The sequence below is a fragment of the Tinamus guttatus genome, unplaced genomic scaffold (assembly GCF_059628265.1).
Source record: "Tinamus guttatus ecotype Peru unplaced genomic scaffold, ASM5962826v1 Tinamus_guttatus_pri_ptg000073l, whole genome shotgun sequence".
Classification (NCBI taxonomy): Eukaryota; Metazoa; Chordata; class Aves; order Tinamiformes; family Tinamidae; genus Tinamus; species Tinamus guttatus.
The window spans coordinates 320,558-445,000 of NW_028288607.1; the positions used below are offsets into that span (position 1 = coordinate 320,558).

At 49.2% G+C, this 124,443-nt stretch overlaps 2 protein-coding genes and 2 non-coding genes across 6 annotated transcripts; 2 read left to right on the top strand and 2 right to left on the bottom strand.

Moving 5' to 3' along the window:
• Nucleotides 1-43,382: 43,382 nt before the first annotated feature.
• On the bottom strand, nt 43,383-46,925 carry NR4A2 (nuclear receptor subfamily 4 group A member 2). Of its 3 annotated transcripts, XM_088519801.1 has the most exons (8): nt 46,883-46,925; nt 46,397-46,806; nt 45,941-46,264; nt 45,428-45,557; nt 45,191-45,354; nt 44,593-44,795; nt 44,067-44,245; nt 43,383-43,958 (listed from the first exon to the last, which is right to left on the bottom strand). In XM_088519801.1, the coding sequence occupies exons 2-8, from the start codon at nt 46,802-46,804 to the stop codon at nt 43,702-43,704; spliced, it is 1,665 nt and encodes a 554-aa protein (XP_088375927.1). In that variant the 5' UTR covers nt 46,805-46,806; nt 46,883-46,925; the 3' UTR covers nt 43,383-43,701. The 3 variants fall into 3 exon arrangements, with proteins under 3 accessions (XP_088375927.1, XP_088375925.1, XP_088375924.1); XM_088519799.1 differs by having other exon boundaries at nt 44,593-44,789; nt 45,941-46,806; XM_088519798.1 differs by having other exon boundaries at nt 45,941-46,806.
• A 15,271-nt stretch (nt 46,926-62,196) lies between these two features.
• TRNAA-CGC (transfer RNA alanine (anticodon CGC)) lies at nt 62,197-62,268 on the top strand. The gene has a single exon. It is a non-coding gene; the product is annotated as a tRNA-Ala (tRNA).
• A 205-nt stretch (nt 62,269-62,473) lies between these two features.
• TRNAG-GCC (transfer RNA glycine (anticodon GCC)) lies at nt 62,474-62,544 on the bottom strand. The gene has a single exon. It is a non-coding gene; the product is annotated as a tRNA-Gly (tRNA).
• Nucleotides 62,545-71,218: 8,674 nt separating this feature from the next.
• On the top strand, nt 71,219-120,589 carry GPD2 (glycerol-3-phosphate dehydrogenase 2). The gene is made up of 17 exons (XM_088519802.1): nt 71,219-71,300; nt 79,534-79,641; nt 86,986-87,154; nt 89,722-89,846; nt 90,393-90,490; nt 91,538-91,701; nt 105,284-105,448; nt 106,511-106,655; nt 111,162-111,355; nt 113,519-113,653; nt 113,927-114,102; nt 114,639-114,770; nt 115,261-115,419; nt 117,247-117,359; nt 117,449-117,527; nt 117,640-117,738; nt 120,444-120,589. The coding sequence occupies exons 2-17, from the start codon at nt 79,540-79,542 to the stop codon at nt 120,567-120,569; spliced, it is 2,181 nt and encodes a 726-aa protein (XP_088375928.1). The 5' UTR covers nt 71,219-71,300; nt 79,534-79,539; the 3' UTR covers nt 120,570-120,589.
• The last annotated feature ends 3,854 nt before the right edge of the window (nt 120,590-124,443 follow it).

A 124,443-nucleotide genomic window follows, 5' to 3' on the forward strand; every position in this document is an offset into this window, starting at 1 on the left:
ACTATTGATCCGGGTCCTAAATCCTCACGTTCTCCTTAAAAATACTGTGGAGGAAATACACGTTGCAGCCGATGAAGTAGAACAATGCACCGCACTTCACTTGGGCTTTTAAAAATATTATACCTGCCGAACACTGGAAACCTAGAGGAAAACATATTATTCCTTTATCCATAGCATATATTTAGAGTAATTCAGCAGAGGCAAATATGATCTGGTCAATAAAGCAGCTCCTTGTCTTCGTGCCTATGTCCTTCTCATGAATCTTAACCAAGAGAAATAATAATAAGTGACAGATAAGGTTTATAGTACTTTAAATAAGCAAGTGAGCCTCCTAAAGCTACAAGCAACATTCTCCTGATATCAAAAATAATAACTGGTTTTGCAGCAGTGCAGCATGGAAACACAAGGGTATAAGATATACTGTACTTTAAGCTCTGTTTGATGAATCTGAGCACAGTTCCTGGGGGATAGATTACTTTAAACCATGCTCTTTTACTTTCTAATCCTGACTTGATTTGATTTGTACTTTAATACAGCTGCCTGGCAATTCAACAGCAAATAGAGACTATTTATGTAATCATATTGTAAGTAGTGGGACAAGAAGAAACTCTCTAGAACCTTTTTGGAAAATAGTTTGTTGTACTTTTTTATTTATTGAACAGCAGGGCTTCGGGCTTTTCAGTGCTCATTATAATTGGTTTTCTGCTTGAACTTTCAAAAACTGTCATGTCAATACTCAAACAGAATTTTTTTGCTTACTATATGGCTGTGGGCTCTATTTTCTCATGTGCTACTTGACAAAGTTCTTGTAATATCTTAGAGGCAAGTTCTAGAGTTTTACTTGCTATTTAAGAACCTGGAAGTTGGAGTTATTTTATCTTCTCTACTGTTCACGTTCGCGTTCCCAGAATTCTCTATTGCAGTTTTTTGTGATATAATGCTCCAAAAAGGAAGCTGTTGTCCTGCTTCTTGACAAATATTCTCTCTGGAAGTTACGGCACCACCGCGTTGTGGCTTCCGCTGTGTGTGTGGCTCACGCGTGTGTGTACGTGACCTCAAAGAACGTTCACTGCTGGTGCAAACACGGGCTGAGCTCGCAGGGAATCGCAGCCCATCTACAGGGCTCCAGCTGAGGATTCCCTAGCTAATTTCAAATACATCCTTATATTCCCTGCTTTCCTTCTTCGACCGGTTAAAGCAGAGCTCTGATAACACACCTTGCCATTTCTCTAGCACCACCAAAGCAAGGGGAAGTCTAGCTATCAAGTTAGTTTATTCCAGTGAAATGAAGCTGTAGTGATTTGGCATTTCCAGCATTCGCTCCTGTCCCTAAACAGTTTTGACAAACATTAATATTTCTATTTCTAAAGAACTTTGCCTTGCCTGTTCATTAGTACCCATAAACAGTGTGCCTGTGTGCAAGATTATTGCAGTAATTTCCTGTGACTTTACAACAAAGATATTGGGAAAAATAAAAACAAAAACAGAGGTTAGTGCCTTATGCTTCAAAGAATCTGTTTTGTAAGAAATGCAAGAGGCTGTCATCTGTTTCACTGCAGAGACTCCAGCGTCTGGGTAAATGGTGTTAAAAAATGATGGAAAATACAATTTTAATTAGTTTAGTACCTTAACAAAGAAAGAAGAACTTCAGTATTTGCAGTTGGTTGTGCTGGTTTTTTTTTTAATTTGGCCAGGTCATTGTATACATAATAAAACGGTAATAGAAATACAGCTTGAAACCTCTTGTTCTTTTGATACTGATATTGGTAACTAAACAGCACAAAAAACAGATGACTCATCTCTTTTCTAAGCCCCAGTGGTAACGCTTTCTTTTAGGGTAAGTATTTTTAGAATGTAAGATAGATGTAAAAATGGTTTCCATTCTTGGCATTTATTTATGGGCAGTAAGGTGCAGGAGTTGACCGGACACAACATACCTGCAATGAGGAACAATGAATGGAAATTTATAGGTAAAGACTAGAAGTAATTGAAAACCTGCTTGAACAATACTGCGACTAAATTAATAAATATTTCTATTAAAATGTAGTAAGCAGGATTTCACTGCTAATTTATACCAATATGGAAAAGCAAATACAGATTCTTTATAAATCACAACAGATATGAATTCATAATGCATAAAGACAAAAACACACTAAAATATATTCCCCGGTATTTAACATTGCTAACAGAGGAAAACAGATTATGAAATATTTCCAGAGTTTTCAAAGCACGTGTACATGCGCCATGAACATATTAACTAGCTCCTTGGAAATTCAATGAAGGGAGGGTGGGAACATTTATACATAAAATTTTGTTTTAAACAATAATACAATAGGTAGCACATACTAAAATCTATTATTTCTCATAAATATTTCGTCAATTTCGATATGTAAATATATATAACAGTGTGATTTTTTGGTCACCAAAATCTGACATACTTTTGCATTCTGGAATAAAAGAGAAATTCTATAGCATGATTTCAATATTTACATAAAAGTAATAGTTTAAACCAATGTATATGGAAACACTTATTTAATAATGAGCTGAATAGCATCTTCAAAGATCTTTTGTTCAAAATAATTGTGCATTTTATATTAAAAGGACATTCAATATAGGGGTCTCATTATAGAATTTATATTTGATTAACTCAGGTTTCCCTAAGCCTGCCTCAAGAAATAGTAATACTGTAACTATAAAAAAAAAAACAGAGAAAGAAAGACTCTATTCAGTTCCTTATAAATTAACTGAAAATACAGCTTATATTTTTTGCAGTATTTTCAGAGACAATAGATGGTCAATAATTTGGCAGAAACATAAACTATCACAATTAGCCCAAAATGTGTCACAACCGCTCGCTGAAAAGAGAACGCACATATGATCCTGTGGTTTTGGTTCCCAAAACTGTATCATGGCTACTCTTTTAGTCAACTTGGAAATTTATATACTATACACTAACCCTCCTTTAATATCCTCTCTCTCTTTCCTCTGGGCATTTATTGCTGTTCTTTCTAGTTCAGTAACCAGTGAGCAGAAGGTTCATTAAAACTAATTGAATTGGAAACTTGTCTGCCCTGGGAAATGTTAACTCTTTGTTGCTATCTCTAGGAAACTCCTTTTGTTATTTTCCTTTGAATTATATTATTAGACCCGCTCGCCACCAGTCCCCGTGGGCGCCCGCCCGGCCGCGGCCTCCACGGGCTCCGTGCGCCGGTGCCGGTGCTGGTGCTGGTGCCGCCCGGGCGAGCGCAGGGGCTGCCGCCCGCGTTAACTCCTCCAGCTCCCAGCCACAACCAGAGGCAGCTGCCCGGGCTGCTCCCAAAAGGGCAAAATACGGAAAAGAACTCCAGATTTAGGAATCTGGCTGCTTTAATGGAGATTATCGAGGAACAGCAAGGCCAGGGTGGATGTTACACTAAATATGATTGACTGTTACAAAGGAAGGATTAGGATGACTGGTCTGTGTGGCAGAGAGAATCTTATTTTCCTTCCTTTCTTCTAATCTTTTGTGGACAACTCTTATAAACAGATTTGAAATAGTTTTAGGATGCTGTTTTGTCCATTTCTTTGTAGTGTAGCTTGAAAATACTGATGAAATAAAACACTTGATAATAGTCACAGTGGTAGATTTTTGACAGCTTTAAAAATCAATTGAAAATAACAGGCAACCCACTGTTGCTAATAAAAGTAAATATTTATGACTGATTTGACTGAGCTTCAATACCAGTCAATCACTTTCTAAAGGATCTTTGCAATTCATTAACCTCTTTTTACTGGTCTTGTCCCTGTTGGTATTAGCCATTAAAAGAGAATAAGGGAGGGGGGCTTGATTTTTCTATTCTCATCATTCATAGCTTATTTGTTCATTCCCTCCATTCCCATACGTTGCTGTTAAATTGATTGTCTGTTTAGTCATATGAATGATAAAGTAGCTCTGCCAGCGAGGATGAAAGCATCCATTAATTCCTGAGAAGGGTGGGTTTCTTTGATTTAGACTCAATCTAAACCAAAACTACTTCCTGCAACACTAGTAACTAAATTTAGATCCTAACATATTGCTGATAATAACTGCCACAGTTCTCCTCACCAACTTTCCCATGTCAAAACTTCAGCAGAAATAATAATTGCTAATATCTATTTTAAAATGTTGTTACCATTCAGATAATCTTTCTACTGTATTATGTTAAGAATTATCTTAATTTTATAATTTAAACATGATTCCTGAAAGTTTCGCATGCTGTGATGAACATACAGAGCTCTTCCTTTACATCATGAAGAATATTTGACGCAAGGTCTGATTTCCGTGTTACTATGATCGACAGAATTCTGTGATTTTCCTTTTTTACTGATGAACCACAACATTATTCTAAACATAGTATTAAAACCAAAGAAAATATATACTGCGCCCTATCCCTTTAAATATCCCCAAGAGATACGTAGGGCACTGGATGTAAGTAGAGCACCTTCCTTACACTGACATCCTCAATGCCATGGTAAGAGGGACGTGTGCCCGCACCAGCGCACGCCGTTTTGGAGGAGCTGGCGGTACAGGCACCCGAACGTGTCGAGCTGCTCGCGAGGCTGCTCTGGGCAGCTCGTACCGCGCACCCTCTGTGGGAAGCACCCCTAACTGGGGCCGCGCTGCGCGGCGGCGCTGGACAGCTCTCTGCAGCCGTCTGACACGCACGCCGGCTCTCGGCTCCCCAGACCCACCGGCTTCCTGCGCCTGCTCCTCACAGCGCCATACCTGCCTCTATATGGAGAAGGAGAAGCGCTGTCCAAGCTGCAGGCCATTGAAGCCAGAAACTTCCTTTAATGCTGTAAAATTCACCCTCTCTCCTAGTTAGCGCATTTTGTATCACATGTATTAAATAGCTGTTTTGCAGCCCATACTGTGTATCACTGGCCTCACTCATCCCTGCTGAACTTACCCCAATAAAGTGCCTTCCTTCAAGCAGGGACCGTCTACCACCCCCTGTGAATGTCACAAGGAGGTCTTGTTTGCCTGTGGCCCCGAGGCACCACGCAATTAATAACGCATCTTTTACTCTGCCCGTTCTGGGCAGGGAAACCCAACAGCAAGGCCCTCCTGTCAAAAGTTTGGGTTGCTGCGTGATAAACCCCGAGGAAGGGAAAACGCAGGCAGGCGCGGGGGCTCCAGGACGGTACCCAAGACCCCAGCATGGCTGGGGGCAGAGCAGTATCCCCAAAGGGCCCCTTCCCGCTGCGGGGCGGCCGCGCGCGCCTCCCTCACGCGCGGGGGAAGCTCACAAGGACGAGGCGCCGCGGGCCGCACCATGGCCGCTGCCCCCGGCGCCGTGAGGCACCGCACGCTGCACAGGTTGCCCCGCGGCGCTGCGCGGGCACTGCCGAATGCCGCCCACGGAACACAGTGTAGCTCTGTATCACTGATGCAGAGGCCGTACGCATTCCTTATTCACCACCAGGACCAACTCAAGGTGATCATTAGAGTAATAGATTAATTACCTGCACAGAACATTCTTTGACTAATGTACCACCCTTTTCTGCTTATGAATTATCCCTATATAAACTTCTGTTGATACTCATTTATTACATTTATTAGTACCCTGATTTATTCAATGACTCATTTACAATAACAAGGATAACTACGGATTGTTCATGAACTCCTCACTAGCCCGGTGGCCTGAGCATTCCTGGTTAGTCCCTTCAGCCACACAGTGTGTCTCTAGCCATTGGCAGCTGGCCTACAAATTCAGGATGGCTCGCAGCCCTAGCCCAGGGAACGCAGTCTGCCCACAAACACCCTACATCTTTTGGCAGGGAATCTTCAGCTAAGAACCTTCATTCCTAAATTGTTTTCCTGACAGTAGAGCCCAGGCTAGGTTTCCAACACTGATGCGCTGCTTTGTTCATGCAAGCTTTCCCCAACGTGCAAGTGAGAATGTTCTTTCAGTTGCCAGCCAGCCTCAAATTACCTAAGATGTGCAAGCTCTGTGGGCAGGAGAACAGCTCCTACTGGATTTTGAAAGGCAAGTTCTCAGACTTTCCTTTTAGGGATTCATCGCTGCTGCTGCTCAGTGTGATGCTGCACTACGATATTATACCATGAATGCAGTGACTTCGGTTTAGAAACAGGTCCATGCTGGCTGTTTGTGCACCTAGCTCCTAGGAGCTTCCTAGTCCCACACAGAATTATTTGGTTTTGGGAAAGATGTGCTGAATCCACCCAGCTTATCCCCAGGTAGAACTGGCAGGGAGACTGGCAAAGTTAGACAAGAGGGATTCGACTCAGATGGCAACGCAGCCCTCAGCTAGAGATCACAAACCCTCTTTGACCAAGCACGAATGAAGCCCTCCGGCAGCGCGGGCAGCTGGCGGGAAAGCCCTGCGACGGTGGGACGCGGAGGCGCCCGACGTGCGCGCGCACGGGAAGGCGGCACGTGCACGTGTCCGCACGCTGCCCGCACACACCCGCACACTCACACACACGCTGCTCGCACACACCCGCACGCGCTCACACACCTACTCCTCAGGAAAAGTTCTGCGGGCTGCAAGGGGCTCCTCATCTTGTTTGCTTTATTGATAAATACTGAACATATTTACAGCTGCCAATGACAGATGTTCACTGTAAATATTATTCCTGCAGATTTTTTAATCAGATGGTGTAATGCATGATAGTGTCATTTAAAAAAAAAAGAAAAAAAAAGTATGAATACAGTGAAAACATTACCATTTGAAAGGCAAAACCATTGGTGCAGAATTCATAATGAACTAATCTCATCAACAAAACAACCCTACAAGACTCACTAAACTTACTTCTTAGTTGTGAGAAACAGAATAATTAAAAATTGTACACATGTTCACCTCCACTTTCAGGTGCAGAGCCGTTCCATACAGTGTGACCTATATTTGTTCAGCTCCATGGAAACCATTTCACTCCATTATCCAAACATTATTTACATAAAACTGAGGGGGAAAGGTAAGAGAAAATAAAAGTGACACAGGCAGAAATAATAACAGCAACTGGATTCAGAGGGAAGGTGTGGACAAGGAACCAGAGAGGATTTTAATGACATTTACATTCACAGAGGTAGCAGTTTGTGAGTAACCGACTGCACCAGAACAGGGTAAGAAAAGGAAAAGGCAAGCCATGGGGAAGTCGGACTTCTTTCTTCCTGCAATAGGACTTGCACATCTATTTGATCAGAGTGATAAGTCTTATTTAGACAAACCAGGGGAAAGCTGGCCGGTAAAACACCACAGCACGAGCGGGGAAGGAGCCCCCTCTCCCCGCAGCAGCAATCGGGCAGTCGCTAGCGGGATCCTGCCTCTCTGTAGGGGGGAAGCACTTTCTGCAGGCGCCGCCGGGCAGTCGGGCCCTATTAAACCACTTGACGGCTGCTTCTTCTCCCTTGCAGATCGGCCACCAGCGGCAGCGCCGCCGCAGAACGCTCTGCTCAAAGACCTTCCCTTCCTCACCAGCAGTTTGCTGGCTAGCGTTCCCTCTCAGCTGATAGAAGTACCCAGGATATCCACAGCAGACAATTGAGAGGCATGGGCAAATTAAAGAAGCTGCACTGAGCACAGAGGCTGGCCTGTTTGCAAAGCTCACAGTGCTGCTGGTGCCAAGACTTCTGCAAACAGAGAAAGGGGAAACAGGACAAGAAACTGCCTCATCCAGTCTTTTTGCCTCGGGGCTGCGCAGGATCCTCCTGCGTGGACTGCAAACCTCTCCCAGGACGTCATCGCCATCGGGGACGTCAGCAACCTTGTCCCTGGGCTAAAATGCGTTCAAAGAGCACGTCTGATGCAATGACTTGAACAACAATTTCCACCGGAGCGCTGCCTGGTTACGTGGCACCACGAGGGCTCCCGTGCGGAGGCCCCTGCAGCGCTGGAGCCAGGAGCAGCCCAGAGGAGCGAGCGCGCAGGACGGACCCGCGGGACGCGGCCCAGGAGGAGGCTGGATCTTCCCAAGCCCGCGCTTTAACACGAGAGGCCAGAGACGCAGAAAGGGGTCACGGAGACCTGCAGCGAACGCGACAGTGCGGCCCCGCAGCGCGTCCGGAGAGGCAAGGGAAACACTAAAATGATTTTACCTGCAGGACATCCATCACTGTGATTCTCAATGATTTGGAAGGAAAGGGGCCATAGATGCTAAAACTAATTAAGAAATTCAGTAGTTTAAAATGTTTAACGTAACACCTCCCCATGCCGTGCCTGTTCCCCCCTGCATGCTGCAGCCCAAATGCTGAGGAGCAACGAAAGCCCGTTTGATGCGACCTGCGGTGGCATGTCATCACGGGAAGGTGCTCAAGAACACTACGCCCACAGGAGCAGCGGACCATTAGCTGTTTGAAAAGGGGGTATCACTCATGTGCTGCAGCAGGAGACATGAAGAGCCGCTAACGCGCTGTCGCCGCACGCCCCGGGCTAGCCCTGCAGCCCTGCTCACCCCGGGCAAACGGTGCCCGATTGTGGCAGCTCAGCCCCGTGGGGCCCTGGAGCTCCCTCCGGCACCGCCAGGCCCGGGCAGAGCGCCCCGGCCTGCAAGGGAAGGCCCTTTCCTGCCATCCCCCTTTCATTGGCCGCAAGGCAACCTGCGGTTTGCCTGGGTTTAAACTTGCATTGCCCTTGCGCAGGTGAAAATAAAAGAGCAGCTTAGGCTGCACGAGGTGTGATTTGCTACGGATAGGAAATTTGAACATCCCCTGATTTTCACTGTTCATAAACCCTCCCAACCCTGCTGACTGCGCTTGCTTCACCCCGCTGGTGCGCGAGAACAAAGCCCATTCCACAGAGAAAAAGCAGGGCCGGAGGAGAAGCCACAGAGGGAAGGAGACCAAGATGTACCCTAGCCACTACAGGCGCAATGGGAAGCCCATCCGCTGGACTCGAGGGGGCACAGGAAAGCAGAGGACCCCCATGCCTGCAGCAACGGGAAGCCAAGAGCAGCCGAGGAGCAGCGTTAATACTGGAAGAGATGCCAAACGCAGCCCAAACTGCACGGTGTTGGATACAGGGAGGCGTCACAAACAAACAAACAAAAAACCCCTAGGATTTCAGCATGAAGGATTCCTCTGAGTTCCTGAAGCACTCACAAAGCCAGAAGGACAGACTAAGTTTTTGCTGAAATACTCCCATCCCCTTTTTCTTTTCCTTCACTTAGGACCTCTTGAGCTGGAACGCAGTTTCTGCTCCAAGTCTCACAGGTATCTGCAACCCAGCTCAAGGTTTCCTTGGGAACAGATGCACTAGAGCCTCAGTCCTTTACAACAGTCCGAATTTTGCTCTCTTTTCTCCACCGGTCTTCTCTCCCTTGTCAGGGTAGCTGAGGAACGTGTATTCCAACAGGGAAGCGGGTATTAAGGATAGTATCCATTGGTATCCTTTGAATGCATCCCTCCATTGCAGACCATCTGAATTATGGCCATTTTCTTCCCCAAAGATACTACTTCGTGTATTAACTAATAACAACTCACTAAAACATAACAGATTTTTTTTCCTTCTTTGGATTAAAAAAACAAACAAATAAAAACCCCTTTGATGTAATTCCAAAAGATGCCCCTGCTCGCTCACGTTGAGGAGAAGGGGAACGGATGTTTTCACTACGGCAGCCTCTACCATTTTTGTCATTCCTCTTCCAGAAAAAGGACAAGCTTGTTTTCCACAAAGCCTCTGGGAAGCGGCTGGAGGAGCAGACACCTGGAGCGGGATCCCGGAGCCTGCGAGCGCGCCCGGCGCTCGGCGCTTCCCGCGTCCCCCCGGCGCGGGGCTGCGCGAGCAGGGGCTCCCTCCCGGCCGGGGCGTTTTGGTTTGAGGGGTCTCAGTGAATGCTTGCACAGCTCTGAACGCCCCGATCAATACACAAAATGAACCACACTTTGTAAACACTGTGATCACATCAATTGCTATTGTATTTGTAATTACGTTCATTTATCAAATGTGCTACTAGGATGGTCATAATAATCTCAACATATCCATAAAACCATCTCACGAACATTATCTCAAGGTGTGCACAAGTCCTGAAGTCATGAATCATCCACCCTGTGCCATGAATTTACCACTAGAAGTTACAGACAAGTAATTGTAAAAAAAGAAACCTGCCTCTGAAAACTTCAGGCACCTTATTTTTACACAATATGACCTTCCTGTGTTCATTTAGCAAACACAGGAGAAAATCACACGCAAACAGGCAGCAGCTATAATACCTGCTCTGCTGTGACACTGACAGGCAACCAAGGAAAAAAAAAAGGAAATAAAAATTCAACACTGTTAATTTTGCTTTTACCAGAGTGTGTTTTGCTCCTGAAACGCTGATGACAGGAGGTACAGCTGACCAAGCAGAGAGTGGAAAACAAAAGTAATATCATCACTATTTATTAAAAACATCTCACCAACACTGCATCGGTATCTGTTTATTATGAGAAAGTGGAAGGTGAGTGACATCAGATTCTTGAAGCACAGAACAAGAACTACAGTATAATTTTTCTCCGTTCCCAGCATTTCTCTAATCTGATATAATCTACATCTTTCACTAGATCTTCACAGCGGACAGCTGCTGAATGCACACGTTAAACAGGAGGTTTAGCAACGATATACACTGCGTGTTCACTCCTTAAGTGACAGGAAAAAAAAGAGCAGAGGTAAAGCAAGCGGAGCGGGCACCTCTGAGCGCCCCTCTCCATCGTCAGCCAGGACCTGCCTTCCCCCATGTGCACCTGAATGCCACAATCCACGGGAAGAGCCCAGGGGATCCACGGAAGCAGCATGTGGCACAGAGCACACGTTTAGAAAGACAAAAGATTATAACTGCATTTATCAAGAACTTTCACCAATTTGCTTCTTACCAGTTGTTTCCAGAGAGCTAAAATCAGAAACAGGAATCAGCTGCAAAGGCCGGTCTGACCTCCCAACCAGTTTGGTAAGAGGTACCCGTGGTCCCAGATGGTCGAAGACTTCATATTTTGTGGGGGACAGAGACGACGATCAGAGACAGTATTTGTCTAGCTCTGGGGTCCCCTGCCTTTCAAAGGGAGCTGCACCACAACTTGGTCCCGGTTCAACTTCAGGGGAAGTCAACCACTTTCCTTAACAGGGTAGGATTTTTCTGAAGAATAAACTGTATTTTAGGATGTCCATTGCATGTTTAACAATATGTTCATATTTGAAAATAAAGAATATGGGAGGCACAGGTTAAATTTTAAGTAGTTGTTTAAAAATATAAAGAAATTCTTTTATCCCTACAACCATCAGGCACCACTTTTCCATACCAACTGGGTGTACCCTATTTTGCCATTTGGCTTCCCAATGGTAGCACTGTATTTTCAGTACAATGCAATGCTGCTCCCATTTTCCATTGAGTCACTAGTGCTGCGGGGCAGAATGAACTACAAAGCCCCACAGAAGCCGCTGGAAGAAAAATATTACCCATTAAGAATAGTATAAATTAGTCCTGGGGCACTTGCTTACATGGCAGGGCAGCAGCGACGCCAGGAGCAAGCACAAGTAGCAGAACTCGGCCTTGTGTATCTTATTCCTGCCTAGTTTACTGAATTCTTCCCCTAGCACATATTTTTGGGTAAATAACAGACGAAACATGAGTTTCACTGTTGCTACCTATAACGTGAATAATTACTATCCACTCAGAAAGAACTAAAAGTTGGTGAAAGGGTCTGATTCTGACCCCCCTTTCTCTTTTTGCATGTATTGTAATACTGATCATGTCCCAAAGTCCACTGAAGACAGATGGAAATTTTTTCCTTCCTATGAACGGATTTTGTATTACAGTTTATAGGAGCAAGAAGTGCTGAATCGAAACCTAAACCTTGGCTGTGGTTACAGTCCTGAAATCTTAATGTACATATTTATTTTTGAAGCAAATCAATGTTGATCAGTCACATAAACAAGTACTTGCTAAAATTCAAGGATATCCCCAAGATACTGTACTTCCACTATTTCTTAATGCATGCTAGTCTCCTACCAAATTTTTTCAAAGGCAATAAACATACAGGAGACATTAGGAAGAGGCATTTTAGGTGCTAATTGATAAAAAAAAATCCACTAAGAGGGGATTGGCAGTATAATCTCAGCTATTATGATTGATTCATTAGCTAAATCTGTGTTTATAATCAATTGCCCTCCAGATAAAGAGGTGGTTTAGCCTAGGTGGGGTGCTAGATCACTAATGAAAGACCTGGGGTAATCGCTGAACAATTATGTAGTCCTGTGCTCACAAAACAGGCTCGTATACTGAACCCATTAACAAAATTTAGGTATTTAAGCACTGTCCTTTGGATGTCCTAGAATATTAATTATACCTGATATATAAACTGTACTTAATTACGGCTAAATGAGAATCTGGATGAATTAGCAACACATATAAAGAATTACACACATCCTCTTCCCCGTTATGAACAATTTAGCATCAGCTCTGCAGCAGAAGGCTGTGTCACGTAACAGATGTTGGTGGTGTGAAATCAGCTGCGAAGGAGCGTCCCAGGGAATGCAAAGGCCAGCACAGAGATCTCCGGGGCAATCGCTTGGAGCATCGGCCAGCAGCAGCTCCGCCACTTCACCAACGTGCTACCAGGATCACCACCGCCGCCAGGGAGAGACCACTGAATTTGGGGGAGAGGAGGGGAGCAGCTCCGACGCTCAGATTTATGACTCTATCTCTAGATTTTCTTTCAAAAATCCTAAGGAATGCAGCGACCAGAAAAGACCATCTCAGAACCTCTGCGGCCTGGGATCGCAGCGTTTCCCAAAGCACAACGCCCCAGCACTGCACCACGTCCTCTCCCCACGGCCAGGCCGCGTGCAGAAACATCCTGCCCTTTTCCTTTAGGGATCTGTGCCTGGCCGCCCCAGCTGGACCTCCCTCTGGAACTGCCAACATCCCCTCCGCTTCCTGCCTGCTCTCCGCGTCACAGGGACGGCTGTCGGCCGGCATCCCAGGCTGCCACGAGCGGGAAAAGCTGCAGGGCGTGACGGGTGTAGGACAGGATCACCTTGCAGTGAAATGCAGTTTCCCTTTCCTTCTGCTTCCTGGGAAGACTTCAGTGTCGGTTCTTGGTTATTCTTGGCGTTTATGAAACTGCACTTCAGGCTGCAGAAGTTAACTGAATCCTTTTCTGCAAGCACTGAGTGCCATGGTCACGCAGAGCAGTGTGGTCACCACTGTGAAACGATTCCCAACCCAACGTGATCTCAAAGGGATATTGAGTATTTCCAGGGTAAATCTGCACGGAAACGTGCCTGCTTCTAGGAGCTTTCCCTGGGAGCAGGTCACTAGAGCTGGCCCTGCGTGGGCCAGCTCATCCCAGGGGTCTCTGCCAAGCCCAACTGTCCTGCGAGCCTGCGATGAGCTGGGAAGTTATGGGAAAATGGGGAAAAGGGCAAATACCTTAAAAAGAAGGCAAGGCTGAGAAAGCTGTATAAAATATTAGCAGGTCCATCGAGGCACTTCTAATCATTCCTGGTCAGTAGGAACAGGCTTACAGAAGTGAGTTGTGGTCTATCTTTTGACCAATATCAGGCCAACTTTTCCCTATTGTGCCACCACTGCCAGTTGACAATGCACACTTATTTAATGTGTTTTTACTGCTCCCAACCGGAAAACAGCAGTGGCACCAAGCACTAGGTTTCAACCACACAGATTTCCCGAATGGCAAATTCCAGAGCCATTTCCATGTTCTTTTAAAAGAAATGTAATTCATTTCCACACACTATGCTACGTCAGGGAACTTTGGGACAAAATCTCCAGTACAGACGCCCCATTTCTGCATGGTTCCTAAGGGTCACGTTGTCCCACCTCTCTCCACGGCCACTGCAGTGCAAGGGCAGCGTCATGGAACTGTCTTCCCTTGTCCTTTGCTCCCAGAGGTCCAGTGACAGTTTTAATCCTTAAAACTAAAATATTGCTACTACCTCCACAGAGAAATTCTATTCCCATTTTTTATTAAGTGATCAATACAGCAATAGTATTTTTAACTATTCAGATAGAGCAAACTTCCTAAACGCTATAAGAATATATTCAAAGGGGAAGTGAGACGGTGCCTACCTAAGCTGTGCTGCCCAGCTTTAGTGAAACCCTGCGACTGGAGACGTCCCCACGGAGCGATTTCGCAGCATTTACAGAGGAAACGAAACACTTCAAATCCTGAAAGAAAACTTACGGAAATATCATTCCAAATGAGAAAGGGTTTCCTCAAACAATCGGGGGAAAAAAACCTACCGCGGATGACAGTGTTACCAAAACCCGTGGGGTCGGGAGCGCAGCGGGGAGCTCCGCACAGCACCGCGCTGGGGCATGCGCGCTCACCTGCCTCACCAAGGCAAAACCTGCTCAAGAATTCTGCAGGCAATTTTTGCTACGCCTCTCAGCTTATTACTCAGCTCATCCAATGTAAAGCCTTTTTTTTATCAGCCATTAAAGATATACTTTAAATACTCCAAAGCACACTGCATAATGCTGTCAGGCGAGTTTTAATACACTCCAACAAGTAGGATTATCTGTGCACAGAGGCTGTTCGGGGTGGTCAGGCTGCACTCCTGCAATGGGGATGAGCGGGACAGGCCATTTCACAGCACCCTCTGACTGAAGGAAAACACGGACACGGTCCTGCGTTCCCACACACAGTGTCAGCGCGCAGCCCGGCCTGGGGACACGCGGGAAGCGCAGCCCATCCAGGGAATCCTGGGGACACGGCACGTGGGGAAGCGCAGCCCCGTGCAGGGAATCCTTGGGACGCGGCACGCGGGAAGCGCAGCCCCGTGCAGGGAATCCTCGGGACACGGCACGCGGGAAGCGCAGCCCCGTGCAGGGAATCCTCGGGACACGGCACGCGGGAAGCGCAGCCCCATCCAGGGAATCCTCGGGACACGGCACGCGGGAAGCGCAGCCCTGTGCAGGGAATCCTTGGGACGCGGCACGCGGGAAGCGCAGCCCCGTGCAGGGAATCCTGGGGACACGGCACGCGGGAAGCGCAGCCCCGTGCAGGGAATCCTCGGGACACGGCACGTGGGAAGCGCAGCCCCGTGCAGGGAATCCTCGGGACACGGCACACGGAAGCGCAGCCCCGTGCAGGGAATCCTGGGGACACGGCACGCGGGAAGCGCAGCCCCGTGCAGGGAATCCTCGGGACGCGGCACATGGGAAGCGCAGCCCCGTGCAGGGAATCCTGGGGACACGGCACGTGGGAAGCGCAGCCCCGTGCAGGGAATCCTCGGGACACGGCACATGGGGAAGCGCAGCCCCATCCAGGGAATCCTCGGGACGCGGCACATGGGGAAGCGCAGCCCCGTGCAGGGAATCCTCGGGACACGGCACACGGAAGTGCAGCCCCGTGCAGGGAATCCTTGGGACACGGCACACGGGAAGCGCAGCCCCGTGCAGGGAATCCTCGGGACATGGCACACGGAAGCGCAGCCCCGTGCAGGGAATCCTCGGGATGCAGAGGGCCCGGGCAGGACCTGCCACACGGAGCTCCAGCTGCAGCCACTGGGTCGGAGCAGGAGGCTCTCGAGGTCCCATCTGTGCCGTGTTCTGAGTTTTGAACATTGTTTGGCATGAATACCCTGATCAAACCCATTTTTAACTAACACCTGCATAAATGCTTTTCAGCTGAAAAAAAATGCTACTGTTCCTTATTTATCGATTTCATTTTTATAACATTGGGCCCCTTCTCACAAGTGAAGTCTGTATTTTTTTTCTTTCAGAACTCCCTAACATTAAACGTTTTTAAAACGCAGTTTTAAACCACTTCTGCAGTACCCTTTGCTCCTCACCAAGTGCCCAACAGTCACGGAGCAGCAACGGACACCCCGACAACCAGCACCCCGAACACCGCAGTGCTCAGTGCGTCCCCGGGGAGGCCGAGGACTTGGAGGGGGCTCCTGCAGGATGCCCAAAAGCCAAACGCACGACAAACGCGGCCACCCCGACGTGGTGCGTCCCGCAACGGCAGCGGATGGGAGCTGCGCCCGGCCACAGCACGCGGGCATGGAGAAACACTGCAAAGGGCTCCCTGCTACTGAAGCTGCAGGTATCTAAATAAGAAAATGCACAGTTGAAAGTGAGGCAGAAAGGTGTTAAAAATAACAAAGAATAGAGTTCAAATGACAACTGTTCCCTACTTTTATGAGAGAAAGATCATTCTAGGTTTAACTTACTATTCTAGCTACTCTTTTACCCCATATTCATTCTTCAAAACACAGTAATCTTCAGGATTCTCAAACTTAAAACGCCAGCAGACAGAGAATCTGATTTAGTGTGCAGTCATGTTGCAATCTTCTCTAGATCATCTTCACAAAGCATCGGATCCGTGTTGCTTTTTGCACTTTCAAGATCACCACTGCTTAATGCTAAATAGCTGAAGCACCCGACGCTTCCTGCTCTGTGCTGCGTGTTCACCCCGAGGTGCCTCCCGGGCCCCGGCGCCGTGTCCCGCGCTGCTGCCCTCCCGGGTAAGCAAACCAAGCCCAAACCCGCGGCCCCGGGAGCTTTAGAAGAGGTCTAGATCTGAGCCTAAAGCACCTCTTAGTGCTAAATAAATGTACCAGACATCCTACTATAAATACTTGAAGGAACAATTCAGTGTTTCATTTTCCATGAATGCAAGCTGGAAAATGCAGGATTTATGATCTTTCAGATAGGAAACACTTTGGGGCAGTCTGACGGTCCTATAAAATGAAGCGCATTGTTTGTCGCCTAACAAAGCCTACGCAATTGACTCCAAAGCCTTGTGCTGCTGCTAAGTTTGAAGCACAGATTGTGAGAAGACGATACAGACATAATTAAAAGATCCCTCATATGCAACCCCCCTAAATCTAACATAAACATTGTCATTAGCCCTTGAGCCCTGTCTCACCCGCATGTGGCCGGCTCTCATAACCACTGTTTTTAATGTCCCTGAGACCTCTGACACCCTTTTCACCCTGCAGCCCCCCAGGAAGCAGCGTCTTCCCAAGGAACAATTTTATCCAAGTTCCACCAGGGAAGGTTAAAAGGCAGAACGACTCCCTGCACGCCCCGCTCCCTTCCCAAGGACACCGGAGCCTCAGCAACAGGGAAAATATCCTTTAAAAACTCTCATTAAAGTATTTCATCTTAGAAAAAGAAATAATCATAAAGTGAGAAACTATAAAATACAAAGTTTCTGTAGACGGTAGGATTTTTAAAAATGTCAAAGACAAACCCAATAAATACATGCTAAGATGAAAGTGAAGGTAGCAAATGATTAAAGTGTGAGTCCAGTACTAGAAAATACTTCTCATAAGTAAGTAGAGAAAATGCAATCATCCTGCCAATGAAAAGCAGTCAGTTACAATAAACAGGGTATGAAGGCATCTCACACATTTCTATGCAACACACATATCAAAGCAGAACTGTTGAATTGTTATAATTTGCATGGGAGAACTACAGAAGAGACATAAAATATTCCTTTGAAATGCAAGTTATTTTTATTTTAGAATTAGCATGATCAACAGTGATGGCCTGCATGCAAATCACCTGGCAAAGCAATAATAAATTACAAGTACCTACACTGCAGGCAGTAAAGTAACACAGGAAACAGACTGCTTTTCAGATATATTACCAAATACACTATCTATCCTAAGTATTCAAGTCTGTCCCAGCATCTAAGTGCAAAAAACTACACAAAAGCTAAATACTAACTCCTTCACGATATCCTATTCCTTATTCTTACTTTGCAACTGATATCTTTGGAATCCTGATTTATTTCTGGCACTTTTCTTGATTTGAGTTGCATAAACTAAAGTGGTGAGCTCAGGTGCCTCAGCCAGTATAAAGAAAGAAAAAAAAAAAACGTAAATTGCTACTATGGTATTTTTTGTGGCCCAGAAAGGCCAAGTTCTCATTCATTTATCTCCTTACAACCAGAGATCCATGGTAAGTCACTCAGGTCACACCTGAAATGGCACTTCAGCAGGTACAATTCCCAATTCAAAGCTGAGCTCAACAGACACCTAAGAACTACATCAGTCAACTCTTGCCCATCGCATGCTCAAATGGGAAGGTCGGTTCTTAGACCTCATCATGAACCTGAGAAGACAGCCCCAGACATACTTTACACCATGTTTATATTGCAAACGCTTATCCTCTTCTAAGCCCAGACCTTGTAGAATCTGCTTAATACTTTCTAATGTTGACCGAGTCATTTATTTCAAACAACAAGCATTAGAAATTTTGGGTGTTTGAATAATTACCCACAAAATTTTTCCAACAACCCACATAATTTGGGTGTTACTAAAGCAGTGGTTCCACTGCAATGAATGGGATGTATTGTTCATTTCCAGACTTAAGGATTAGTTCTCCATATCAATACATCTTGCTCATAAAAACAAAAACTATGGTGAAGAAAGCAGATCCCTTCATCTTCAAGATTTTTGAGTTTTGAATAAATGCTGTGAAGGAAGCAACTCAACCCATGGCTTGCTGTGCCAGTGCTATCATTTCTGTGGTCCCAGCCTCGATATCTGTTACCCTTACAGAATGTTCTTTAGCTGTGGGTCAACACAGAAACATTGCAAATCTGGGACACAGGAAATTCAGAAAAAAAATGGTGAAAGATAAAATTTCATTGAGAGAGATTTACTGGTATATCTATAGCAAGAAGTCCTACAGTCCAATAATACAGATATTTTATGAATTTGCAATGTACATACATGGAATACATATATAGGTTTCTTTAAAACCGATCTCTTTGGGGAACATTTTTCTGCTTGAAATTCCAGCATTTTGCTCATTTGCTCCTTGCCCATCTCCCACACTTTTCATGAGGACACTCTCCCCTCTGTCTGACATAAGACACTAACTCCATCAAATATAATTACTATGATACTTCTTATGACCAGAAGAAACCTGCCTGCCCCGTATTTTTGCTCCAATCTCTAATTCTCCTGCAATGGCAGTATTTCCAGTTTTGCAAGGTATCACTGGCTGTGCTCCTGGCTAAGGATCAGAGCCAGGGTTAAAGCTTGCAGGATTCTGGCCTTCAGAAGAACATCTCTGCCATAGCCACGGCCTGGTATTGCCAAGAACACACCAGACACAGACAAGGTTTCACCAGCCCAGTGCCACAATACGGGCTGGCACTGAGCAGCTCCAGTCAAAAGTTGCTCAACTAGTGACCTAAAAAAAGCTGAAAAAAAGACTGAGAAGACAAACGTTTGTTCAGGTCTCTGGCCTCATTTGCCATAGTTCTTCTCATTTAGGTCTTTAATATTTCCACCACTAGTCAGTATTTTCATCTAAGACTAGCATAATAATTAATGATGAGAATAGTTCCCAACTTGGGCTCAGAGGAATGGTGTGGCCTGCCCTGGACTGGTACTGCCAACATCCACGCTCGTGTGTTTTGCCTTGCAGCATCAGAGGTGCCTTTGGTCGAAAATTAAGGACAGCCACAGGCCTGTGCATAGGGCTGACATGCTGCACGGGGCTCTGGAACGGGATACAGCCCATGCCGAGGAAAGGCCAGGCCAGCCTGGCTTGACAGCAAGCTCATGGACTGCTGAAAAACGTAACCAGCCTGGATTTTAGCTCAGGGATTCTGTGAAAAGAAATGAGAGGTTAGAAATAGTATGGGACATTTCAAAGTAGTGTTGCGCTTTGGGTTTGGTTTTACCTGGAAAAAAGTTTAACAGGGCATAGACTGGTCTCGAAAGAAAAGCTGGATCTGACAGCGCAGATAACCCTAAGAAATTACTTGCTACATTTAGGACTGATGCTGAAAGATGCCAGTGATATTTTATCCTATGACAGGTGTAAATGTTAGGGTTAAAACTGTGAGAGGTCTGGGATTAAGGCTACAACCTGAGCTCAGAACAAGCAAATATCAACCTAAAACTGTCAAGGCCCGTGTCTGTATTTTGGTTTGGGACTGCTGCGTGCAGGACGAAGGCTGTGGCTGCAAGATAATTAAAGGGATACAGCCGGGCTCCGAAGCAGAGCTGACACCCGAATGACAGCAGCTAGCATCACGGTCCTGCAAATTTAGGACTATTTCTGCAGCATGGCAATAGTCTAAGGTTAAGATAAAACTAAGAGAAGTTTGAGTGAGAGAATACAGCATGGGTAGGGTTAAGCACCAAAGGAAACTGCTTCCAAGAGGCTGCCAAACTGAATTTAGGTCTCCTAAGGTCTCTTAATTTCGAATTATAAAATTATGTTGTTGAGCAACGCGAAAAATTTTCTAGAAAACTGATGAGCATTGTTTTAGAAAAACATATGAAAGCAGAAAATAGGAGGCAAATAGAATCTCTCCGACACATTCCTCCTGTATGGGAATCTGAGGTGAAAAAAAAAAAAAAAAGAACTAGAAATAGTTAAAAATCTGCTGATGGAAATATTTTAAAAAGCATTTATAAAAACCCTCTTTTAATCCTTAGGTGAAATTAAATTATACTTGCCAATTGTAGGTGTGACTGATTCTATGACCCCTGTTTTGCAGTTTCTGAAGCAATTAAGCACTGGCTTCCCTTCAAACAAGCCCTGGTGTCCAGGGGAAGGCTCATTTTTAAGAATTCAATGCAGGTGTAAAAAGATATCCCAGTGTCTGAGAATGCTGCTGAACAGCCGTGAGCCCCTGTCCCACCAAACGCTCACCCTGCCATTACCATGTTCATACATCCATGGAACATCTGCCCTATGAGGAGAGGCTGAGGGAGCTGGGCCTGTTCAGCTGGAGAAGAGAAGGCTGAGAGGGGACCTGAGCAGTGTCTAGAAGTACCTCAAGGGAGGCAGTGAGGAGGATGGGCCGGCCTCTTTTCAGTGGTGGCCACTGACAGAACTGGAGGAAACAGCCCCAAACTCAAGCACCAAAAGTTCCACAGGAACTTAAGGAAAAATTTCTTCCCAGTGAGGGTGCCAGAGCACTGGAACAGGCTGCCCAGAGAGGTTGTGGAGTCTCCTTCTCTGGAGATCTTCAAACCCGCTTGGACGCAGCCCTGTGCCACGTGCTCTAGGTGACCCTGCGTGTGCAGGGGGTTGGACTAGGTGACCTCAAGAGGTCCCTTCCAACCTTCAGCATTCTGTGATTCTGTGATTCTATACCGTGCCTACAGGAGGAGGAATCAGATTTTCTGGCGGGGGCTTTCTAAGATGCGGGAAATTCAAACCTAGCTGGGAGCTCACACTCTGTTTACTCCTGATTACTTCTAGAGGCATCTCCAGATCTCCGAGTGCTTCATTTCTGCAACAGCTATCCTCTTGCCCGTTTTACTTTCCTCATGAGTTCATTAAGAAAAACACAAACAACAAAAAAAGCCGCACTCCTTCCAGCATTACTTGTTTCGTTCTGTCACTAGGAGCAGAATCTTGCTGGCCTTCTTTGCACAGGAGATCTCTACGTCCTTCTCTGCATACATGCAAAGCAATCACAAGTTTTATCAGCTCTGTCACTGTAGCTCTCCAAAACTAGCAGTTGGCTGCAAAGTTATTTTGGCATACTGTATTTACTGTCCTCGTTAAAACCTAGCATATTTTATAATAAAACCATATCATATTAGACAGTCATGAGCCGATTATCATGAGTTTAACGTTGCAACTATTTTACCTCCTATGTCCAAGCTTCATCTTTTTGTAGCATAAGAATGTAAGAAAATGTTAACCTAAAAACAGCTTTGGTCCCCTAAGTGTAAGTAGTAATGGAAATAAGCCATTCATCATCACTGATATTCTGACATTTTTATTTTTCTACAATATTTAACCTATATCAAACCTTTCTGATCTACCCCAACTCCATCATCTATTCACAAAAAAGTTTATTGCTAACAACTTTATCAGTACTGAAGTTTAAGTAATGGACTCATTTTTTGGCCCTCCATAGATATGTCTTAAAATTTTGCATTCATCTCCTTTGACCATATATTTTCCCTCTCCCATTACCAACTGCAACCATGTCTATGATTCTGCCAAATGCCTCTGAACAATTACATCAAATACCTGCAGAACTCGCTAATTCCTTTGCCTTTATCCAGGCATAATATAGAAGAAATTCTTCTTAACACGATTTAAAAAAAAAAAAAAAGTGTTACTTGTATTCAGTGAAGCACAGGATATAAGAGTTTTGGTCAACTAAAGGAAATCAGATGCAGGTGTTCCTGCAGGGTAAGCACTCCCAGGTCAGTAATGCTTAGATCCCTTAAAAATAATCTCTCCATAAGCCACTGGGCTGCCCTATTACTGAAAAGAATGTGCCTCATGTCTTTCTAATTGTTCTTCTAGTACCACCCTATCTTCAGCAGCACATTTTTTATTAATTGATTACCGTCAAATTTCTTCAATTTATCCCACATTCCTCAAAGTCTGCTAGTCTAAAAATAACCCTTTTGAGCTACTACCTTTCGTATAAACCCTCAGGTGGATTTCAAATATGATGATATGATTACTAGACCCTAGATATTCACCAGTTTCCATCATATTTATCATACTTGGTTCATTTCCTAGGAGTAAGGGCCTGATTCATTAAAAATTATATGCCCCATTTAAGCAGGTTTTCTGCATACTTTACTCAGGAAAAAAATGCTGAATGCATTTTTTTCTCCCCACATAAAAGTATGTCTTTTTGTGATTTATCAACCTTTTATACCCTGCATATAAGTGCATGCCTCTCAGCCATGTACCCTAGTGGTACATAACTCCTGGAAAGGGTAACACCAGGTGATCATGAGCGCTGCCAAGTTCCAGCTCAGAGCCTGCAACTATTTCAGACAGAGTAAAGGCCATGTGCTTTTTAATTTTCAGTTTATAGTGTTTAATTTCTGTGGGTTTTTATTCAAGCACTATGATTCACAACCCAAATTCCTTGGAAGGGTTGAATTCACACTAAGTTTCAGTTCAGTTTGTTTGGAAAGATTCATCTCCAAGCATTTGTAGTCAGATGATGAACTTTTTTTTATTTTTTTGCACAAGCCCAGGTTTTCACATTACTGTAATTTATCTATCTTTATTACTTTGGAGATTTAAGTGATCATTTGCTGTTAGCCATGCCTCAGTTAAGCACAAGAACTTTTAATAATATCTAGGATGAAATTCACTCTTGGGCCCCGAGCACAAATAAGGTTCTGCAGCCCACCTGAAGGCTTCACCGTGGAGTTTACACAGCCAGGCACCTTTGCATAACCTCTTTGTATTATGACAAATTTCATAGCTGAGGGAAGAAAAGTCTTTTCAACATTTACCTCAGGAAACTCTTCTTTTTATTTCCTAATAAACTAACTGCAGTTGGTAGCTGAAGTTGAAGGCTGTGATTCCACCTCCATCCACAATCCTGAAGAAACACCAGAGACTGCAGTTACCTGCTAGAACCTCCAGAAAAATCAAATATGTTACTGGTAACTTACTGTGGTGAAAAGTGAGATTAAAGTGTTGGGTAATAACCAGCTTCCGCCTACCTAGAATTAACTCTTGCGTCTGTAAATATGCTCTTTATTTACTTGTCCCATGTATGTTAGTCCAGCTAAGTGTATGATATAATAAATACGTGCACATACAGCAACGCATGCCAGCTGTTCCTGTGTGTCCCTAATGCTGGGAGCTGTGAGCAGCCTCGGCTGGGGAGCCCTTCCTTGATCCGGGAGCTCCTTGATCCCCAGTGCTTCCGCAATGCGCGTGGGCCCTTAGGCAACCATCACTCCCTAGGCAATAGGGAATTTCATATCCGGAGCCGTCCGGTCCCAGCGTCTCTCTGCAGGACGGCTGCTCTGGAGCGGCCCTTTCTTCACACAAATGGCTTAAGCCAAGGCCGCCCAAGCGACCAGGTGCCACAGAAGCACCACGCTGACTTGCACTTGTTAGCAAACTATGCCAGCTGGAACCAGCGGCATGGATGCTGCAGTGTATGGAACCCTTTCCCTAGTTTCACTGGCCTCCCAAATTTCCTTTGAGCATTAAATGTGATATAGGAACTATTAAGAACAAATTTTTATTTGCAAATAGTCGCATGACTATTAAAAAAATGCTGTAACATTTTTTACAATGAGGCTTTCCTGTAAGCAGCATCAATTTGCTTAAACTGTTTGCTGTGAAGCCTTCATCTCAGAGAAAAACTAAACATACGGATATAGGAGATATTTCTGCATCTATTTGAAGAAATCTCATCCATAAAGAAACAAATTGCCATGGTAATTATCACTATCTTACTTGTAATTGTAAGAATAACCGTACATGCTTTATACATATGGACCTTTCTCATCCCATTTGCTTTAATTCTCCCTAGAAAGAAATAATATTTTATGCAGCAGAAGTATTAACTGTGTTCTGGCAACCAGGAAGCTGTGATCTATTTAGGTTCTTTGCCACAAAACAAGCAGCTTGTGGATTTTTAGGTGTTCCTGGTTGTGCTTCCACACAGTATAACGGAAAGCTAAAAAGCTGAAGGTTCTAAGAGCACTAAATCCCATATTCACCAGGAAACCTGGGAATTACCTGCACGTTTACTCAGAAAGCATGGTCCAGCAGTTGCAGATGTTACCTGCATGGATAGCAGAGCTAGTTTACATTAGATTTCCTTTCAAAGTAATTCCTACAAAACAAGAAAGGGTTCTGTATTATCAATACTATGAATTATTTAAAGATCAGGGAAGTTGAGTGTGGTTTTTTTTTTTTTTTTTTTTTTAAAAAAAAACACTGCCACAGCCCCACATAAAACTAAACATGAAATTTGCATTACAAAGCTATATACAAGGATTACTATTTAGTTCTGCTAGTCACTGCAGATAATCTGTTCTGAGTGGTCAAACACTGCAAGTACCCATATTCCTAGTGCAATTAGTGAGTGAAGAGAAATAGGCAAATTCTTCTAAATGATAACGGGTTACCTCAGCAGAATAACTACCATCTCTCTGCTCACTCGCTCGTCGAGCGGAGCGGGTGCTACGCACAGAGCACTCGTAGCTTCAACGCAGCTCAGTAATGCTGTGCATTTATTTCCTGAGTGCTTGTTAAATATTTGCAGGCAAGAGCAGGTTACTGCAGGGAGCCAGTTTGATTTCAGAGAAGGACTTCTATAAAACTAGTCCTACCGAAAGCGCCAGTGGTAGCAGGGAAGGCTCCGTGCGGACGCGAGAGGCTCCTGGGCCCTGGCAGACCAGCGAGCCAGGCGGGACTCGTGCTCCCGGAGCAGGGCACCGAGCGAGGACATCGCAGGCCCCGGCGCGGCAGCAGCAGCAGCAGCAGCGGCAGCAGCAGCGAGGGGCTCCCGAGCCCCCTGCCAGGGCCGCGCGCAGGCGCCGGCGGCTCGAGGAGCTGCCCCGCGGAGGCCGGCGCGGCGCCGCCGGGGGTCTCGCCCCGTGCCCCTCTGGGTCTGTGCCAGGCTCCGAGCACCGACGTACGGGATTTTTCCAATTTAAAATTTCTAATTAAATTATAACCTTTGCATAGTATCTTATAAAAACCCTGCTACTTAATCACAGTTGCCCAACATTCTTTCATAACCTGTTCATTTTTGCATCTTCAAATTAAACTACAGGCATCAATCAATATTCGCCTGATTTCTGCTTGGGAGCACAAATTTTAACAGGGAGTTAAAAAGGGGTAATTTCAAAGAACTGTAGGTACTGTTAAATTACAGCTACCTTTTTTAAGAACATGTTTCAAACCATAATAAAGGATTAACACAGAGGGACACAAGATTACAGAAAAATAAGCCTTTTTGCTTGTCTGATATACAGCTATATTTATTACTTTTACAGGTTTTATGTTACAAACATCTTTGTGTGGGATGCTATTTGCAAGTATGTGATAGTTTATGAAATACCAGTAAATACATCTCCAAAAAGAAGGCGTAAGCAGGAAGGAGGTTACCCAAAGGATGAGCAGGTAGTTGCCCCCCGCTGCTGGAGGAGAGAGAGGAGCCGGAGGACGCAGCGCACGGCGTCTCCGAGCGCGGCTCGGCCGCAAGGATGGGGTTTGAACGCCGGCTAAGGAGAGCAGAGCCAGCGGGGGAGAGGACTACCGTTAACGAGGAGAGCTGACCACTGAGAAAGTGCTTGTGGCAATCTAGAAATACTAGCAGAATCTGAGAGCTAACTCTGACAAAGCTTGCAAATACCAAGGTCTACAACACAGAACCGCATTTCCACCTTAAATTTGGTATATACTTAAACTAGGTTTATTTATTAATTCCTCAGGACAGAAGAAAGCAGACTCCAAAATTTCTTTTTTAATTTATTCAATACTAGCTAAAGTTCCTACTGAAACCAAAGAAAACCAGCCTACATGCAGATTAAACCTATACCTCTGAATGTAAACCAGCACAGTAAAATACTCTCATAGAAGGTAAGCCATAATTTTCACATTACTAACAGCATCCCAGCTTAGCTCTCAGGAGATTCGGGAAAGATTTTATGACTCATATCAGGATGAGGATTAGCTTTGAACTTAAGCTAATGTTTTTTTCTTAAATATGTTATCTTGTTAAACCAAGAAGAAAATATTTGCAAGTTAAGCAGAGGCACAATAACTCTGGTCACTCATTAAGCTACTAGAAACTTTTTGCAGTTCGCTTGACCAATGAATATTTCTACAAAATACTTTTAAAGAAGACATGGCTATTTGTCTGATTTTTGAGCCCACAGCTATACGCGTCATGCATATATACATTTTTGTGTTCATCTCTGACAACATATAAAACAGCAAATGTAGTTACGTGCTGGGGTAGTAGATAGCTGAAGGCAGTACAGGGGCTGACCGTAACGCACTTCCGACAACGCGCAGTGTGTTCTATTGCGCCGGCGCTGCAGAACGCACCGTGCCCGCGCGCAGCGCGTCGCCCTCGCCTCCCGCCCCGACGGCCTCGGCCCGCGAGCCCCGGCCCAGCGCTCGGCTTTACTAGCGCAAGGCCGAAACGTCCTTCCACGTGGGACGGGGCGTTCGGACTGCCCAGCGCCCGTCAGAGCCCGCACACGCCCGGCGGCTCCGGCGCGCTCGCTCGCTCCTCTCCCAGGCCAAGGCAACACGTCGTATTTACCACAGAGCAAACACACCACGGTACTAAAATCAGCTCTACCAAAACAAGCCAAAACCTTTGAGAAATACTGCAACTACCACAGCTTTCACTGCCACGTTTCAAACAAATCAGACATGAATCAAATTAAAAATAAGGGAATAACAATGAATCATCTCATTTTGTAGTCTCTCTGTTTTTATACTGAGATAAAGGAGGTCGGTAGGCAAATACCGTACTGCTTCAAAAGACCAGAAAACTGAAAATATTGTACAGGATTGTCTATAAAATCATGTTATAGTTGCATCTGTGCACAAAGTCTGTTTCTTGGCTTTACAGTCCAAAAATTAAAGCATTTGAAAATATTTTCATAATTTATGTTTAATTATTTTTGGCTCATAGATGTTTATAGCAATCAGCCCTAAGAAACCTGGAATTAAAAAAAAAAAGATCTTTCATTACGTAGGTTTTTCTCAGTCTGCATGTAACTGCAGTTGTTACTGTAATGTTAAAGTAATGAGAAAGACATTTATTTCATTTCTAGTCTCAAAAGAAAAATAAAAAAGAAAGAAGTTTGCTATAATGAATAATATATATTCCATATATTAGGTTGGAGAAAAGAGAGGGCTACAAAACACCAGCATCCCTGTAGCAAAAGTGTGGTTCTGGGCTACACAAGAGCTGCCTTGGAATGAAAGCCCCTTTCACCCCGCTCCAGCCACACAATACTCTCTCCAAGGGAAGCATCATTTCAGATGAATTTGAAGGAATGGTCTGGATGATAGTGTAAAACTAATTCAGGACACAGGTGATAGCGACATTACCCATGTTCCACTCCAGCATAGCTTAGCTGCAAAAACCGCCGGCTGCCCTGGAGTCACGCTCCGAGATCTCTCCTACCGCAGGTGTCAGAGGCATCAAGGAGCAGCCAGGCTGATATTTCATCTCTTACGTTTCTAGACACGTTTTCAGTATCATCATAGTGTACTTCCAAAACACACCAAGTGCCGCAGGACTTTCTTCCACTAGCTGCAGGGAAGCCTTGTGCTAATGCCCGTGCTACAGCGGCTCCGGCCTCCCACGATGACGGGAAGCACAAGATTGAAGTGACCTCAGAACTGCCTTGACAAAGCAGGATCAGCTCCTGCTTCATAAACACAGGGAACACAAAGGCATAGAAAAGCCTGCCCTGTGCACTCACCCTACCCTTCATTCCTGGCACAGGTACATGTATGAGGAAAACAGAAACATACTTATGCTAAAAGTTCTCTCTCAGCTATTTAGCTTGAAATTTGTTTAAAAACAAACAACCAACACTTATTCACATTAATAAATGCAATTAGACTTCAAGCTAGAATGTTAATAATCTCATTCAGGTAAAAGTCCAGCCATTAAGATCTGATCACTCCTCTGGCTTTTGTCTTAAATAAACGGTTATTTGCCTCCAAAAACAGCAATGGGACTCAGCAGTTCATGAGAACTTGTGCTCAATGCCTCGTCAGCAGCCATCCTGATAGATTTTATCATCCATGCCCTTAATACCTTCACATATAACAGTCATTTTGAAAGCTTCAAAACACATCTACTAATGGTGTCACTCTATACAGTGAGATATGCAAATCAGAATGGCACAAAAGATTTTAATTGCCTTGTATCATCAAGTTGTAAGTGTTCAGCTAATTACTGCCCAGGTAGGACAACCAGTAAAATAAAAGAAAGCTACATTCTTTTAACTTTCTGACCCCAAAACAAAATTTCCTGCCATTACTAACAGGCAAAATGCTTCTCAGACACCTGCGACAACAGTGGATAAATACAAACGCATCTGTTTTTCTCCTATAAATACTCTAGGAATCCTGGCTTGAATGTTTTGGGATCCTCTGGCCATATTTCATACATTGTTTTTAAAGCTTTCTATAGACCACGAGGAGAAAAATTTAGATCAAATACAGTTTGACAGGTAAAGGGCATTCTGTAAACTCCATAAGCATACCTGCTACAGGGGAAACGTGCTCACAGCGCAGAAACCCTTTCTTTGCCGTGAAGAAAGCTGTTTCACTTGCAGACTTTTCCAGATACGCCTTATTAGGGACGATGAGGAAAACAATTGTTTGGCTAATGTCTGGTGTAGGCGCCACCTTACCCATCCGCGGTCCCTTCCTCTCTGCCGCGCGGCTCCTGTGCGGATCAGCAACTGCAGAAACTGCAAACCAAGCAAGGGCAGAAAGACACTATTACAAAACGTCTCTTTATATTTGAAATATAGTACACTTGAAATAAAAGTGCTTTTGTATGGAATCAGTGCATTTCATAGCAACTACAGGGAAGACCAGAAATGTGGACATTTCTAGGAGTCTCCTCCTGCCCTCTCCCCAGTCCAGCCAAGATGAAGAGTTGCATTTTCATCAGGAACAAGCATTTTTGTGCACATACTTTGAAAATATCTTACTGAGGGAGGACTCCTTACGCAGCTCCTCCTGGAAGCCAGGGCTGGCTCTACCACATCCACATGCAGTATCCACAGTCTCTGCTCGCTCTTCACAAAATTGGTCTAGGTCAACTTACGAGTTGTACTTAATTGTCTCTGTACTTGGCAGCATAATTCTCAAGAAAAAATACTGTCATTCTCATCAACAAAACAGCTGTTAAGCTAACAAGACTTCCTACAGCACTAATTACAACTAGCAAGAGACTGTAAATAGTACATTTTGTCTTTTAGACTTACAAGATTGTAAAGGATGTGCATCTATTGCTGTAATACCTTCACTTCTACAATGCCTTCTAAAAAATCTCAGAACTATCCACTCGGTCTTTGCAGTGCTCATGTATGTGTTCCAGTTTCTTTCTCATGTTTTGAACAAAGAAACATTCTTTAGTGACAGAACTGCCAGACTTTACTGACATGTTACACGAAGTTTATTATTCCAAAAGTTGATAAAGCAGAAATGAAATCATCTCGAGTTCACGTTTTTGTTGCATGCAATCCCTATGTAATGAGGTTGAGTCCCGCTGAGCTAAGAGCAGGAGGTTGCGGCGGCCGTTCCTGGGCACGCAGCGCCAAGACTGCGGCTGCCGCCCCGGCTTTGCCACGCGAGTGCCCGTATTACCCGTCCCCAGCAAGGACACGCTGTGCCCACACACCTGCCACCGCCACCAGGGCCTCCGCACTGCTACAGCACTGCTGCTTTGGAAATCCCTTGCAACGGAGATCTTTATTATTTACTATGAATTCCACAGATTTCGTGCTAGAGACCTTCACACCACAATCTGCAGAAACCATCGCGCCTGGCATCCCCCGTGCCAGACGGAAGGACCCTGGGCACACGTGGGCTTTGGGAAGATCCTCGAGCCTGAAAAGCTGCCTGCGGTGCCTGCGCAAGGGTGTCATCCATCCCACATCACTTCCCACGTCAGCTAGTAATTGACTTGATTTACTATCAAAAAATGCTTTTCTCAGGTGCACTCACTGAAAAGCATCTACATCACAAATAACTCACTGATAAATAACTTAATGACTATTTTGTATACTTTTCCCATTCCAAAGATCAAAGTATTTATTATTTTCACACCTGCCTATATTTATTTCTCTTTTCAAAGAGATTACACATTTACATTTCGGCCTCAAAATAAGACAAGATACAGAAGGTGGATGTTTCTTTGAAGACTATAATAAAGGTCCAATAGCAAATGTATTTTTGTTCCAGAAACGTGCTTACTTTACTAGAAAATTCACAGAATCGGAAAAAGAATAGAGAAAAAAAGAAAAAGGAAAAAAAAAAGAAAAGGCACAGAGCCCCCCAAGCAGGTAAGCTATAGACTATGTCACAGCAGGGTAAATGAACTGCATAACCCGGTGCTGTGAAATACACCGCGGCCCTGTGGCAGCTGCCCAGTAAAGCACACCTCAGCACTGCACAGTTTGGATTTTGGCAGCGCTCACCAGGGAGGCCTTTTTAGCAGGAGCGGAGGATCAGTATTCTTCTGGACTCACAGGATAAAGAAAAGTAAGATCCGGTGCAGACAGGTGGGGAAGAAGCGGCAGGAGCCGTTGCAGGGCAGGGCGCTGCCGGCGTTACCCGCGCGCAGCATCGGACACGGCGGCACAGGGCACCGCGCGCGTGCGCTCCGCCTGTGCTGGCTCTTCGGAGCTCACACAGGAAAATGAGAAATAGGAAGCAATGTGTAATTACACGGTAATAGCCAACACAATGCAAATTCAGCCATATTTACCAACCACCATATCAGCTTCCCATTCAAGCATAATCCTTAGCAGTTACTACATCAAGGCCTCCCCTCCAGCCTGGAAACAAGACAAACAGCAGGTTTTTCCTGAGACACATATACAAACTTTTCTGCTGAGAAGATAAAAAAATATGTATTTCTCATCTTTCCAAGCATTATTTTTATCTCGAAATTATTTTTAATTGGCATTACAATGCATCTTATTCTCTCATATAATGTTGCACCAGCTATATGCTATCAATGTCACAGCGTTGCTAAAACGTGCATTTGCAAATAGAAAACAAAATTTGCCTTCACTAATGCCTTTCAGTGCTTCACACTCAACGCTCAGGCATCTCTATTTCCTAGCTTACAAATACTTAGCACAAACTCACAGACCACCTACGCGGGGTCCTTTGGCTAGTTCCTTCGCACGGGCCACCTAACGCTGCCGAGATGAGCGCGCGCCCAGCGCCCGGCTCCCCGCGCCGCCTCGGCTGCTTTGGGAAACGTCCCTCTCACCGGGCTCCTTCTGCCGTGTTTGCTGTCACCCCCAGTCACTGCATCCCTACTGCAAATAACTGTCTACATATGAAGCGCATCTAGTTGGTACAAAATGAAGAACTTGGCAGCAGTGGACAGAACCCGCCCGCGTTCCCCTGCATTATCTACCCGTCCGTGGATGGCTGCATAAGATCCCCCAAACACCTCAGCTCTGAATGTCCCCAGGCCTGTTCTGTTAAACTTCAGCAAGATGGTTAATTTTGCATTGAACAAAAAACCTCTACATAAAACCATTAAGCTGGACTGTGTACATGCTTGCTTGGATTGGTTTATTCATTTTTCAAGTAAGTCTTCCTTAATATTTTGAATTTCCTTGCACTTAGAGGCAGAATTCAGCTCAAAACTGAAGCAAATATAGCTGGATTTCCCAAGGATCTAGGCCTGGTGGTCATGTTAATGTGGATTTTCCTTCCTCAGCTTTCTTTTCCCACAAAGTTGGTATTTTGCACTGCTTTAGCCAGCAAAACATGAAGACTTGGAGAACTGTTTGCTGGTTTCCTTCCACGCTGCTCTCTGCCAGGAACGCACCACCTTCCTTCTGAAAGCGTGTGCCTGCATCTACAGGCAACAGAGACGTGCCAAATGGTAAACTTAAACACAGACACACCTTCACAAAATCTCAAATTAAACTATTGTTATTACTCCATTCGAGGGATCCAATGGCTGCTAACCATAATTTAGCTAAGATCAAGTGTAAAATCTGGTTAATAATATCTGATACATCCTCCATCTAGGAGATTATATCCTGCATTTGCAGGGCATTGACTCAATAATCTAATAGGTCTTTTCCATCTCTGACTTCTATTAGCCTATGAATTATAACAAAAGGACCATTAAGCAAACCATAATTGTGGAAACAGCCTTTGACACATGAGACTAACTACTGCTATGGTGCAGGGAAAAAAAATCCGAAAATTAAAACATGGACAGACAATTGAAAGTAAAGCTTTCCCTTTATCCAAGTGTTAACTTGCTTGATTAAAACCATGAACAAAATCCCCGGGCGAGGCGGGAGGCGCTCTGTCCGCGCGCTCCTGCTGGTAGGAACGCCGTGGTCCGGCTGCCGGGACACGGGCCCACCGCGAGCGCCGTCCAGCGCGCGGCAGCGCCGCGAGGCTCCCGGGCGCCGCGGGACGCGCGCGTCGCCCTTCCGAGGGTCCTGGGCAGGGGCCATTGCCGCCGTTCGCTGCGTGTGAAGGTTTGGGAAATTCAGACATCCGCTAGCAAAACTGCCCGTCACGCACGCCTGCGAGGAAGGCCTGCAGCCTTGCAAGCACCCCAAGGAGAAAAACATCACCAAGAAAAGACGCCACGTTTTAATGCATTTCCAGGGAGCATCAACTTCACAATAGCCCAGCAGCATAAATACCTCTGAAGATGGGCAACAGCCCAACACCCTTCTGCAAGGCTCATTTAGATCTGAGTGCTCTACCCGGCTGTGTGGCGGCAGGCAGGCCTTGCTCCCCATGATGTGGCAGCAGTTGGCAGAATCAAGGGCAGGCAGAAGGGATGGCTGCACGGAAACCTTGTTCCCTGCATCTTCTTTAGCCCCCGGCAGCACGTGCGGCACCACTGCCGGGGCAGGAGATCCCATGCACGGGATGCACGGGACCCTCAGTGCCGGTTATAGCTGAGTGCTGCCCCTGGATCCCCTTCGTGGCTGTGAAAGCCGAGCTGAGCGCAGCGTTCGCAGAGCACGAGGGGAATGCGCGGCCGGCGCCCTCGGGCACGGGCGCAGCGGAGCGCGCCGCTCGCCCGCGGCACCTCGGCGGTGAGCGCCGTCAACGCGCTTCCCGTCAAGCCACGGCCTCCCGCTTCCCAAAGAATTGCAAGTTTAATTAGCAAGTACTTTTTATGAGTAACTTCCCTTTGTTCCATTGCCTTCTCCAATGAATGTTTATGCAAAGCATTCATTAAGGACAGCTCTACAGTATTATCTCTCTCTGCTGCTGCTATTTGCAAATACTGCAAAGAGAAAGCACTGGCTGGTATCTCGCCTTCATAAATTTCTCCTGCTTACAAGTGTAAGATTTCGGGCTGTAGGAGCTGCAAGCTGGAGGGCAGCCCACGCGTTCATTTGTTGTACAAGCTCCCTCACAGCTGTGCCAAAGCGCCACAAAGCAGACGTGCCGCACATCTGCTCGGGCAGCCCCAGCCCGGCGCCGGCGCGCGCTGCCAAGTGCCGCCGCTGCCAGCGCGTGCGGCTGCAGCGTTATTATTGTGATGCCGAGGGACGGGCAGCGGGATTAGGAGAGCTCGCAAGATCACTTCTGTTTGTGACCCAGGCACGGTTTGAGAACGGGCCCTTTCAAACGGCAGCGTGTAAAATTACATATTTTTGCAATACGGTACGTACAGCTATATTAGCGCTTTCATTTAAAAATCATGCTTCCTTGGGGGCTACGAGTTGGCAGTATATATTCTCCATGGACCAAAAGCAGCCACACTAGAATTATATTTTTCTTACTAAAATCGAGCCGTAGAAAAACAGACCCAGGCAGATAGTGCCTGCTGCCTGAACAGAATCCGTGAGAAAGACACAGGAAAACTCACTTGGGTTAAACAGGAAAGTTTAATGAAAATGCTGACGGGTCGGCATTTCACTCTCCTCCTCTGCTGAACTCTGCTGTTCTCGCACGCACAGGTTCATCACATTAAGAAAAGGAATCACTGACTGCTCAGTTCTGTCTTGCCTTTCCACTTCAGATCACATCTCCAATTTTTCTTTTGTCTGCATGTCCCATGACAAAAGACTTTGCGTTACATTCCTTTCCAGCTCTGATTTTACATCTTTCCTTTCAAGTTCCTTCCTTCTCACTAAATACCTGTGTTCTGTATTATTTCTGCACTCTTACAGCAAGTAAGAGTTAATATGTAAAAAGATACATATAATGTCAACCTGATTCCAGCCCTAATTCCTGGACCCAGCTTGTCTCAGAAAAGGGAACGCAGGCTGCATGAGCCTGGAACACTATCAACTTCTAGAGGGCCCTGTATCTATTGCTAAAATAATATTAGCAGCTTGCTTGCTTGAAAAAAAATAGCAAATTTCATCTGAAAATACGCCACACGTGCTCGTTATCTTTGCAGCGATGGACAGGGATGTTCTGCAGCGCACAAACACGCGGGGCGGCCGCGCGGGCGCCCTCGTCCCCGTGTCGCGGCCGTCCGGGCGCTGCTCGCGCCGCTCGCTTGCCATCGTGCCAACGTGCTAACATCCTTGCCAGTTACAATTAATCTTTCGAGCAAGACTTCGTGAGGCACTGCATCGGAAGTCCAACCATATTAACATTTCCTGCATTCTTTTTCATCCACCAATTTTTGTAATTCAGTCTAAAAATGATTGAATGTAATGTCATGTTTTTTTCTGTATTTAAAAAAAAAATCTAATCACTATTTTATGTTCATGTTTGTCTGAATAAAGAATACAGTGTTAACCCTAATTAAGTATTTGCTGAACTTGTAAAGGAATTACTGGCATTTAAAAAAAAAAAGATTTTTTTTGAAATTGCACTCAAATGCAGGAGCATCTCTGAGTGTCCGCAGGGACTTCGTATCCTCTGTTCACTACACAGAATAAACCTTTCTAAAGCCTCCATGACACGCAGCTTCCTAGGACTGCACAAATAATGGTTTCTCTCTAGCTCCTTGTTTACTGCAACTGCTTTCATCCATAAGATTTTAAGACAGGAATAGAAAGCGGATGTTTGCAGTTAATTTTGGCTAACAACAATCTCACCCTATTTGCTTTCATATCAATAACAACTTGTTCCAATTAACTTTATGCCATTATTTCACTGCTGTTTTGTAAATCTGCTAAAAAACACAACTCTGAAATAAACGTATTATAGAGAATGCTTCTATTTTGCTTAGCAGTAGCCACATCCTTCATTTACAAATGATTACAGAAATAATGTGAATACATGCAACTTATTTGTTTTTGTTAGGAAATTAAATGAAGTAAAAACATTACAGTTGTTTAAGTCCCACAAGCTCCATCATTGGAAACTGGTACGAGGATTTGTTTTTATAAAAATTTCAAGCTAAAAAAAAAAATGATTACAAGATTTGCAATTAATTTCCAGTAGACAACTGTGTTTTATTACCCTTGCTTACGTATTCAGTTATACTTGCCATAAATACCTCATAAACACCGGGTCAGGGGTTCTAATCCTTCCCATTTACCAAATACATCACGATGCTATAGTTACCCTCCAGTACTAACATGCCCTTAGTGTTGATAGTCTGCCCATGCCAGTACATATTTGTTCCTAGGGTTTGCAAAAATCAGGCTCCATTGTAAAGCAAGATCCATAACCAAATATTGGTGGTCATATCACAGTACTCAAAAATCACATTGATGTTCTTTAGAAACAACACACAGGGAGAACATCCAAGTTTACATTAAAACAGAAAATCAGACTGTTCCAGGATCTGATCCGTTACGTTCCCAGAACACTTAATAGAGGAGAGATGTAAAAGTCCCAAGTTCTGTTCTAAAAAATATGAAGTCCTGAAGCCTCAGTAAATAACCTTGGTTACAAAACAGCACAGAAAACACTGCTCACCGGAGCCGCGAGCGCTCCTTCAGCGGGCTCAAATTCCTGTCCTGCCACTTCTGTATTTGCTCTTTCTTACAACAGCAGAGTCTAAAGTTGTCACAACCGAGGATCCTGAACTATTTAGATGGCTTTGAAACAAAATTACCTAACAACTTGCAGTGATGGTTATGTCTGCTTATATAAAGGCATTTTAAAACTGGAGGCAGTAACAACATCCTCAGTGTGCGAGGCTGCTTGCTAAGGGCGGCCTTACAAAACGGTCCTGTAATGGCAGCGGAGCGCCCGAGGTCCCGGAGCAGCAGGCAGAGCTGTTCCCGCAAGCGCAGCTGCACCCGTGACGCGTCCGCGCCGGCGCCGCGAGCGAGCACGGCACCGGGCCTCGCCGCGCAGCCTCCCCCGGCCGCAGAGCCGGCCTGACAGCCCTGCCGGCCAGCGCGCTCACCTGCCCTGCCGCCGCGGCCACCGAGCCGCGCGGCGCCCGCATGAACGCACGAGGAGTATCTGGGACGAAAAAACGTCAGACCTCAGCAAGCCAGGAACGGTCTTAAAGGAAATAACGTTTAGGAGTGATCCTATAGAATTAGCCATGTCACTGTCTTAAAAAAAAAAAAAAAAAAAAAAAAGGGAAAAAAAGAAAAAGAAAAAAGAAGAAAAAGGAAAAAAAGAGTGATCCTGGTACCTAAAGCAGCCGGGAGCCACCTGCAGACTCCCTGCAGGGCCTCCCTTACCGAGAGGGGCCAGGCAGCCCGTGCAGCCCAGGGTCCTCTACACTTCACCGTCCCTCCGAGCGGCACTGCCACTTACCTGAGCGCACGCGGAGGCGCCGCTGCCACGAGGCCGCACACACGAAGCGCTCACGGCTGCCGGGCCCCGGCAGCACCGGTGACCCGCACACGCAGCGCCCACGGCCTGCCGCGGCTCCCTGGACACCTGCCCCCTTCGCCCTCAGAACAGTGTCAGACACTGCCTTTCATCCGGAGGACCCCTGGCAGAGGCACCCCGCTTACCCCGCGGGTTGCTCCAAGGCGGGCGTTACAACCCGGGCCCTTCCCAGGCCCATGGCGACCTTCCCGCCGGCCGAGCCACCACACGGCAACGCGTCCGTCCTGGTGCACGGCCCGGCGCTTCCCTCGCCCTCCTTTCCGTTAAGGAAGAAGCTCGAGCGCTTCTTGTTTGAAGTAGGTACCCTAACTATTAACCAAGCTGCAGAACCAGTGCAGGCCTGCCCTTCCTCCTCACCGTGCCCACGCTGTATCTGTGACACCTCCTCACCTTTGGGCCAAATGCACCCAATTACCACATCCAAACTGCACAGCTGTTCCAGTAGCTAAATACAGGTGCTTTCATTCTCAGCACTTAAGGAATACTACAAGTTTAATACAAGTTTTGTTGGAGAATGGGAACAAAAAGAAAAAACTTGTTGCCATTTATTTTACTAGTGCATTACAGCTGCATTTTATTATCTGTAGTTCTCACTGGGTCACTGTAGTATACTGTATAATTTGCATTTCTGCTAAAATGATAGAGTAATTAAAAGTTTACATTGATGTTGCTTTGTAGAAAATGTTAGCTAAAAAAAAAAGCTAAGTAATATTATTTACCATTTATTAACTTAAGCCCATATATGTAAGATCTCAACAAGCATTAAAAAATCTCAGCCAGCACTGTACCAGATTTATCCTATTAGAGCCACTACTTCAATCAACAATCTGAAGTGCTGTGATACCACGTCACTCCAGCACACACACGAACCACCGCAGCCTGCAGAAAAACAGCCCTAGAAAACACAACTGCTGCGAATCCGAGGAGCCGGGATTCAGCCCTGCAAAGGAAACGTAAATTGGAAAGCCCTGGGTGTACATACGAAAATAGTTACGATATCATTTCTCCCGAACAGGAGGATTTATCAGGATTAACTCCTTCCACACTGTGAAGGCCACCTAATTGTAGAAGAGCAAGGGGAGGTGCCATTTAAAAAAAAAAAAAAGAAAAACAAAACAAAAATTTCCACTGTTATTACAGAAGCTCTCTGACTGCAGTCCCAGACCTACCAACTAGATTTGACTAATTATAGAGCACTGTACATAGGTGTAGATAAACACTAGAAAGAATCTAAATAGGGGACAATTCAACCAATTTATTGTTTACATTTATCCAAAGTTAATTTTAGCATCAGTCATCTAGTGGTCCGGCATGTTTTATCTTGTAGAAAACACTGTATTTAAAATTCCAGTGATCACAGATCCTCCGTTTGCAGGTATATAGTTACCTTGTAGAATCAAATACTACTGCCTTGCTAGTGCGGCACGGTCACAAACCTAGCACGCCAACACAGCCCCTGCTCTAGTCCCGCAAGGAGGAGATGCCCTGGGCCCATGTCTGTGGCATGCACCTTTCTTTCGAAAGGGATCACAAATCACCTGCTTCGTCAGAATGAACCCTTCTGCCTACAGCTGTGCCACATTAGAATGTAATAATCCCATTATTTACTTAGCCTCACACTTTGAAAATCACAAAACAAAGCTGAAGCTCCTTGGCAGATCCATCCTCCTGCTTCCAATCCAAACGGCCCTGCCAGAGTCACCTGCGGAAGGCAACGATTTGCTACACAACCGGGGGGAGAGGAAATAATGGAGGAAATCGGGAAAACAGAGAAAGCGCACACCATATATAAAATGTCAAATATGTCAAAATATTCATGAATACCAACATCTCCCTCTGCACCATAACCAGCTGTAAAGGTTACTTAGGGCTAACGTTTCAGCAAGTGCAGATTATGCAGCAGTGGGTTTACTTATACATAAGAAATCAGCTACAGGTGCATTCAAAGTGCTTTTATGGATGCAGCCAGTACAGGGATTTCTCCCACTAAAAGTAAAGCCAGAAAGGTATTTAAAAAAATCACATAAAACATGAATTTCTAGCTTTGACTACCCTAGACATAAATTCCTACTGGCTGCTTTCTATGTCTGTGACATATGCGATGAGGATAATTATGTAAGGGACTAAGGAAGCAAGTGTTGCTGATTGCATTCCAAAACTAATAAGGCTCCTACCAGGGTCTCGTGCCCACAGTAATTCATCTTTTCAGGACTACATTTAGAATAGGCACTTTCAGAATACATTGCAACACTTTCTTGTCCCTAAGTCACCAACTGTGAATTATATCAGAATAACTGCAGACAAGTACAGTTTTATGGAACTTGAAGCTTAATACATGCAAGGCATGCTTTATATTATCCAGGCCCTCAGACAAATAAAGCTTAAATGCTAGAAAATGAACGGAATAGGCTGTATACGCAAATAGCTGACCTGAACTCACCCCCAGTTTGTTTGTTGAGTTTGTAAATTTGTATGTATTTTGGAAGATTATATTTCAGTGCAATCTTCTCACCCTTGCGAATCAGGGAAATGCATTTCACTTTGGAGAAGGAAAGAGCAATGAGACAGCCCACAGTAAAACTCTGTGGAGTTTTACTCTGCTTTATTGGAAATACAAATGTGACTTTCAGGTAAATAAAGGAACCAAAAAAAAAAAAAGAAAAAAAGCATTCTCATTCATTCGTACATTGAAGGAGTGTCTTTAGAAGTCACCGCAATTGTATGGGCAGAAGTTTAGTCTGAATCAGTTCAGAGACACGGTGATAACACGAACTAGAGAAAAAGAGATCTTGGGAAACAAAATAAATCACAGTTTTGTCTGCCTTTTCACACAAACCAAGCAGAAAAGGCAGTAACAAATTTCATAATCATCATGGAGCTAAAACAGGTAATACACCTATTAATCTGTATGCCTAAAAAAAAATAACAAAGCTTTTAATAAAAAAAAACACCTTTTAAAAAAAGATTCATTCAACTCTGCATTTTGAGCTTCCACTCCCAACACTTTTCTCAAAGTCTCCTTCTTTTCTAGCATTTCCTTTCTGCGGGGGCAGCGCAGCGGCCCTGCCTCTCCGCTCGCCTTGCCGAGAGCGGACCCCGCTAAGCCGAGACAGCCCCTGCACGCGTGGGAACGGCACCCGAACCCCAACCAAACCCAAGCCCACTAACCAGGCGCTGCTCGCACGCGCTTAGCGCGGCCTCGCGCTGCCGCAGAGCGCGGCTGGCGCCCGGCCGCAGCGCCGCTGCTCCTGTGACAGAAGCCTCGTGTGCCACTGCGTGTCCTGCGCCTGTCGCCTCCGCAGCAGCGAGCAAGCAAACACGCTGGAAGATGAAACCATCTAGTAGCTGCAAGGAACAGCCAGGCCAGGTGTAAAATGGCTGCATCAGGACAACTTCTGCTCCTGTCCAGGCACAGGGGATTAAGCATGTTAGGAAACTTATGACGGAAGGTAGTGAGCAGGGCATCTAGTGAAAAAATCCTTCCATTTGAGAGATTAAATCTGGCATAAAATTAAAACAGGTACAATTTTCATTTATGGGTTGAAGTCACAACTTTAGCCAATGCCTGTGGCAATATTGTGTGCTGACCTCACCAGCCTGGTCCAGCCAGGACCTAAGAGATGAGCTCGCAGAGCTGGCGGCTGCACAGGCAGAGCCACGCGATGCGACGGGCTCTGCTTTCTTTCCACAGCCTGTGTTCTGAACTGTCTATGCCCAGCCCAGCCGCGCGCTTTGCGCCTAGCGAACGGCGCAGGGCCCCTTCACCAGAAACAACAGCACGAAGCAACGCGGGGGGCCCGGGCTCTGCACAACCCCAGGCCTGGCCCTGCGGAGCGCCCGGTGCCAGCCTGGTGCGCCAGGACAAGCAGGGACAGTGTCACCACCACGGACACCTCAAACGTTGCTGCGGGGAGACGCTGCCCTGCGGACACTGCGCTGAGCCCGGGAGCAGGGACACCCACGGAGCCGCCCACGGGCTCCCTGCAGGGCTGCCCCGGCTCCGCGCACCCGCCGAGCCGGCGCAGGGGCTCGGGGGCCTTGGTCGCCACTCGGTGCCCAGGACAGGCCCGCAGCGAGCGGCAGGCGCCGAGCGCGGAGCAGCGAGGGCGGGCGGCACCCGCCGGCCCGGGACCCGGCTCCGCTCCCGCTCGCCCCGCTTGTTTCTCCCTGTCCCTCTCCCGATCGCACACGCAAGAGCAGGTTAAAGGCAGGCACGGGGAGAAACGCGACCGACGGCCGCGCCGCTTACCCCGCTGCGCGCCGCACCTGGGCCCTTCCTGCCCCGCTTCCCGCGCGCACCGACGTTCCGCGGGGCCGGCCGGCAGCAGCCGCGGGGCGCGACCAGCGCGGCCGGGGCGCCCGGTACCCGGCGGGCGCCGCCGCGGGCCGATGCCGGCTCCGTCGGCGCCTCCAGACCCCGTGCGGGGCGCGCGGGGGGGCCCCGGGGTGACCGCGCGGCGGCTCGCGGGGAAGGAGCGAGGGCTGGAGACCCGGGGCAGCGAGACCTCTTCGCTGCCGCCCGCCGCGGCGCTGCCCCTCACGAGCCCCGCCGCACGCGGGAAACCGCGGCGGGAAACGGCGGCGGCGGGAGAGAACGGCCGCGTGAGGCGGGAAACGGCGGCGGCGGGAGAGAAGCGCCGCGCGAGGCGGGTAGCGGCTCTGGACGCGCGGCGGGCGCTGCGGCTCCGCGGCCGCCCCGTGTCGACGCCGCTGCCCCGCGCGCGGCGCCGCCCGCCCTGCCCCTGCCCCTGCCCCTGCTCCCGCCGCCGGGGAAGCGGCCGGGGCCGGCGGAAAGGCCGCGGCCGCCGAGGAGATCCCCGCGTGGGCAGAGCCCGCGCGAGCCGCAGTCCCGGCTGCCGCCTCCGCCCCGACGGCGGGGGCCCGTCCGCGAGCCCCGCGGTTGCCGCGCGCGGGGAGGCAGCGGGGGGCGGCGCGGAACGAAAGCCGCGGGGCTGCGCGCGGGCGGGACGCGCGGGCAGAGCCGGGCGGTCCCCGCGGGTCTCCGGCCGCGCTCGGCGGACGCTGCCCGTCCCCGCGGCGCTGCCCGTGCGAGCCCCGCCGCGGGAGCCGCCCGAGTAACAGCCGGGAAAGGACCAACCTTCTCGTGCGGCTTTTCCTCTTCCTCCTCCCGCGGAGCTGGCAAGTTCTGCTGCACACATTACTTAAATGAAACAGCCCCATCCATCCTCCTCTGCAGTTTATTACTACATTGTCAGGCTATTGTCCTGCATTTGCAATGGATGCTGGTGGTGGTGCTTCTCACTTAGACAGAAAGAAGACGAAAGTCTATTCGTTTACGTGTTTTATTGTTGTAAACATTAAAATTGTCTTTCCCAAAGAAAGAGTTATCAGGAAAAAAAAAAATCCGCGTTTCTAACTGTCATACACCATAGAAAAAAAGGCAGTGACTCGTATAATGTGCCATACTGGAAATATACAAAGAAAAATATTACACAATATGGCAATATTAAAAATATTACTCGAACATAAAATAATATATTAACCGACAATTTTAGACATTAAAAAACAAAAACAGAAACAAAACAAAAATTCAAAGTGCTCAGTAATTTCCAGGGAGTTATGTATATTATAAGCACTCTGGAAACAGTCAAAAGCTGCTGCATGCAAGATTTGTTTAGCTTTAGACAACAAAATAATCAAGATATAAACTTCTTTTTTTTAATCAACATCAACAGTACATACAACACTTACAAACAAGGAATGTTGGACGGTGTTTACAAACACTATGTGTCCCTTTGTCGAGGAGTTCGGTTTTGTAATACTTGTGCCCACCTATTTTACAATTGAGAAAATGTTTGAAGCTTAGATAACTACCAATCTTTATAAAAGCTAACAGACTACATAGTGTCTGAAATACTATTTATAGAATATAGACATTACTGAAATAGCAAGTGCCTATAACATTGTCACCCTAGAATCATCATGCTTCCCTGTTATGATTTATTTTTATTTCTTCCTTTTTTTGCAAACATGTTTAGTTTTTTTTTTAGTATTATTTTCAATATTTATTCATAAATAGGCACATAATAATCAGAATAATTTTTAAAAAGCCAAACTGATAAATTTACAAGCCTTTGCCTTCTTTAATGACATGCCACCCACGCAACATTTAGGTTTTAGTATATATTACAGCTTTCTTTTACAGCCGAAAACTCTAAGAGGGTGAGACTTGTGGGTCACTTTAATACTTTTGTCATCATATGAGTCTTAGCTGCGCACCCGGCGTTGCCAGATATGTTCATCTTTTTAACCAGAAGTCCTTAATAATAAATTCATTTTAAGCTGATAATAAAAAGTTTATACCATGGTATTTGTGTAGTCCATGATCTGAATCCATGATGCCCCAGAGCCAAAATGCCCATTCACGTTCTGCCTGCAGGAAGTTAGCAAGTTTTTTGGGGATGGGAATCTGGCACCCAAAGGTGCCGCTTTGCGCCCAGATGAATCCCCCTTCAGACAGGTGGAGTTTCTTTTAAGTTCAACATAAGTGCATGGGAAGAGTCTTAAAAAGGTAAAGTGTCCAGAAAAAGTTTGTCGATTATTGCTGGAGGTGGCACCAAATCTTCCAATTTCAGGTAGAAAATGCGCTGCAGCCCCTGCGTGCAAAGAGTGCGAAGTTCAGGGAGCTTCCCCAAGAGTTTGGACAAATAATTGGGGCGATTCAATCCCCCGTTATTGAAAGTCACATGGTCTTTGAGACAATTTACAATCTTGTTTTGCAGTTCTTCCACCCTCTTGGGTTCCTTAAGCCCATGCCTCTCTGCAAAAGACAAGGATGCAGCCATTACAGGTGAGCAGCGCGCGGAGCGCAGGGGCAGCGCGATGCCTAGTGCTGCGGCGGGGAAAAGAAAGAGAAGGAGGCACCGACCTGTCACCATGGCCAGGGCAGCGATGCAGGAGAACGCGGAGATGTCGATGTTCATGTTTTGCAAGTTGGAGGAGAATTCCACGATGGAGTCGATCCATTCGCCAAAGCCACGGACGCACTGCAACCGGTGCAGCACAACCCCATTGCAGAAAATAAGCTTGCCCTCCACGGGGTTTGACCTGCGAAGAACAGGGCAAGCCCAAAATGAACGGAGAATGAATGAGCGGAAGGAAGGAAGGCAGATCAGAAAGGGGAAAATACGGAAAGAGAGAAAAGAAAGAGAAAAAAAAAAAAGAAGGGAAAGCAAAAAAAAAAAAAAGGAAAAGAAAAAAAGACAAAAAGCAAGACAAAAAAAAGAAAAAGAGAAGCAAGATGGGGGGAGAAAAGCTAAACAACTAATTACTTGAGGAGCAATAAATGAAGGATTTAAGAGGCACCTAATTACGGAGGAGTTAATAAAATGCAGATCAGTGGACCCTGAAAGGCCGGGTTTGCGGCGCCCCGCAGGGCCCGCTCGGGGCGGTACCTGTAAGCGAGGCGCAGCACGAAGAGCTCCAGGAAGGCGGACTCGAAGAGCAGGTCCTGGTCTGTTTTGGGGAGCTCGGTAAAGCCGGGGATCTTTTCTGCCCACCCCCGGATGATCTCCATGGAGCCCGTGAGGAGATCGTAGAACTGCTGGATGTGCTGGGTGTCATCCCCGCTCATCTGGTAGTCAGGGCTAGCCTGGAACTGGAAATTCATTTTAAAAAGCACTTAATGAGGTTCTCTAAAGTATATAACCCGTGAAATTGCTAACCCCGTTTCTAGTCGGGGAGCCGGGTTTTCATAACAATTAAACCTCTCTCTGACCAGTGAGGAAATTAGATGTTCCGGGGCAATTAATTCAATTAGGGCCGGTGCTACGAGGTCGCCGCTTTCAATCTGCAAAGGGCCGTTCGGGCAGGCGCGGCGAGCGCTGGTGCGCGCGGCGGCCGGGGCCGGGGCCGGGGCCGGGCCGGGCCGGGCCGGGCCGGGCGGCGCCGCAGGCTCCGCCTGCCCGCGCTCCCCCCGCCCGCCCGCCGCGCTCGAGCCGGCCGCGCCGTCGGGCCGCGCCGGGACCCCCGCGAGCAGCCGCCGCCGCTTACCCGGGAATAGTCCAGGCTGGTCATAGCCGGGTTGGAGTCGACATGGGCCCTCACCAGCGCACTGATCAGACTCACCGGCGGCGAGGGCGGCGCGGGCTCCTGCGGGCTCTTCGGCTTGGACGGCAGGCGGCCGCGGCGGCCCTTGAGGCTGTCCGTGCGCACCACTGCAAGAGAGCGGCCGCTGAGCGCGCCGCGCCGCCCCGCGCCGCCCCGCGCCGCGCCCGGCCGCGCACTCACCCTCCTTCACCATGCCCACGGCCAGGCACTTCTGGAAGCGGCAGTACTGGCAGCGGTTGCGGCGGCGCTTGTCCACGGGGCAGTTCTTGTTGGCCAGGCACACGTACTTGGCGTTCTTCTGCACCGTGCGCTGCGGGAGCCGCCGTGAGCCGCGCCCGCCACCGCCGCCGCTCCGCGCTCCCTGTCCCCGCGCATCAGCGGCGCGAGGGGGGCAGCGCTAACGGGCGGCCGCCCCGCGGCTCCGCGCGGGGAAGGAGCCGCTCGGCAAATACAGATCCGTGGGCATTCATATTATTTACATTCCTCGGAGACCCTCGCTATTTAAAATGATCGGATTATTCAATCAGGATGGCAAAATAAAGAGATAGCTTAATTTGCCCCGGGGGAATTCCGTTCCGCTTGGTTAGTCTGGACACGGTGCTCTGTCCTAAGTGATTTTCATCCGCGGGGAGCGCGCCCGCCCGCCCGCCCCGCTCCGCGCCGCCCTGCGCAGCCCTCCGCGCCGCCGCTCACCTTGAAGAAGCCCTTGCAGCCCTCGCAGGTGCGCACGCCGTAGTGCTGGCACGCGGCGTTGTCCCCGCACACGGCGCAGAGCCCCTCGTTGGATGGGGAGCCCCGCGAGGGTGGCGAGGGCACCTGGCTGTCAAGCAGCTGTGGCGCGTGGCCCAGCGGCAGCCCCGGGAAGGCCATGGGTGGCTGCTTGCGCAGCGCGCTGGGCACGGCAAACGGTTGCCCCTCGACGGTGTGGTGTGCGCCCGCCGGCTCCGCGCCCATGGGCACGTGCAGCGGCCCCTCGAAGCGCATCTGGCAGCTGGACACGGGCGTGCCGGGTGGCGACTGCTTGAAGGAGAAGAGCGAGAGGCGCGACACGGGCGTCTTGCGCTGCTCCAGCATGTGTGTGGTGGCCACGTAGTTGGGGTGGAAGTTGTGCAGGGGTCCAGGGTCCTCCCACACGGGGCCGTGCTGCACCTGGAAGCCAGGTGTGGAGGGTGTCGGCGGTGAGGAGGGCTTGTAGTACACGGAGCCCGAGTGCGGCATCATGTCCTCGGCCGGCGCGGGCAGGTGGCCATGCTGCTGGTAGCTGTGCATCGGGATGTCCTCCACCTTGATGGAGGACTGCTGGCCGCCCAGGGGCATCTGGTACAAGCACGGCGGCTTCACGTCGTAGCTCGTGTTGTAGTTGTCCATGAAGGTGCTGAAGCTGGGCAGGGACGTGGTGGCCGTGATCTCGGTGTTGGTGAGGTCCATGCTGAACTTGACGAACTCGGGTGTGAGGAAGTCGGAGCTGTACTCCCCCGACGAGTGGTAGCTGTAGCTCTGCGAGGCCGGGCTGGCTCCCTGGGGCGAGGAGCCGTACTGCGCCTGGACGCAGGGCATGGCTGCGAACGAGACGCCGTGAGCGGCGCGGAGCGGCACGCGGGGCGCGGAGGGGCGGCCGCGGCGCCGCGCACCCACCTTCAGCCGGCGGAGAGGCGCTCTCGCGGGCACGGCGGGCGGACAGCGTCGGGGCGCGGAGCGCGGCGCGGCTCCCAGCGTTCAGCCGCCCGCGGCGGGGCCGGCCTGCCCGGCGCGCTCCCTGCAACGCACAGAGCCCGCGCCGCTCAGCGCCCGCGCGGGCTGCGCGCCCCGCCGCCCGGGCAGACGTGCAGCCCCCGCGGCGCCAAACTTTGCCCGCCGAGAGGAAACTTTCCGCGGCGGCGGCTGCTGCTCCGCGTGCGGCCGGGCGCTCCCCGGCGGGGGGAAGCCGCGCGCGCTCCGCCTGTCCCGGGCGCGCCGCTCCGCCCGCGCGCAGCCCTCCCGCGACCCTCGCGCTCTCCGCGGACAGCTCGGCGCGGAGGAGGCTCCGGCAGCACGTCCCAGCGCCGGGCGCGCCGAGCAGCCCGCGCTTTCCCCGCCGCGACAGCTCCGCGTCTGCCCCGACGGCGCCCGCGCGCGGAAATCCCGCGGCGGCCCCGCGGGGGCGGCTGCGGCGAGGACGGGACATGCCCCGCGCGGCGCCGACCGCGCAACTTCCCCGCCGGCGGCGCCGCGCGACAGGTGCGCGGGGCTGCGCGGCACTCGGCGGAGCGCGGGGCACTCACCGATGCGCGGGGCGCTCAGCGGAGCGCGGGGCACTCACCGGAGCGCGGGGTCCTGCGCGCTCATGCAGGGGCCGGGCGGCGGCGCGGGGCGTGCGCGGCAGCGCAGCGCGGAGCGAGGCGGGCGGGCGGAGTGGCGGCGCCGCAATGTGCCTTTGTTTATGTGGGCGCCTGTTCCGGAGCCAACATGCACCTAAAGGCTGCGCGCGTCAGCGCGCGTCAGCGCCGCGCGCCCAATCAGCCGTCCAGGGGGCTGGATCTGCGCGCCCCGCCGGCCGCCGCTCGCTTTGGTAAATTTCCGACGTGACATCACCGCGAGCGCACGGCTTAAGGTGGGAGCGGCCCTTCACCTTGCGGCCGCCCCCCGCGACGGGGCGCCCCGCAGGCAGCGCCCCGACGGGACGGGCGCGGGGCGGCGTGGGGCGGCGCGGGGCGGGCACGGGGCCGTGTTTCCCTTTCCCCCCCGCCGTCGGCAGCAGGGCCGGGGCGCAGCGGGGGGGACGGGCCCGGGCCGCCCCGTCGGGGCGCGCGCAGCCCCCGCCGCCCCCTCGGGCCCCGCGGGGCGGGGTGGGCGGGGCGCGAGGGGGCGGGGCTCATTTGCATGCGCGCTGCGTCACCCGCCCGCGGCGCCGCCGACGAAAGGGAAAAAGTGAGCGCGGGGCGGGGCGCGTGACGCAGCGGCCGCCGCCGCTGACGCAACCGCCCGCCCGCGCCGCGAGCGGCGGCGCCGCGCGGAGGGGCGCGCGCCCGCGGGGATCCCCGCGCCGTCCCCGCCCATCGACGGCGCCCGGGGCTGCCCCGCGCGGCACCGCGGGGCCCGGCCGCGCCGCCGGAGCCGCCAGGCCGCAGACGTGGCCCTTCACGAGCGCCAGCGGCCTCGTGCACCGAGGGCACCTTCCCGAGCTCAGCGCTCCACCGCTCCGGCGTTTTTTCCCAGGTTGAATCCTCTGTTGCAATTCTCAGCCTGTGTGGGAAAAAAAGAAAGCCACATAGAACACATGATTTTCCGTGACAGTTGGAAGGCAAACTGCTATGGTAAAGCTACGTGATGCATCTACTCACAGCACTTGTTCCCCTACTAAAATAAAACCAAAACCACAAAAGCAAAAAAAAAAAATGGTTACTATTTTCAATAGACGAGAGCACACAACACAGTGAAGGCCAGAAAAAAAATACTGTGCTGGACATCCTCATTGTAAGCGCCTTTTTGTACAGAATGGCATGCAGAAAAAGCAGTGCAACCTTAACAGAGAAAGCTCAAGTTTTAAACAAAATCCTCCACAGAAGCATGTGAGTCGGAGTGGTTCATGTGCGACTGTGCTGGCCCCATCGTACCCAGCTTCTCCCACCGTTCTCGGTCTGGGATTCCCTTCCCGCCGTCTGAACCCCCGGCTGGCAGAGGGGCGAGCGCAGAGCGCGGCTGCCCTGGGCCGCCCTGCGCAACCCCGGCGCTCGCAGCAGCGCTCCGGCTCTGCTCCTTGCGCTCGTTGCTGCCTGTGAACACATGAACCCCTTGGAACCCGGTCAGCGGGGGCCTCCGCGGTCGACAAGCGCCTATGGCACCGGCCCTGCGAGGAAACGTACAGCGGAGACCCTTATAGCGGCAAGTAATGCACCTAATTACCATATCCTTAGAATAGATGTAATATAAATTTCATTACTCACTTAAAAGTTCTAAAGTTAACAGCATAAACTTGAAGTTGAGTAATTAAGTAATCCTTATATAGACACTTATTAAAGTATTTATACATATTATCTTAAATCTACATCTATCATTTTGCCAATTAAAATTAGGACTTTAATTGCAATTAAGTAATTTAATTGCCAATTGAACAGCAAAATTGCTAAGTGACTAATTTTAATGCCTATTTTAATTACCAATCATGACTGGGGAGGGAGCTAATCAAGCAGTATCAGAGTAATGATGTGAAAAAAAATGGAGAACAAACATTCAAGACTACATGCTTTTAAAAAAGAACTCCAAATTAAATAAATGCAAACACAATTTTATACATGTGGTGAAATGCTATATTTTGGTATCTAAATACATGAGCACAAAGAACACATTTAATTAAAAAGAACCGTCACTCTCCCACTGATGTATTAAATATGAAGTGTCCTTTATACTTTATTTACATATTAGTCTCACTTTAAAAGTTAAGCCCCAAACTGGGTATGAATGTGAGACTGGAGCAAGTGAATGAATAACTTGACAGGCTGAGCTGCCATGGAGCTGTGATACTCAAATATATATATATATATAGACACTCAGTGAGTGTGAGGCGGGATAATAACCCCCCGCAGCACGTTACGCACAGGCACACCGCAGTCCTAATGAGCCGGGACCGTATGTTCCGTGCGGAGCCCCCGGCACCCCGGAGCTGGGGTTGCTGCCCGCGGCAGCAGCCCCATCTCCGCGAGACGGCACCGCGGCTCATGGGAGGCCCCAGGCCCCCGTGCCATGGGGCCGCTGCTGCAGCGGGCGCGGGGCAGTGACACCTGCGCCAGGGAACATCCAAGATGCTTTATTTGTTCTCCAGTTGCCATCTGGGGCGACCAGCAGCGTCCCCAGGGGTGCCCGAGGGAAGGAGGCACCGAGCAGCCCCAGCGCCTGCCTCCAGCTCCACAGGGAGAGCAGGACAAGGGGGGCTGCTGTTGGGCTTGCACTGAGGGGTTGGGCCGGGCCTCACGCCGCCCCTTGACCCAGTTCTGGCCCCTGACCCAGGCCCGACCCGGCTCCTGTCCCAACCCCTGACCCTGGCGGTGCACCGCAGGTGGCAGCTCTGCTGTGCGCGTATGCACCTCCTCGTGCACCACGGCACGGTGCCATGAATTGCTGGGCGTCACTGCATCACCATGCATCGCTGGGCATCACCATGCATCAATGGGCTTCACTATGTGCATCACTGTGCATTTCTGGACATTGCTGGGCATCACTATGCATCAATGGGCATTGCTGTGTGTATCACCATGCATCACTGGATATCACTGTGCATCACCGTGCATTGTTGTGCATCACCGTGCGTCGCTGTGCATCACCATGCATCACTGTGTGCATCGCTGTGCATCACCATGGATCACTGCGTGCATCGCTGTTCACCACCGTACATTACTGTGCATCACTGTGCATTGCTGTGCATCACCATGCATTACTGTGCATCACCGTGCATCACTGTGTGCATTGCTGTGCATTACCGTGCACTGCCAGGTATCACCGTGCACTGCTGTGCATCACCGTGCATTGCTGTGCATCACCGTGCATCGCTGTGCATCACTGTGTGCACCGCTGTACATCACCGTGCACTGCTGTGCATCACCATGCACTGCTGTGCATCGCTGTGCATCACCATGCATCACTGCGTGCATCGCTGTGCATCACCGCCTTGCTGTGCATCACTGTGTGCACCGCTGTGCATCACTGTGTGCACCACTGTACATCACCGTGCACTGCTGGGCATCACCGTGCACTGCTGTGCATCACCGTGCATCGCTGTGCATCACCATGCATCACTGCGTGCATCGCTGTGCATCACCGCCTTGCTGTGCATCACTGCGTGCACCACTGTGCATCACTGTGTGCACCACTGTACATCACCGTGCACTGCTGTGCATCACCGTGCATCGCTGTGCATCACCATGCATCACTGCGTGCACCGCTGTGCATCACCGCCTTGCTGTGCATCACTGCGTGCACCACTGTGCATCACCATGCATCGCTGTGCATCACCATGCATCACTGCGTGCATCGCTGTGCATCACCGCCTTGCTGTGCATCACTGCGTGCATCGCTGTGCATCACCATGCATCGCTGTGCATCACCATGCATCACTGCGTGCATCGCTGTGCATCACTGCCTTGCTGTGCATCACTGCGTGCACCGCTGTGCATCACTGTGCACTGCTGTCCATCACCATGCATCACTGCGTGCACCGCTGTGCATCACCGTGCGTTGCTGCACCACAGGTAGTTCAGGGTGGAAGTTCTTCCTCTCCTCGCACGTGAAACACCTCCGGTGCGGCTGAGGCTGCCGGAGCGCTGGCTCCCGCGAGGGCGGGAGGTCCGGGCGCCTCTCCCAGCGCGACGCGGCCCGGCCTGCGCGGCCCAGCGCCGGTGAGCCGCTGACACGAGCACTCCCGGAGAGCAGAACTGCACGCTTCCCTTCCTGGATTTGGGATATTAATTGGCAAAACACACAGAAATCTGACCATAACTTCTCCAAGTGAAGTATCGTTCGTTTTTGATCGCATCTCTCAGCCGGTCAGTGATCCTTCCCCGCCACAGAGACCTCGGCTATATCCCATGGAAGCATCTGTGTGCCTGCTAGAAAGCAAAGGCTCCCCAGTGCTGGTGAAGGGGAAAACGGGAGCTCTGTCCCAGTGACCTGGTCGTGCTGCTTTCCCTTTGGCACAGCCCTGCCAGGGGCTTTTTTTCCCTTTTTTTTTTTTTTCCTCTCCCTGTGTTCTTTTTTATTTTTCCCCCTTTTTCTTTCCTCTCCTTTTTTCTTTTCTCCCATTTTTTCTTTTTTCTTTTCCCAATGTGTTTTTCCGTGGCTAAGCCTGCAGAGCACAGCGCGAGGTCACCAGGGGTTTTGCCCCACAAGCAAGGGGCGAGCACACGGGACCCCAGGCAGGAGGACGCCCGGGCTGGCCGAGTTGGCAGTCAGGTTATCTCTGTGCCCCCGCTAAGAACTGCTTGTCAGGGTCTTCCCGACACCTTCCCATGGAACGGACATGCTGCCAATTTCATGGGATTTTGGACTCCTGAATTTGTGGCCACAGCGAATGAACGTGACCAGCCTTGCAAAAATACTTCCATGGGAGGACATGAGGCTTTTAGAATAGTGCGGGGTAGGGTGTGGGGTGCAGGTTACGGTGCGGGGTGCAGGTTACGGTGCAGGATGCAGGTTACAATGCGGGGTGCAGGTTACAGTGCGGGGTGCAGGTTACGGTGCAGGGTGCAGTATGGGTTGCCCCGCAGGTTATTTGCCTGCCCTGGTACTGGTTGTTACGCACTTTTAGTGGCGTTCCGGGATGCAGCATCGGCGCAGCGGGCCAGCCCGCAGCCGGGTTTGCTGCAGCCACGGGCGCTCTCCTGCGCGTGGGCCGGAGCACAGGCATCGTTCACCTTCCTCCATAGCATCATCTGTGACAGTGTCCAACAATTAGGAAGTGTTAGGATAGAAATTAGGGGGAAGATCCTCTTGGGACTTCTGATAACCTTCTGCATAGACAGAAAGGTCACGGAGCGCGGCACGCTTTGGAAGCAGAGCTGAGTTACAACTCATGAACTTGGGAGAAACTCCACTTCGTGGATGTGACAGCAACTATCGTTAGAGGTTAATGGCAGGGAAAATAAACCCATTAATGCAGGATGTTAATTGAAAACAGGACTTGTGCAGAGAATGGAATTTGTAATTATGAAAATAGTTATTAAAGTATCATTTTGCTTTGTTAAACGCCTGACTTGAATACAGAACATGAAGGCGTTGCATTTAAAGAAGCTAATTTCCAGTGTTTAGAAAAGGAGAGCTACCTGAAAATAACTTACCAGTTATTAAGGCTTTGTTTTTTTAGTGTATTAATGTATTATTTTAGTGTTAAAAAGTTACTTTAGAATATCAGTTGAAACTTATTTTTGTTTTCATTAATTTACTTACACGTAGATTTTGTTCCTTTTCCAGGCTTTTAAGCTCTTTGTGGAGTTGTGCTTTTGGCACGTCTGTGCCGTTGGATCACAGCTCCAGTTTTGGCTTTAGAAAGGCTCCTGGATGAGTTTTTTGACGCAGTGTTTTGGCTTTTGCAGGAAGGGGCCGGCTCCCCGTGGCCGCGCGCGCCGCAAGGACCTGGGCAGCCCCGGGGCCGGAACGGGCTGCAGCGAGGGCCAGCACAGGAGGTGCAGTCAGTGGCAAACAAAGCTCATGCTTACCCGAGTCAGTGAATAAAATAGTTATGGGAGACCAGGCAAGTAATAATATACAGTAAATGATACAATCCCTGCAACGTTTGAAACACAGTAAGTAATGAACACTGATTTGAGAAAAGTAAAGATATTTGAACTACAGGTTAACTTGCACACAGAATTAAGGAAAACCTGTTTTTTGGTTTTAGCTAAATGGGATCTGGTTCTTCAATGAATATATTAAAAAAATAGGTGAAAGCTGAGGTAAAAATTCAATCTATCTCATTGATAGCATGAGCGCAAAAAATATTATTTTTTGGATCAGAGAACTTTAGTAATAACAAATACTATAAAGAGAGGAATCAAATCTAGATCATATACTCACTGGGCTATTCAATACTATAACCACCAAAATCAGCCCATATTGATGTGGCAAGGAGGAAGACATATACTAGTTTCCAGATCACAACATTTCACTACAAGATATTGAAAAACAAGTCAATTTTTATATCAATGAGATTCCTATTAAATTAGTCCATATCTTTCAGCAGGAAAATCTACAGAACTGGCCCCCACTGACACACTGATAATGAAATGTCCCTCTGTCGCTGCGCGGCTGCGGCGGCGCGGGGCAGAGCGCTGCACGGAGGCCCCCGCGCCGGGGCCGGGCGAGCGCGTTCAAATCTGGCTGGAAAAGATAAGCAAAGGGGAGCAAATTCCCCCTTGGAGAGAGCAGCACCGGGTAAACCTGGATTTTATTACGCACCTTTAGCAGGGTGTCTTCTGAGGTGTAGGATCTGCACTGTTTTACTGCTGAAAAAATCCCCAGGGTTGTAAACGGGATTAGAGTGGATGAACAACAGGAAGGAAGGGGCTGTTTTATGATCCAGAGTCTTTGGGCTGTCAGACCTGGTCCTGTTTCTGTGGCGTCTGGGGTAACTTTGACTTGAAGAGACAAGAATCAGCTCCAGGGTTTTGTGGGAATTGGAAATTGTTGCATTCAGGTTTCTAAAGAAGTAATTTAATCTTCCTTTTTTTGCCTAAAAGAGTGCATTCGTAATAATGTACCCTCCATAACAAGAGCTCTGTATGAAGAACTGCTTAACGCGCACTGTAATTGTCTTGTGTGTCTAATTATTGTTCGGCCGTACATCAGGGTACTTGACACTGCTACTTGCCGCACGCAGGCACTTAAGAAAATGTGTAGACCAGTGAAAACCTGCTGATAAATGTGACTGGTAGCGTATCTATTAAGGCAGTAAATCCGCGGTTTTGCTCTAGCGGCGGCGCACTACACCGCAGGTACCAACTGGGAGACCACTTTGGGAGCTGTATTTGGTGGGAATCCGAGCAGGAATTAACCGGCTGTGCTGGCATATTGAAAACAAACAAACAAGACAAGACTCTTAACCCTACCTTTCATGATCCTCATTGTCACGGTTAATGCCATGGAGATGGATGCAGCCGGCACAGAGGAGGAGATGGTTCTCAGGGGTAATGTATGCAGGCTGGAACAAGGGCTGAGGCAAAGAGCAGGAGGGAATATTTGTGTGAACATGAGGAGGAGGAAAAATGGAGGAAAAAAAAGAAACCCGTCCATGGACGGCAAGGTGGAGCGTGCGGGTCTGCGCGCTCTCGTTATCACAACGCCCGTCAGCTGCTGCGGCTCTCATTTGATGAAGGGATCAGAGGAATACTTGGAAAAAAACTTCAGTTTGAGGCCTTAGTTAAGTGCTGATATTAATAGCATGTTTAATTATGAGTGAAATCCAATCAGGTAAGCCTGGGAAGGTAAAATGAAGGGGAAAATTTGCCATAAGAGTTTCTGATTAATAAGTAAAATACAATTAACTGTTCTCAATAAATGGATTTAAAAAAACCCCACACGTTAAACATGATGAGCAACCTTTAGGCAGAGCTACCCGAATGTGGCTGTGCGCCAAAGGGGCCATGCAGGGCTGCATGGAGCTGCTTCCTACCCGCGCTGCGGCGCAGGGAGCAGCAGCTTGTGCGTTTCCGACCCACATCCACTGCCTGCAGTCTTACGGTTTGATGTGGGAAGTACTCAGAGCCTGTGTAAGCAAGGCACTAGGGCAAGCTTTCATACTGTTTGCAAACAGAGTTGGGTTTTTGTTTGTGGTGGTGGTGGGGTTTTCTTGTGGATTTTGTGCTTACCAGTTGAATTTCCCTTGGTGCTATGCAGGAGGCAGAGCAGCCTGACTTGCATTGATTCTAGCTCCTAAAAACCTTAGGTTAAAGCGTCCAGCCCTGCAAGGTCTCAAATCGTTTTATAGATACTTGCATGTGCCTAAGTCCTCTCTACATCCCTCTCTTAATTAGCGCTTGAATCTCAGGAATGAAGGGCGAGATGGTAATAGTTCAGAATCTTGCCTTTTTCAAGCATTACATGTTATTGCTGGTCTAATTTCAGTTCCTGAGTCAAAAATACTTCTTCCTTCTTCACTGCGTATAAAGCCTGAATTGACATACTTGTTGCTGCTGCTTTCTGCCTCTGAGTAATCTCTTCCTTCACGATCTTGGCACTGAGGAGAGAGGAGGATTAACTTCAAGGTCCGCTGGAGGAGTTAGCGCGACACGAACGGGTTTGTCCTCCCCGAGCTGAGCTCCAGCTCCCTGAACAGCATCCTTCACAGGAGGTTGTGAACCTGTGCGGTAGCAGTAAACCCCGTCCTGAGGGCTTGTGCTTCCCGTCCCTGACATGCACCCCCAGTGAGACTTTCCCTTTCCTTTATTTATTTATTTAATATAAAATTATTGCTGTGCTTTGGTGTCTGCTGCTTTTTCACAGCTTATATTTACCTCCTTTCCTATAACACAGCGGACTGGCAGCAGCACCGCGCCGGGATGAGGACGATGCCTTCTAGCCGCTGCTCTAAGGCAGTGCCAGTGTTAAACCATTTGCACTAGCATAGAGGAGTAAAGCAGACATTCTGCTATTGTTGATATCACTAAACAATACTGAAATGAGATAAAATTTAGTCTTTTTCCCTCTCAGCCCAAGAGTAGCCTAGTACTAAAAGCCAAACATATCTTGCAAGAGCTACACGTATATACAAGTAGTAGCTCTTATTCTGCTTTTCTGTGTCAGCGAGTCTTGGCAAAGAAGATCATATTTCTATGTGGGTCAAAAATATGAAAAATAAAAAAAAAAGAATGATTTACATGAGAAGACTGATGATTTCTGAGGGGAGGATATACTGAGTATATCAGTCCTGGTTGGCAGAGGAGGCAAAAGGAATAGTGATTTAAATATATCTGTGTGTATTATAAATAAATAAATAAATAAATAACTATATATATAAAACATAAAGGAAATCTGTGCTGATTAAAAACAATCCAAATGCCACATTTCTCAAATGGGATTTGGGGTGGAAGGAAAATTGTGGCAACTTCATTGCTAACGGTACCACCTAGCTAGCCTGCAGGCTACTTAATGACCGCTGGGGAGGTTCACCTACACAAGACAACACACTGTTTCACATGCTAAACATTCCACATGCTGTAATTATTATTAGACTACCAAAGCTAGTAGTGCTTTTGCATGACTTCCCAGGAAACTGGAGCATTATTTTGGCAATACAGTTTGAGGTCTGTAAGATGGAAGCTTTAATTCCTCGGCTTTTGTGAGATGGGCTGCTTGTAGGTTGATCGTACACCTAAAACTCAGCGAAGAAACCGAATGTACCTCCGAAGTGCCGGGTGTTTGCCGCGAGAGCGAGGAGCGCAGAGCGAAGGCAGCTGGAGCGGGTGTCCCCGGGGCCAAGGAGCCCAGAGCAGCTCCCGAGGTGCCTGGGGTTCCTGCTCAGGCCTTGGAAAGAAAACCGACTGAGATGCAGGTGGAATTTCAGTTGGTAGCTGGAAACTTGATGTTTATGACAGAAATTTTGCAATTCTTGAACTATAATTGAGGCAACTTGTCCCGTCTAGCAGAAGAAAGGAGACCTAGTAGGCTGTAGGAAAGAAAAGCCTTAATCGGTTTAACTTATTTTGTCTTGCAGAAATTGAAGCTTTTAGCTGTATTAGAAGCCAGCATTATACAGAGAAGGAATTGTTAGCTCTTGTAATCCACAGCGATGAGCAATCGTTCTGAAGTGTGGACAAGGACGTGTTAATACGAGCTTACCTCCCCAGGCCCCTTCAGCTGTGCACGGTTTGGTGGAGGCTTAAAGAGCTACGAGCCTCCTCCTGAACGGCTCGGAATCATTTGTTTCAAAAAATTGCCTCTTTGTCTGAAAAAAAATTATGTTTTGGATTCCAGATGTAATCTGAAAAGCGTGAGGAATATAGAAACAAGAGATTCCCTTTGAGAATATGGAGCATTGGAAACCGAAATTCTCTGTAGGAAACGGAAGTAAGAATAATGCTTGACTTAAGAGGTATCATTTTTTACTGTTACAGTGATGAGTAGAGGAGCCTTCTCCTCTTATTGTGTAATTTCAGGCAATCAGAAAAGATCCTAATTAATATCTGTAGTGATATTGTGGCTCAGGTTAGGCTAATGAGCATGTACTGTGTTGCTTACACTGGTAGGTGAGGTTTCAGTTGCGATACCTATTTACAAAACTTTTCCAGGAACTACAAAGAAAATTTGTTCCAACAGAGCTCCTGTTTCTTCCATGAATATATAGCATTTAGCGGGCAAACTGAAAAATAAACTTTGTCTTTCTTATGTGGTGTATTTCTGCAAGCTGAGTGAGGGCTGCAGTCATGGAATAAGGTTCTTTCTCTGTAAGTCTGTGCTTTTAAAAATAACAGTAAAAAATACTGTATTTTTTCAGACTTAGGATAAAACAGTTTACAGAGTATTTTAATCAGGTGTTCTCTGATCAAATATGCAGAGTCCTGTTAAATGTTCTATCCTAATGAGAATGCTGTGTGGTTTCTGGATCAGCCTGTCCTGGCTTCGCCGGCGGGGTATTAAATTAAAGGCCTGTATAAACAGGGGGCGGGGGCAGAAGCATCCAGCTGTCCGGAAGCCTGGGCACTATCATCCGTGTAGGTCTGTACAACTACGGGTTGCTACTGAGTTTAAAAAAAAACTTTTATTTGCATCAAAGCTGGTAATGTTAATTTTCCTCACTTATTAAGTTGAAGAAAGTTGAAGTTCCTTTTATTAAGTCATTGAGACTTCAGCCTGCTTCCTGAGGGCTAAATTTGGTTGAGAAAACCATTGTAATATTGTCTAATTAATTTGCCAGTCAAATAATTTCTGCAGAACTATAATTTACTTATCTGTCTGCAACCCTAATGAATCTTCCAGTTTAGGGCTTTACTCCCATTTTCTGCCTTTTTATCTCCCCCCTCCCTTTTTTTTTGACCTTGATTTTCACAATCCTTTAATAAGGGCCGATTTTTAACCTGGCATTTTTGGGGTTTTCTTATTCTATTCTTACCAGCAATATTGAAAAATAACTACATACCTAGAGTTTGCAGCATGCAGAGTGTGAGTGTGCACTAACAGAAGACTTTTTCGCTTTATTCCTCTACTCGGGCAGAGTGTCAGGCGAGTCACCATGGCAAATAAAGGAGTGAATTCAGTGAAAATCAAAGATGTAAAAACACAGAAGAAAGTGATTTGTCTTTGGAGGCTTTAAGATCGTAACTTCCATTCAATTCCAATGTAAAATATGTACAATTTTTTTTATTATTCTGATCGCTATTCCTTGATTAATGGTACTAGATAAATACCGTACACTAAAAGTCAGGTCATTTTGGGGTTGTTTAACTTTTCTGATTGCTTACAAGCCTGTCCTGTTTTTTTTTTTTTTTTTTTTTTTTTTCCAATACATATATTACTTTTAAATGGTTTGGCAAGTGTCACAAGTAAGCAGTTGGTGTGTTATTGATTGTCCCTGAAATTTGTCAGCTTATTTGGTGTTTCTGATTTCTCACCTCTTTTTTTTTTTTTTTGGAAAGAATGTTGATAAAAGTACAAATGATGTATGGTGTTTGTGAATATTCTGCACAGACTTATTTGTTTACCTGAAAATGAATGGGCAGTAGGGTCATGTAATAGAAGAAAAGTAACTTTATTTATTTATTAATCTTTGCCGTTATCACAGGCTCTAGCAATTGGTCAAGACTTGTAAGACACTGTACGCTTGCTGTGCACTTACTGTTCAGTGTGAAAAAAGAAGAAAGATGGCATATGCTGTGAAAGAAGACCTTGTTCAGTTTTATACTTGTATAAGGCACTAAATTCATATGATTGTACTGGATCAGTGAATTAGACACCCTTCATATATTTGTTTATATGTTGTGTTTTAGTTCTTATATTTAATTGAATTAAGGTATTCATTTTATGAAGGAATTTTGAAGGTAAATGTTTAATCCCAGGAGCAAGTGCAATCTTAGAATACTGCAGCAGAACGATGTTAATCGTTCTTAGGAAGATATAATAATTCCTACCAAGCTTATACGCTAGGTAACTTTGAAGGCGGACTCTTTTCAGACTGGATTATAGAAATCCATCAGCAAACCTTAGAGAAGGATTGCCTTGGAAAATATACAGTGAATTTAAGAGTGTAGCTGAAGAGAGTTGAGGAAATGTGAAAAAAAATGGATTAGATTAAATTAAACCCATTTTTGCGGGGACAATTAAGGTCTCCCTTAAACAAGTCAGTTTGTGAGGTGCCAGGAATGAGTTAATCCTAACAAGGAATGCAGGGAAAGGCTGGATAATAGAGTGACATTGTCTTTCCCTGATGTCAGCGCAGAAACCCAAACACAAAGAGGTGAATGTAGTCCTCTGAGAGCGCTGTTGAGAAAGCTCAATGTTGAGTTTGTGCTGTGGCATCCAGCAAAATTAAAAGCTGTTCCGCACACTATGACAGAGTATTTCCTGGAACCAGGGGCTGCTTCCAGGCATCTGGACAAGGCCGACGCTGTGGGGATATGGTGGAGGCTCATGAGATACACAAGTCGCATCGCGGGGAATTCTAGTGCCGCGATGGCAGCAACAGTGTTAGATTCCTGCTTTCTTAAGTTTTGAAAACATTCAGGATTGCTAAGTTTGCGTTTATGACCAAGTGGATTTAGAGCCATATATGGGTGATTTTGTCTTATTCCATAGGTTAATGTAAGGCATCTTACTTCCTCCCATGAGACCCACATTCTAGCCTGAATGAGTCCATTTATTGTGTGTGTGGTAAGTGCTGGTCTAGAGGGCACTTAGATCTAGTTGCAATAGAAATACTTTTCCACTTCAGGATCAGCTGCCCACAGCCGCTGGTGCCGTTAACACACACACGTAAATTAAATACTGGCGGATCCTCTGTGGATCTGTGGCTGCTCTGAATGCCCTCTTGTCTTGATCCAGCTCCCAGGCAGGAACTCTCACAGCTGGCTTGACCATGTATCAAACCTGCAAAATCCATAAAAACACAGTAATATCTGTATTACTCTTTTTCTACTATTCTGATGTCTATGGAAGGATAAATGAAAGGAGATAAATGTAAATGAAGGATTTTAAATAGGTTTTTTTTTGAGTAGTTGGTATTAACATGCTCTGCACCTTGGACTCAGTTGTGTTACTAGCAATTGCTATTCTGTGCTTTGCACTAGTAGAGAAATCGGATCGTTTGCATGTTGGGTTAACTACAGAAATCAAATTCAGTGACTTCTAGAAGGTTCCTGTGTAAAATCTGCTATGCTGAGCACAGCTGAGGTATTACATACAGTCCTCTGATAGGGTGGGAAAACGAGAGCCCCCAAGGTTACCAGCTTCAAAATCCGGAAGGGCAGGGGAACAGTGTTTGGTAGCAGAAAGCCCTCACCATCGTCGGGAGTGCTGACAGATTTGTACGGCTGCTTATGTTATTGTAACAGTGCCAGTGAAATGCAGTATAGTATTAGATACCCGCGCTGTGGAGAGAAAAGCACCTGCCCTGGAGCGGGAGAAGGCACTGGCAGCCCCCCTGGAGCTGCTGGTCCTGCTGGGGCGCTCGATCCAAGGCGGGTTGGGTTCCTTCAGCACTGAGAGCCTAGAGCAGGCGTGCCCAGGCCTCGGCAGGAGGGGAATCCCGGCGGCACCGCATGGTGTGCCACGGTGTGTGCCACGATGTGTGCCACAGTGTGCTACGGTGTGTCATGGTGTGTGCCATGGTGTGTGCCGCAGTGTGTCGCGGTGTGCCACGGCGTGCCACGGTGTGTCTAAGCGCCTCCCTGGGAGCCGTGTGAGGGACACCTGAGGCTACACAGGGTGCGTGCAGCACATGTGTGCGCATACGAGGAACATGGCACATCCGCATGGGCAGCAGCAAAGAGGAGTTGGTCAAAACCCTTTCCAAATGAAGAAGCGGGTGCTGTGGTGGTGTGTCCCGATCCCTGCTCCGCGAGGGGATGGGTGCTCCTCGCAGCGCCACAGAGGCCACAGGCCACGGCCATCCGAGTGGGGTAAAGCAAGAGAGATTTCCTTAGGAAGCAAGCAGGCTGCAGCTGGATTACATGGCCGTAGTCACTGGGGTGAGCGCTGAAATCAGCACCTGAGCAACGTCCTGCTTTGGCTGCTGCGGTTTTCTTGTGCTGGAAAACCTCTTACACTGCTTTGCATGTGCGTTTATTTAGGCTTTCCGCTTTGCATGAAGCACAAAACAAGCAGGTGCTTGTTGTTTGTGTGCAGGGGTGGTTTGTTCGCCGGGGGCTGGCAAGGGGGCGAGGGGAGCCGCTCGCACGGCCGAACCGGGCCGGGCCGAACCGGGCCGAGTGGAGGACAGCGAGGCCGGGCCGGGCGCGGCGCCCTCTCGTAGTGCGCAGGGAGAGGCCTTCACAGGCGGGGATGTAGCTCAGTGGTAGAGCGCGCGCTTCGCATGTGTGAGGTCCCGGGTTCAATCCCCGGCATCTCCAGCGCTCTTTTACCCCTTCTTTCTTTTTTTTCCCTCCCTTTTTGGTTGTTGTTTGTTGTGTTTTTTTCCGTTTCCAGCAGCCGCTCGGCGCGCCGAGCCGGGGCCCTGCAGAGCGGTGCGAGGCCGAGGCAAAACGCGGCGCTGCTCCCTGCAGCGTGCGCCGAAGCGCCAAAGGAACGAAGTAAACGAATAACCAAAAGCGAGGTTGCATTGGCCGGGAATCGAACCCGGGTCTCCCGCGTGGCAGGCGAGAATTCTACCACTGAACCACCAATGCACGCGGAGAGGGTGCCCCGCGCCGCGCTCCGGCCCGGCGCCGCCGGCCCCGGGGAGCCCCTTCCTCTAACAACGGGAATGACCGGGAGGAACCGCCGCCGGGAGGAACCCCCCCCCGCCGGGAGGAACCCCCGCCGGGAGGAACCCCCCCCCCCGCCGGGAGGAACCACCCCCGCCGGGAGGAACCCCCCCCCGCCGGGAGGAACCCCCCCCCGCCGGGAGGAACCCCCGCCGCGCTGCCCCGAGAGCCCCCGAGCAAGCGGCCACCGGCTCCTGCCCTTTATGTCCCACCGGGGCTGGCCTTGCTGGAGAAAGCCCCTCTTCCAGGGCTTTGAGGTTCATTGTTTATTAATTACTAGCCGTGGTGGCTACAATGCACCAATTAACATCCTGGTTTTGGCAACCGATGCAATGTTATGGATCCTGCTGTTTCCGTGCAGCAACACAGCGTCGGGCAGTGCCGAGTTAGCAGTGTAACACCCCTGCGTGCGCTGTGATGTAATGATACGGTTTTCTAATGTAAGTTAGGTAAAACCTTGCTGTTCAGTGTGTCTTGGTCAAATTCCCAAGAACAGCCATGCATGAGATGGAGCTCAAAGGAATGCAACACACATGTGCTACACCAAGAGAAAAATAAGGCATTTATCTAGATAGGCAGATAGGAAGAATACCTGTTATTAATTCCATGACGCTTAAGACTCGGGTCCAAACGCATGAACGCTTTTCCCAGTGCTCTCATCAGAGGTAGTAAGCAGATGTTTTACTCTTGATCGAATAGTAATTGGACACTGCAGATAATGTTCCAGTTTCATGTGTGAATTTACCTTAATGGTAAAATGTAAACTTGCCTATGCAGAGGACTCCGCTTATCGATCCTGAAGTTACTACATACCTTCCCAAATGCATATTTAGTTCATCAAAGAGGATTAGGGTTTTTTTCAGCATGTATAAATCACAAATTGAGAAAAACTGTGCCCCTAGTGAATCCAGGAAGACACTCAAGACTACAAGTTGTAACATCTGCCGTGTAGAGAACAGGAATGATGTAGACCAGTGTTCATCATAGTTTAATTTCCCTGTAAGCTTCATTTCAACTTCTTAATTTGTCATGTCACAGAATAACACAGTATATTCTTTAAGCAAAAATTATAATTTAGGCTACAGCTCACAATTCAATTTCACAATTGAAAAGTTGTTTTTCCAGACAACCATAGAACCAGAAAACCCATAGCAGTTAGGCAGCGAAAAATACTCAAGGAATGTTTTATCCAAAATCCTAAGAGGGCTCTAATGCACCATGTTAACATACCTGAACATACCTGTTAACGTCCCCATTAATAGAAGCACCTGATCAAACACCTTTCTTTGCCTCCTTTAATTCTCTCCGCTCTCTCCATCCGCCAGGCAGGGGCTGCGGAGAATGGGGCTCTGGGAATGGCAGGGCACGGAGCCCTGTGGCTCTGGGAATGGCAGGGCACGGAGCTCTGTGGCTCTGGGAATGGCAGGGCACGGAGCTCTGTGGCTCTGGGAATGGCAGGGCGCGGAGCTCTGTGGCTCTGGGAATGGCAGGGCATGGAGCTCTGTGGCTCTGGGAATGGCAGGGCACGGAGCCCTGTGGCTCTGGGAATGGCAGGGCACGGAGCTCTGTGGCTCTGGGAATGGCAGGGCGCGGAGCTCTGTGGCTCTGGGAATGGCAGGGCGCGGAGCTCTGGGGCTCTGGGAATGGCAGGGCACGGAGCCCTGTGGCTCTGGGAATGGCAGGGCACGGAGCTCTGTGGCTCTGGGAATGGCAGGGCACGGAGCTCTGTGTCTCTGGGAATGGCAGGGCTCAGAGCCCTGTGGCTCTGGGAATGGCAGGGCACGGAGCCCTGTGGCTCTGGGAATGGCAGGGCGCGGAGCTCTGTGGCTCTGGGAATGGCAGGGCACGGAGCCCTGTGGCTCTGGGAATGGCAGGGCGCGGAGCTCTGTGGCTCTGGGAATGGCAGGGCTCAGAGCTCCGCAACGCAGACGAGCCCTTGGCTTGCTCTTGCAGAGGTGAGGGGAGCAGCAGGCAGGTCCTATTTCCTGATTAGTTTGTTGGAAAGTCGTTTTGCAGGGGATGGCCACAGAGCAGGACGGCACAGGGACAAACCCTGAGCATCTGCAACCAACCGTCCTTCCCCGAGTAACAGCAGAACCACGTCTGACACCAGTAGTTAATAATATTGAGCTGCTGCCCATGCCCGTTAGGCCGCTTTCTGCATCTGCGGGGCACGTCTGTGGGCAGTGACTAACTCTCAGAGAGAGCTGCAAGTCCCTGCAGTTTGGTGCCTCTCCACAGCTTAGATGCTGCTCTAGGACATGCTCCAAATGGCTTTTCCAGCCGCAGGACACAGGCACTTACCTATCCTTGAAAAATGACTGCGTGCAGGAGCTGCTCAATGAAGGCGAGAATTGAGACCTCTGCTATTGGAAAATGATGGTCCAGAGTCATAGAATTGATGAAAAAAAAAAAAAAAGTTGTATCAGTTCAGTTGTTAATAATCTGCATCCTACTCCAAGGGGATTAGGAGTCTTTGGGAATTAGTTTTCTGTATCACCATGAAGGCTGGGGAAAACGCTCCCTGCAAAACCTCAGCATGGAAGTTGCATAAAATGATCAGAGCAGTTCAGGGGCACTGAGTGAAATAACAACCTTAAACTAAATTTAAGTGCAGGTGCCTCATAAAAACAAACATGTCTCAGTACCTCTCATCCATAAATCATATAATTTTAGAAGTTAGTAGATGGCTTGAACAGCATCCAGAACCAGCTTTATATAACAAGGCTATAAATTCTAGGGATCTGCTTTTAGAGAGTGCTTAAAACGTACTTTGTGCATTTCTCTGCGATACCTGACGAGCCAAGAGACGTTCTCGTGTTGGGGACTCGATCGTGAGCCGCTTCCACTCAGCCCCAGAGCTCCTCCAGGCAGCGAGAGGACACCAGGGACCTGCAGCAGAAGCGAAGAGATCAGAACTTGTCAGAGGGAGAAGGGGAAGGACTTTCCCCAGCCTTCTTGCCCTTCGGAAGGGGCCACATGCTCTTGCTTTCTCTTCCAGGTCACCTTCCGCGGAGCTGCGCCCCGCCGGGCTCCTGCCTGCGCCGTCACCCGCGGCTCGAGGCGCTCGCCGCCGCGCCGGCTCCGCAGGAACCAGGTAGGGAGCGATGGGCAGGCGCAGGCAGAGCAGCTCCCACGGCTCCACACCGCTGCAGGAAAACCAGAAGGAAGGGAAGCGTGATGCTACAGATGTGCTAGTCGCTCAGATTTGCCTTTTCATGCTGTGGTGCGTTACATGGATGCTTGTTAGAAGGAATTCCCAAGGGAAGACTGAGACTGGCCTCTGGAATGCAACATAACTGTAGGAACAAACTGCCCAGGAATCTGTTTCTTATGGTTAACCAGTTAATGCTCAATCCTTAGTATTACCAAACAAAGCGGCTTAGTGGCCCCCAAAATGATGAAAAATAACTGCAGACCTTTCAAAAGGGCATCTAAAACCCCTTTCAAATAAGGATTTCCAAAGTGCACCTTGTCACTGTTTCCATAGCACTGGGAATTTGCCCCATCCCTGGTGCAGCCTTCCTGCTGCATGGAATACTGCACATGAGCCGGCTTTGAACAGGTCACACAATGAGATGGGCATTTAAAAATACCTTTCTTCTTAAAAAGACAAACAAATATATATTTTGTGGAGCCTTCAGCAAAGACTGTTGAAACGAAACAAACAAAACAATTGTGGTAATCTTTTAGGTAGGGCTTATAATGTAGAACAACTTGTCAGTGCAGGTTAAAGTTTTAAGGCCTAGCAATTTTGACAGTGTCCCTTTAAGCACAGCACAAGCACAGGGACTAGTAGGACAGGAAAAGGTCACTTGGTCACACGTATCCGCTGCCTCTTTTAAGTTTATCTCAAGACCCACGAGGCTTGTCCCAATTAATTATTTAAATATGCAGGGAAAATATTTCTGTAGATAAAAAAGGTATGATCTTCAGTTCTGGGGAAGCTAGAGCATGGCTTTTTTCTTTAAAATAGTGCTAGAAAGAAGCTGAGACTGGATACCCAATCGACCAGCTTCACGTGCCAAGAGAAGTGATTGCTGTGCAGCAACGTGCTTACGTGTCCTCGGAACACATGTGCAGTATCAGTGAAATGGGAATTTCAGATTTGCCCATATCCCTTTGTTTTCTGCTGAACACTTCTGTATCGCAAAAGGTCACCAAACCCAAATTGACAAGGTACATGCGGCTATTTAAAACAACTCTATTTCCATAGGCAGCTATCGATTACATTAACCCATCCACATCAGTTTTTTATAAATACATGGGCCCTCTGAAACGGTCCTAGATATTTTTCAAATACCTATAAAGGAAAAGAGACAGAGAAGCAATGAGTGAGATGGACATTTAGAAGAGGACAAGAGATCCAGGTCTTTTCTTTCCTCGGCAGTGCACGGGAACAGGAGGCTTTCCAGGTGGCTGTGCAGGTCTTCACGCAGGCGTTCTGCAGTGTTCCTCTAGCCCAGTGGACACAGTATGTGGAGGAAAAGCAAATGCACATACTCACTTGGTATGATTGGGGTCTGTCACTGCTTCAGAGAAAAAAAACTAGTTTAGCACCGATTCCAGAAAACCTTTTCCATTCCATCTTTGGAACATAATCTCTTCCTCTGTCACATATAAAGAGAAAGGAAATTTTTTTAAAAGAGTTGTTGTATTTTTACTGTCTGCCACAACAAAAATCTTTAAAATGCCAGAAAATAAATGCATTTTAATAGTAGAAGCTATCCTGCTTTCCACAACATACTGTCTCTCTTTTCTCTCTCTCCAGCAAGGAAATTAATATTCTCTATTTGATCTAGCTCAGCTGTGAGCCCCAGGAAAATATTGATACCTGCATTCTTGCCCATTTGTTCTTTGCATTCCCTGGCTCCCCTGCAGCAGAGATGTCCCCGTTCCCTTCTAGGGAGAGGCCGATTAATTATCGCGTTTGTTCTGCAGAAAAGATGGTGACCTGTGACCTTCTGCTTTTAAAACTGCAATTTTTGCATTTGGTTCCGTGACTCAGACCTGATTTGTTATCTTTATGCAACATAAAACGATAAGAAATAGCCATGATGATACCACATGACTTCTGTTCTAATAGAAAAATGAACCTCTTCCACTTCCCAGCCCCGTGCATGCACACACAGACCCACAGTGGATTTCTAACCTGTTGTGGGTTAAGGGGGCAGTGTTTGTGCGACCCCCTGTGCCCATGTCCCGCTGGCCGGGCCCGCTGTGGAGCGACGCTCCTGCATTTCGGAACGGCGTCTGACACCGCAGCCAGGGATGGGAACGTTCTGAGCTGCAAACTGGAGCCATGACCAAAGGTGGGACCTACAGTGGCTCCTGCTTGGAAAAAATCTCAATATAGAGATTCTGCTTCGGTTTCTGTCACTTCATTTCAACTTTTCTGCAGTTATTATTACCCCTCATTCCTCACAAAGACATTTTCCTGAAGATAGATTAGAAGAAAACATATTTGTGAATGTATGAACAGATTTTCTTCTTATGATACATAACTTTGGCATGCAGTCAGGAAATGATGATAATCTTTTTCTCTATCTTCCCTTGCTAATGAAGAGAAACTGCCTCTGGGGTTAAGGACAAAAGGTGAGCTCTCCCCGAACACAATTTACACCTGCTGAGCACATGATTTCGGGCATCTAAAATTCTTGTCTTGGCAGGTGTCCCAGGGACCAAACCACATGCACAGACTAAGGAGGTAATATTTTCATCTAGACATTAAATAAAAAATAGACTCAAGAGGGATGAATTCTGTGATACTTCAAGGCATCTCATTTTTTGTTTAACCTTGTAAAAATCTTGCAATATTCAAACTTAGGAAGACCCGTTTTATCAAGCAGTAACTAAGATAAAACACAGCCATTGCTGGAAAGAGCCTAATTAAGGGAGGAAAGAATTGTCCATCCCTCATCTGTTGGTACCTGGGTCTTGAGCATCTTGGGAGAACTGTTTCTGGAAGAAGGGAAATGCTGAATAAATGTGATCTTTGTCACAGGTTTCCCTCGTTCCTGGATTCCCCTTTCATGGGAAGTAGCGCTCTCCTTTCCCACCCCCTTCATGCTGTGGTGGGTTTGGAAGACTTTGTGAAGCACAGAAGGCCGGGAATGCAGAACACGCTCGCTTGGAAACTGCATATGTAGATATATTTTACATTGATGCACACTCTTATTTTGAACCAACCAGAAATTACCACAAATTGATATGATAATGCAGCTGTGTGTAGGTAGGCAACAATCTTGTGGAGTGAAAGGGTAGAATTTTGCCCAGTCCATGACAAGTCCATGGTCGTGTTTTCAATATCTGTTAAGAGATCAATGAAGCTACAAAATTTAGCGCCATGTTAGTGTACATATGGCAGGCATTTGCATCTAAAATTTTCATTTGTTGGATCACAGTCAAGTTATGAAAATTATTTAGCCCAAATTGCATTTAAAACCTTTTTCCTAGCCCAACTCCTACTCTTCCTTTCGCACCCTCTGCCTCCAAAAGGAGGAAAGCAGTGAACCCGTAAGCTCCGGGGCCGAGGTATCCCCATGGATTCCAATCAAAGTGCACAGATTTGAGCAGCTACTCCAGATCGTGCTTTAAGACATTTCCACATCTCCTAAATCGCCTGGGATGAAAGCTGCTTCCAGCATGGGTGGCCTGAATATCACTTAGTTTGCAAAACTTCTGAAATCCAACCCTTGGAGTTGTTTACTAACTTTAAATGCCATCTCGAGAGCTGATAGCCACACATTATTATTGGAGCTTCTAATTTAGCTCCTCTAGCTTCATCTGACCCTGGGTGTCTGTGTAAGCGGGAAGGATTGGGTTCCTGCGCCTCCTCGGACGCTGCTGACATTTCGCCGGCTGCCGGGGCTGGAGCCCGCCTGGAGGACACGGCGGGGCGGGAGACGGCCCCGCTCACCGCTCCGCCGTTCCCGATGGCAAACACGTCTCGTGCTGCCTGGAGAGCGTGTGCACTGAGCACGGAGCAAGGGAGAAGAGCAGGAAACGCAGTTCATGGGAGGCACCCCAGCAGCACGCCTACAAACATGCTGATCCTCGCGTGTCTGGAAGCAGGGAGCCACGGACAGAGCGGTGCGCAGGGGACACAGAGCTCCTGCTTTTGTGACGCCGGCTACATTAGGCAACTGCTGCAGGCAGTGTATAGACGTGGCAGACCCGCGGGGGTGTGTTCTGGGGTATAAACAGGGACTGGATCAGCTAGTGCTTTGGAAAGCCTGGAAGAGAGATCCCAAACACTTGCAGGCCATGACTGCAGTGCACAAAGATATAAAAGTTGGAGGGGAAAACACAGATAACAAGTTCAGCAGTGAATTTTGGAGGAGAGGAGGAAGATCCTGATGTACTGTTGAGAGCCTGGCTTTCCTACTGCAAAGAAGCAAGAGTTAGGAAGGTCCCCCAGACCCACCAAAGCACGGCCCCTAGGTAGCCCCTGCAGGTGCGGATGGCCGCAGGCTGCGGCGCGGGGCGCTGGTGCGGCCGCGTGCTGGGGTGAGGAGAGGGCCAGCGGAGCCCGCAGTTCTTCCCGGCGCTCTCCCCAAGCCGGGAGCTGCTGCCGCAGGGCAGAAGGTAGCAGGCAGAGCAGGGATACACAGCACTTCTCAAGGCATCGCTCAGGTGGCTTCTGTGTCCTGCAACTCACAGACCTTCAAGGGCACCTAGTCTCACTCTTGGACATTCAAGACTGAAGAAGATCATCTGTTTTAGAGAGCAAATGCCCTGGAAGGCTCTCAATTTAGAAGGCCCTCACTGGGAAGAAAACCCGCGTGCAGAGCCGGTGCTGCACAAGGACAGCGAGCTCGCTCCGAGCCAGCACGCGCCTCGGCAGAGGGTTTCCTCGCCGCAGCGCCGTGGGCAGCAGTCCCCTCCAGCGTCGCTGCCACGCGGGGACTTGTGCAGCGTGGGTCCCGCTGGGAAGCGCACCTCTCCGGCTCCACAAGCACTCGGGTTAACTGCTAAATTCTGCTCCTGCCACGTCTGCTGGAAGTGTACGAGTTCAGCAGGGTTGCACAAGAGATTTCACTGAGCCACGTGCTGCTTGCATGGCTAAACCAGCTTCTCGCCAGGCTGGAGCCACTGGTGAGGAAACCGAAAGTGAAACACGCGAGTGGCTCCACATATCCATGGAGCACTATGTGATTTTTCCACAGATGGGCTGCCAGAGATTTGGTATTTTTCTGGTGGAGAACCTTCTGATTTCCTCCGCACATCATGCACGTTACGAACGCTACACAGAACCACCAGCGAGAGGGGATGCCCAGGCAAGCTCCTCTCCGGCACCAGAGGCTGCCGCCTGGCCTGGCGGGCAAGGAGGAGGGCGGCGGGCAGATCAATAAACGGGCATTAACACAACGCCGGGCATCGAGGGAGCCGCCGGGGAGGTGCAGGGACCGGCCTCGTCCCCGGGCACTGCCGCTTTCACCGCGGCAAGCGGGAGGCCCGGGAGGCCGCGCGGGCGGGCGGGCTCCCCCGCGAGCGGCCGGGGCGGGCAGCGGGCGGCCCCGGGGCGGCCCAAATATAGCTCGGGGCGGGCCGGGCCGGGCCGGGCAGCGCGGCGCTCCGCGCTCTTCCCGTCCTTCTCCTCCCGTCGCTGCGGGCGGCCGGGCAGGGCGCCGCTCCCCTCAGCTTCCCGCCCGCGGCGAGGCGGCCGCCACAGCGCGGTAAGGGGCCGGGCACGGCGGCGGGTGCGGAGCGGGCGGCGGCGGGGCCTAGCGCCGTGAGGGCACCGGCCCGGCAGCCCGCCCGGCGCCCGCCATGCGCGGCCTCCGCGCCCGCCATGCGCGGCCTCCGCGCGGGGCCGTGCCGTGCCGGGCCGGGAGTGGCCGCGGCTCGCTCCCCAGCGGCGGCTGCAGCCCGCGGCTCCGCGCGTGCCCCGCTCCCTTTGCTCGTGCAGGCCGGGGGGGTCGGCCCGGTTTATCGCTCGCGGGAGGCTCCCCGCGGGGCTCGGGCGCGGTGAGGGCCGTGGGGCTGGCAGAGACGTGCCCGGTGGGCAGCTGAAGGGGCCTCAGCTGCGGGAGCCGGGCGGGTAGGAAGAGCAGAGGGCAGCGTCACGGACGGAGCGCGCAGTGCCCGGGGTGCCGCAGGGCCCTGTGCCCCAGCCCATTGCTGCGCACCCCGTTAGGTGCGGGGCCAGCGCGTGTGTCCATGGCCCTCCCGCCGGCACGGAGCAGGGCTGGGGCCTGCTGTGCTCCTGCTCTCCCCCGCTGTTGGCACGGGGGGTAGCGGGGCTGTAGTGATGCTGAGGAGGAGGGAAAACGGGGCCGTTTGCAACGATGCAGTGTGCGTCCACGGGCGCGCTTTGGGGTGAGGGCTCCCTGTGCGGGAGCTGCTGGGCGCCTTTGGCTTCCTGTCCTCCGTCGCTGCAGTGGTGCTTGCAAGGCCTCTGCCCCACGCAGAAGTGTGCGTGAAGACGCTGCTTCCCAAAACGCCCGTTCTCGCTACCTGCTGCCCTTGGGCCTTGGTGTGAGCTGGCTGCGCAGCCACGTGCGGAGCAGCCTCCTGCCCATCTCATCCCGCTGCCCAGGCCGGTGCGTTTGCCCCGCGCCGGGGGTGAGCGATAGCTTGTCCGCGCTGCAAGGGGACCTGTCTAGCGACCGGGGCCTGTTGTGACCGCCGAGCACAGGGACAGAGGCGTTAACGGCAGGCGGAGCAGGAACCGGCATCTCCGAGCGCGCGCGTTGCCAGGTTCTTGGCAGCTTCTGAGTCTGTTACCGCTGCTGCTGTTTCGCGCATCACGTTTATGCTTCTCTGAACATCTCACTTTGGTTTGCTGTGTCTGCAGTTGTTTTCTGCAGTGAACTCGTTTTGAACGACTGCTGCTGCTCAGTTGGGGTTTCCACCCTGAAAGTTTCTGCATCAGAGGTCTGCTCCATTTTGAGTATGGTGACATTAGCCCGCAGACGCAGAGGTCCCTTTGAAATATAATCCGGTAACCATGGATAAGAGATGGGGTCGGAGATGCAGCTGTTAATAGCATGGTGTATTTTTAATTGCACTTAACAGACCTCTCCTTTTCCTCACTTATTTATAGGCACAGTTTCTCAGAAATGTTTAGTATCAAGGAGCAGCGACTGATGAGTAGTTAGTGACTACTTGATCTGATATTTCAAGGTCTTAAAGGTTTGGCAGTTAAGTCTAAGCCCTTCCATAATGGCAATAACCTGAAAAGCTGATAATGAAAAAAGCTAGATATTTATCTTTTTAAAATCTAACATTAAATACTGTCTTCCAACAGGCAGAAATGTGCATGTATACTTACACACACCTTGCATCTAGTGTATAGTGCTTTTTCATTTGTGCTATCTGTGGACATATGCTTTGCTTGCTTGTGTGTGGCCATGTGCACAACACGTATACAAGCACAGGAGCACAGTAAGAACAACTTAGAACTTTTGTCTTTTTTTGAGCACCATAATGCACTATTTTCTTCAGTGGTCCATTACTATCTGCTATCTCCTATTCTGTTGCTAGAGTTTAGAAAGCTGGAGAGATGTCAGCTGTTCAAGCAGAGTGAAAGCAGCACACAAGTTCCTTACAGCTACCTAGTTGGTGTTCACACAAGTCTCTGCAAGCTTTAGCAAATATCAAATAAGGTGTGTGTGTCTCTTTCTCTTTCATTTTCCGCTTTCCTCCACCACCTGGAAATGTTGCTTTCTCCTTTCAGGTGTAAAGGTCTCGGCGGTTTCAAAATGAGGGCTCTCGGTTGCGAGTAGCCCTCGGAAGCAACAGCTTGCTCTTGTCAGGTGCAGTGTTACGCTGCTTGCTTCGATGCTGTCAGACAGGATTTTGAGAATTACTTTACCTCAGCTAAGGAATGCAGAGCTATTCCACGCTTATGTAAAGCAGGGGTCTGCCAGTCCGCTTGTGTAAAGGAGCTGAGATGTGTCCTGCGCCTCTTGCGCCTGCGTTTTGCAGGGCTGAGCTCTGCTCCGTGCGGAGTGTCCGCGAGGCCCGGCCGTGGGAGCAGGGGTGCAGGGCTGCTCCTCGGAGCAGCGCGTCTCCGTCCGGCCGCGGGGCCGCGCGGGCGCTTGTTGCCTTCCCTGCTGCAAGCTCCCCGAGGAGGGAGGGACGGCCAGGAACGAAACGTGTGAGCACCGGGAAGAAGCAAATGAACATGAGAGAAACGTTAGGATAGAGGCTGGGGGGGAAAGCAGCGAAGCAGATCAGGCAAAAGTGAGGATGCCACCCTCTAAAGAAGGAAAACGGAACCAGTATCTGCTAAATGAATGGCCAGCAAAAAAATCCACTTGCAGGAAAACATATATAGCAAAAAGCAGTTGTTCTAACTATTGGCAGATGCAAGAGGTGTCCAAAAAATATTTTGAACTTAATCTCAGTATTGCTTTTTCGTGTAGACAGGAAAGAGAGAGCTGTAGTTTCGCCTCTAAGCCAGTCTTGGGTGGTCCTTCCTCTTGTCAGAGCAGAGTTTGGGGACATGTCCAACTCTAGAGCCTCTAGTGAGCTTAAGGGAGAGGCTGCTGCTCTGTGGCCTGTGCTGTAAACAGGGGTCCTGGTTTGGGCCGCTGCAGATTGTTAGGGCATTGTTGGCAAAGGGCTTTAATTAGAGCATAGAAAATGTGTGTCTGAGGCTCTCCTGCTCCTCTCGCCCTCTGCTCCAGAAACCGAGTCACTTGGCCCGGGGCAGGTTAGGAGGGGCCCTCTTGGCCCTGCCCTGGCAGCGTTTTGAGCGCGTGAGCTCTCCGCAGGGCGCAGCGGTGGTGCAGCGCAGGGTGCGGCACAGGGTGCAGCAGCAAAGCAGCGCAGGGTGCAGCGCAGGGTGCGGCACAGGGCGCAGCAGCAATGCTGTGTGTGCTGCAGCGCGGGCTGCAGCGGCGGCGCGGGGCCGCAGCGGTGGTGCAGCGCAGGCCACGGCTGCTGCGCGCGCCGGGGCTGTTTGCCGTGCATGCACGCGCTGCCCGCGTGCCGCCCGGGGCCGCGGTAGCTGCCGTTCAAAAGGTTCCTGGCCCTGGGCCCTCCCGTGGGGCTGGAGCTGCGGGTGCCCGTCAGGCCTCGCAGCCGCGGCCGGGCGCAGGAAACGAGGCCGTTTCCTTGACACACCTCCGTAATTGCCCAATTTGCAGCTGCCTTGAGGCAGCTACCTGTTTGTATAAGCGGATCTGGGCCCAGTCTTGGAGTAAGCAAAATGTTGCTTTCTGAAGCTTTCTCCCTTAATATTTGTCTAGAAGAAAGGACTGTAGGTTTTTAAGAGTTCAGCATTGGGATGAAGCTGGCTTGCTGGCTGTCCAGTCTAGTGGTTGTAGCGGGTATCTGCAGAGTGAGCATGAGGAGTAAGGGCGAGGGGCTCTGAGGAGCACGTCCCTAACGCTGCGGCCGGGTTACACGGTGCTGTGAGCCCCTGCACGCGTGGGGCAGGGGGCCGTGCCCGGCGCCACGCGCGGGCAGTGGGGTGACCGCTCTGTTGGCACAGGAACGAGCGGTCCGTGCGCCATCCCGCGTGCGCGCAGCCCGCAGCTACGCAGGGAGCAGCCCCCCGCTCCTGGGACCGCAGCTCCTGGGGAAGCTTTCAATGGGACTGCAAGGGGGTCACGTAGGTGTGTGACAGAGCTTAATAAAAATACTAGCACGCCTGTATGACAGGGCAGAAGCCCAGAACCTGTGGTGACACACATGCCAGAATGTGACTCCGGGGTTCCTTTGCTTTCCCGTCACCTCTGGAGTGCGGTGCTTGGGATGATAGCCTGTGTTGTCAGCACAACTGTCATTGTCACCAGTATTGCATCATTTGCTGAAACTTGCTGCTTTGTGGCAAGATTATTAAAACCCGAAATCACCAGAAGTATTTGTATAAGGTTGTTATTTTGCTGGCTCCTTGTCAGCCAGGCCGAGGTGTGCGTGTGCCTCGGTGAGAGGAGGGCCGGTGGTGGTGCGGTTCGGCCGATGCGGACGGGCGATGGGCACGGTGGGCGGGAGGCAGCCCCCGGGGGGACACGAGCTGCCGTGTGCCGGCAGCTGTCACCTGTGTGCGCGGGGCAGCTGGAGGAGGGCGCCGCGGCTGCGCTCGCTTTGCTCCGCTCGCCCCGCGTGCACGCAGCGCCGCGTTGGGGCACGGCGCCCGCGCTGGCTGCCCCTTCGGGCCTGGGAAGGGTCCTCCTCGGAAGCGCTTGTGCGGGTGGTTTAACTGAAGTGCTTTCCTTGGCTCTGAGAACCTGAAGTGGTGATGCGGGGCCTTGAGGGGGCCTGGAGGATGTGCTGCTTTGGCTTGCGGCTGCTGGTGGTCTCTCTTACAGAGACGGCTGCGGCTCTTGCGTGGAGAATCGTCCTTCCCATGTTACACTGTCGCTGTTGGATGTGTTTCTTTGTTTTTGTCTCTTTTTGTGCGTCTTTCCTGCTCAGACTACAGGAGCATGGCAGAAGCGGGGAGCTCGCAGGCCGTGTCAACCGGGGCCGGATATCCTTGGCAATTGTTGGAGTGCTGCAGAAGTGCCTGTACTCGGGTTTGCTTTGAGCTCTAATCACTTACCTCGGTTAGTCTGGTCTGACATTACCTGTCAGAAACAACAGACAGCCCTGAGAACTGGTGGGTGACGGTGCCGAGAGAAGGGGGATCCACGTGGTTATTTGCTGCTTCCATCCGTCCCTTTTGTTACGGTGGTTTCGGCTATTCCCTGCAGTGGCGCAGCCCGCAAGCGGTCAGTTGAATTCTGCGAGCCTGGACGCACAGAAACCCTCCATAAGTTACCCACCATGGGAGCCCCAAACAGGGCCCGTCCCGCGGGCACGGCCGTGGGCAGCGCTGCGAGCGGGGCCGGGAGCTGCCTCGGTTTCCCCGCCCGGCCGGGTGCCGCTGCCGCCCTGCGGAGCTCGCCCGGGAGCGCGGCCGGCAGTGCTGCGCCAATGGCAAGTTATGCAAACTGGAGTGCTCGTGATTATAAGTTTTCTATTTTTGAGTCTTCCATTGAGTGACTCACTTTATTAGATGTGTTCATTTAAAATGGAATGCGAAGCACCCAGATTCCATGGTAATGGCCTCATAAAGCACTTAAATATACAACATAACAGATTGGATTACTTCTCTTAATTTAACAGGTTTTGCGTCTCATACACCATGTCTGATGGCAGCATACAGGGCGTCACACACTTATTGCTAAGCTTTACAGTTTGTATCCATCTGTCTCTGCATTTTCGTTAAAGTAGTCGTCTTTCTTTGATCTCTAACTTGCGAGATTGCGTCTGAATTTTCCTCCGTTCCCCCTCCCTGCTTCCTCTCCCAAGTTTGGCTCTGCACTTCTTCGATCCAGCCCGATGCCTTTAAGATAAAGCAAGCACAGGGTACAGATATTTGGAGTGTTGCAGCGTTTATTTCCAGGCCTGCAGCCCCGCTGGGCGTGCGTAGGAGCACCGGGGTCCCTTGCGTTGGCTCGGCTGCCCAGTTGGATGCTCCAAAACAAGGTCCCGAGCGCCAGGCGCGGCCTCGGTGCCCTCCGGGCCACCTCCCTGGGGACGAGGCCCTTCTGGGGTGCGCATTGCCCCAGCGACGCTGCCGGGAGCCCGGCCTTCCCGGGGACGTGGCCCTCGGAAACGGCCTCGGAGATGGCTCTTGGATCATGGCGTTGATGTAGAGCGGAGCGGGAGCTGCTCTCTGCTCCTCCTAAATGCGGAGGAGAAAGCAAAGTGTGAGAACAGCGATAGAAGTCTGGAATCCCAGGTGTGGCGTTTTGCCCGTGAGGGACGTGGGCATCGCAACCCTGTACTCCAGCATGGGAACAGCCCAGGGACACAACCGACGCACGGGGCAGCATCGGGGTGAGCGTGAGCCCGTGTCCCCGCTCGGGAGAGAAGCTTTGTGTGAACTTGTTCAGTTTCCAAAACGGAATTGTCTCATGAGAAGCCCCTTGTGTCCCTAGCTAGGGTGCAGGCTAGCTCTCTCTTCCCGCTCCCTCTTCGTGTTTCCTCCGAAGCTGCTTGTCCCCGGGCTCTCGGTGCCCCGAGGAGCGCCCTGCTCTGCCCCGGCCTCTGCGCAGCCTCCAGGACTTCGCTCCAAGGGCGAGGGCTGAGGTTTGCCGCTAACGCCCCGCTGCAAACGGCGTGGCCTCCAGCGTGGAGGGTTCTGACGGCCGAAGGGCGCCTGGCACTGCTTGAGTCACTCATAAACTACTCGGAGTGTTTGTGCTGTGGACAGGTAACAGGTCCTGCTGTGTTGCTTCCGGTGCTGTTCACTGGATGCTTGTTATTGGTAGAAATTTCTACTGCATTTCCAAGTAATTGATCCTTGGGTTGGCAGGGATCAAGTTTGTTATATAACCTGCAGTATTTTTTATTAACCGAGTCTCCCCTCGGTGCCCATAACGCTCCATGCGCAGTCCCCGTTGCGGTTGTGGGGACCGTGTTCTCTCCCAGAGGGCCCTGTGTGAGCTCAGCCCTGCAGACCGGCGAGGCTGTTTGTGGAGGGGCTGCTGCTGCCAGCCGGTGCGGGCTGCCGAGCCGTGTTCCCAATTAGCTTGTTAATGAACTATCGCAGGGTCGAGCGGCATTGGAACGAGCAGGGACTCGTGTTTGCGACTGCCCTTTGGCACCGGGCTTGATAAAAGCGGTGCCAGGAGAAGCTCCCATTTGTTTTCCTGGAGGCCGCTGGTTTCTCGGGCATGCAGGCTGGCTTGCTGGAAGATGCTAATTTGCTCCTCCGATTCCCCTGGACTCTGGAGCATGTTGTGCTCCAGGACAAGCACTTTCAAGGCGATGACCAAACTCTAGCTTGCAGGGATTTCGCTCCTGCTGTGTGAGGTGCACGGAGCTCCCTGCAGACTGTCGCTCGTGCCCAGCCCCAACGCCTGGCCGGGTCCCGGGGCCGAAGGGCGCGCGGCAGCACGGGGCGCAGGGCAGGGCGCTGGGAAGCGTGCCTGCGTGTGTCCGCGCCGTGCGGCCGGTACGATGTGTGCGGCTGCCGGCAGCGTGGGAGCCGAGGGGCAGCTCTCCCCTTCCCCAGGGCTGGGCAGGATGGCTGCGGCAGTGCCAGCTCCAGCCGCACCGTTTAATTCTGCGGGGTGTGGAATCCTGCACTTCCTTCCTGTGCATCCACAGCCATTTCCAGGCACGGGGATGTGACCCTGCAGGGGTGCTCTGCGGTTGAGGCGCGCTGCGTGTAGGACACAGCACGCAGGTGCCGTTGGCTATCGTGTCCCCAAGCTCCGTGGCACCCGTAACGTGGCCATTTCTTTCCCATTTCCATTGTGTTGCTCCCTGCTGGGCGGTAACGTAGAGATGAAAGGTCCTTTCTGAGCGTGAGCTGCAGAGTGACTGGCCCGTGCCATGTCCTGCGTGCGGCAGGGAGGGCAGCGGTGCTGCCAGAGACGCCTGCACCAGCCAAGAGCTCGGAGCGCGGGCAGCGCCGCCGCCTGCCCTGCGGCCCGACCCGAGCTGCCCGCGCCGGGAGGCCGCGTGAGGCTGCGCCTGCTCGAGATTCAGGTCAGCTCCGCGCTCGCTTCCCATGCAGCATCCGAACACGGGGCCTTCTCAGGCGCTGCTGACCCACATACTGCGCGTGCGGCACCCCTGGGGCTGGGGCCCAGCAGCAGCCTGGAGGCTCGGTTGTGCCCGCGGCGCTCGGGACAGCCGCTTCGTGGCCATCGGGCGTCGCTCCTGGGCAGGACTGCGGGCGCCGTGGGTACCGTGCCGTGGGTACCGCGCCGTGGGTACCGCGCCGTGGCTCCCCGCGCAGAAAACGCCGCTCCAGGAACGGGTTAGTGCGCGGGGAGGGCGGCGAAGGGCTGCCTGGGGGGCTGCCCGGCCGCAGCAGGGTTTGGTGGCCGCGCGGGCGACGTCGGGGCCTTCTGCTCCCGCCTCTGCCGCCCGGCCACAACACGGGGCTCGACTCTGCCTTGTCTAGACTCTAGCATGGCAAAGCCGCCTATTAATTTTTATCTTCTTTTCTTACAGTAAAAAATGGCATTTCGGAAGGCAGTAAAAGGAACTGTTCTCATTGGAGGAGGTGCCATAGCAACAGTTTTTGGCCTCTCTCAATTTTCTCAGTATAGAAACAAACACGTAAGTATTAATTACGATTTCTGATAAAATATGAAACTTAAAATCTGTTTGAGCGTATGTTAAGCTTATACAAATAGTTTTGTTTGGGAAGGAATGCCAAGAGCCTCTCAGCTTGATTTGGTAGGTACAAATCTAGAGGACAGCATTAAAGGATGTTTTGCTAGTGTAGATTTTAAAGCAGTACAGGATGATTCTTGTAAATCATATTTAATGTTTTTGCTCAAAAAAAGACCTTTGTATAATGCTGTAATAATACTGTATAATACTGGAACTGTTACTGAGTTGCAGGAAGAATGTAGCATATTAACTGAAATATAAATAGTAAATTGAGTTTGAACAGTGTTTTTGAACTTACCAGCTTGAAGTGAAGCCCCTAACGCTACCTCAGAAAAATCTTCACTTCAACAGTAATTGCTACAGCTCCTTGTTTGGAGGCAAAAAGTGATTGATCTAGGATGGGATCCCTTCCCAGTGAAGGGAGTGGAAGGGCTCCTGCTGGGCACGGGTCCCTGGGCATGGGTAGCTCCAGCTGGGGCTCAGTCCTGGCTCTCAGGTGATGAGGACATGCTGATGAGAAACTCACAGGGAGGTAGAGGGTGGTGCCAAAAACACTGCTAAAGTGAAATAGTGATGGCAGAAAGGTGCAGGAGGTGCTGTTTCAGCCTGGACTGGTTTGTACTGTCGTAGCAAATAATTTCCATTTGCATAGCTGCTCCCTTTGGCAGAAGCCGAGGAGCTGCCTTCACCCCCAGGTGTGTTCCCAGCACAGAGGCCAAGGGCCAAGGGGTGAGAGGAGGCCGAGGGTAACGGGCTGGTCTCGGGCAGAGCTGGCACTGATCAACAGCTGCTCTGGCTTGGAGCAAATACAGACCCATTATGTTTGTGCAGTTGTGCTTAGCTTTAGGGCCATAGAACAATCCCGTCTGGGCTGAATAGACGTGCGTGTAGGAATATGCTTTCTGTCCTTGTGTGTAAGCTCCGCGGCCGGCCCTTCCCCTTTGGCCACAAGCCGTTGGCACGAGCGCCGCGTGAGCCGTTCCGTGCGGGCAGGTGGTGTCTCGGGAGCCCGGAGCCTCCGTGCTGCCGTTGGGTTTGCAGACGGAGCTTGCTCCCTGCAAGGGCCACCTCCTCCCCTGGGGACGCGCTCGCCTTCCGGAGCCGCCTGAGCGGGCGCCAACTCTGGGGGTTTTCTGTTTCCCGCTTCCCAAATGCAGTCGGCTCTTTGTCCTCTCTGTGAGCTGCTTACTTAGCACATGTTTACTGTGTGCTGCTGTCCAAACTGGGCACACTTCAAACAGGAGCGGAAGTGGATCCGGCCATTCTAGATCAAGAAAAACGGGCAGGGGTGGCGGGCAGTTTCTGCTTCGCTCCAGGGAAGGGAGCACGTATTGCTGCTCTCAATAAGTGCGAATGTGAAACTCGTGGCTGCTTCGCGCGGAGGAGGAGCAGCAGCTGAGGTAGTGGCAACGCGAATGAGATGACTCACTGCTGGGGAACCTAGCCGGAAAGCAGAGGAGCCAGGATCCTTGGAGCTTCAGATATTCTGTTGCAGAAAATAAAATCTAGCATTTTAAGTGAGCTCCCCATTCAGCCGCCTGTCTTACACCTAGCTGGTATTACTGCTTCTAGCTCCCGCTGGGATCCTATCCAAGACTTTATGGCCTGGCCTCATTACTGTCAAAATGAGAGCCTCAAAGTTCAGAACCTTAAATAATAAGCGAAGGAGTTGGAAGGGAAAACAGACCTGGATGACAGAAGTGTCCTCACAACTAACTTGCTGTGTGTGTAGGGTTCTGGAACTCAGAGAATCCCCCATTCGCTGTTGTTAGTGGATTGTCATTATGAATTTCCTGAGCAATATTAAAAAAAAAAAAAAAAAGGGAATTTGATCATAATGTCAAAATGAAATACTGATTGTTCCCCCATTTCTGAGTCTATTGTGTTGTGCAGAGTCAGTTTACAAAGGATCTGTGCAAACTTCCAGCATATGTATAAGCAAATGGATCTGTCAAGTGAACAGCATGTTGTTTTCATGTTGTACTAACTTACACATTTCCCATGTGATGTCCCTTAAAGCTGCTCCTTAAACACCTAATATAGGGCAGCAGGTGGAACATAACTGCAGGGATTGACACAAAGGAGGACAGTCCATTTGTAGTGTTGACATATCTAAGCTGTGGGCATATCCCCCAGCCCCAGTGTCCTCTTTTTAATAATGCCTGCCAATCAAACGTGTGCTGGGGCAAAGATCTTGTCTTGCAGTGCCAGGGAAGGACGTTGCCCCGAGACGTGCACTAATTGGCTACGCGTTGCAGGAAAGCCGTGGTTATTTCAGGAGCAGGATCCGTCGCACAAGACGGGAAGGTAGCGCAGGGAGACGAGCGCGCTGGCGCTGCCTTCCCCGTGGTCGGGGTGTTTGCTGCCCCGCTGCAGCTCTGCGTGCTGGGGCTCCTGGAGCCCGGGCACCACAACACCCGTGGGTTAATGATCTTCAGGGCACGATATAGCTGGTCTGGCTTGCTCTGCTCCCCGTGTTCACCCAGCAGGCGTTGGATGTGTCTGTGAAGCACTCGGCTGCCCTGGGTAATTCCAGGGAAAAAGCTAAAGCATTTTTATTTTCCTGATGTAGTATAAGCACACACATTATATATATATATGCTGAGATTTTGGAGCATACTTTTGCAACAGCAATTGAGGTAATATAACCAAAGAATATGTATGTATATGCAGGCATAAAGCAGCTTAGTAAATTGCCCTGATTTGTGTGTTGTTTTTCGGATGCACATGGTTCCTGCTGAGAAAAGAGAGGATGGCAATGCGCTGAAATGACAGAATTCTAGTTGAAATTAATTCATAAGCTGGTAGATGAATATTGCACTTGTGTCCTGTATAGTGACCTGATCACTGAGATATTTACTGAATTACTGAATAATAAGGTGTATTCACTTAATAGCGTGCTGTAAGGGAGCAAGCAGAAATGACACTAATTCAGGCAAAATCCCTTTCTGTAAACACACAGTTGGTTTTTCGTATCGAATGACTATTAGCCTTAAGGAAGGTGGCTGAGCATTTGGTGCAGCCTTGCTGACTTGTGCTGCTGAGGGCAAGTGGTTGGATTTAAAATAAAGACTTTGCCTAGATTAAAAAGAAAAATCTCTTTTCAGAGAAAGGGAAGTGTTTTGGGGACCCTTTACAGCTGGTAGTGCAAGTGTCTAAAGTGCTTAGTCTCTTCTGAACTGCTTTCAGATAAATGTAATTCTTCTCCCTCTCGTTGTTATTGAATCAAGATGATGAATTTTACTTTGCAGACCTACCTGGAGATTAATGCTGGCCAAATTAACAAGAATGCGTGTTTATGGATTACCAAATTGCTTTATAGCTTCGTGATTGAATTCAAACCGCCAAACTGAATCTGTTCTTGCTAAGAGCGTGATCATTCGAGGAACTCTTCCCGGAGAAATTGTAGATATAAACAGCAATTGCTTATTTCAGTAAACATATGTGTGCACTGCCAAACTAGTCGCGTTGTTGCAGATGGGATCCTGGTATGCAGCTCTTCAGTCTCACGTTTAATTGACGGCGCGATGACTCATATCTGTATCAATTCCTAGGGCACCAATCACTGTGCTCCAGTCTGAGTCTCTCGTGTGCCACGTCTGCTCCTGGTGCACCCGTGTCTACGGCCTGGGGACTCTGATCTACCTTTTACTGGGGACAGTTTGTTGTAGGTGATGCTTTAAAAAAAAAAAAATCATGTTAAGCCAGTTGATGTTAGTATTTCTTCGGCTCCTTGTTTTTTTGTATTTTAATATTCTTTTGAAGTTAGGTTTAATTCTTTGAAATTGATTCATTTCTTTTGATGAAGAGAGTGTTTGCAAGTTTAATGTAAAACTAACTTTAGAGGTGGTAACTATATTAAAAAATAGATAAATAAAGCTGAGGCTTCCCAGCTGAACGGGGAAATACTTGCGGCTTAGTCTTGCATGTGTTCTGGTCGATGAGTCTTTCAAATTTCATTCTTGTTACTGTTATCCGCTGTTTACGTGCTGGTATTTAGGGAAACTAGGAAATTAGAATCAGTTGTTGTATGTAATTATACAACAGTAAGAAGCCTGTTTAATGCAGCAAATTGCTGAAGGAGCAGCGGAGAGGGCAGGAAGCCAAGCAGTGCCGCTCGCCGCTGCCTCGCGTGCGTGGCCGGGCGCCCCGGCGCCCGGGGGAGCCCCCGGCGCTCAGGTGCCGCTTGTCCCGCTGCCGCGCGGGAGCGGATGCGCCGCCGGGATGCGCCGCCGGGATGCGCCGCCGGGATGCTCCTCCTGCAGCTGCTGCTTCCCTGCTTTCTGTGCAGCTCCCCAGAAAGTCCCATTCCAGAGCTGTGTTGGAGGGCAGAGCCCTGGGAAACGGGAACGCTGCTGCCAAATGCTGGTGGGTTGGGGAAGGAGCAGCGCGAGGTCCTGGATTTGCTGGAAATGGGAGGAATTCATTGATTGGGAAAGTGGTGCAAAACTACGTTTATTGGAAGTGCCAAGATTTTTACACCCTATTTGGTGAACGCTGCCAGCACGTACACATTAATATGTAAGCGTATTGGAGCAAAGAGAATTAAATTTGGAGGTTAATCAGGGTTCACCTGCAGTTTCCATTTGCCTCAGCCTTGTGCGTGTTGCGTAGCGCCTTGCCTGCCTGCCCTGTTTGAGGGCTGCACTGCGCATGAACAGCTTTACAGCGAGAATCAGCAACCCCTGTAGTTGTAATGTGGCCAAAGAAGGAGCTTAGGATCCTGAGTGGAATCATTGGGGATGCACGAGCGCCCAAGGCGAGGGGAGGCTGCCTGCACGTGGCCGTTGCTGCGCGTTGGCCCTTGCGGCAGCAGGAGCCAAGGGCGTTGGCCCTTGCTGTGCATGGGTACACGGTGGGAGCCACATGCTGGCCCTTGTAGTGGTGGGAGCCATGTGTTGGACCTCGCTGTGCGTGGGTGCCTGGCGGGAGCTGCGCGTTGGTGGGAGCAGCACATTGGCCCTTGTGTTGGCGGGAGCAGCCCGTTGGCCCTTGCTGTGCATGGGTGCACGGTAGGAGCCGCGTGTTGGCCCTTGTAGTGGTGGGAGCCGCGTGTTGGCCCTCGCTGCGCATGGATGCACGGCAGGAGCCACACGTTGGCCCTTGTGTGGGCAGGAGCCCTGCATGCCCTCGCTGCATATGGGTGCATGGCGGGAGCTGCGCGTTGGCCCCTGCGCGCAGGCGGGTGGCCGGGCCCATCGAGGCGCACGGTGCTGTGTGCTGAGGAGGAGCTGCTGGTGCGGCCGCGTCTCCGGGAGCCTCCCCGCGGGTCGCGAGCTGGCGGGCGCCTCGTGGAGCCGTTACGGTCGGAGGACCCAACCCAGTCCATCATCTCGTCCTACCCTTTGCCAGACGAGCTGTTCTGGATGTGTCCAACGCGCAATCCCTCCCTGTTGCAGATACCGGAGTGCGGCTGGGGCTCCTGCAGGCGGAAGGGGCCCGCGCAGGCTCTGTGGCCGCGCGGGCCGGCGAGCGCGGCATGCCGGCACGGAGACGGCGACAGCGCGTGCCCGGCGGGGCCGGCTCCCAGTGGAGCTGTTCCCGGCAGAGCGGCCCGTCCCACGCAGCTTTCCCAAGGAGAGCTTGGAGATCCAGCCTAAACGCTCGAAGCTCCTTGCCAGTGTCAGCTCCTGTGGATGGCAAACTGCAGACGGAACGAGGTTCTGCGAGCAGCAGGGGCTTCTAGGGGTTTGTCAGAAGGTCGAGTTTGTATTAGTTTGCTTTTTCCCGTTTCCAGGACGTCTGGGCACAAGTTATTTTAAATCAATTAAATAATCCTTTGGACAGAAGACTGGGTTATGCTCAGGCCTTAGAAGCCACAGGCTTTAACTGTTTTTCCTTGGATGGAAAGTGCTTGTTTATAATTGCTGTTAAAGTCTGGCAATATTCAGACTTAACTTCCAGTTTGCTTATTTTGATTCTTTTTTTTTTTTTTTTATATTGTCTTCATCAGTTCTTCTGTCCTTGGTCTCCAATCTAAGTAGCATAGACACTTCTTTTGGTTTCACACATGTATTTCAAATCAGTACCAGCTTGGTTTTCATAAGTGCTCAGTACCAGTAGAGAAGCACTGCACTCGACCACTGAAAATCCAGAGAAGCCCTCTAACAGTTACTTGTGGGCAAGTTAATTTGAGTGACAAGAGCTGGGGATGTGCCTGGGTATTCCCACTGGGCACATGGGTATTCCCGCTCGGCAGCAGGCGCCTCGGCTCTCCTCCTCGGAGCCAAGCTCCCGCACTTGGGAACGGCTCGGGAAGGGCTCGCTGGGTGCCCTGCCTTCCGGAGAGGCTTGTGTGCGAGCAGTTACCGTGTGTGCAGGACGGGTCCTCGGCCTCCTGCAGAAAAGCGCTAAGGAAGTTCCCCTGCAGCCCTGTGCAGGAGCAGAGGCCAAGGCGAGCAGGAGGGAGCTGCGGCGGTAGCAGCGCCGGGGTTGGCACCGTGTGGCACTGCCCAGGCTGCACGCGCGCTCAGCGGAGCCCTTGCGGTGACGACCTGCGTCGGTAGCCGCGGCGCGGACACCCCGGCACGGGACGCATGGAGGAGCAGTGCGGGGCTTTGGATGTTCCTGCGAGCGAAGGGTTCACATGTCTGTCTGAAACTGATGTTGGCTGCCAGGAACCTTCAGAAACCAGGGGAAACCGTCCTCCAGACGGAAAGGTTTGGAAGTAATGTTCAGGTTTGGAAATAATGTTCAGGTTTGGAAATGATGTTCAGAAGTGTCTGCTGTTCTCAGCATGCTGCCTTTGACCACAAACCATACGGTCTTATGAACCTGGGCAGGCTTGAGCTTAGATTAGTGCCCTTGTACCAGTGAACAATTTAAAATATAAAACATACATTATTACATTTATCTTGTTTCGAAGATTAAGATTTTCAAAGATTTGGATTTTTTTTTTGGAAAAGAGTTGAAAGCCAGACAAATGATTATCCTTCCCAAGCATCCTGTAGCATTCCACATGGTAGGCTGTTTCTAAAAGTAATTATTGAAGGTAATAGCCTTATGTACTATGTTATATTGGATTAAACAAGGTGAAGTAAGCGTATGCTAACCCTTAATGTTTTTAATGCTGCTTGTCACTGATTGATGTTTTAATACAGCATTATTATTAGGTATAAATATAAATAATCTGGAATGTTTGAGTGTATTATCGTTAATGTGCTTTTTTGTGGCGTGTATGTGTGTATATATATGACTATATACACTGTATGATTATATGAAAATATATAAAGTATAGCTATTTATAAAGCAAAGGCAGACCCCATTTTTGTATTGTAACCTTTGCAGGGCACCCTTTATGTTGAAGCTGCAGAGCCTGTGCCGGTCCCAATGAAGAACCATTTTCCCACAAGAGAAGAACAACTTCTGACACTGCAGTCGACAAGTGAGTTTGATGTCCTCGTCATAGGTGGAGGAGCAACAGGATGCGGTTGTGCTCTAGATGCAGCCACTAGAGGTGAGGCTTGGCAATAAATTTCATTTTTGTTCTCAGATTATGTGGTTTGCTGTAAGCTGATCACACCGGCTTTCAAAAGCTACATGAAAATAGAGAATATTTACCCTGAATGCCTGGCTCTGACTTCTTTCTGTGGATCTGAGATGCTAAAATGAGCTTGAAGGAACAAGCGGAGTTGTGCCTTGCTGTTTCAGCATACGCTGTGCTGCCGAGGGGCTTGCACATAGTCGTGTACATTAACATAAGCTTTTTGCTGGTTGCTCTCGGAAGACTTTTTGTGAATTCTCCTTTGCTTCTTGCTTGGTGGGTTCATCCGTGCATGTCCATGCAGGAGAGCGCCTGCAGCAAGGATGGTGAGACCCCGCAGCCCTTCCAGCAAGGATTTGGGTGTTCATAAGGGCTGGGCCATGTGGGAAGTCTTGGGGAGGCATCTCCAGCTTTTTTCTTACGGCACGAGACGTCTGCAACTTCCGATAATGCTTCGTAGCCGCTCGTTTTGCTGCGGGTTCGGCGGAGCCTGTTCAGGCTCCAGTGGGATGTATGGGCACCGTGGCAGGCGCGCCGCTTTCTGCCCGCGCTGGGGATCGGCCGCGCGGCTGTCGCCCAGAAAGCTGCTGGGCCCGTGATCCTGACCTAGGGCAGCACGGGGTGAGCCGGGGCAGCCTCTCGCTGGCGCCTGTGAGGAGATGAGGACGTGCATGGGCCCGGCTCCGCGCGCGGCGCTGCCGCCGCCTCACGTGGCGCTCGCAGGAGGCTGCGCCAGCGAGAGGGAGAACCGGCCTTCTTCAGGCCGGGCGCTTGTCAGCCTTTCCGTGGGGCTGAAATAAAAATGGAGAACATCCTGCCCTGCTCATGCTGTGGGGGAAAACAAATACGTAAAACGTGCAGAAATTACCACAGGTAATTCATACTTATTCTTTTTCACTATATTCCGATTGTATCAGTAGATTTCTGAAGTGTGAAATATTCCTAGGCGTTTGGTTAATGAGTTGTGTATTGTTGCTGTTCATTCGCAGAACTTGCTCTTTTATCTTTGCTTCACTTAACAACAAATTTTGCTTTTCATGTGTTTGATACGTTTTCACCAAATTATTCCTGATTGTATCCATTAATCTTCAGTCACATATGACAAAAATAAATTACTGTGATCTTTGAAAGTTAACAGTAATAATTAGATTTAATTTTAAGGACACGAGGGCTTCGGAAGGCCAGTAGATAGTGAAATGTGTGCTCAGCAGGCGGTGATGCGGAGGCCCCTCGGTGCGTTAGCGTGCCGCGGGCGGAGGGCGGCGCGGGGCCGTGCAGGTTCGAGCCCCGGCCGCGTGAGCCGCGGGCCCGCGGTATGGGCGGGCTGGCCCGGCCAGCACTAGCCAGTGTGGTCGCTGTTCGAGCTCAGCGGGGCCGTTGGATTCGTGTCTGCAGCGGCGTCCTGCCGCGCGGGGCGGCGTGTTCTCCGCGACCGCGCTGGGCCGAGCGTGGGGGAAAGCGAGGCAGCTGCCGAGGAGGCCGGGCACCGGGGCCCAGCGCGCTCTCTGCTTGTGTCTCTTGTTGGTGCACGTTCAATTTTATTGGCAAAATCAGAGTGTGACAAGTTCAGATTCGGACACAAATACAAGTAACGAACGACGAGAGTAACGGTAGCAGCGTTTATTCACAGGCTTCCCGACACAGTCGGCGGGAGTTGGTTCAGTTTGCCAGGAGGAGCGGTGATTCTCGGCGGCAGGTCGACAGGCAGTGCGGACTGTGACCTGGGGCGGGTGGCAGCGAGGCTGTGCCCGGTCCCGGCCCCGAGGTGGCTCTGGGGGCACTCAGCGCAGCGTGCGAGCGCTCCTGACCGTCCTGCGCTCTCACACCGCCCCTGCTAAAACGCTGCGCGTCCCGTTACGTCCTGATTTCTGTGTTGCTGCTTAAGTGGTTTCCTTGGGACATGTTAAAAAGAAATTCTGTATTCTTACTTTGCAAAATAAATAAAACTTCGTTGGAGTCCTGGCTTTCCCCTGAAGTTTACTGGCTTTGCTTTCAAATCTTCCTCCAGCCACTTAACCAGTTCCTCTAGGTGTTAGGGTTTGTCACGATTTGGGTGGGTGTTTTCCAGATGAATTTTTGCAGAGCAGAACAGTGCTGTGCCGGGCTTCCCAAGGTGCGGTTGGACTGTGTGAGCCTGCGAGCCGTCCTAGGAGGAGAGCCCTCCCCTCTGGGCTGTGCTGGGCACTGCTGGGACGCTGCTGCGGAGAGCTCGGAGTGTGTGTAAAATACGCTCTTCCTGCCACGAGTGCAAACTGTAATGTGCCTGAGGGAGGCTGGCCCGGTAAGGTGCTGTAATGCCTTTCTATTGTGAAATTCCAGGTTTTAGTGTGACACTGTTTAAGTTCTGTTTTGACTTTTCCCTTAGGAAGAGGCTAAAATTTTTCATTACAATATAGACTGTGCACTGCACTTTGAATACAAATTTATCCATGTTCAGAGTAATTTTTCTTGTGATTGTCTCTGCCCAACAGAAGTGTCTTTAATGAATTACATACAAATTGTGTAATTTAAGAAGTTAATTTGGTTTTCTGGTAACACAGGACTAAAAACAGCCCTTCTAGAAAGAGATGATTTCTCCTCGGGGACCAGCAGCAGGAGTACTAAATTGATCCATGGTGGAGTGAGGTATCTACAGAAGGCCATCATGAAGCTGGATTTTGAGCAGGTAAGTGTTGTGCTGGCTGTTAAAGCCAAAATTGCTAGTAGACACTTTTCTCCTTTCCAAATGACATCCACATTCTCTCTCTCTTTTTCTTTTCTTTTAATCAAAAAATACAATTATTCAGCTATAGAAATTGGCATCCAATTTTTTTTCCTAAAAACTTAGTATGATTGCTTCTGTGTTTGCAGCTTAACATTAGTAGGGAACCTAACAGTGCAATTTGGAAGAAAAGCAGTGTCGTAGGAGGAAATGCAAACTTTTTATGAACCTTCTATCCATAGCGAAGAGTAACTCCACCTATTGGGCTTTGTGCTCAAATGAAAAAAATAATTGGACTGACCTGGCATGACACCAAAATGACTAGAGAAGATAACTTACTTGAGAGATTTTCTTGGTAACTCTTGAGTTTTATAGCAAAATTCATTGTGTTATACAAAAACCAGTAAGTTATGTAAAATATTTGTTTTCAGAAATTTTTTTTTCATTAAATGTTGCATATTGTGACAAACTGACTAACTTGGAATTCACATATACCTTCTTGCTTTTCAGTACAAGATGGTGAAGGAAGCGCTTCGGGAGCGTGCAAATTTACTTGAAATAGCTCCTCATTTATCGGCTCCTCTGCCTATTATGCTGCCTGTTTACAAGTAAGCTCTGCTATGATACCTCTACATTAGCACAGCTTTTGACAAGCAAGCTATTTCCCTGGGGGCGTTTCTAGATGCCTGTTTCAGAGCATGCTTTTAACCCCTGCAAGCTTTGTCCTGCGGGAGGTGGGAATTTGTTGCCCTGTTGTCCTCTCCTGGCTCCAGCCTAGCAGCCCTGTGCCCGGTTGTTTTCCGAGGAGCTTTGTCTTGGTGGTGGCCGGGCAGGGGAGCAGAGCTTGCACCTGGCTGAATTTCCATTCTCGAGATGGTTATTCCCTGTTCTTGCCTGTGCATCCTTGCAGTCTTCAGCACACGCTGCCACAGGGATCTGCGCAAGGTGCCCTCTAGCACCTTGTGTTGTTGTGCTCTAATTCAGTGCTTTTGCCTTAACGGGAACGTGATAGTTTTCTACTGAGAGGAGAAATTATGTTGCATCCCCTAAGAGAAAGGGAGAATAAATAATTTCTTCAAATGGAGTGATTTGGGTTCAATTTTAGATCTATTAGGACGGTTATTTACTGGCCCAGCCTACTTAGAGCAGCGAGCTTTTGTCGGGTGTTCTTCACATACAGCGTTGCTCCTGCCTGAAGAGGGGGAGCTCCAATAGCTGGTGCTGGAGGTCGGCGGTGCGCCGTGTTTGTGTGCTGCGGTTCGAGCAGGAGACGCTCAGGACGTGCATTTGAGGAACTTGCTTAGCTCTAGCACTTACAGTAAGGTGGTTCTACCTGCAGCAAATAGTACAATCCATAGATTTAAAGCTGAAGTATGAAACTTTCCAGTCCACGCTCTAACCTGCTTTGCTCATTGCCATGAGCAGACCCGCTGAGCACAGGAGACGTCAGCACGTAACATTACACATATTTATGCATTCATGGGATCACAGTATGATACATGGTAGTACAAAAGTAAAACTCATGTGATACAACCTACTGCGTTACTTAACACTCACTCTTGTAATATGTAATATTTTGTGGCTTGTGTGTGTCCATGCATGGTGTGTGTGTGCTTATTCCACCTTGCTAGCCTTTTCTTTTCTCTTTCTGACAGATGGTGGCAGTTGCCCTACTACTGGGTAGGAATAAAACTCTATGACCTTGTGGCTGGAAGTCAGTGTCTGAAAAACAGTTACGTCCTTAACAAGTCCAGAGCCCTGGAGTTCTTCCCCATGCTGCGCAAGGAGAAGCTTGTGGGTGCTATTGTCTACTACGACGGTATGTTCCCTGTCGGGGCTCGCACTGACAGCTGTGAAAAGCACAACACTGGCTGTAGATTATGTTCATGGAGTCTAAGAGGCAGAAAAACAACCTGAAGATTCATCTTGCAACCAAACTTAGATCAGCCAAATTAATGCTTACTCTGCTCACCAAGGGAGCTCACTGAGGGCAGAAGAGATCGTATTGCTTCCTGGCTAGTAGGTATAGAGTGAAAGCAGTCTAATGGTCTGATAACTGTCCACAGCTTTCCAGCTTATATTACATGGTTTTGAGCTGCTCTTTCTGAGCAAATCCTGCACTCATGTGGCACTTGATGCTTCACTCTGTTCTGTTTATAGAAGTTAAATATCTTCACAGCAGAGACTGAATAACACAAATGATTCCTAGTCGGTTAGTAACAAAATATTGTTAAGTTTCTGAATCTTGTATTTACTTCAGTTTTAATATCCCTGTTTTTGTAAAGCCAGCACCCTTTATAGGCCACTTCTTGTAAGTGCTTGGGTTGAACGCAGCTCAGAGTAAGCACTCTTCCAAGGTACCGTGTGGGGAGATGTCTGATCACGCTGGTAATGTGCACTCGTTTGCTCCAGCACTTTTACTCTGAAGTAGTTTCACACCTGTCCAGATAACTTGGCTTCCACCTGTGCTAACTGATGCTTGCACGGGGTTGGGTCAGGCCTGGTTTTTTCTTTTTGCACATCTCCCTCTCCCGCAGTAGGATCGGTCAGTCACTCCAAAGAGAGAACTCTTCTTGTCACTGTCATCTAGGAGCAGGTTTTGCTATGGGCCTTGAGTGCTTCCCGTTGCAGCCGCGCTATTTAAAGGGTTCTAAGTTCCTCGGGACAAAAACGTTTCCGGCTCAAAGTTGTTACACGTTCAATCCATTGCACGGGATTTGGTTTTAGCTATATTAGTGGGTGTAACAGTTGCACAGTATGAGTGCCCATGTTAGAGGGAGAAGCAGAGATGCTTTCTAGAAGTTTGTTGCTATTTGCAAAAGAATGGTGGTTTATAGTAGAGCTGGAGTCGCTGCAGCTGTCCCCAAGAGCAGGTTGTGCTCGGAGTGCTTGTGGTGCATGCTTGGATGCCACTGCTGCTCCTCATACAAGGGCTGCTGGACTGTTATTCTGTGTCAATCCGTGGCACAAGTCTAGTGGGGAGTCCTGGCCCCACTGCACAGCAACAGGGGCCACCGTGGATCTTCCAGGAATCCTGAGAATTCCTTAAACTTAGTTTTGTTCCCTCAAATTCTACAAACAGATGAGGCAGTCTGAAAACGAAATTAGGCAATGAATAACTGGCTTTGACAAATGGCTACCTGGATATTTTGCTAGTCCAAACAAAATATTGGTGTCTTATGTCTTGATGTTTACATCTTGTGTGTTGATATACGGATGTCAGCTTAGAGATGCCTGAGTTTTATCCATTAAAGTTCTGTTCTGATTGAATAGGTGGTTGAGAACAAACCACAGCAATTTACTGTTACAACATTAGGAAGATACTTGTTTAGAAGAAAAAGTTAATCTATGAATTCCTTAGACGAAAAAAAAATGCTTTTAAGCCTTGATGCAATAAATTGAGGATTTAGCACCAGGGTAATAATGTAGTATTTCAGTGGAAGACCTCTGTGCAGCCGTGCACGCAGAAGTCAGGGGATGGCGAACGTCTCCGGTTTCGTCTCCTCCCCTAGCAGTAGGAAACAGGTCCCAGTTTACGTATTAGGAATGCAAGAGGGTCAGGATAGTAATAGTAATTCTGAAATGTACACAATGAGGAAGGGTGGTTTAGTGAAGACTGAGGATTCTATAATCGCTCTGTTTATTCCTCCAATTTGGCAAGCGCTATGAAAAGCTGCCAGTTGTGCTGCTAGTGAACCTGCTTGTGTAGGCTAATGTATCTGGTCTGGTTTTACTCTCCTGAAAGGATTCTGGGTCACTACTGTGAAGTTATCCACACCCTTGTGCAGTTTGAAGAAATGTTGGTTTGCAGTTGGAAAATACCCCTCAATTGCCTGTTTACCATTGGAATGATAGTTTTTCCTGGAGGACTGAGATACCATAAGTGACTTCATAGTATTTATTGACTGCTTTGAGCTTAAATCTAGGCCAGAGTAAAAATTCTGTAGCTAAAATGCAGCTCAAGGTTTGACACTTGGTTGCAGAATGACACCCTGGCCGTAGGAGCAGGCACCAGGGTGTTTCCTGGTGGCCCTGACCTCTATGTCTGTAGCATCCGTGGGGCATGATGCATTGTAACACGCTAATTGGTTTGTCTTAATTAATCTGATCTGTTCACAGTAGACTGTTTGTTAAAGTCATAATGTGTCAGCAAACACTCTTACGACAGTTTCCAAGATCTAATTCTTGTATTCTTACCCATACACTTCCATACCCTAACTCTGGAGGAAGGGAGGACAAAAGGGAAATGGAGCTGACCTTGGGAAATGCGAAGGGGGGTCAGAATGGACTAATATCCCTTTTGGTTCTTGCACCAGAATTCCAGTGGGAGAGTGGAGCATTAAATGATGGCAAACCATGTAAGTTTTAATGACATATCTCTCTCTTCTGTTCTTCCCCACCCTCCTCAAATACATTGGCTTTTTAAAAATGGAGTTCTACATATGTAATTAAATGTAGTTATGTCTTTTTTTTCCTTTCCTTTCTCTATCACACTTCCTTTGTATCTACAGTACTTAATAGCACCTGCTGGCAGCATCTTGCTGTTTGGCATGTTGATCATTGCCACTAAAGGGGAGAATCTAATATACTGATTATGTAGCTTACTTGCTTGTTTCATAAAATACTTAGAGGTGGCAATATTCTTTTGCAAAGGAAAGATCAGAAATGCTCTTTTCTGATCAACAATTACAAAAAAAATAGTGACTTGTCAAATAATCCATTATTCATGAATATGTTCTGTTCTGAAATGCTCCTCTTAATTACATTTAAAAAATTGTTTATACAGGCAGGAAAAAAAAAAGGAGGAAGAAAAAAAAATGGTACATTATAAATGTTGGAAGTACCAGCAATAGCAAATCGCAGCCTTTCCCAGAGGCTATTCTTGCTCTGTCTCAGCATCAGGAAACTAAAGCATATGTTGGATGTTAGCCTGGGTGTACACAATGTGTCCTATTTATTCAAGGTTTCCTTTGAAGCCACAACTTACAAGTTTGTTTCTTAGGGGTACATGTCAGACTTCATTTAGCATTTGTTGGTATTAGGATACTCCTGAATAGCAAAAAGGCAACATTTTGGGGGAAGAATGTGGCTGCTATCTGAGCAGTGATCTGTCAGTTCCATTTATGTAGCTCAAGGAAAATTGGAAGAGAGGCACCATGGAGAAGCTAACGCTGGGGTCTCACGAGCAGGAACAGAATTATTTTAAAGCATCTTAAATGAAGAATTAATCTCCATTTCAATTGTACATAACTCATTATGCTAAGAACTAGGAAAAACACCAAAGCAAAGACCCAGCTGACCAGGATATTACAATTAAGGGTTTTGAAATGCTTGCTAATTCTGAGAGGCAGAATTCTTTTTAAGGTGCATTATTTTGTATCTTCAGGTTCTTGAAGGTTTTTTTCTCCATGTATTTTGCCCTGAAAGATGAGTCTTAAGTGTCTAAGGAAAATGGGCTTTCCTGAGTCAGTCTTGAATTTAAAATTTTCAGGTGTTGTTGATCCTGCTCTGTGTTGGATTTGCTGTTTATTTTGTGGGCACAGGGATGAACACGCAGTGCTCCTGTGAGCAGTGCCCGTCCCCGCTGTGGCACATGGCCTTGGCTGGTTGTCACGCTGTTCCACGAACGCCCCGCGTACGCGCTGGCGGTGAGTGACAGCGCTCGGTGGAACTTACGAATTCTGCCCCAAAATATTTTAGTGCGGAGCTTATTTAAAGGTGGAAAAGCGAACCTTTCACCGAGGATTTAGCTTCCCTTGTTTACCACAAACCCCATGAGAAATCCTTCCCGGGCACACATGCACACACACAAAAATCAATGTAAAAGAGTAAAGCATTCATTAAGCTGTCAAAAATGGAATAAATGCCTTTTTTTATTATTTAGGCTGTTGTAGCTATTTTTCCTAGAATTTGAGTGTGTCCTGAATTATGAAATATTATAGCTTTATAATTCAGATTTGACAAATTAATGTTTTGAGAGCATGGGGAGCTGCAGTAGGGGTATTACCCTATTATAAATGCAGACAACTGTATGACTTTTCTTTCTTTTTTTTTTCTTCCCTGGATTTAAAAACTCTTTGACAGTTTGTGACTAAGAAGATTTTTTTTCCATAGGTGAAATACATTGCTAACCATATTTCTTGATATTTCGCGCCTGAAGCTGGATGAATTGGGGAAGTCTTGCAGGCACTCTGGCTGGAGGTGTAGCATGGAAAAGACTGCATATATCCTCCATAGCCGGGTGCTTTCAAATATGTTTTCCCATATAATAGAGATGTATGTAAAGTCCTGAAGAAAATCAGAAGGCTGCTTCGGGAAGGCAGGTCACGAAGGTATTACTGGCTGCCTCTGGTGGAATATGCGTAAAATGAAATACAAGTCTAAATTTGAGAAAATAGTAATATTTTTCTTATCTGAGATTAGTATAAATATTAGCGGGGAAGAGAAAAGCTTAATCTCTGTTATAAAAGGTACTTCTGAATTCCCTGATAAAATCTGTTGAGTCTCTGCTTCCTTGTAAAGCTCTTCAGTGCAAAGTCATTTGTATCGTGGAGCGCTTTATCCATCAAAGCGCTTTTTATCATTTTCAGAAGGGGTAAAATCGGTGGTTTGGACTGAGTCGCCTCTTTAACCCAGTCGTGCCCCTGTCAAGGCCGCGCGGCCGGGGCGCCCCGCGCGTTCCGCTGCGCCGCGCTTCTCCCTTCTTTTCCCTGCTCTTTTATTTTTTCCTGCTTTTTTGCTGGAGGCGGCGTTCCCAAAAGCATGATAACTGCATCTCCTGCTGTACCTGTAACAATTTAATTGTGTAAGTCAGCCCAGTCAAGCATCCCCGGCTTATGACTGGGAGACATGAAATTCATTGTCATTATTGTCCCTGTCATTTTGGATCATTATATCCCGCTGCAGAATTTTCCTCACTCGAGTGCGTTCCTACCTCCAGGAAGCGGGGATTATGGCTGAGGTTGGGGTGGGGGCAGGACTGTGAACTGCATTTACCTCGGGGGAGCCACAGATTAAATTGGCTTTGCTCTGTGACTTGCTGCATTCGTCTGTTTGTACGCCGTGGGTTTAAGGTTGGAAATGATGAATATTCTAGTGAATTCTCTGCCTTTTTTTATGCTCTTATAAGCAAAGGATGATTTTCTTTTTTTTCCTCCCTTAAGTGAACGGTGAATAATTCTTCAGATCATGTTACCAAAAAGATTTAAGATTATTCTTGAGCAAAATGACATTATTTGCACATTGTGCCACAAACATGTTAGTATTCCCCAGCGTGTCATGGCTTTGAGAGGGAAGCCTCCATTGAAGCATGTAACTTTGTTGTAATTTATATGTGTGCATTTTATGTGAGCGTAATAGCAGCTCGTTAGTTAATATGCACATCGTTCCATAGCGTGGATGGGAAAATATGTATGTTGAGGGAAAATCGATTGCGCGGTTTCCATCATGCTACGTTTTTATGTGAGGTCTTAAAGGTGTTTAAACGTTTGCTTTGCTCCCGCAGGAGCTCATAAAAGGCGCGCGGGGGAGCGGGCGCGCGGGGCCCGTCGTGGCTGCGCGGGGCAGAGCCCTGGTGCGCCGGGGTGCCGCGGGGCCACCCGCCGAGCGGCCGGCAGCGCCCCGCGGCCGTGGCACCCGGCCCGCACGCGGCTCGCGCGGCCGCCCTGCCCCGTGCGCCGGCCCGGGCTCTCCGGAGAGCATCGGCGTGGCAGCGTGCGGAGGAGCTCGCCCGAGCGCGGCACGGAGCCCACCCAGGGCGGGCCCTGAGCTCGCCCAAGCTGGGCATGGAGCTCAGCTGAGGTAGGGCCCTAAGCCTGCCTGAGCTGGGCACAGAGCTCGTCTGAACCAGGCCTGGAGCTCAGCTGAGGTAGGGCCCTAAGCCTGCCTGAGCTGGGCACAGAGCTTGTCTGAACCAGGCCTGGAGCTCAGCCGAGGTAGGGCCCTAAGCCTGCCTGAGCTGGGCACAGAGCTCATCTGAACCAGGGCTGGAGCTCAGCCGAGGTAGGGCCCTAAGCCTGCCTGAGCTGGGCACAGAGCTCGTCTGAGCCAGGCCTGGAGCTCAGCTGAGGTAGGGCCCTAAGCCTGCCTGAGCTGGGCACAGAGCTTGTCTGAACCAGGCCTGGAGCTCAGCCGAGGTAGGGCCCTAAGCCTGCCTGAGCTGAGCACAGAGCTCGCCTGAGCGGGTGCCTGGAGCTCGCCCGAACCGGACCCAGAGCTCACCCAAACTGGGCCTGAGCTCGCCCGAGTGGGCGCGGAGCTCGCGTGAGCGGCGCTGCACTGTGCTGCACTGCTCTGCACTGCTCTGCACTGCGCTGCACTGCTCTGCGCTGCGCTGCGGGCGCCGTCGCTCCTCGAGGCGCGCCGCGGCGCCGGGAGGCAACCTGACACGGGCGCGCTCCCGCCCCGCTCGGCCGCGCGCCGCCGCCCTGACAGTTGTTTGCGGTGACATTTTAGCACAGTTTCCACAAACTGACAGTGACAATGTTGGGTTTCATTTTAACACTGCGCCTTTACCCGCACTGACACTGCAATATGATTGCAGTGACAAGTTGAAGGCTCATACAAAAGAAGTGGGAAACAACATAATTACAAAGCAGTGGCACAGAGCAATAATTCCAAACTTTCCCATCTGCTGTGCTGGGTGTTGTGCTGTTTTTAGTGCTGGTGTCTCAGCTTCAGTGTAACTTCTGGCTTTGGTGCTGTAGCATGGCAGTGGAGTGAGGAGAGATCAACGTCTTTAGGCTATTGTGAGATACACACACACACACACACACATATGTATAGATATATTTGTTTTTTAAGCAACACAAAACAAGCTTCTCTGGGCCCCCCTGGTTTCAGCTGTATTTGTTTACCTGTAGCTGCGCACATAGGTTGGAACGTTACTTTCATGTCCTAATCTTTATCATGATCCTGCTTTTTTTTTTTTTAATGTTCAATTTATTTTTCACAGCTTTCTCCATGTCTCTAACCCTTCCCTATGCCAGCAGTCTCAATTCCTGCAGTTGCGGAGTGGGGCCCGTCCCGCGGGTGGCTGCGCCACGTGGCCGGGTGTCCGCGCGCCGCCGTGCTGAGCGGTGCCGGGGCCGCCGCTCGGGTAAGCGACGCCCCAGCCTGCCGTGGGGGACGGAGGTGAACAGAAACGGCCGGGGGGGGCCTGGGCTTTCCTCTCCTGGTCTTTGTGCGTGTGGTCTGAGTTTGCGCCGAGCGGAAGGAGCAGGAATTTGTTCTAAGATACGGCTGCTACTTGATTGTTTTACAAACATGAGGTGTCAAATCTGAAGCCTGAGTGTTGGAAAAAAAATTACCTGGGAATAGGCTAGACTCCAGGCTCTCGTTGCCATTGCCTTTCCCTAAGGAGGGAGGACTCAAAATAAATATTTTATTTATTTAATTTCCATAGGAATAAAAACTTTGGTCAAATCTCTCTTTTTTTTTTTTCCTCCCCCTTCTTCATCTTCCCCAGTGCGAAGTGCGTATTTAGGTTTGTATTATTCCTCCCACTTGAGATATATTTCAGCAGTGTGGATAACCAAATGGAAAGCAGAACTCGAATTATACCCGGTTTGTGTAAGAAGTATTAATAGTGCGGTGTGCCTTGCTGCATTACTGGCCGTGGGTGTAGCAGAACTGACTCCACTGAGTCACAATGCTCTTCCCTCTCACCAGCCCAGGCACAGACAACACGCCAGCTCCGGATCCTGGAAAGCCTGCTGCTCTGCAGTGATTGTGCCCTCGTCTAAATGCCACGTGATTCAGAGTCAGAAATGCTTTCAGGTCCGAGGGCACCTATTTTTCTGGTTTGTTTTTGAATGCAACTTGTCGCTCGTGACTCAGATTTGATGTTAACCTCTGAATTTATTCTGCTTATGTTTGGGAGAAGACTCTACGGCTCTACTGCCTTCTCTAAGGAGTCTGGAAAATTTTTATTTGCTCCAACTAAATCATAGCACCGCGTTTCAATACAACAGATTTTCATATCTACAGCAGCTGTTGAGTTCCTGTTTTAATACTCGTAATAAAACTGCTTATGTGATTAAGCACTTTTTAATAAAAATCGGAGGGTGTGGGCAGCCTAGATGACTTCTAAGTTATTTATAATTATAGATCATGAGCTTTAATTTGTTAAGGTGTGTGCGTATATATATTCAACAAGAAGATTTTCGTGCACCTTGAACGTGTTATCTGATTTCTTGCACTGCTTTTCTTTGCTATGTGAATGCAATTATCTAGTGCAAGGCTGCTGGAGGAGCATGATTTGTCTGAACAGAAATGCACTCTTTAAATTACTTTGCATATATCAGAGCTTTTGGGGACAACGGGTGTCTCAATATTGTGATGACCCGGTAATATGCCTGTCTTGATAGTGCCTGATAGGTTTTTGGGTGCGTTCCAAATTCAAGGGATTGCTTTGAGATGCAGTTAAATATTTTAACTAAATAAGTGGTGTTCACCGATAGCAGTCATGGAGCAGCAGACAAGCAGGAGATTAATTTGCAAGCGTTTAGCTTGCTGTTATCCCCTGGAAAGAAAGCAGAGCCCCTGCCCGCCCGCGCGTGTGCGGCTGCATTATGCGCACGGGGATGGGGAACGCGGCCGGGCGCTCCTCCAGAGCCTCCTGTTCCTGCCTCCGTCGAGAGCAGCCCGAGCCCCTTGTGGGACACGGGCCGCTGGGGAAGGGTCATGAAGGCCGGCGCGGAGCCGCGTTCCCAAGGCGTCGCTCGAGGGGGGCCCAGAGCCGGCGCGGGACGGGGCTGCGGGAAGGCGCCCGTGGCCGTGGCCGTGACCATGGCCGTGACTGTGACCGTGGCAGTGGCCCTGGCCGGCCGGGGCTCTGGAGCCAGGCTCGGGTTTAACTGGGGCGAGCACCACTGCGTGTGTGTGTGTGTGTGTGTGTGTGTGTTTGACACAACTGCGCTCCCGGCACAGCAGGGATGTGCAGTAGCAAAGCTTCACTTTTTATGCTGAAAAATAGCTAACGTAAACAAAACGTTGCTCCTTAGTACCTGAGCAAACAAAGCGTTCCCTTGGGGCTGCTGTGCTGCTCGCGGCGGCTGGACAGGCACTGCAGAGCAGCAGGCGTTAGCAAGCCGAGGCTTCCGTGGGCACCCTGCTGTGCGCTGGCCCTCGAAGCCCTCCGCCTCCTCCTCCTCTTCCTCCTCCTCCTCCTCCTCCTCCTCCTCCTCAGTGGCACCGCGGCCACAGCCACCCGCCTTCCCCGCGGAGGAGCAGGGCCGGGACGCTCTGGTCATCCCTAGACGTGTGTCAAAGATAGCACAGGATCAACAAAACGCACTTGTCTGCAGTCAGACACGGTGCCGGGCCCCGGAGCGGCGTTTTGTGCAGGTCGGGAGTCTTGCAGACAGGGAAGATCTGCGGGCCCAGTCTGTTAAATTACAGCTCGCTACGTGTTGCATGTAGCTGTGTAAAAACACAGATAAAAATGTTTATGAAAACTGACATTTGAACATACAATGCTAGAAACTGTTGTGATACTTTGCTTTGGCAGGCACTGCTGACAAAGATGCTTGGGGTTTCAGACAACTATCTGCTTACGTTGCTTTGTGTTTTCCTTAGTGTTGTAGGCCACTATTAATAGAAAAACTTCTTTGCATACTTTTAGGCAGGAATTAGATAAAAGTGAAAGATGGCAGGAAAGAGCCACTGTGCCGAATATGCTAGAAGCAGCAGAGTGCATTATTCCAATTAACCCTGTGGTTTTCAAACAACTCTACTAAATCAGTCACAAACAAATTTCTACAGTCTGTGGGCTTTGTTGCCACTACTGGCTGTGTTTCAGCATAGATAAAAATAAAATTGAATGTACACTATGTGCGCTCTGTGGGAGGATTCTGCTAGTGCCAGCGGAAGCATTGTCTGTTGATCTTTGAAGAAATACAACATTTGTTACGAAGGAATGGAAATAGAATTTTCCTAAATTACAAAAAAAAAAGAGAAGAAATTATAAACCAAATGGCATCACTGTTGGTCTAGAAATGATTTAGAACGCACTCAGACAAAATGTCTTCACGCACTAAATGTCTTCACCAGCCTCTTAAGAATAAAGTGGCTCTTTTCCCCAAGAGGATGCCCTGTCACTTCAATGAGAGCAGTTAGGCCTGCGCTTCGTTGACAGCAAAGTCAACTACCCTTAATGAAAATGAAGTGATCGCATCATTGTTACCCTGCGATGAGCAGGTGACAACAGCAAATAATGACAGGGCGACTGTTGCGGGTTTGCCTGCCATAAGTAGCTTAAAGGATTTGGTCATCCTCTTGCTTTCCAGTTAGGGTGCCTCCACTGGCTTACTGATGTGTGCTTAAAAAGAAAAAAAGCCCAATTTCTTTAACGTAGTCATTCCCCCAAAACGTCTGGAACAAAGTGGGGGTGAACTAGCAGGGTTGCCCTGAGAGCGGGGGGCTGCTTGTTTTGTTTGGCTTTGAAGCACTGAGGTGCTTTAAAGTGACGCGAAGGACGGAGGGTGCAGACCTGTCTGCAGCAGATAATCCAGAACCCGCTCTGGAAGGCCTGGCTGCCTCGCCACGTACCGCACCGCTCTGCCTCGTGTATTCTGGGATGTGCGGACGACAACAGCGGGACCGGTGTCAGGAAAGCCTGATGTGCCTGCTGTGAGGAGGAGCAAGCTGGGTGTTATCTTGGGCTTGGAGGAGCTCGGGTTGCATGAGGACGGTGGTGTTCGACTGGAACCGCGAAACACCTGAAATGCAAAATCCTGGTTTTGCTTCGTCCTTTCATTCCTTAGAGCGATAAGGGTCACCTGAGCACGGAGCACAGACTGCTCCTTCTGAAGCGATCGCTCTGCGGGCCAGTCCTGCCCAGCGCGCCCATAGCCCCGATCCCGTGGTGAGCGCTGGAGCGATGCTGTGTGGAGCGGCCTCGGGCGAGGCGCAGGAAGCGCCCGGAGCCGCCGCCGCCGCGCTCTGCCGGGGCGCGGGCCTTGGAGAAAGCGCGGAAAAGCTGTGCGCGAGCGCGAGAAATTCCCTTGCTGTCGCCCCGGGTTAGCAAAGCGAGGTGTCATTCTGCAGCTGATAGGACGCTCAGCTGAGAGGTCTCTCTCGATCTGGCTCAAACGCAGATCTCTCCAGAGCTCTCCTGCTCATCCTAGGAAAGGCTCCGGGACGCCCCACTGCAGATGATACAGATTATATCAATCCGAAGCCGGTGTTTGCTTGCTTTGCTCTCTCCTTCTCTCTCTCCCTCTTTCTTTTTTCCTCCTGCTTGTGTAGTTAATCAGGAACTCATTATTTCCCACTTTTCTTCCTGCAAACGTAATACATAGGCGTTCAGAATTCCTTTTGGACAGCTGCGAATGGAGTAATAGCAAGCACATCATCATAACGATTGTGTGAAAGAGGTGAGAGTTTTGGAGAACGCATGAAAACGTTAGTTTGAACACAGGGCCTCGAGTGCTGCACTGTGCTGAGCACGTCCCCGGCTCCCTCTGACGTTCCGGGAATTAGGAGTCTCAGCCAAACACTGAGCAGCTCTCAGAGCTTGGGCCCAAGAAGCAATTGTTACTTGTGTGTTTGTTCTTGTTAGAAATTAAGGCTGCTCCTTCATTACTCATTCTGTGGATCAGTTTCTCTGGATTGCTCTCAGCCTAGACAAATAAGCCACAAAACTGGGAAAAGGCAAGCTTGCAAAATTTAAACAAAAAGACTTCCCTCCCACGGACCAAAATTAATATTGGCTGTAGCTGTGACTTGTGTGATGAATCCGCAGTCTGGGTCAGCCTTAGGAAAACTGTTGGTATCGGATACCACCTTATGTATGGATAGCAAGAATAAATTGCTAGAGGATAAAAAGTAGCTGAGGAAACCTCCTCAGGCCTGAGAGGCTTCATTCAGCGCCCGGAAAGGGCTATCCGAGGGTGTCGTTGCTGCCCGCGCCGGCGCCCTCCGTTCCTGCCCGCCGTGGCGCGCGGCTCCGCCGCGGCGTGGGCAGCCGCAGCAACGCACCAGCGGGTCCTTCCTCTCCCGCCCCTGCCTCTCGCCTCGCTCCGGTGCTCTCTTTGCACATGAGACGCTGTACATGCTCCCAGCCCTTCATTAAAATGTTCGGGTTGGAGGTAGAGCTCATAAGGTCATTTTATCCATTGCTCGACGCTCCTGCAGCATGAATGTTGATGCATGTATTTAATGATTTGCCTGCCACTTCTGACAGATGGTTGTTTGGTCTTAGCAGCTTCTGGAGCATCTGCAGCTCTTGGTGACTCCCTGCTCAGTTGTTTCGCTGTTCTTCTCTGCAGTTTATTCCGGGCATTGTTTGGTTAGTTGAGCCAGAGCCACTGCTCCTTCCCCGTCGGTGCTTTATCACGCTACGTTTTTGTACCCTTAGCGCAACTTTTCGGGAGTCGAAGACTGATTGCCGGTGTTGTGGCGGCGGGAGAGCTCGGAGCTCGGGGAGGGGAAGTGGAGCCCGCCAGGCCATTGATCCCATCTTTATAACTTTGCCCTTTTAGCTAGTAACAGATTATTTGCGCCGTGGGTCGAGATGGCACAGACAGGATCGGAAGGACCACGTTTTACATAAATCATTTATACTAAATGTTTGGAACGCTGGCAACATAAATCAACAACAATATCTATTACGAATTCATCACATTATCAGTATTATCTTTGATAGAACCCACCCCAGCGCGTGGGAAGGCGAGCCGTAGCTCGGGAAGTTTAGCCTTTGGAGAATTAATTATTCAGGACACACAGAACCTGGCCATTCCAATGTAGAGTAATTCCTCCTAGCCAGCATCCAGGATCTTAACTTCAGTGGCAATAATAAATAGGAAAGTCTCAGGTGAAGCCAGTATTTTAAAGTAATTAATCATCTTCCCCTCGTGGTCCCTCTGCCTCTCTCTTGGTTTTCTTTAACGAGGGAATTTCGGTAATAAATCTTTAATGATATATGTTAAGAATCCTTCATTAATTCTTGTCTGCTTATTTCTTCTCTTTGATGGTTTTGTGTTGTATGTAGTGGGGGGAAACTGCATACAAAGGAAGCAGCAGCGGGGAGCCCGGCCGGGAGCCGCGCGCCTCCCTGGGGAGGCCTCGTGGCCGTCGCGGTGCCGCGGCCGCCGCAGGGATGTCCTGGCCGCCGCGGGGTGCGCGGGGCGCGCGCTCCCGTCCCGCGCCGGCCCGGGTTGGCGCCAGCCCCTGGCTCCGCGGGCTCCGCGCGGGCAGGTGCGGCAGACGCGTAGCCGCGCAGCGCTCTGTGCGGCCGCGACCATGTATCTTTAAATAAATCTTGCCAGACCTGACCAGCCATCACGTCTATGCAATGTGACAGGGACAGATGTGACAGATCGGTTCTGACACACTTCCATAGCGCGAGCCCGTGGCTGGAGGTGACTCGTGTCCTTCCCCTGCTTGTGTCCCCGCTGCAGGACAGCACAACGACGCACGAATGAACCTCGCCATCGCCCTCACTGCTGCCAGGTACGGCGCTGCCACAGCCAATTACACTGAAGTGCTGCGCTTGCTCAAGAGCACGGACCCGCAGAGCGGCCGGGCGCGCGTGTGCGGCGCGCGCTGCAGGGACGTCCTCACAGGTGCGTGTGCGCGCGGAGCGAGCCGTAGCCTGCCGCCGCGCGCCGAGCCCGCCGCGTGCCCGAGCCTGCTGTGTGCCCTGAGCCCGCTGTGCCCCCAGCCCGCTGTGTGCCCCGAGCCTGCTGTGTGCTCCGAGCCCTCTGCGTGCCCTGAGCCCACCGTGCTCCGAGCCCGCTGTGTCCCCAGTCCGCTGTGTGCCCGAGCCTGCTGTGTGCCCTGAGCCCACTGTGCCCCCAGCCCGCTGTGTGCCCTGAGCCCACTGTGCCCCGAGCCTGCTGTGCCCCCAGCCCGCCGCGTGCCCGAGCCTGCTGTGTGCCCTGAGCCCACTGTGCGCCCCGAGCCCGCTGTGTGCCCGAGCCCGCTGTGTGCCCTGAGCCCGCTGTATGCCCCCAGCCCGCCGCGTGCCCGAGCCTGCTGTGTGCCCTGAGCCCTCTGTGCCCCGAGCCCGCTGTGCCCTGAGCCCGCACACTCGCACCGTGCCTGCTCCACGAGCCCGGCCAGCGAGCCGCTGGCGTGCAGGAGCACGCGGTGCCGAGGAGGAGGAGGAGGAGGAGGGTGGGGAACACAGATGTTTGTAGATCCCAATTAGGTGCCGAGGGAGACGGCCCCGCGGAGCGCAGCGGCATGTCATTAGCATCAATCATCGCTAACTTTTGTCAGCTTCCACTCGGAGCCCTGCGCTTTGGCAGGGCAGCCCGAGCTTTGCATCCAAACCCTTCTGTCAGCAGAGCTGATGTGGTGCACCGCGATGTGCTGCGCGCTGATGGGGCCGTTTACCGAGTTCAGGAGTTGACTGGAACGTCCCTTGTTTGAGAGGCAGATCCCAGCTAAAGAAACTCCTCTCTTGGCCTGCCTCGCGCCCTGCCTCTACGGGTGGCGTGGAATTGTGCTGCAAAGTGTTACATGAAAACACTATAATTTCTAAGAAACAATTCCAGCTGCCCGGCTCAGGCAAACACAGTATAACCTGCAGTAGGTTAAATTCATAGATAGATTAATAATCCCGGGTGTCAGGGAGGAGGAAAACAAATGGTGTGTGTGATTGATGCTGTTTTCTTTCACAGGGCAGGAATTTGATGTCAAAGCCAAATGTGTTATCAATGCTACAGGACCTTTCACAGACTCTGTGCGCAAAATGGATGATCAGGAAGTACCAAACATCTGTCAGCCAAGTGCAGGCGTGCACATTGTCATGCCTGGTTATTACAGGTAACGACACTCAGAGCCTAAACCATTTGTAACAGTCTCTGCTGGTGCCTGTAATAAATAAGGCTGCGGGGACGGGGCTTCTGGTTTTACGGTAGTCTTGAACGCATGCTTTGCTTTCCAAAGAAAGGCTGCTGGCACCGTGCCTATTAGAATAACAATTTTATCTATTCAGAAGCAGCCCAAGTCTTGTAGTCCTTACTTAAAGCTCATGAAGGCAAAACCCTCGCTGAAATGCAAGAGGGTTTAGGCAGAATATCTGCTACTGACTTGCAGAGGGCTCCTATTAGAATAAAGGGTTTTACAGCCGCATGTACTGACTGCCATTATAGCTCCCTTATGACCAAGCACCCTATAAAACCTTCTCGAGAGGTTGCCACCTTCGTGTAATTTTTTTTATTCTATTAAATGTCAAACTTCATATAATGACTATCTGCCATTAAGTTTTGCCACTGAAATGGTGCTATATTATAGCTCTAGTCATAATAAACACGAATATAGCATTTACACAATATAGAAAATAGTTCAAAAGAACATAATTTAACAAAATCCTGACGTTGAAGGAATGCATCCTGAAACATCTAATACAGATGTTGGGAGAAATACTGTTTCATTGAGGGAAACAATTACAGAGAAATATAAACAACATGGACAAAATATAGGGAGATTCCTGATATTGTAGCAGGATTTTCTTGTGAGCTAGAGCAACTTCTGTGTAAATTTCATTAAACTAGTCGAAGTCAGTATTGCATTTGTTCACATCAGAGTTCTTTACTGTAAATGCTGCCATAGTCCTCAAATAACTTGTGGTTCTATTTCTTTGGAGGTAGCCAAATCAAATGAGCAAATTAGGTATCTTCTTGTTGTGGCCATTTGTGAAGAAGCCACATTCGGCTCTACACCAAGAGAATATGTAATTGTGCAAGGAGACATTCCAAAACTTTGAATTGCCTGTGTAGAGTCAGGGAGAAGGTGGCTTGATACGCATGATAGCTCTGATTTATGTATTGTGTAATACCCTAATAATTTTAATTGGAAATCTGGAGAATTCTTGTTCTCCTTGTTCCCCAGTGTATGTCAGCATGTGGGCATTACTTTTCTTGGAAAATAGTATCTGCCCACGTACTGCCTCCACAGTGCTGCTGATCATATAAAACCGCCCTGAACCTCCTCTAGGTAGGATAGCTAAACCAAGGAACTGTGCTAAATAAAAAATACTTGTGGCATTTAATCTCAATTGCATCAAGTGTCTGCTCCTGGTGCCAAGTGAATACTCCCTAATGAGTAAGATTGTTGTTTCCTTGCATCTTCTTGTCTGGGTGATAGCTGTTCTGTAGAATCTTGGCCTGAGCTCACAAAGTGAAAGCTTTATAATCATAATCATTTATAACAAGCAGGTAGGTATTTTTATGTCTAAACATAATTAAGAATTTGTAAAATAATGTTAACAATGCGTTTATTTCCCACAGGATTTCTACCTTTTTATGTTCTTCATTAATAGTCTCAGTATCACTCTTCTCATTAATTCTATTTTTAGTGTATGCATATCTATTCTAGTAGCTGCAGTAGGTCTCTCTCACTCCTTGCCACTTAAGTATTTCATACTAAACGCGCTTCATAATTTTTCCTGACAAAATGAGAAAGGGAGGATTTCAGCTACCTCTGTTCACTTTCTGCCTAAAACGTGTCTATGTATGCAATACTTTTTAAATTCTTCTGACAGACTTCAGATCTTTTCAGCCTTTCTGGAATTTTAGTATCCGCTGTGCATTTCAAGTTAATAACACTGTTAGAGTTGAATTTGTATGGTAAACCTTCTTGAAGCAGTCTTGAAAGTCATCTATTCCCTGTTCAATGCATTTGTGGTGCCTCGGTGAAATGCTTCAGCTGAAGTCTTGCACGTCTGTTCTGCTGTCTGTAAAATGTCATACTCTAATGTCTGCCACGTCCTGACTTCAAGCTTGACAGTTCTGATCTGTTCTCCTGTTAAATCTTTCTATTTAATCTTGCAGCCACGCTGTGTGTGCACACGTGTTTGTGCGCATGTGTAGATATGAGACCATAACATCTCTTCTGTTTTCAAGTTTCTTTCCTCGTTTATCATATATTCTATGTGTATTTTCTAGTTTAAGCATACTTAAATGTAGACATTATACTCCAAACAAATCCAATTGTTTTGGAGCATCTCTTAGATGCTTTACAGTAGCTTTGTCATTAAGCTGGCAAAGGGCTAAGTTTCTTGTTTGTTCCGCGGACATCCCTTCAGACCTGTCGCGCTCTCAGGCGGTTGTGTTGACCCCGTAGTTTCTAGGGGAGGACGTGGCTTTGCCCTTGGCGCTGAAGCCTGCAACCCAAACTTGTACTTCGGCCTGCGCTGGCACCCGCTCCCCAGCGCGGGGACCGCTGTCCGTGCGTGCTGGAAGCGCGGGCCGTTCGCGGGTTCCCGCTCCGCGCTGCTGCGGCAGCCGGACCCGCGGGCAGACGCGCTGCTGCTGCGGAGGAGGCGCCGCCGGGCTCGTCCCGGGGCTCCTCGGGCGCCGCGCGGCGCCGGGGATGGAGCGGGAGCTTCCCGGGTGAAGCGCCGTCCTCGGCGCGGGGGACACCGCTTCATCCCTCCTCAGCATTTCGCTGTCATCCCATGTGGAAACGTTTCCTTACGTAGGAGAAAGTTGCCTTCCAGTTTCTACTTGTTTCTTTCTCATGTTTTAACCATTTTTACCTAAATTGCATTTTAAAATTTTATCCAAACTTTCGACATAGTATCTGTTCTGAAGTTTTCTGACTATTCTGATATTGTATATTAAATCTCTAGTTTCTTCTGTCTCTAAATCAATAGCTTTTTCATTTTAGAAAGTAATCATTTGTCTGACGTGATTTACCTTTCACAAATCTGTGTTGACTTCCCCTATTAAATTGTACTTCTCCAACTGTGTGTTTAAGCTGTCTACAAATATCATCTAAAAAATATTCTAATATACATGCTATATATGAAATTTTCAGCTTCTCTTCTAGCCTTTCCAGATATTGAAAACTTATCTCTAGTAATCAGTTTAGACTTCCTAAAAAATGAAATAATGACTGATTCTGCTTGTAGCTGTCTTAAACAGGTAATCCATATCCAACCAGTTCTCTGTCTGCCTTCAGCTTACAGTGTTAGTTACTGAAGTCCGTTGAATTATTTCCCTCTGGTGGTTCTTATTAGAGTCTAAAAATATCCCTCCTATCATGACCGTTATCAGAAATAGATGCAGAACCTGAGGATGGCGAAGCAGACTGCAAATGTTTTTCAGGAACCAGGAGTCCTTATAAATGAAAGTCAGTGTCTTTTCTTTTAAGTAAAAGTGAATGAGCAAATGGGTATAAAAGCTCTTTACTCAGCTCGGGTTCTTAGAGAAGCCCTTCTTCCCCCTAAAATATAAGTAAAGTTATTTAAATAAGAAAATTTTGTTTTCCTTTGCGCATGCAAACTTTTTAAAGTTATAACAGAAAAATGTTGACATATGAGTTAAAATTCCTTATACAGAGAACTGCTGTCTTTATTTTTCACCCTACTGAGTCTCTGTCTCTTGCTCTTTATTTTTCCCCCCTAATAACGCCATGCATTTCAGTACAGCAATGCCGTAACGAGAGCTGCAGTGTTCAGAATATGCTCCTGAATACGGACCCGAATCCCTTGGGAGAGTGCGGCCTGTGGCTGCTCTGCCTGCTCCAGTGGCAGGTGGCTGGCAAACCACGTCCTAGGGGTTTTCATGGACTGAGAGCACTCATGACTTTAATCTTGCAGTTCTCCTGTTTTTTTCCTTTTTTCCTTATTACTAGTACTTAGATCTAGCTCACAAACCTTTGCCTTCCGTGCATGAAGGTTGTTGTAAATGCCTGTAAATGCAGGGGGTTTCTGTGTCTGCATTTCTTTGCCCTCTGTAGGGGAGGCAGGTAAGTGATAACCCAGGTTACCAGGACTTGGTCTTAACTGAGTCTCCTCATTTACTTGGACTCGTGTTTATGCATGTACATATATGCCCATGTCGAAACTGAAGTAGAGATCTTAAGTCTTCCATTCTAACATGCACTTTTTTGGCCTTATTTTTCCTTCATACTGTAATAATGTCTTCCAGTTAATGCTGATTTTAAAATTAGATTTTTGTATTTAAATCCGTGTGACCAAGACTTGCAAGAGTGAATGGAGATGTGAGATGCCAGAGGCCTGCTGATCTAAGGAAGAGGCCTGCAAGCCTCTTCCAGTAATATCTGTGATATTAATGGAATAAATGGCAGTAGTATATGAGAATTGCATTAAAGTGTCTTGTTTCTCAAAACTTTTGGAAATACCTTAAAACTGTGTCATCACGACTTACAAAATAATAACTGATCGCTTCTTAATCTTTTGGCCTCAGAACAAACAATAATATTCGAGTACTTTCTTGGGGCGGGAGGTGCGTAAGAGGAGGCTCCTCGCGCTGCCGCTGGGGCTGCCTCACTTGCTTTGCGTGTGTCTGCTCTCCCTTCCAGCCCTGATAACATGGGGCTGCTCGACCCAGCCACCAGCGACGGCAGAGTGATCTTCTTCCTGCCCTGGGAGAAGATGACAATAGCAGGGACCACGGACAGCCCCACGGACGTCACTTCCCATCCGATACCGACGGAAGAGGACGTGAACTTCATTCTGAGCGAAGTGCGCAACTACCTGAACTGCGACGTGGAAGGTAGCGGCCGCGCGCTGCACGCGGGGATGTGCGGGCCGACGCGCCGGGTGACCGTGCCGCTTGTGTGCCTGGGGCTTGCTAGCACAGCGGGGACGTAAGTGTCACCTGCAGCTGTGCCTCGGGGCTGCGAAAGGAGGCTTTGCAGGATGCACCTGCACTTCTTGCACTGCTTAAGTGGAGATCAGCCGGTGTCAGAACATTCAGATTTCTTAGACTTTCAGCTAGCTGGCATTAATTGTCTAGGCTGCACAGGCCGCATCTCCTGGTCTTCCTGGGTTGCAAATGGCACTTTTCTGGCAGTGGGACAGTTGAACCATACATTAACATAGGTACATCAAATCATTCACTTATTCCTCTTGAAAAGGAGTTGTTTCGACTTTTCCAATTCTTTGTTCCTATTTTTTTTCCAAGTACTTCACCCTTACCAGTTCCTTTCCTTGAGCTGGTAAATGTCCCATAGTGTCAGTTTTCTGTTGCAGAAGGCAGTATAATGGGCAGAAAGGAAATTTATAAATCTGGCTCTTCCCCTCAACGGCTGACCCTGGAAGAGCAGCTCATTTGTTGCAAGGCACTGGCCTGTTTGGGCCCAGGATTCTGGTGTAAGGCTGAGACCTCGTCTCTCCTGGCTGTGTCTTTGAGCCAGCCAGTTTCCATCACAGTGAGGTTTTTAAATGGTTCTGTGAAAGCTCTTGTGCTCCTAGATTTCTCTTGTAGTAGGAGCATTAAAATAAATCCGAAAGCACTCTTCTTGTCAGAGACACTAGAGCATCCTTTACCCGGGGTCTAGGAAGCTTGCTCTTCAGAGCTCGCAGATAACTCTGTTACTTGTTTCTGCTTCCCCAAAGTGGGTAAGTGATGGCTCTACTCGTATAAAGCTAGATAAAGTCTTTACCAAATGTGCCATTAGGTTTCTGACGCAGAGGTCCGAGGGGCCGGGCCGGTGCCTCAGCGCGAGCGAGGTGGCAGCTCGGAGGTGTTCTGCAGCGGCGCGTTCTGGAGAGCTCCGTGCTCTAGACGGAAGCCTACCTAGGTGCACGCTGTTTTTCACACATGCAATTAGCAGTGTTTATAGATTGCCTGTTATTGAATTAACAACTGTGCTGGCCATATCAACTCACTGCAGACCTGCCTTTTTGCTGCCAGAGACAGTGCCAGGGTTATCAACTTACACAGGCTTGGATATGTTCCAACTGTTTAATTATAGTGTCACGCATGCTGCTTTTTCTAGTTTCATTAGTTTATAAACGTAATATGGTATCTTATTTCTGTGATTAACACTTCATTTTGGCAGGTTAAACATGCTGGCAGAGCACCATTGATTTCTGAAATCTATTTTGTGTTCTTTGGGGGATATTTTTACACCCTATTATTGATTTTTCATTATCAGTTATTTGAAAGTTATAGTAAAAATGTTCCAAAGGCTTCACTACAAAGCAAATTGGTCAATTTTTCTATTGTAAATTTAATAAGCGGCAAAATTAAGTTCATTAAATTCTCTATTGGTCCCATGTTTTATTGAAAATGAATAAATAAATGCCGGCTTTCAGAAGCCGGGGTATCTTCCTTCAGCCGTTAAGGGCTTTTCGGTGCTGTGTTTCGGGCTCCTCGATGCGCTCCGAGGTTGCTGCTCTGCTGGCTGCAGAGGCAGGCGGCGCGCGGAGCCGCCCGGCGCCGGGACAGGGCCGCGCGAGGCAGCGCAGGCCCCGGCGGCCTCGGGAGCGCGCGGCCGAGCCCGGGGGAGGCCCTGGGTAAAGACGCGTTGTGAAATCCACAAAAACAGTCACTGTTTTACAGACAACCGTGGGGTCCTTAAAGCACGATGTGATGCTCTCGCAGAACAACCCCTGTCTGCGGTTCCCAAATTCGGTGTCGTGGCTGCGCGGTCAGCGAGAGCTGGCGAGGAGGAGCTGTGGTGCTTGGGTGGCCGTTGCTTGGGGTCGGGGACTTTGGGCCTGTGTGGGTTGCTGCTGTTTTGGATGATGTTGTTTTGTTTTGTTTTGTTTTGTTTTAGTTGAGCAAAGTCAGGAGTTTAGCCTCATAGTGAATCAGTTCCCTGTTGGATTTTTACCCACCTTAAAAAATGAACCTCTTTGTGACGGGTCTGTTTTTGGGTAGAGAAAAGACATTTTCGGTGTTTATAGGTCATCTCTCTGGTTTCGACAGTGAGAAGAGGAGACGTGCTGGCAGCATGGAGTGGCATCCGTCCTCTGGTCACGGACCCCAACTCCAAAGACACTCAGTCAATATGCCGCAACCACATTGTCACCGTCAGTGACAGTGGCCTTATCACAATAGCAGGTACGGGAGGTTCATTGTAAATAAAGCTTTGCTGGGCTTCCCCACGGAATTTTCCTCACAACTTTAATGTACTTACAGGATACTGCTTGGCATACCTGTATTTAATAGTGGTCTGTGACTCATTTCTTAGAATAAGCTTAATAAGATTGATGAGATATATAGGGTGTGAAGCTGGCATGTGCTATATGTATATACACACACAAAGGTATGTATGTATATATGCATATTTCTCTCAATTTCATCCCAAAAAACAAATAAATGTGTTGCTCACAGGTGGGAAGTGGACAACGTACCGCGCCATGGCGCAGGAGACCATTGACACTGCTATCCAGACTCACGGGCTCAAGGCCGGTTCCAGCAGGACGGTTGGGCTGCAGCTGGAGGGGGCTCAGGACTGGAGTCCCACTCTCTACATTAGGTTGGTCCAGGATTACGGGCTTGAAAGCGAGGTGAGTCCCTAGGCTTTCTGTCTGTGCCCACCTGTTTCTGTGTTGGAGGGTCCTGCTTTGCTCATTTAACCTGCTACTGGCCTGACTTGTATTAAGGGCTGTTAAGTCAGATGAGACCTGGCCAGGGTAAGGCTGGTTTTAGAGGAAGTAAGTTCTGGTAATTAATCTTTTCTCATAGACATATGCCATTTTTTCATTCTCCTCTTCATAATCTTAAAATTGGTTCCAACTTTTAAGTGCATGTGACAAGCCAGAGTTTCTTGCCCTTCAAGTCAACAAAAGGTCCACCTTGGATGTGATCACCGTGTAGCAGGAACGAGCTGAAGCATCATCAGTCACCGCTACATTGATACATGTGTAGTAGTGTTAATGCTGGTCTAAGCATTCACAACACAAGTAGTTTCCTCCCACACAATCAAAACCTAATACCCTCCTCACCCTATTTGTTATCTTCGATGGGAGAATTGACATAAAAAAACCTTACATATATTTGTTGTGCTTTTGAAAGAGTGCTGCATTTGCTTTCATTTCCATAGGTGGCTCAGCATCTGGCTTCTACATATGGTGACAAGGCTTTTGAGGTGGCAAAAAGAGCCCAAGTTACAGGAAAGAGATGGCCTATTGTTGGGAAGCGTCTCGTATCTGAATTTCCTTATATTGAAGCTGAGGTATGTGGAAAAGCTACATAATCCTCTTTGCTTTTTTGAAAAGAAGCAGATCTGAGATTAGTCTGTCTGTCTGTAAAGCATCTTCATAAGTACTTTCTTTCGAGATCTGATTCTGGGATGTTAAAAAAAAAAGTAACATTTTGTAAAATTTGAAATAAGATTGATTTTTTATCCTGCATATATAGCCATCTTTGATCCCAGGTGTGATTTTCAAAATGTTCTAGGAAAAGGGGGGATTGTCTAATGTTTTTCTTAGTACATAGAGTGGGATCTAGTTACACTTTTTCTTAGTTTATTCTGTTCTCTGGGGCCAGTGATGCAATTTGTGATGCTGAAAATCATTCCCAGGCAATGTTCCTGTTTACTTTTTCATCCCATTCGCCAATGCCTTCTGTTGTTTTTGCCTTCCTTTGAAATAGCTCATTACAGTGCTCAGCCATTAAAAATAAATGAATAAAATCTTGGTTTTTAACCTCCCTTCCTGTTCTAGGTCGTGTATGGTGTGAAAGAGTATGCCCGCACGGCCGTGGATATGATCTCCCGCCGCACGCGCTTGGCCTTCCTGAATGTGCAGGCTGCTGAGGAAGCTTTGCCAAGAATTGTAGATATCATGGGGAAGGAACTTAACTGGAATGAGCAGAAAAAAAAGGTACAAAGGGCGTTTTTCATCTGAAACTGTTTTGTTTCTTTTAAGTAGTTTCCATGTTAACAATCTAAATCAGTTGAATGGAAAACTTCAGATGATGCTTTCTTCCTGCGACAGTAAATCCCGTGGTGTATTTCAGTATGAAAGACTTGATCAAAGTAGCTGTCAGCTGAGCTTGTGTTGGCTGGAGGTGGAGGGGAAAAGTGAAGATCTGTATCCTGCTGCTAAAAAAAAAAAAAAAAGGAAAGCAAATTTGCCATAATTATCCTATTCCTAGACAGATTTTCTTTTTTTGCAGTGATGCTTCTCAACAGGACAATCTCGGCAGGCACATTTTTGTGTGTCATTTTTTCCCTTTGCGTGCATGTCCTGTGTGAGTGACGCCGCAGTTCTGCTCAGCTCTACGGAGTGGGACTCATCGTGTTTTTGCGGAGGTGCTGGTAGTGTGGGCAGCTGTATCTGAGCTAACCGCTGTCCACACAGCTGGGCCAGGAGACTTGTCCTGAATGCAAGCCCTCATCTGCTGTGAGGCACTGAGTTGCATCCCGCATCTGCGCTCTCGTTTAGATCCCCGTTTACTAAAATTAATCCTACCACTTCTGACCACACAAGTTGCCGAGGGCCCTTTCCTCCTGCTTTTATGACCCAAGAAAGCACAGCCAGTGCCGTACCCACGCGGGCCGTGCGGGCCGGAAGGGCTTTGGCTGTGTCGAAGCAGACAGGAGCCGTCCCTGCTCCGCGGGACGCGGCGGATCCCCGCGGAGCCTCGGGAAGGGCCTGGCAGGCGCATGGGCTGCGCACCGGGTGCTGGTGCTTCTGTAGCCGCGCTCGCGCCATCGCCAAGGGCCACGTTTTCCATCCCAGTCTTTTTTTTTTTTTTACTTCTTTTTTAAATTACAGCTGGAGCTACAAGGCACTTCCATGCATATTCATAATGTGTTTCTTAGTTTGGGTCTGATAAGACCATTAACTTTAAAGTCCCAAACAAACAAACAAGAAACACTTAAAGCTAGTTGCATGCTTGTAATGAAACGTGAGGTTGTCCTGTGTAGCTTAGGTGGTGTCCTGATGTGCCTTAAAGAACCAGGCTCTTGCTGGGTAAGGTCCTCGGCTCCAAGTGTGCTCTAGATATTGTACATGCCTAGGGATTTCTTACAGTTAGTGCAGCCGTTACTCAGCACACAGGTATTTACTTGTAACCTGCCGTCGGAGCTTTCATGCTGGTGACTTTTGTGACAGATGCTTGTGCCACTCTTGGAACCATGTTTGAGGGACCTAAATCTATACAAATCTGTGTGCTCTCCTGTATGTTATCATTTTTTTAATAGTGGCCACAGAAGAGCTTGGCCCACGCTTTCAGGATTCAGTAACTTATTTATTCACTAATTCAGTAACTTGATTTTACTACCAAACCATTTAAAACATCAAGAACCCGCTTAGTGTTGATCCTCCTGATTTTTGCTGATTTAGGTAGTTAGGTGAAGCACAGTGCTAAGTTACCAACTGTGAATCAAATTCCCAGGTGTGGTTCTCCTGGCATGGGTGCAAACAGCATGTGTGGCTGAAGATGTGATCCTGGGAGTGTTGACACAGTCCGTGTGTCCTTATGCAATTACCAAGTCAATAAAGACTTGTACTTCTTTTGTTCAAGGCTAAAAATGCCTAAGCTTCTGCAACTTGTTTTTTAAGAGACTTTTTAGCTATCATCTGCTTAATTTTTGGACATTATAAATTCTAGTTAAGTGTAAGGAGCTAACAAAATACTACATTGGAAATCATGATGTAAACTTGTATTTCTCAGAAACAGAGAGTTTTTCTTTTCTGGTGTAGGAAGAACTGGAAGCTGCTAAGAAGTTTCTGTATTATGAAATGGGCTACAAAGTAAAATCTGATCAGTTAACAGACAGATCTGAAATCACTCTAGTGCCTTCAGATATTGAAAGGTAGGTAAAGCAGTAGACTTGCCTGGGCTGTTAGGAATTAATCCCTGTCACACTTTGAGTGCAGTTTTTCACACTGATAATCCTTGCAGATACAAGAAGCGATTTCACATGTTTGACAAGGAGAAGAAAGGGTTTATTACTATAGTGGATGTCCAGCGTGTCTTGGAGGTAACATTTTCTTATTTTATTTTCCTTTTCAAAGCTCTTAGCTATGTTGTAGGTGGGGCATAAATAGTGAGGGTTAATGCTGTGGCATTCTCCTGCGTTTTTTTTTGTCTAGAGCATCAGCGTTCAGATCGATGAAAACACCCTTCACGACATCCTGAACGAGGTGGACCTCAACAAGAACGGGCAGGTGGAGCTCAACGAGTTTCTGCAGGTAGGTGCTTCCTTGCGCGGGAGCTGTGGCTTTAGTGACCAGAGCGTGGGCATTTATTGCTTTATCTCCCCTTCTGCCCCCATCTGTGGAGGGTGGGTTGGAGATGAGGGGAGCAACACTTGGGTGCTGCTGTGGTTTTAGTGCTATTTGCCAGGTCTCGAGACAAAGGTGCTTGATAACAACCACCCCCAGCCACTTTGAACCACAACTTTCCTGTGCAGACATTGATCTTGTGAGACCCAAAGAATAGGCACTAGGTGGAGAATGTACCTGAATTTGACTGTCTAAAATAGCAATGCTGTTTAAATCAAGTCAGACTGAGACAGTTGCCCGATGAAAGTTGTATTGCAGTTATGTACAGTGACCTTGGTGTGAGCCGAGTAAGTGGGTAAAATATTCAGGGGAGTTTAGTAATACTAGAGAATGAGGAAATGCAAGTTTGTTGTTGAAGCAGATCTAGTCCATATCATCCTGTTTAATTTCTGAATTAACTTGGGGTACCTCAGCGTGTGTAAAAGAGTACCTTAGCAAGCAAGCATCTGCTGTTTGCAAGGCTTTAAAACAAGAGATTGGAAGGTGCCCCTGAAGCGTTCGTTTGCTCCGCGCCCCTGGCACGGGCAGTTGCTGCCAGCCAGTCTGGTCTCTGTGCAGCCTTTGCTGGTCAGGCATTTCAAGGGACTGCCATGCGCTCTGCACGGTGGCAATGATGAATGCCGAACATGAGATAAATTAATGCTGGGGATTTTGGTCAATGTCAGCCCTTTCTTCACTGTGTCAAGTTAAACAAACAAGATCAAGGCAGAGGAAATGGTAATTGTCTCTCTCGAGATGAGCTGCAGATAAGAGCATTGTTGAATCTAAATGCAGAAAATTTTCACAGGTTGTGTCCAGCATTACAAAAAAGGAGTATTTATTTGCCTAAAATGCAGTGGTTTAGCTGTGGGAGTAAAATGCATTTAAGAAAAAAAAAAAGAGGAGGGGGAGGGCAAGAGAGGAAAAAAGCGGCTTTGGGAGCTTATGCTTAGGGATTGAAATTAAAAAAAATCACTGGTGGTTTTCTGGCTATTGAGGAAGGTCCCCTCTCACATCACTTTGCATGTGAAAAGTTTAACTGGAAAAAAACTAATGTGTTTAATTTGGTTAAGAATCCATTGTAGTTAAGAATTCGAAACATCTGCAAATTCTGCCTGCTACTTTGGTTTTTTTTTTGCTTGGTTTTGAGCTTTTTTAGTAGGTTTTCGGATTCTTTATTTTACTCTGAATTGTCTCACTGGGGATGAGAGTATTTCTAAAATACAAGTGACAAGTCACTACTTTGCCGTATGCGGTGCTTGCACCTTTTTTTCCCCATTCCGTGGCTCGCGGGCCGAGCTGCCCGGTGCACTCGTGGCGCGTCCTGGCCGGCCGTGCGGCCGCCGGGCCCGGGCTGCGCGCGCTGCGTCCTACCCGTGCGCAGCTTCGTGGGGAGTGCGGCCGTGCAAGGAGCAGGAGGTTGCCATGGAAGGAACAAAATACATTAGATGTTTGTTTAATTTTTTAATGGATCTCTTCAGTCAGTTCCCAATACTTTTGTGTTTGCTTTCTGGAAACTTTCAGGTAATTGCGTTTTCCCGGCAGAACGCTTGTGGAAAGCTGTGTGCAAATATTTGTGGCCGCGGCATTAGCATACGGGAGCGGCGGTGGCTCCATGCGCACGGTGACTCCATGCGCACGGCGGCTCCACGTGCACGGTGGCTCCCCGCGCACACAGTGGCTCCCCGCACACGGCGGCTCCATGCACACGGTGGCTCCCCGCGCACACGGTGGCTCCCCGCGCACGGTGGCTCCGCACACGGGCCCTGCCGCGGCGGGTCCCAGCGCGGGGCTCTGCTCGCTGCCAGCCCGGGTCCTGGCCCAGGGCAGCCCCAGGCCTCGTGTCCTGCCTGACGGAGGAAGCACCCGGCACTCAGGGGCACTCAGAAATGGCCTTTTTTTTCCCTCTCCTTTTTTTTTTTTTGAAGTGCTGATTGCTTTTCATATTAGTCTTTTACAAGCTGGCTGCATGTAATTTCAGGTCTAATGCTCATTTTATCCGTGGGATAAAGAAGAATTTAGCTAAAATCTTAGCACTAGTCTGTGTTCATTAAGGCAGAGCCGAGTCCAGTCTCCAGGACTTAGAGGCAGATTAGTTCCTGCAGCCTGTGAAGGAGTTTGGGTTTGTGAGGGCAGTGCAGTGGGTGCCCCCGGCAGGAGGGGCGCCGGGGGGGTCTCCTGCTCCTGCTCGCAGGCTGGCTCAGGCCCAAGGGCCCTGCCCGGACGGGGTGGCCGTGTTCTCAGCAGAGCCCGGGGCTGTGGCCGCTGCGCCAGCGGGGCCTCCGCAGGGCTCCTGCTGGAGCCTGTCCCATCTCCGTGCCTGGGCAAATCACGCTGGGGCCTTCCTGGAAAACGTGGATGCGCGCGATGAGGGGACGCTGTTCCCTAGGGCAGCGCTTCCTGGCACCAGCGGCCGCCAGGCCGGATGCCAGCGCTGTCCCTGCTCCCTCGCACGGCCTCTGCTTGTGCCCCAGGGCCCTCCTTGCACCGTGCGGGTGGGATGTGGGACACGGGACGCGGGATGGTAGCGGCCGCGCGTCTCGCTCGTGGTGCGCGGGGTCCCGGGAAGGCTGCGCTGCCGCGCGCTCCCGGCCGTGCCCCCGCTAACCGCGAGCTCCGTGTGTCTCCCCAAGCTCATGAGCGCCGTCCAGAAGGGCCGCGTCTCCGGGAGCCGCCTGGCCGTGCTCATGAAGACCGCCGAGGAGAACCTGGGCCAGAGGGTGGTGATCCCCGTGGACCGCAGCGGCGGCGGCCTGTGAGTGCCAGCAGCCACCAGCGCCGGCGCGCGCCCCAGCGCCGAAACACATTCCAGTGCTCCAGTGCCCGGGGCGGCTCGCGCGGCCCCCGTGCAGCCCTTCGCACGCCCGTTGGTGCATTTGTTTTCTTTATTAACGGTTCTCTGTACAGCTCCACCACACCGCTACGTGGCCTTTGGGACTGGGTGAGCCTTAGGCACCGTTTGCTAGCGGGGTTGGAGGACGCGGTCAAGGCGGATTTGCAGCCGCGGGGCGTGCGGACGTGCAGCCTCGCTCGTCGGCTTTCACATCCCCTTCCCCTCTGAGGAAAATGATGCTCGGCGAGCGCATCCCCCCGAACGAGAGCCCTCCGTGGCCTGCTGCCCGCGCGAGCCCGCGCGCTGCAACGCGGCTCCCTCCCGCGAGGGCGAGCGGTGTGGCCGCGGGCCGGCCCGGCCGTGCCGCACGGGAACGCGGGGCCGGGGGGCTGCTCGGGCGCGCGTGCCGGGAGCCGCCCCCCGGGATGGCTGTTGTGCTCCTTGCAGTGCTCTATTTATTTCACTCCTATCGATGCTCGGCTAGACAAAAATCCTAGTGCTGTGAAGCTGGAAAACTACAAGACTAGACAAAATCTTGATTTCTCACCCATAACTTACAATGTTGATGTTAAAAGAGGGTAGGGGGGTGATGACTTTCCTTTCTCCTGTGTTTGTAAAAATGAGCTGCCTTTAATAAATTACGTTGTCTATCAAGTGCTGGTTAATGCTTAAGGTGATACGGAAAATGTGACAGTTTTTGGTAGCACAACAATCTTCATAATTTATTACAAAATTCTCAAATACAAACTGGAACACTGAGGCTTATTTTGTGTCCTGGCAGGTTTTTCTATAAAAATCGAAAGGGCTATTTTTCAGCAGATTATTATAAAGACTGAAAAAGTCCCCCTCATATGAGCAGTTTTCAGGGCCGGTTGCAGTGGCCTCTTGCCTTTCTCTTGTCAAGCTGAGCAGTGTCAGGATCAGATGGAGCGGCGCGGGGTGCCCGGCGCAGGCGCCCGCGGGTGCTCGTCTGTCCCGCCGGGCCAGCAGGCTGCTCGGCAAAGCAGCAGAGCCGTTCGAATGGGCCTTGAATAGAGCAGGGGCCTCGTGTGAAATCTGCACACCGCTGCATTTCTCTCGGTCCGGACACTTAGTAAAATCTTCAGCAAAGGAACAGTCCCTAAGAAGTCTCAGGTAAAAGGTCTTTCAAATGCCTGTGTGAGCTAGGGGGGAGCCTGGGGGTGGGTTCGGTTCGTTTTGTTTTTGTGTGTGTTTGTGGTTTTGTGTGGGTTTTTTTGTTCTTTTTGCTTGTTTGTTTTGTTTTATTCTAATTTGCCTTGCAGTGCAGTGCAGCTATGCCAGGGGGATCTGACTTGCCTCGCTTTGAGTCACGTGCAAGTTGGGCACAGTCCATCTGAGCGAGGCTTTGCACACACTTCACAACGTAAGGATTTATTTTGTGAACAAAAGGGGTTCGTTTCTTGGTCCGGTTAACTTTTCCTTTGGAAACATTTTCCAGTATTTTCAGATAAAGTATCTAAACGTTTGGCACAGCTTCAAAAGGCCTCCGCAAATAGAAGTAAAGAGCACAAACCCAGACTTTACCCGTATTCCTGACCTGGAGGGAAGTGAATGCACCATGCACGGGTTATTTAGGTTCAGCGAGCAAGGTGAGGCGGGACGAGTGGTCAGGAGTCTGTTGTTCATAATAACAAAAGAAAACAGTAAAGGTGGAAAAAGAGCTTTCCCAGGCCAGGTAAAGAAAACAATTGTATTTAGTATGGTTTAAAAAAGAGCATTTCTCCTTTGCTCCTCTGTAAATGTCCCTGTCGTACAGGTTTTCCTGCAAAGCCGGGATTTTCTGCTGTGTGCAGGGTGCTGGGGGCCCGCGCGGTCTCCCCGTGCAGCGGTGCATGCCGAGCGCGCTGCCGTGCCCGCTGCACACACTGCCGTGCCCGCTGCACGCGCTGCCGTGGCCGCTGCACGCGGCGCCCTGCAGCTCCGGCTCCTCACGGCCCCTCCGCTCACCGCCAGCCCCGCTCTGCCTGCCGTGTGTGCAGATGCTGTTGAAAACAGTTAAATCCGTATGTGAAAGAAATCCAGAACTGCTTCCTGCGTCCCCCCGCGTTTGCTCTCTGGAAGCTCCTTCCTCTCTGCTTCCCACATGAGCGCGCTGGGAAGCGGGGCGTTTTCAGCCGTGGGACGCGGGGTTCCTGGAGCGTTTCCCGTCGTCCGCCGCCTGCTCGGGGGTGTATGTGTGCGAACTTCCTGCATGTTTCCACATGTGGCACGTGTGTGTGTTCCTGCTCCAGACTGAACTGTTAAATACTGTGTTGGAGGCTTGTCGTTTTTATAACTGTCTTGGTGTTTTATTGCTGCTATTTATTACTTTTGATATACAGAAAGAGCTTGCATGCATTTATAGAGCAATAAGAGCTGTATTTAATGTGCCTTGTTTTTAACTGAATAAGAACTGAGAGCATGAATCAATAAAACTGATTAAAAATGGTGCATTCCCCAGCACCTTGGTGTTACGGTACTTACAGAAATAACTTTGATTAGCCTTGAAAAAAATAAAGGTGCAAAATAGATGCTTTTTTGTTGTTGTTGTTGTTAATAAAATGCAACATGATTTCTTCGGTATGTTGCCATTTCAGCTCAGAGTCCAGCACTTTGCAGTTCAAGGTGAAAACGGGGCGTGCTTGGCATTCCCGGGGCGCTGCTGGACCGGGCAGGAGCTCCCTGCCGCAGCCTCCTGCTAAGATTGCAGCCAGCCCGTTGCGGCTGCTGCTTTTTCCTCCCAACAAAATCCAGGCCGAGTGTTCCTTTGCACACTGATGAATTGGATCATACCTAAAATCAATAGAAATGAATGGAAAAGATTACATAATCCATTTTGATCATTTTACATGTCAAGTTAGTCCGGGGTTGCCATGTGTTGATTAATGTTCTGACAGAAAAAAATGCTATATATTTTCATTGTCAGTAAATCAGTAAAGCTGTTATCAGTTTTAACACAAATTTTATAATCTCCATATTATTTTATAGGTTTTAATTTCCACGCGTAGCAGGGATCCCCCGCGATGGCGGCGGCGCCGTGCTGGGCGCAGGGCTGGCGTCCCCGCCGGCCCTTGGTAGCACCGCTACCTCCGCAGTGTCATTATGAAGATTGTGCATTTCACATGGGCTGGGCTGCCTGAGTAACGTGTCACAAAACATTGCCTGTAACCGTCGCTGTCTCGAGTGTTTTGCAGCACTAAAATCGCCTTGGGGCCTGATCCCAAATTTGTTGCTCGAGACAAGACTCTCATTGACGGGAGCCGGAGCTTTTCCAGCGCGGTATTCCGGGACCGGCTGCCCTTGCTTTGTGCGATTTCTTCCGTGAATGTTAGGAATTCAGATTTATTGCAACTTCTGTTCGCTGCTCGCTGCGGCCTGTTTTAGAAATATGATACGGAATATCATAGCAACATTAATATTTAAGCGCTGATGCTTGAACTGGGCGCTTCTCATGTCAAATACGAACTGATTGCATCTGCTGAAGAGGGAAAACCATCTTCTGCGAGGATGAATCTTTGCTCCTAAATAAGCATTGCTTTATCCCTACCGAAATGAGAGGTCTCTCATGTTTTAAGGTGTGTTCTCCCTCGAGGTTTCGGCCACCGTTGCCTTAATTACGTGCGAGGGTGCGAGTGCGTGCAGCCCGGCGCGCACAGCGCGTGTATGCGGGTCCTGCAACAAGAAGGTTAGAGACTTCATTTCAAAATCAATACCTGCTGCGCTCGGAAGACGCCACGGCTGGGAGCGTTTGCTAGGGTAATCCCTCCTCTTCAGACACTGCAAACAGAGCCCGGGACTAA

Excerpts from the sequence above, each read along its gene's own strand:
- NR4A2 (XM_088519798.1), bottom strand. The coding sequence starts at position 46,804 with ATGCCCTGCGTCCAGGCGCAGTACGGCTCCTCGCCCCAGGGAGCCAGC. Across the intron at positions 44,796-45,190 it reads CCAGCCTGGACTATTCCCGG|TTCCAGGCTAGCCCTGACTA; the intron begins GTAAGCGGCGGC and ends ATGAATTTCCAG. Across the intron at positions 43,959-44,066 it reads TGCCCTGGCCATGGTGACAG|AGAGGCATGGGCTTAAGGAA; the intron begins GTCGGTGCCTCC and ends TGTCTTTTGCAG.
- GPD2 (XM_088519802.1), top strand. The coding sequence starts at position 79,540 with ATGGCATTTCGGAAGGCAGTAAAAGGAACTGTTCTCATTGGAGGAGGT. Across the intron at positions 79,642-86,985 it reads CTCAGTATAGAAACAAACAC|GGCACCCTTTATGTTGAAGC; the intron begins GTAAGTATTAAT and ends TAACCTTTGCAG. Across the intron at positions 106,656-111,161 it reads GTCATGCCTGGTTATTACAG|CCCTGATAACATGGGGCTGC; the intron begins GTAACGACACTC and ends TCTCCCTTCCAG.